The sequence below is a fragment of the Juglans regia genome, chromosome 8 (assembly GCF_001411555.2).
Source record: "Juglans regia cultivar Chandler chromosome 8, Walnut 2.0, whole genome shotgun sequence".
In the NCBI taxonomy this organism is placed as follows: Eukaryota; Viridiplantae; Streptophyta; class Magnoliopsida; order Fagales; family Juglandaceae; genus Juglans; species Juglans regia.
In genome coordinates this window covers 8142400-8272780 of record NC_049908.1, presented here as the reverse complement: position 1 = coordinate 8272780, position 130381 = coordinate 8142400, and the positions used below count along the sequence as shown (strand labels likewise).

The 130381-nt window shown below is 36.0% G+C and overlaps 9 protein-coding genes, 2 long non-coding RNA genes and 1 other non-coding gene across 19 annotated transcripts; 4 read left to right on the top strand and 8 right to left on the bottom strand.

Annotated features, from left to right (window-relative positions):
- Positions 1-14741: 14741 nt before the first annotated feature.
- Positions 14742-17508, top strand: LOC109022232 (protein CUP-SHAPED COTYLEDON 3-like). The gene is made up of 3 exons (XM_019005075.2): positions 14742-15251; positions 15931-16205; positions 16602-17508. Exons 1-3 carry the CDS (start codon positions 15050-15052, stop codon positions 17283-17285), a joined length of 1161 nt encoding a protein of 386 aa, XP_018860620.1. The 5' UTR covers positions 14742-15049; the 3' UTR covers positions 17286-17508.
- Positions 17509-31567: 14059 nt separating this feature from the next.
- On the bottom strand, positions 31568-36375 carry LOC109022228. The gene is made up of 2 exons (XR_002001196.2): positions 36100-36375; positions 31568-31879 (listed from the first exon to the last, which is right to left on the bottom strand). It is a non-coding gene; the product is annotated as an uncharacterized LOC109022228 (long non-coding RNA).
- An 8372-nt stretch (positions 36376-44747) lies between these two features.
- On the bottom strand, positions 44748-47808 carry LOC109022233. 2 transcript variants are annotated; one of them, XR_002001197.1, is made up of 3 exons: positions 47684-47808; positions 46139-46468; positions 44748-44856 (listed from the first exon to the last, which is right to left on the bottom strand). It is a non-coding gene; the product is annotated as an uncharacterized LOC109022233 (long non-coding RNA). The 2 variants fall into 2 exon arrangements; XR_002001198.1 differs by lacking the exon at positions 44748-44856 and adding an exon at positions 44955-45063.
- A 9122-nt stretch (positions 47809-56930) lies between these two features.
- On the top strand, positions 56931-62392 carry LOC109022243 (monosaccharide-sensing protein 2-like). 4 transcript variants are annotated; one of them, XM_035693153.1, is made up of 6 exons: positions 56931-57134; positions 57729-57841; positions 58032-58592; positions 59649-60601; positions 61399-61586; positions 61738-62392. In XM_035693153.1, the coding sequence occupies exons 2-6, from the start codon at positions 57763-57765 to the stop codon at positions 62180-62182; spliced, it is 2226 nt and encodes a 741-aa protein (XP_035549046.1). In that variant the 5' UTR covers positions 56931-57134; positions 57729-57762; the 3' UTR covers positions 62183-62392. The 4 variants fall into 4 exon arrangements, with proteins under 4 accessions (XP_035549046.1, XP_018860638.1, XP_035549045.1 ...); XM_019005093.2 differs by having other exon boundaries at positions 57724-57841; XM_035693152.1 differs by having other exon boundaries at positions 56931-57462.
- Positions 62393-64279: 1887 nt separating this feature from the next.
- On the top strand, positions 64280-64351 carry TRNAW-CCA. Its single transcript has one exon. It is a non-coding gene; the product is annotated as a tRNA-Trp (tRNA).
- A 7273-nt stretch (positions 64352-71624) lies between these two features.
- On the bottom strand, positions 71625-72631 carry LOC109022246 (RING-H2 finger protein ATL80-like). Its single transcript, XM_019005099.2, has one exon. The coding sequence runs from the start codon at positions 72428-72430 to the stop codon at positions 71855-71857; it is 576 nt and encodes a 191-aa protein (XP_018860644.1). The 5' UTR covers positions 72431-72631; the 3' UTR covers positions 71625-71854.
- Positions 72632-74980: 2349 nt separating this feature from the next.
- On the bottom strand, positions 74981-85154 carry LOC109022245 (dolichyl-diphosphooligosaccharide--protein glycosyltransferase subunit 1A-like). 2 transcript variants are annotated; one of them, XM_019005097.2, is made up of 10 exons: positions 84973-85154; positions 83918-83962; positions 82996-83630; positions 82759-82906; positions 82502-82678; positions 77918-77986; positions 77697-77786; positions 75981-76139; positions 75619-75843; positions 74981-75295 (listed from the first exon to the last, which is right to left on the bottom strand). In XM_019005097.2, exons 1-10 carry the CDS (start codon positions 85063-85065, stop codon positions 75104-75106), a joined length of 1833 nt encoding a protein of 610 aa, XP_018860642.1. In that variant the 5' UTR covers positions 85066-85154; the 3' UTR covers positions 74981-75103. The 2 variants fall into 2 exon arrangements, with proteins under 2 accessions (XP_018860642.1, XP_018860643.1); XM_019005098.2 differs by lacking the exon at positions 84973-85154 and adding an exon at positions 84570-84608.
- Positions 85155-94638: 9484 nt separating this feature from the next.
- LOC109022249 (peptidyl-prolyl cis-trans isomerase FKBP18, chloroplastic-like) lies at positions 94639-97212 on the bottom strand. Of its 2 annotated transcripts, none has more exons than XM_019005102.2 (6): positions 96928-97212; positions 96387-96457; positions 96212-96298; positions 95944-96093; positions 95747-95806; positions 94639-94968 (listed from the first exon to the last, which is right to left on the bottom strand). In XM_019005102.2, exons 1-6 carry the CDS (start codon positions 97169-97171, stop codon positions 94912-94914), a joined length of 669 nt encoding a protein of 222 aa, XP_018860647.1. In that variant the 5' UTR covers positions 97172-97212; the 3' UTR covers positions 94639-94911. The 2 variants fall into 2 exon arrangements, with proteins under 2 accessions (XP_018860647.1, XP_035549055.1); XM_035693162.1 differs by having other exon boundaries at positions 95778-95806.
- Positions 97213-97926: 714 nt separating this feature from the next.
- Positions 97927-104276, bottom strand: LOC109022247 (MLO-like protein 9). 2 transcript variants are annotated; one of them, XM_019005100.2, is made up of 15 exons: positions 103937-104276; positions 103025-103082; positions 102643-102881; positions 101450-101566; positions 101097-101154; positions 100857-100945; positions 100396-100470; positions 100221-100309; positions 100030-100079; positions 99890-99930; positions 99644-99817; positions 99402-99437; positions 99254-99321; positions 99021-99081; positions 97927-98723 (listed from the first exon to the last, which is right to left on the bottom strand). In XM_019005100.2, exons 1-15 carry the CDS (start codon positions 104075-104077, stop codon positions 98409-98411), a joined length of 1611 nt encoding a protein of 536 aa, XP_018860645.1. In that variant the 5' UTR covers positions 104078-104276; the 3' UTR covers positions 97927-98408. The 2 variants fall into 2 exon arrangements, with proteins under 2 accessions (XP_018860645.1, XP_018860646.1); XM_019005101.2 differs by lacking the exon at positions 101450-101566 and having other exon boundaries at positions 97986-98723; positions 103937-104187.
- A 935-nt stretch (positions 104277-105211) lies between these two features.
- LOC109022229 (protein S-acyltransferase 21-like) lies at positions 105212-115792 on the bottom strand. The gene is made up of 10 exons (XM_019005073.2): positions 115565-115792; positions 114312-114425; positions 114105-114225; positions 113416-113618; positions 108176-108244; positions 107845-107916; positions 107584-107712; positions 106738-106818; positions 106455-106661; positions 105212-106231 (listed from the first exon to the last, which is right to left on the bottom strand). Exons 1-10 carry the CDS (start codon positions 115607-115609, stop codon positions 105335-105337), a joined length of 1938 nt encoding a protein of 645 aa, XP_018860618.1. The 5' UTR covers positions 115610-115792; the 3' UTR covers positions 105212-105334.
- A 3143-nt stretch (positions 115793-118935) lies between these two features.
- LOC109022230 (MLO protein homolog 1-like) lies at positions 118936-124446 on the bottom strand. The gene is made up of 14 exons (XM_019005074.1): positions 124315-124446; positions 124108-124165; positions 123557-123816; positions 122651-122767; positions 122317-122377; positions 121756-121844; positions 121578-121652; positions 121249-121337; positions 121095-121144; positions 120821-120861; positions 120486-120659; positions 120276-120302; positions 120002-120130; positions 118936-119322 (listed from the first exon to the last, which is right to left on the bottom strand). The coding sequence occupies exons 1-14, from the start codon at positions 124444-124446 to the stop codon at positions 118936-118938; spliced, it is 1689 nt and encodes a 562-aa protein (XP_018860619.1).
- Positions 124447-126058: 1612 nt separating this feature from the next.
- On the top strand, positions 126059-129861 carry LOC109022250. The gene is made up of 5 exons (XM_019005103.2): positions 126059-126275; positions 128439-128571; positions 128826-128922; positions 129079-129165; positions 129510-129861. Exons 1-5 carry the CDS (start codon positions 126218-126220, stop codon positions 129642-129644), a joined length of 510 nt encoding a protein of 169 aa, XP_018860648.1. The 5' UTR covers positions 126059-126217; the 3' UTR covers positions 129645-129861.
- Positions 129862-130381: the final 520 nt, after the last annotated feature.

Here is a 130381-nt window from a genome sequence, read left to right as displayed (position 1 = left end):
GACTCCCTTGATCGGGCTGAGATGCCTGACGTTTTTCACCGCCCATCCTAACACCTACTTCCCTTGGAGCTTTCTCATTCCCTTTCGGATTTGTTTTTGATTGATTTTTTTTAAGCCTTGTAAATGACTGAATTTTGAAACACGTTTTTTTAGTTTTTGGACTTTTGTAAGGCCTTTTTTAGGCTTTTGAACTTTCTTCGTTGGCTGTGAAGTATCCATTGCTGCTTCTGCATCATGATATCAACCCATGCTATTCATACCTTATGTATTAGCCTTATATTTTTCTTGATTGTGAGCGTTACGTCGCCCATCGGTAGGAGTTTTTCTTGACCTCCTTTAACCCTTTGGGGCTAGGGAGATAGTTTCTCGACCACATCGCCTTCTGGCGAAAAAGGTGCTAACGAAAAAGTTCCTCGACTGTTTTAACCTTTAATCTTTTAGGGTCGTGGGAGAGTTCCTCGACCACGTACCCTTCTAGCGAGAATGTGTTAACAGGATGGTTTCTCGACCGTTTTAACTTTTAAGGTTTTAGACTTGCGGGAGAGTTCTCCAGCCACATCGCCTTCTGGCGAGAAGGTGTTAATGGGAGAGTTCCTCGACCGTTTTAGCCTTCAAGTTTTTAGCCTCACGGGAGAGTCCTCGACCATATCGCCTTCTGGCGAGAAAGTGTTAACGAGAGAGTTCATCGACCGTTTTAACCTTTAAGTTTTTAGGTTAGTGGGAAAGTTCTTCGACCACGTTGCCTTCTAGAGAGAAGGTGTTAACGAGAGAGTTTCTCGACCGTTTTAACCTTTAAGTTTTTGGGCTCGTGGGAGAGTTCCTTGACCACGTCACCTTCTGGCCAGAAAATGTTAACGGGAGATTTCCTCTACCGTTTTAACCTTTAAGCTTTTAAGTTCATGGGAGAGTTCCTCGACCACGCCGCCTTCTGGCAAGAAGGTGTTGACGGGAAAGTTCTTCAACCGTTTTAACTTTTAAGGTTTTTAGGTTCCCGAGAAAGTTCCTCGACTATGCTGCCTTCTGGCGAGAAGGTGGTAACAGGAGAGTTTCTCGACCATTTTAACCTTTAAGATTTTAGACTCGCGGGAAAGTTCTTCAGCAACGTCCCCTTCTAGCAAAAGTTGTTAACGGGAAAGTTCATTGACCATTTTAACCTTTAAGTTTTTAGCCTCGCGGAAGAGTTCCTCGACCACATCGCCTTCTGGCAAGAAGGTGTTAACAAGAGAGTTCCTCGACCATTTTAACCTTTAAGTTTTTAGGTTAGTGGGAAAGCTCCTCGACCACGTCGCCTTCTAGCGAGAATGTGTTAACAAGAGAGTTCCTCGACCATTTTAACCTTTAAGTTTTTAGACTTGTGGGAGAGTTATTCGGCCACATCGCCTTCTGGCGAGAAGGTGTTAACGGGAGAGTTCCTAGACCGTTTTAACCTTTAAGTTTTTAGTCTCGTGAGAGAGTTCCTCGACCACATCACCTTCTGACGAGAAGTTGTTAACGAGAGAGTTCTTTGACCGTTGTAACCTTTAAGTTTTTTGGTTAGTGAGAATGTTCCTCGACCACGTCGCCTTCTAGTGAGAAGGTATTAACGGGAAAGTTTCTCGACCGTTTTAAACTTTAAGTTTTTAGTCTCGTGGGAGAGTTTCTCGACCACCTCGCCTTCTGAAGAGAAGGTGTTAACGGGAGATTTCCTCTACCGTTTTAACCTTTAAGCTTCTAAGTTCGTGGGAGAGTTCCTCGACCACGCCGCCTTCTGGCGAGAAGGTGTTAACGAGAGATTTCATCCACCGTTTTAACTTTTAAGCTTTTAGGTTCGTGGGACCTTTAAGTTTTTAACCTTGGATACTTATTGAAAAGCTAAAAGGAATAAAACAAAAGAAAAGGTTGACAAAACGTGCCGGCATTTATTGAAAATGATATTTGTACGTAAATCAACAAATGAAATGAAAGAAAACTACATATATTTCCTTTAAACATGGTACTTTCTTAGGTGCTATGCATTCCATGGGTGAGGTAGTTGGCGTTTTGCAACATCCTTTAGGTGGTAAGTCCCTGGCCTGTGGCTTGCCACTACAACGTAAAGTCCCTCCCACCGAGGGCCTAATTTCCCTTCTTCTCCCGAGGTCACACTGGTTTCCTTCAGTACTAAGTCGCCTGCTTTGAATTTCACTCATTTATTGAAGTATTGCTTTGCTTTCTTCTTAGAAACCACAGCTCTGACTTCTGCATCTGCCCTTATCTCCTCTAATAGGTCCAAACTTTCTTCTAACCCTACCACGTTTGTTTCTGGATAAAAATTTATTCTTCTGTTGCTTCGTAATCCGACCTCTAATAGTGCCATCGCCTCACTCCCATAGGCTTGGGCGAAAGGTGTTTGGCCTATTGAGGATTTTGCTATCGTTCTATAAGCCCACAAAATTTCTGGGAGCTCGTCGCCCATAGCCCTTTTCTGTCGTCTATCTTCTTTTTCAGTATTCTCATGATGGTTTTATTAGTTGCTTCCACTTGTCTGTTTGCCTGGGGATGACCTGGGAAAGAGTACTTGACCTTGATTCCTAGCCCTGCGCACCATTGAAGATAATGTTCGGAGTCGAATTGTCTTCCGTGATCAGAAATGATACACTGAGGTATCCCGAACCTGCATATTACTGTCTTCCATAGGAACTTTTTCACACTTAAAGCAGTTATTGTAGCCATCGCCTAAACTTCTACCCACTTTGTAAAGTAGTTGAGAGCTACAATGATGAATTTGGCTCCTCCTTTGCTAGGAGGCATAGGGCTTACCAAGTCTACCCCCCATTGGGCGAACGGCCATGGGATGTTATGGACTACAACTCTTCAGGGGCTGCACCTGGGAGTGGTGCATGAATCTGACACTGAACAAATTTTTTCACAAACTCCTTCGTATCTTTAAGTGTGTTTGGCCAATCGTACCCTGCCCTTACAATCTTTGTGGCGTGCGATTGTCCTCCTGAGTGACTCCTGCAAATCCCTCATGTACTTCCCTCATCACGTATTCAGTTTCTTCCTTTGTTAAGCATCGCAACAATGGGTTTGAAAACCCTGCCTGTAGAGTACCCCATCAATGATGGTAAACCCAGTCGCCCTGTTTCTTAGCTTTCTCGCCTCTTCCCGAGATGAGGGAAGTTCACCTGTCTCTAAATACGTTTTTATACCATTAGCCCATCCTAGTGTGTTCTCCCCAATATGCAGACTCCATTGGTGTAGCCATTGCTTGTAACCCAACCTTCCATGGTAATGTCTCTTCTTACTTTGTTGAGGTCGCGCGTGCCAGTCAGTTAGCTTTGGAATTGTCTCCACGAGGTATGTTCTTGATTCGAAAGTACTTGAGATCTTTACTTTGTTCTTGTACTTGTTGAAGGTATTTTATCAGCTTGGATCCCCTCGCAAAATATTCCCTTGTGACTTTCCCGGCTACCAATTGTGAATCAACTTTCATCTCGACTTCTTCACCTCCTAATACCCTCATGATCGCCAAACCAACGAGTACTATACTCAGCTTCATTGTTTGTCACCTTGAGCTCCAATCGTATTGTGTGGTACAATTTTTTCCCCTCACTTGTTATTATGTATACCCCGACTCCTCCACCTGCTTGGCAGATTGACCCATCTACATACACTTGCCATGGATTATTCTCAGGTGGTTTGTGGACTTCTTCTTTGAAATTGGAAAACTTTGCTACAAAATCGGCTAGTATATGCCCTTTCACAACGCTTTTTCGTTTGTAGTTGATGTCATACTCACTTAGTTCAATTGACCAATTGACCAACCGTCCTGAGGTGTCTGGTTTCTGCATCACCTTTTGTAGAGGCGACGAAGTGATTACCCTTATTGGATGTACTTAAAAATAAGGTCATAATCGCCTTGATACTACTACCGTAACGAAGGCGACCAAGTCCACATTTGGATACCTGGTCTCTACTCCTCTCAACGCCTTGCTTAAGTAATACACCGACTTTTGCTCCTTTCATTTTTCTCGTACCAGCGCAGCAGATACTATGTCTGGAGTTACTGCTAAATATAATGAAAATGGCTCTCTCGGCTTGGTGTGACTAAGTAGTGGTGGCTTAACTAGATACTTTTTTAACTGAGAAAATGCTTCTTCGCACTTTGCATCCCACTCTTGTGCTTTCTTAAGCACCTGAAAGAAATGAAGACATTTATCCATTGATCGAGATACAAACCTGTTCAGAGCTGCAATCTTGCCCGCTAGTTTCTGTGCTTCGTTCAAGTTCGTGGGCGATTTCATCTCTATTATTGCTCTGAGTTTCTCGAGATTTGCTACGATTCCTCTCTCTGACACCATAAAATTGAGGAACTTTCCCGACTGTATTCTGAATGCGCATTTTGTTGGGTTGAGCGTCATTTGGTATTGACGTAAAACCTGAAAAGCCTCTCTAAGGTCTTCAATGTATTGGTCAAACTCCTTACATTTTACTAGTAGATCATCGACGTAAACCTCCATGCTTCTCCCAATCTAGTTTTTAAACATTTTGTATACCAACCTCTGGAAGGTTGCCCCAGCGTTCTTCAAGCTAAAAGGCATCACTTTATAGCAATATAGTCACTGATCAGTTATAAAGACGGTTTTCTCCTGATCAGCCTTCTTTATTATTATTTGATTGTATTCTGAGTAAGCATCCATAAAACTTAACATTTTATGCCTTGCTATTACGTCTACTATCATATCTATCATTGGTAATGGGAAGTTGTCTTTCAGGCAAGACTTGTTGAGGTCAGTAAACTCCACACACACTCGCCATTTCCCTTTGGATTTTTTTACTAACACCACGTTAGACAACCACTCTGGATAACGTGCTTCTTTGATGAACCCAGCTGCTAATGAGCGATCCACCTCCTCTGCGATTGCTTCGTACTTATGGGTACTAAAGTTCTCTTCTTTTGTTTTACTGGGCGTACCTTTGGGTCTACGTTTAGCACATGTTTGATGACTTCCTCGCCTATTCCAGGTATATCCTTATGACTCCATGCGAATACATCTTTATGATCTAGAAGGAAATCTATTAGTTGCTATCTTTCTTCTTACGCCAATTTTGTCCCGATCTTCACATGGCTTTCGAGATGGTTTTGCTCAAGGGTGACCAGCTCTAGAGGTTCATCTGCCTCACCATGCTTCAGGGTATCTTCATCCATAATCTCTAACTCTGTCGCCATTACCTGTGGTCCCAGCGGAAGGATTGAATGCTTTTCAGAATCCACCATACTGACCTCCCTTTGCCCTTATCTGAGCTCCTGCACATAACATTCTTTGGTCAAGACCTGCTCACACGTACTTCACCTATTCCTCTTGGTCCGTGTACCTCGCCTGTTGGGAACTTCATTTTTAGATGATAGGTCGAGGTAATGGCCTTTAATGCATTCAATGTGGGCCGCCCAATGATCGCATTATATGTCTATCAAGTTCTCACTACTAAAAACTTAGTCATCACAGTGGCGACGTAAGGGTTTGTGCCTACAGATATTGGTAATGTAATAGACCCCATTGGTTTCACCACATCTCCAATGAACCCTTTTAGTGTAGTTGGTGTTGGTTTCAACTGCTCTTCGCCAATCCCCATTTTGCTGAAAGCATCACATAACAAGATATTCGCCGAACTTCCATTGTCAATTAGTATTCTCCTGGTGGTAAAATTTGCCACAAACATTGTTACCACCAAAGCATCATCATGGGGGTACACAACCTCTCGACAATATTCCTCGTCAAAAGATATCGTAGGGGATCCTTGTACTCGGGGCTGTTTGATGGGCCTCTCTACGTTATAGATTTCTTCATATCTTGCCCACCTTGCATAGGTCTTTCTCTCTGAGTAAGTCGGGCCACCTCCTGCATATCCGGTGGCGATAGTGTGTATCTCGCCCTGAGGTTGGTTTCTTTGGTTTTCATCTGCTCTCGCTCTTCGATCCCTAGGTTCATTTAACCTCCTCTCCCTTTTCGGTGATTCTCGTCGCCCGTGGCTCTTACTTATTCTCTTCTTGTGCTCATTCTTCCTTTCGTTTATTCTTAATAGTGTACATAACCACCACTATGCCTTCTTACATTATCATCTTGCCTTGACTCTTGCTGGTCTCTTTTCTCCCTTTGTCCTCTGTCTCGGTCTTTCTTCTGTCCTCCTTCTTTCTGGTTGGGTGGTCAAGGCGTCTTTAGAATTAACAAAGTCATCAACTTTATCCATGAACTCTCATAAGGTAGAAGGGATTTTTCGGGCCAACTTGGTCATAAAAGGTCTCATTGGACAAACATCTCCCAATAGTGTTGCTAGCATGATTTTCTCGTCTTTGTCGTCGGTCGTCATCTTTTATTTATTGAAGCGTGTTAAATACGCTTTCAAGCTTTCATCCTCCCTTTGTTTGACAGTCAATAAGTAGGAGGCGGGTCTCCTGCATTTTCTACTTGCCATGAATTGGGTCAAGAACTATCGGTCCAGCTCTTCGAAACTCTCTATGGAGTTTGGTTGCAGTGCACCAAACCATCCTCTCGCCTATCCCTTTAGAGTTAAAGAGAAAGTTCTACAAGCAATTTCTCCCGGGAATCCGTGAAGCGTCATATGAGTTTTGAAAGTCTCAAGGTACTCCACAGGATCTTTCGAGCCATCGTATAGGTCCATTGTCGGGACTTTAAATTTCGCGGGCAAGGGCATCACCAAGACTTCCGTAGAAAAAAAGTAAATTTGTGCTCGACAGCAATTGATCTATTGAAGAAGACGTTCGTATCTTCTTGGCTATCTCCTCATATTTGTCCAACAAGCTACGTACATCGTGGTGTAATTTCTTTGCTTCCTCGTTCTCTTGATGACCTTTTCCCACACTATTTGCCTCCATCTTTACCCTGTCAGCCTGACTGGGTGTCGCATCCTCGCTTGACGACCCATTTCGTGACTTAAGAGTCTCATTTTCCTTACGTAAGGAATTCATCTCCGCGGTAAGCTTCTTTATCATTTCCTCCATTTTCGCGATCTTCTCCTCTATGTTTTGTGAATTTTCTCCCTGATCTCTAATTGTCTGAGACCGAATAGTGATGGGCATGTGAAAAGCACGTAAAGTGTGAGATTTAAACAATCCCACAGACAACGCCAACTGTTTTGGACGTGTTTCACCGCCGTCACCTCATGATCACCTGCAACCAAAGTGTAGAGAGCACGGGGGGCTGAGGGAATACCTCCGATGCCTAAGTCAGTAACTTGAGGATAATAACAATAACAACAATCATTCTATCCCTTTACTTACCTGTGTTTTTCCTTTATATAGAGTGCCGTGATCTATCTTTGTTCCCTCACGGATAGTGGTTATCTTTTATTCAAATTCAAATTTAGAAATGATGATTCATCTCTTAGCAAATTCGAATAATAACCTCATTTATCTTTTACCATTAGCTGGATAGTTATCCCGTCGGTATTAGCTTATCCAGTCATTATTGGCCATGGGCTAGTTTCTTTTGTACTAGGCCAAGCTCCTCGGTAACAATGTGGGCCCAAGTCCATCTTAAGGGCTAATCGGTTCGAACATCCTCTCTAGGTATTGAATCAATTTTCCTAGCAAACTTCGTTCGTTAATTGGGAGCAAGTTTAGGACCCCTTAGTAAAGCGTTCTACAAAGGAGCTAGATTCATAGTTTTTCCAATTACACCATGCAACTTATCCCACTACATGATATATATACACTACAAGAAAAATGAGTATTAATAATTAGTTATTTACGACGAAAATAGTTATTTATGACGAGAATAAACTCATTTTGACAGTAAATAATTATTTTAGAAAATAACTAACAGTAAATAAATAATTTTTTTTTATAGTGGTATATATATATATTTATATATATTATTACGCGCGCATTCTATTAATTGGGCACGTAACGTAACAATTGGTAGAAGAGTTGTGGGAATAGTTTTGAACCTGATAGCTAGGATCGGATAATCAAAAATAGTATGAATCCCTCAATGCAAGATTGGGCCCGTAGCCCATATAAAGGTAATAAGATTATCACTAATTAAAACTAGCTAGGATCGGACGGAAGAAGTACTATTAGTAATTTACTGGCATTTTGTTGCATGCTGGGAACTGGTAAAGGCCAGATTAATCGATCTTTAGAGCTGGTAAGGGGTAGTTAAGTAACTTTCTCATCTCACGATTTCCTTCATCCATCAGGCAAGGGATAGTTGTTATGAAACTAATGATGACAAACAAAGATCTTTGTTTGGGTCAGTCCGAGTTGGCTCATCAACTCGGACTGACCCACTAACAAAACCAACCTCCACCAACCCAAGAGTATTCATCTTCCTACCTTTGTGAATTCAGCCACTGAGACATTAATGAAATCAAACGCATAATCCAGGAGGAATCCCGGCACCCATTGCAGCTACCCATTACTTTAGGGCTTTGTCACCGTCAATTGTTAGCATCTCTTGCTCATACATTAAACTACTCAAATTTCCTGACACGATTTGGTACTTCCTTTTTTCATAGGGAAACAAAAAAGATGAGATGGTGATGATCAGTTCTAGCTAATTTAAGGGATCGAGTAGGGTTTCTCTTTTTGTTAATTCTAATGATATTTTATTGCATTTCATGTAAAATAGAGGAAATATATATTATAGGTTAGGTAATTGGCACACGGGTCGACATGGACGTCTGACATCATGCATGAGTGACAATACCTTTCTTTCTTCAATTCACTGATTTGGGCAAATCCACAACACATGTGCAGGTAAATTCCCAGGGAGAATGGTCTCTTGTGGGGCAACTAGGCTTTTAGTTTCAGCCCCATATATGTTTTTTTGGAACTCTTGATCATAGCTCAAATCTGCAAACTTCTTTAAACCAAGCGGCCAGTAGTTATAGTTACGTACCAAAATGTTTACTAGCTAGTCTCTATCAACGTACCGCGTACTATACTGTATATATCAATTTATCATCAAAAATCACAAATGCATATATGCTACTTTTTTTCCTCGAGGCTCTCGTAGGTTTTTGTTGTTACGTTGTGTCTGGATATTCCAAATTCACATTTAAGAGCTGATCATCGAGTTTATGGATCCATGGATGCCAAATCGTCAGGCGTGTATATAACTCACGATGGAAAATTAATGATCGATCCCCAGCATCGTGATAGTACTACTGCATTACACCAAACAAATTTCAATGAATCCGCCATTGACATCTGTGTGTGTGTGTGTGTGTTGAGAGAGAGAGAGAGAGAGAGAAAGAGAATTAAGTTAAATGGAAGAAAATGGATTAGTTTCTTGAGGAAGAAAGTAATAGCTATAATAATTGCACTTCTTTTTAGAAGAGACGATCGAACAAATTAATTAACTCCCGAATGATACGTCATTTTCGATCGTCCCCATTAGCCACCAAGTTCTGTGAGGAGATGAGGGCGCATGCATGCATGTACACACGTACTGTCTAAATTAACCATTTCAACTTTGCTATGTTGGGACCCAAAGTTAGTCGCCATTATTGTTATGAGTTTGTTGTCCGTACACTTGAGTTCCCAATTGAAAGATGCTACTGTACGAACGTTAAACTTTTATTATTATTATTGTTATTATAATTGGCAAACAAGTTCATATTGCCATACTTATCTTTCAAACCCTTTTTTTTTTTTTTTAAAGAAAGAAAGGAAAAAAATTAATAAGGATTATAAGATTAGTTTGAGACGAGTTTGAGAGTTATTCTATTTGCATGTTGGTGTGGAGGATACAAATTTCACGCTTAATATAATATGATAAGCTTTGATTTGCATGAGTAGATATGTTTTTAAATATTTCTTGTAAATCAAATCATGACAAGTCAATAATATAGAAATTGAGATTGTGTTTGAAAATACATCTATTTTCAAACTAATTCATCACTATTTACACACAGTACATTACTATTAATAAATTATTTATTATTATTCATAAATTATTTTATTATTATCCTTAAATGATTTGAAATATTCTTGGAACCACTAGTATAATACTTGTAATTAATGCAACATAGCTGCCTCAAATCTTGAGATGTGAACTGTTGAATAGCTTGACTCTTAAATTTTTTTTAAGAAAAATTCTTCTTATTAGTCATTATTCACTATCAGACACTTCACAATCTATGAAAAACGTCCTCACATTATATGAAAAAAAAAACTATAGATGTGAGATCTGAGAGTGAATAGTAACTGATGCATAATATTCTTTGAGTGGTGCTAATTATAGTCCTAGAGTGTGAAAGTTTCGCGCACTCTCTTTAAAAAAGAGTGTGACTCAATATTAAAAAATTAATTTTTTCATGTAGGTCTCATATTTATCTACTTTTTTTAAATGAAGTGTGTGAGACTTACACACTCTAAAATTATAAATATCATTTCTCATAATTTTTTTTAAAATCCAAGTAGTATATGATCTATCACATCAATGAATTGAGGGGTGATACATATACATTAATATATATTAGAAAGCATCATTATTATTTTTAATCAAATCACGTGAACTTCACCCATGCAATATAAGTCATTAACTGATTAAAAACAAAAAAAAAAAAAAAAACAGAAATGGAGCTGAACATGAAGATATTATGACAACTTAGATCTGATGGATATGAATCTTGCACCTCATGATCAGTACAATCCAATAAAGAAAATGAGGACTAAATCTTTGAAACGACAAAGCAAAAATAAGTGTGGTCCCAACCTAAGTTATTCCAGAGCTCTAGCCTCGTAATAGATCCCAATTAGCAGCCTGCATGCACCCATGCCAGTTCGTACCAGTTGTTCTGTCCCTCTCACCCAAAAGAAACTGCAGCCCTCTCACGTGTGCATGCATTATATATATATAATTCCCCTTTTTTCAAGCATCCACCCTCATGCATTCTAATTATTTACCAAAGGCGTACGTATACCATGAATGAATGAATGAAGCTGGTGGCCTGAGGCCTGGGATGAGCTTGCTTGCTTGCTTAAGTACTACTACGTACGTATAATAAGCAACTACTCCATAAATATCAAGTGCATGTTGAAGACATACAACAATAATTTCTCTTTGTCCAATACCCTGGATCTAGTCGGTGGTCTTGCCTCATTCTCCAGCTAGCTAGCTAGCTGGCTACCTCAGGCTTTGTTTTGCCCTAGCTGCTCTCACTCTCAGAGTACTACTGTTGCAGGAAGGGATCGATTAGGTATGTACAAAAGTTGATTCCCTTGGCCTTGTTCAATTACTGCAACAACTAATTAATTAGGGTACTTGTGTTAATCTATAGTACTTGGTCTAGGTAATTCATACTTAGGACTAAAAGTCTAAAATAATACAGGTGGTCAATCATATTCGTTCACATATTTGAGGTGTATTAATTTATGAGTAGTGCTATATTCACAAAATAATTATACAAAAACGATTTTATAAACTAACGTGGTTTCATCTGTTCCGTTATATCTACTTTACAATAAAAGTAACTTCATAATTTGACGAACCATATTAAGCTACATCAATTTGTTGGATTACTTTTGTATAATCCCTTTGTGGCTAGAGTATTTCCTTTAATTTATATACATACCTTGATTTTATAAAGTGCTCTTACATAAATCATAAAGCCCATTTACTAAATGAATAGAAAATCTATATACTTTAATTGTTGATTGAAATCTCTAGCATTTGTATTTCTGAAAATTAATTCTACATGATAATTTACTAACTCTTATCTTAGAAATTAGGTTAATTGAGAAATTAATATATCGATTTTCATAATTTTACACATATAATAAGCCTAGGTTTTTAAATTTTGCAAAATTGATAATTAAATTTCAAAAAAGTTTCCATTAGATGCTGCGTTAGTCTCTTGTTATAAAATTATACTATAAAAAAATTATTTATTTGTGATTAATTATTTTTTATTAAAATAAATTTATTTTTTTTATAAATAATTTATCATAAATATTCGTTTTTATTATAATGTTAAAAGAAGAATTGCCCCATGGTGTACTAATCTCGCATGGTTGGCTAAACACATGCATCAGTATGACACGTAATATATGCAGAACGTTTTTTTATTTTTTTATTTTTTATTTTTGAAAAACAAAGTGCTAGCTAGGTTCCTATAAATCCCAGGGTAGGGCAAAAAATAATATATGTGAATAAAAATGTCAGATGTAGGCAAGTAGGCATAATATATAATATTATATAAATAAATAGAGTAGCAGTAGATCATCCTTGCTGTTGTTATCTTTTACTTCGGAGAGTCACTAAGATCTACACTATTTTTTAGTAAAAAGAAAAAGTTCCCAACCTTTTATTACCTGATCATTCTACACGTGCAATCTTTGATTACATGCGCATAAATCGATGAACACCACAGTACTCCACACTTTCACTGAGGGGAAAAAAATTTTAAATAAAAATTTTATTGATAATTTCCTATCATACGTCTCACATCATATTCTTTTTAATATTTTTCTCAAATTAAATATATAATATATAAATTATAAGTAAATAAATATAATTAATTTAAAAAAAATTAAAATTAATTTTATTTTTTATTAAAAGTATAGTATATAATGCATAATATATAAGAATGATAAGTGCTAAAATTCACAAAAAAATTATATATAAATAAATTTATAAATTAATGTGACTTTATATATTTCGTTAAATTTATTTTAAGATAAAATTAATTTTATAATCTAAAATATAATATCAAGTTATTATATTTTATAAATTTATTTTTATGTAATTTTGATTAAAATATTTTTTAAAAAAAACAAAATCATATTATATCTCATTTAGCACAGAATCTCCTGAATTAATATAGCTTTAAATGCGAGAGAATGTGAAGATATTAATTGAGGGATCTAGAATTTTACCATATAAAATAAACAATAAGAAAGAAAGAAAATCTGCCCCGTTCACCACCCTCTTCAACATATCACTTAGTTAATGACCGTCCTATTTATGGAAGTAAATCGGTTGGTCGGGTCTAGTTTGAAGGGTGATATTTTTTATTCATCATTTTTTCTAAACTAAACCAGAATGAATATCTATAAGGATCAGATTAGACCGATAGTTAGTTCGTTCGGTCTGGTCTAATTATTTTTTATTTTTTAAAATTAATTAATATTTTTTTTAAATTATTAAATTAAAATTAAATGAATTATTAATATAAATTATGTAACTAACTCATTAAAAAATAATTAATTGTAATTATATAGATGATGTTAATTGGTAATTGGTTACTAACTTTGAGTATGTCAATGTATATTATGATAAATGTCAATATATTAAACTTTTTAGCTTTTACATTTTGTATATGATTAATAAATAATTGTATTAGGTATTTTATAAGAATTTATTTAATAAATTAGAACTTTAATTAGATCATAGATGTAGATATTAGTAATTAGTAAATGATGAATTGGTGATAGTTTAGTTAATTAATATTCATATCATACATTAGTTAATTATATTAATATTAATTTGTAATTACAATTTACATATTTAAAATTATATATTATAAATAGTGATAAGTTGGATGAAAATTACATGATTAATTATACAATTATTGTATAAATAATATATATAAAATATTTCTTTATTTTACTATTCGGCCAGTCCGGTCTGAGATGGAAAAACTCCACCCCGGGACCGGACTGAAAACTTTCAGTCTTCTATCTCATGGACCACGACTGACTGTTCTCAGTCTCGGTTCAAACATTTGCTCCGATCCGGTCCGGACTGACGTTTCAGCCCTAGTCCTACTCATTATTTGATAATATATGATAATATAGACATGATATATATAATTTGGGTCATACCTATTATAAGAAAATTGCTTATTTACGACGAATTTATTTCAGCGAAATGATTATTTATAACTAAAATTGGTTACAAATAGTCTTTTAGTTGCAATAAATTAATCACAAAAGTCCATTTTTTATAGTGCGTACCATAGTTGATACTAGTGTTAGTATAAGAATTTCAAGCAATATGAATTCTTGATAACATTAAATATTACATGTATTTCTCTATATATTAGTTCATCTAAATCCTCTTCCATATTAATGATAAATGCAATAAAAAATTCTGGACACCTGATTAATTAATTCTAGGACCATTAATCTGGTATAGGTGAAATAGAAGATGGTGGCACCAAGCTGTAGCAAGCTACTACTATTTTTGTTTCTGAAATTAATGATCATGTACAGATCAGTTGTGCAAGTCCACAAGTTATGCAGGAAAGTGGGTAAAATTGCAGTGTTAATTCTCTTAGAAATTACCGAAACTATGAATAACTTTGATGAAGGTTTTGAAAAGTGTGATGGGAGAGCAGCACTCGAGGCCAAGCAAAAGAACCAAAATGAGTGCAAAGCTTAACAGTGATTCTAACGCAATAATGCCACCTTTTTCTGCAGAGCAAAGACGAAATATTGTCATATTTTGAGTACTGCATTCATGAACCATGAACTTCTGATGATGTTTTAGTATTCTAATATATTTTGCAGTAATTATATTATATTTTTATCAGATCTCATAAAAGAAAGGATTCGGTGGAAGATGATCTCACTCTTCAGAAGGCTACCCTCGTGTTATCTTTCTGAACTGACCCTATACCTCTAAACATATATATATATATATATATGCTAACATACGCACGCATAAATCTCTGCAACCAAGTTTGCATTTACTACAGTCTACACCCTTGCAGCCACACACACACAGGCACACACGTACAGACTCCAAAATCTCCCGTCTTATAAGATTTCCTGACCATTTTTTCCCTATTTGGGTAGCCTTTCAGGTGAGCCTCTCTAGGGCCTCAATAGCCAGCCTTTACGAATACAAAATCTGTTCCTCTCCCTGTGTTAGCTTCCCTTCTCTCCCTCTCTCTATCTGATCTCTTTCGGTTTCAGACTCAGTGCTTCTCTCTATATAATTTACGTCTTTAGAGTGTTTCCCTTCGCCTCTTTCATAAAATAATCGCTGTTCTTCTCACCTCCAAAACACACGCAAACATAACTCTCTGAGGGGGAGAGAATTTGGTCGGTGTGGATATGTTGACAATGGAAGAGGTTCTGCGTGAGCTCGCTGGGGAAGACATGAACGAGCGAGGTTTGCCACCGGGGTTTAGGTTCCACCCAACTGACGAAGAACTTATCACCTTTTATCTTGCTTCGAAGGTGTTTAATGGCAGCTTTCGTGGTGTGGAGATTGCAGAGGTTGACCTTAACAGATGTGAACCTTGGGAGCTTCCAGGTATATATAATATATCAATATATATGCTTATAAATTAATTGCACCATCTCATATCATGGAAAAATGTTGTTTCGACTGGCCGATATATACGTGAGAATATTCTCTTTCCTTTTATCTAGGTAGAGATACAGAAATGACAGGCATTAATCTCTTGTATATTTCTTGCTTGGTGTGATCCTGGATTATTAGCACTAGAGCTCTCTCTCTCTCTCTCTGCCTCTTTTTTTCAGAAGATACTACATATACTTCTCGATCCATTCTTGTTCATTGAATAATTGTTTTCTCATTCTGGGTGACATCATGTAGGTAAGATTAATCAAATGAATAGAATGAGCTAAAGCTTCACAACCCAATTATAACCCTAAAATCTGCACTAATTTGTCGTGAACCAACACAAGGATTTCTCGAGTTACAAACAATACTTCTATCAGTATATATTTCGTACACACATACCGTTTAATTAAAGCCTTCTCCCACCATAGATTTTTTGCCAGAAAATCTATCACCACCTGCAAAAGCCCTTCACCTTCTGACATACACACTTATATTAATCATGAATAAATGTGCATTGAGGAAGAGAAAAAGGGATAGAGAGAGAGAGAGATAAGGAGAGGGAAAGTTAATGCTTTTGCTGGTCTTCCCAGTAATTAACTTGTTTCTGTTGGCTGTTACTGTTTAGATGTGGCAAAAATGGGGGAGAGAGAGTGGTATTTCTTCAGCTTGAGGGACAGGAAGTACCCAACCGGGTTAAGAACAAACAGAGCAACCGGAGCCGGGTACTGGAAAGCCACAGGCAAAGACAGGGAAGTTTACAGTGCGTCCAGTGGAGCTCTTCTTGGGATGAAGAAGACCCTTGTTTTCTACAAGGGCAGAGCCCCACGTGGCGAGAAAACCAAGTGGGTCATGCACGAGTACCGCCTCGACGGTGACTTCTCCTACCGCCACACGTGTAAGGTAACAGGGACCCCTACCCACCATTTTTCACACACGTGCGCCGTGAGAATCAAGCAATTACCCTGCAAATGCGTCCTCTCTTTTGTAACTTTTTGGGTTGACTTTTTGTTTTTATATGTTTAAACTCGTATCAGTGTGCATGCCCTACTACAACCACCATGTTCACTTGGATTATTAACCCGTGGGGGGTAGATTCTGACGTGACTGCCTTGATTTAACATGCTCTATTTGGGTGTCAACAGCTAGCACTTCTCATGCTATATTGTACCTTTCAATCTAATTTACTTTTATTCTATGCTGCTTCATTAGACATTTTCAATCTAATTTAATGTTGAATCAAACATTATTTGGGTCTTCGAAATTATCAAACAGATTGTGAACATGCTTGTTTTGCAGGAGGAATGGGTGATTTGCAGGATTTTTCACAAAATGGGAGAGAAGAAAAATCCATTTCTTCAAGGACAAAGTTATCTTTTGGAAGCTCTTTCATCCCCCAACAGGACATGCTTGCCTCCATTGCTAGAAACCCCAACAACGTTATTAGAATGTCAATTTCAGACCCCAATAATGCAGGGTATCCAAAACCCTCTTCTCATTAATAGCCAAGAAAACGACCTGATCAAAAGCCTAATACATCCAGTTGTTTCCCAATCCCACCTATTCCCAAGAAATAATGGGTTCCAACCTTCTTTTGCGGCCAATCCCACTACAGTCACCGGCACCACCGTCGCAACAAACAAAAGCACAAACACCAACAACAACCCATCACCATTACCATTACCCTCGATGCTCTTCAAATCCTTGCTCTCACATCAAGATGGCAGTTCTTTTAAGGAACATATCGCTATTCAGAAACAGTGCAAGACAGAGGCAAACTTTTCCCACTTCCAGCTACCAGCCAATGCTAACTTGCAATGGATGGATAGGGTTCACCCGAGTACAAATCAATATCAAAATTCCTTGCTATCTGAGATTGATTGTGGCTTGTTGGGGTTCTCTGCATTTGCTTCTGCACCCGCAGCAGATGCTACTATTACTGATACGTCCACTTCAATTGCCTTCAACAGGGCTGGCTTTTAGCTGAGATATCAGTCAGGATGCTTGGAAAATCTTGGGCTTCGTCGAGTGCTTAAATTCTTCTTGTTTAACCTTATATTATTAGTTTATATATACATATGGTATCCTATAGAGTCTATGATGTATGTAGTGTTTCTTTAAGTGTAGACAGCCATGTCCATAGTCTATCCATGCAATCAAATGTATTATTGGACATTTTCTGCAGATTTAGGAGTGCTATTTGTTATCGTATAAAATCAATTCCTCGTGGATTTCTCTTCATTTGTCCTCTTTATAGGTTGGATATTCGAAGCCTAGTCATTGTATATCGATCTTGGAGTGTAGAGGAGTGGGCAGGTTTCTGTTTGATGTGATGCCATGATGGATGGGATTGGAGGTGTTTTTATATCTTTGACGTCACCTTTATTTACTATTGCCGATGGGATTGGGATTGGGATTGGGTTTGGGTTTGGGGTCCCCTCGACAGCATGCTATGCCCAAGGGTCCTTTGTAGGTTCTGTTTAGGGAGACAAGTGTCAGAATGTTCACAAGGATTGTATTAGAATCATTACTTCTTTTATATTGCATGGCATTGTCAATGTGAACTTATGGGTACAGTGGGGATCCATCACTTATTGCTATTGATAGTGAGACTCTCAACGAACAGACTCTCAATGTTCCGGAGCATCGATCGTCCTCTTTTTGAAATCAAGAGAGAAGAAAAAGAAAAGGTTCTGTTCCGGAAGACAAGTCTCAATCCTCGCATAAACGCAGATCTCAGGCGTTGTGAGGCCCACATATGGTTCTAAAAGACATGGCATGTGCCCTATCACAGATGCTTAGAATCCCAGCATCTAGACTCCATATGTAAGAGTAGAGAATCATGATGTACACCCATCACATGAGAGGCCCCCTCTGGTGAGGATACTGAGTACAGCATCTGGCATGCATACATAATAAATGAGCAAGGGTAACAGTAAAAGTCTTGTTATTGTTCACGCAAACATTAAAAATACTGAATGCGAGGTACATGCAATAACCCATGTTGATATTAGTTAGATGCATGAATAAACAAGAAAGACAGGATCATTTTAGAGAAAGCCATCATATAATTCCTACAACATTTAATATTATATATGCAACCTTCACGTTTTGTGACCGAAATCTGGTGAAGGTACCTAATTTTGGTGCTAATTGTGGCATGCATTAACTTCGTCACCAAGTACTAAGTACTAACACACACTCAGACACTCTCTCTCCCCTTCTGAAGCTGATCTCTCCCAACAACCATCTTAAAGATCCTTCCACCACCGTTCAGAGAACAAGGTCCTCGATTCAGGATATGGACGAGTTGGGAGAGGCATGGCAGAATTTAAGACCCATCTTAAATGACGATGAGAAATCTGGGATAGAAGTACAGATTGATGTGGGAACTAGCCTGTGAGATAGGGAGTCTAGGAGTCTGATTGGTAAGGTCTGCATGGAGAGACACATAGGTAGTGAGGTGCTGAGATCTACCATGATGAAGCTATGGAAGGTGAAGAAATCTTTGTTTTTAAGAAAATTCAATTGAATACTTTTGTAGTTACTTTTGCGAACGATAAGGATAAAGATCGGATTATGGAAGGTAGACCATGGTTATTTGATTCAAGTTTATTTGCATTAAAGCTATTTGATGGCATCACACAACCAGTTCTAATTGAGTTTCATACTGAACTCTTTTGGATCCAATTGCACAACCTTCCTATGGCGTGTATGAATCAGAATATTGGTGAACAAATAGGGAGTTCAGTGATAAGGTTTTCGATGTGAATGTCCCGGAAGATGATATATATAGGGTGGGGGTGGTTTCTGAGATTGCGAGTTGAAGTGGAATTGAAGAGGTCACTGGCAAGAGGCAGGACCATTAATCTCAATAATCGAAACATGTGGGTACCCATAAAGTATGAAAAACTCCTGAAAATTTGTTTTTAGTGTGGGAGGATTTGGCATGGGGAGCAGGGATGTGATTCTGGATCTGGTTCTAGAAATCAGCTTATGGAATCAGAGGGACAGTTCAGATCTTGGTTAAGGGCGAAAAGTGGAGCCAGGCGCAAATGGTCAGTAGATTACAATAGTAAGGGTGTTACTTCCAGCAATAATGACATGCTTCGCAGTGGTGATCACCATGATCAAGCAGATGGTCCAAGGTCCAGTTCCATGGCCAGAGATGGAACACAGTGCCGTAGGCAACCAAAACGGTTAGTGGTAGAAGCAGAAGTTTGCGGCGATGGGGGGCAGGAGTTTTCAGGTCGTGGGATAAGGGGTGTATGGGAGATTAGTCGGTTGAGATTTTATCTACTCAAGAGTCAAAAGCAACCGAAAGAGAGGAGGGAATTGTCTCTTCAAAAGACTGATTTGATAAATGGCTGGGCCGAGACCCCAGGAAGGCAAACAAAAGAGCCCAAGCGGCCCTTTCACATATCAGATTCCATTCTTAGAAGAAGTCAATAGGCTTTGCTCATCACTTAGCCCAATTCCAGCTCATGAGGTGTTGGATGGTTATGAATCAGCGGAAAAAGGGAAGGCTGTCGGCTACGTTTGGGTAGCTAAAGTATCTCAACACTTTTTAAGTATTTTCGTACCGATAAAAATATTCTACATGTCAAACATAGTGAACCATCTTCATACCAAAATCTCTCTACTATAATATTTATCACTATTATATATAAATAAAATCATCATTAAAAAAAGTCAATCATAGATGAGACCCACACATTTTTCAATTATCTATCTAAAAGTCAACAACTCAACATACTTCATACATTCAAACAACTCAAAATAATTTCAATGGGACCCACAAACTCACTTCAATCTCTACTCATAACTATTCACAAATATTCACAAATATTTATCACTATTATATATAAATAAAAAATAAAATCACTATAATATTTATCATTATTATATAAAATAAAATCACTATAATATTTATCACTATTATATATAAATAAAATCATCATTAAAAAAAAATAAATCATTGATGGGACCCACACATTTTTCAATTATTTATCCAAAAGTCAACAACTCAACATACTTCATACATCCAAACAACTCAAAATACTCTCAATGGGACCCACAAACCCACTTCAATCTCTATTCATAACTATTCACAAACATTTTCAACACTTCTCCAGTATTCTCACTATCCAAACGTAGAAGCTACGTGGAAGAGGTCTCGAGAAAATGGAAAGACAAGTCAGTCTGTTAATACACAATCGAGTAAAAAACGTTCTAAGTTGGAATTGGTGGATGAATACTGTGAATTGAAGACAGGCAAATGTCTCAAGTTTGATGTGGGTGGTTCTCAAACTATCCTTGTGGAGGAATAGGCGTAGGCTGTTAATCAGCCCCGCCGAGAACCATGATTATGTTAAGCTAGAACTACTGAGGGCTTGAAAACCCTCGGAGAGTTCATGATCTTTACCAGATGATTAAAGATAAGTGTCCCAAGATGGAAACTTCAACAAAATGCTCTAAATTAGATGTGTTAAGGAGGAGGTTAGGATATAAAGGTTGTTTTGGGGTTGATCCTGTTGAGACAAATGGGGGTTTAGCATTGTTTTGGAAGGCAGATGTTACTTTTGAACTACATAATTATTCTTTGAGACATATAAATGGCTTGATCCATGAAGAGAGATTTGAAGATAAGTGGTTGCTAACTGGCTTTTATGGCCAACCGGATGCAAGTAAAAGGGTAGAGTCATGAGATTTATTGTCAAGATTAAATCCAGGGGATGTCTCATGGTGTATAATGGGTGACTTTAATGAGGTTTATCTCAACAAGATAAGGTAGGTGGTAGAAACAAATCAAAGGTTCAGATTGAATCATTCATATGTGCTATAGAAGAAAATCAATTATATGATCTAGGGTGTAAGGGAGATTTCTTTACATGGAGTAATAAACAGGCTGATGAGGGTTTTGTGAATGAAAGACTGGATAGAGTATTGGCAAATCTTCTATGGAAGAATGTGTTCATAGAAGCTGTGGTTGAATGTTTGACAGCCAGGTGCTCAGATCATAAGCCTGTCTTATTTTCAATTAGTAATGAAAAGATTACAAGTAGTAAGAGGAGTAGGTTGTTTAGATTTGAAGTCAGCTAAAACAAAGGAGGAGTGTGGGCAAATTGTAGATAAGGAATGGAGTTCCATTCCTTCTTTAACTAGTTCTATGGAGAGGGTCCAATATACTTTAAACCAGTGCAGTAATTCTCTATGAAGATGGAGTGGAAGCAGAAGCACAAATTGTGTTAGATTAATAAGAGAGAAAACATAAAAGTTAAAGGAAATGCAAGACATTGAAGGACCTCAGAATGTTGATGAAATCAAGAGTTTACAAAAGGAAGTTGGAATCTTGCTAGAGAAGGAAGATCTGAAATGGAGGCCAAGGGAAAGAAGAAATTGGTATCAAAAGGGGGATAGAAACACAAGGTTCTTTCATCTCTATGCCACACACAGAAGGAAAAAGAATCAAATTTTACAAGTGCGGGGCTTGAACTCTCAGCTTGTAACATATCAACAAGGAATTCACAATGCTTTTCAGGAGCATTACACAGGAGTATATCAGTCTGCTTACCCTTCTCCAGAGGCTATAGAACAATGTTTGTCTCAGATGGAAATGCGTGTGACAGATGCGAAGAATACTAGCTTGCAGAGAGAGTTTACCAAAGTAGAAGTAGACGAGGCTTTGTAACAGATGATCCCTCTAAAATTCCCACATCTTGATAGGTTTAGGGCCTACTTTTATCAATCTTACTGGAGCATAGTTGGAAATGAGGTCAATAAGGCTGTACTTGATTTCTTAAATGGTGGTTTGTTAGATAAATCTGTAAATTCTACTTATATAGCCTTAATACCAAAAGTAACAAATCCCATTAGTGTTGTAATGTGTTTTATAAACTCATTACAAAAACTTTAGCCAATAGATTGAAAAGAGTGTTGCCATAAGTGATTTCTTATACAAAAAGTGCATTTATACCAGGAAGGTTAATCTCAGATAATGTCATTATAACTTATGAAGCTCTATACACAATGAAAACTAGACAAAAAGATCAAGTAGAGAGTATGACTATTAAGCTAAACATGTCGAAGGCTTATGACAGAGTTGAATGAGAGTATTTGAAGATCGTAATGCAAAAGATGGGGTTTGGAGATCAGTGGATTACACTAATTATACATTAAGTGACCTCAATGCAATATTCAATTATAGTGAATGGAGTACTAGGGGATACTATCATCCCTACAAGAGGTCTTAGGCAAGGAGACCTATCTCCTTACCTTTTTCTTCTTTATGCAGAGGGGTTAAATTACTTGATTAGTAAGGCTGAAATAGAGAAAGGAAGACCATAGGGATATCTTTTTCTAAAGGTAGCGTGAGTGTTAATCATTTGCTCCTTGCAAATGATGGTATTTTTTTTTTCCTGCAAATCAAATTTAAAGGAGTGGCAATGTCTCAAGCATGTTCTGGAGGTATATGAATTGGCTTCTGGTCAACGTTTGAATATGCAGAAAACAACTATTTGTTATATCTCGAATACTAAGGCAGGTACAAGAAAGCAGATTGTCAAGGAGATAGGAGCAAGGGGTAGTGGAGCATTTGAGAAGTACTTGGATTTGCCTTCAGTTGTTGGTAGATCAAAATATAATAGCTTCAGCAATATTAAAGAAAGGATATGGGCGAGAATTAACAATTGAAAAAATCACTTCCTTTCTCAGATTGGAAAGGAGATATTCATCAAGACAGTTTTACTAGTTGTCCCTACATATGCAATGAGTATCTTTAAGCTCACTCAGAGGTTATGTAAGGAAATATCGATTTTGATGGCTAAGTTTTAGTGGGGTCATATTTTTTTTTTATCAGTAAAAAATAGATATTATATATATGAATGAAAAATGTATAACCCTTGTACACAAGAAGTATACATAAGAGCTCCTAAATACACTCTAAAAATGATAAATTAAAGATAAGAAATCTTGAATAATGTCCCCATGCAATACAATAGTGGAAAACCAACACATTACAGTGTGGAGAAAAAAATTCTTCAACTCTGTCATTGTGCGTTCCTTATCTTCAAAGCAGCGTGCATTCCTTTCCGTCCAAATACACCACATAATGAATAACATAATCATCTTCCACGCTGTTGTCACTTGTTGACAGCCTCGCAACTTTGTCCAAAAACTTAAACAAATCTACCACTCTCATAGACATAACCCAAGCAACATCAACCATTTGAAAGATCTCATCCCATAATGCCCTTATTATCTCACAATGTAATAAGAGATGGTCCATAGATTCTCCATTCTTTTTACACATGTAACACCAATCCACCAATACACAACCTCTCTTCATCAAATTGTCTGTGGTCAATATCTTCCCAAGAGCAGCATTCCAAACAAAAAAAAAAATACTTTAGATGGCACACGAGATCTCCAAATATTATTCCATGGAAACGGAGTATTGTCAAGCTGTGTTTTCAAGATGCTATAATACGCCTTAACTGTACATATCCTGTGATTATTAGACCTCAACTTCAAGCTATCTCATTGTGCCATTGGAGTCTCTGTGGAATATAATAAACTGAAAAAAACTATAACATTAGGTAATTCTCAATCATGGAAATCCCTATTAAACAAAATATTCTACTGGTGCGTACCATGAGAAAATAACCGCACGTCCGCCACTGAGACCTCCCTATTAGCTGCAATACGGTATAGAGCCAGAAAAACTCTTTCCAATGCCTGATCTCCACACCACACGTCATGCCAAAATTTGATTCAATTGCCCTCCTCAACTACAAAACGAATTTGATTTGCAAAGCATAGCCACCCATTCCTTATATACTTCCATAATCTCACACCATACCCCCTTTTCACTTCATTAGAGCACCAACCACCCAACCCAATACTATATCTAGCGTCAATTATATCTTTCCACAATGATCCCCCCTCCAAATGATATCTCCAAAGCCATTTTCTTAATAAAGTTTTATTAAAAGTTCTCAAGTTACACACACCCAACCCCCCATTTACAACTGAGCCACGTACAGTCTTTCAACTCACCAAATGAAATTTTTTCTCCTCCCCTATGCCTCCCCATAAGAACGCCCTAAAGAGTTTCTCCATTCTGTTCACCACCCCTACAGGCATAGGAAACAAAGATAAAAAATAAGTGAGGAGATTAGTGAGAGTACTCTTGAGAATAATGAGGTGGCCCCCTTTTGATAAATACACCCGTTTCCAGCCAGCCAACCTATTTTCTATCTTCTCCACTACCCCATCTCATATAGCTCTATTCTTGAAAGTTGCTCCCAACGGAAGGCCCAGATATTTCATTAGGAAAGAATAAACCTTACAATCCAGAAGGCTTACTAAACTGTAGATATTAGAGACCGCACCCACAAGAATCATCTCAGACTTACCCAGATTCACCTTTAACCTTGAGACTGCTTCAAAGCAGAGTAACAGTGCTCGTAGAGTTTGGATCTGGCTTCCATTCACTTAACAAAAAACTAACGTATCATCTGCAAAAAGAAGGTGTGAGATGATAGTAGGGCCACCAGAACCATTGGCCACCTGAAAGCCAGATAAAAACCCTCCCCCAACAGCAATCTACACCATCCTACTTAAAGCCTCCATAACTGTAACAAAAAGAAGAGGAGATAGAGGATCTCCCTGTCGCAAACCCCGCGAACTGTCAAAAAACCCAATCGGTGTGCCATTAACCAGAACTGAGAATCGAACGGTTGAAATACAATGACGCATCCATGAAATCCACCTATCCCCAAAATCACATCTCTCAAGCGAGTATAATAGAAATTCCCAGTTCACGTGATCATATGCATTCTCCATATCGAGCTTGCACAGAATACTTGAACCTTCCTCCCGTAATCTGTGTTCCAAACACTCATTTGCAATGAGTACCGAGTCAAGAATTTGTCTCCCACGAATAAATGCGTTTTGAGACTTAGAAATAATATGTTCTAACACAGGACTAAGCCGGTTAGTAAGAACCTTCGAGATAATCTTATAAATACTACTAACTAGGCATATAGGCTGAAAGTCTTCAATAGTCAAAGCCCCATGTTTCTTAGGAATGAGAGCAATAAAGGTCTCATTAAGGGATTTTTTGAACTTTTGAAGAGAATGAAATTCATTGAATACCTGTATAACATCACCTTTCACAATGTCTCAAAAAAACCTATTGAAAAACCATCCGGCCCCGACGCTTTATCTTTAGTCATTCCAGATATGACCTTATAAATCTCATTTTCAACAAAATATCTCTCCAAAACACTCACACTCTGCAAGTCAATTGCCTCAAAATGCAAGGCATCAAGCTTTGACCTCCAAGGAAACGATTCTGTGAGGAGAGTTTCATAGTAATGTACTATATGGTTTTCTAGCTCGGGAGTAGAAGAAAACACCTGAGAACCTGATTGAAGTGATTCGATAGCATTATTACGCCATTGTGAATTAGCCACTTTGTGAAAGAATTTCATACACCTATCACCTTCTTTCAACCAAAGCGCTCTAAATTTTTGACGCCATGAAGTTTCCTCTAACAACAAAACCCTCTCCAGGTTTGCCATAACCATGCCCTTCCTCAATAACATCTCCTATGAATTATCTCCCAATAACTCTTTATCATCCAGCTCTTGCAGTTCCTCTAACAGTGTAGACTTCTGATTGTCAATGTGGCCAAAAACCTCCAAATTCTACTTCTTCAAATCTTGTTTTAGTGCATTCAACTTACTTGCAAGAATGTAACTTGGAGTACCAATAAACTGATATGAAGACCACCAAACACGCACCATCTCTACAAAACCATCCACTGTAAACCCAAGTTTTCAAACTTGAAATACCGGCGCCCCCTGTGAATACCCCCACAATCCAAAAGGATAGGAAAATGATCAGAACTGACTCAAGCTAGTCGTTTCTGACTAACTTCCGGATATTGAGCTTCTCACGCAGGAGATACAAGGAATCTATCCAATCTCGACCACACCCCTACCAGGGGGAGATCCATGAGGTCAAGATCAAAGATGAACTCGCGGAATTCTTCCATGGCTAGAGAAATCCGACAGTGCCTTGAACGCTCACTAGGAAAGTGAATAGTATTAAAATCGTCATCCATACACCACAACACATCCCATAACGAGTTTAGTCCTGCCAACTCCTCCCACAACCTTTTTCTATCCCTATCCACGTTAGGGCCATATGAGCTTGAAAATGCTCATTCCCAACCATCATCCACATTTTTAAATCTAGTCGTAACCGAGAACTCTCCAATACACTCCTCGATCGACTCAACCACTCTTTTGTCCCATATAAGCAACACTCCACTTGAAGCTCCCAAAGAAGCCAAATATGTCCATCCCACATACGAGCACCCTTATACACTTCGCACAATTTTCTTATCAATGAAACACATCTTTGTTTCTTGAAAACATAGCGCATCGCCCTTTCACATCTACAATAATGATTTGATACGAAGGCGTTTATTGCGATCATTAAGCCCTCGTATATTCCATGATATAATCTTAGGCTTCATAAGAAACTATGTTGCCCCTCCCTTTCGCCACTCTCTTCTTTCACATCATAATTAATGGAACAAGTTAGCCTTTTAAGCCCCCTATCCCGCTTTGTGGCTGACTTTGAATGACTAGCCTCAAGTGCTATAAGAAGAGCCTTGAATTGTTCTTCGTAGCCTCCAAACGAAATCCCAATGGCATCTTGAATCTCCTCTACCTTCTTAAACACCCAATTTGACGAACAACTCTCATAAGTAGGGTTAGGAGGGAGTGTACAGAAAGGAGTAAGGATGACCCCCTCCTCCCCAATGCTAGTGGGAGAAAATAAAGCCAATTCTGAACTCAGTGAATTTGACTCCCCACTAGAAGGAACAAGACCCATCGGAGACCCTAGTGAAGAAAAGCCATGTTCTGGCATGACTGACACCGGAATCACTACTGGGCCTCCATCCACCACACACGGCCTTGTCTGTGTATTTTCCAGCGATAACCCACTCGGCAACGCCATGAACTTCACCAAAAACCCATCCTCTGCCGGCGGTAACTGCACAGGAGCAACATCTGCTCCGACCACCACTTGCGACTGGGACTGAGCTCTCTCCAACAAAAACCCAGCTGACTGCGACGGGAACACAGCCCTCGAAGGAGCCAGATCCTCTGTTACCTCACCATCGTCCCTAGCTTCCTGTCAAAATGACCCTACCGGCACATCGTGATGGTCGACCACCATTGGCGGTTCTTTCTGTGCCGGTGTGGAAGCCGGCGAGGCGCTTATCGGTGCCACCAGAGGTTGACTCGGGCCAAGGGCCGATATCTCGGGCATCACCCGATTCTTCTGTTTCTAGCCTTGTTTTGGGCCTAAGGCCTGGCCCACACCAGGGCCCATGCCAGAGCCCAGCATGGGCTTCCCCTTTCCAGCGCCCAACTCCTTCTGGCCCAAAATACAGCCCAAACCCCTCCCATCTCCTTCACGACCCAACCCTAACTGCAGCACCTCCTTCCCTTTAACACTGCATTTCAGCCATAGTATTTCATCCAATAAAGACCCAACTTTTTCCTCCATATTACTCAGCACCCTTAGAATACTTTCCTCATTTGACCCTAACCATACGTTGCCAACTACCCCATGAATCTGCACAATCTCTGAACTGGCCACGGCTGGCACCACATCACTCACAACTCGCGACTGAACCTTCTGTGCTTGAAGCACCTCCCTGTACGTCTGTGAACTACCTACTATCAATAATGGAGCACCACCTTCTTGCCTGAACAGCTTCAAATTTCCTGCCTGAAAAGCATTAGGGGCTCTGTTTCTTACATTCGAAACAGAGGAAGAGGAAGGATGACTGAACTCTTTCACTGTATCTCCAAAATTTCTCCACCCCTCCCCCTTCCTTCCTTCCTTCTAGCACAACAATCATACCTCTTCTCTTGTCATGTCCAAACTCCAAGAGTAAAATAAATCTACCAAAATAATTACTTCCCCTCCATACCATTAGCACCGTATTTCCTTTTCTACTAGTTCTCAGGAACTTTGCAGTGCCCAGTGATGCTGCACATTTCTTCACCATATAGCCCAACCACCCCAAGGATTCAAGATCCAAGGAGATGTATTTCACCACGCGACGACTACTCTCTGTGATTCTCCTCCACCTTTCATTCTCATTTCTGAACTCAAAAACCTTCTGATCAATAACAACCTCCCTGCACAACCCAATCAAGACCAACCAATACGATATCCAGACTAGACTAAAACTCTAAACTCTCAAGGAACTGTTGCCATTAACATAGCAGTACCAACGAAGCAAGAAAGAAAAAGAGAAACCAACGAAAACAAAAAGTGTACAAAGAGAAAATATTTTTAGGAGAGAGAAAAATCGGGATAATGGAGTAATAAAATTCAATGGAAGAAATGGAGTAAGGTGGGGAAAGCAAAGAGTGATGAAGGTTTGGGTTTTAGAGACATTGAGGGCTTCAATATTGCTATGTTGGCAAAGCAGTTTTGGAGATTGCTCATAAATCCAAACTCATTGACAACAAAGATTATGAAGGAAAAGTACTATAAGCATGGGGATATTATGGTTGCTAAGCTAGGAAACAGCCCTTCACATATCTGAAGGAGTATAGGAAATGGTCTCAAAATTAAAATCTAGGGTGATCAGTGGCTGCCCACACCATGTTCTCATAAAAGTTCAATCTCCTATTATGCTGCTCCATCAGAATTTGATAGTCAGTGAATTTATAGATAAAAGTAGTGGAGGCTGGAACTCAAAGTTGATTAGAGAAGTGGTAGATAAAGAAGAAGCATATGTCATATGTAGTCTACCTTTGAGTAGAACAAGCTCTGGAGATAAGATGTATTGGGGACTTGGTAAAAGTTGGTTGTCTACTGTTAGGAGTGTCTATTGCATGGCTATTCATATCTTGGAAGTACAAAAGGGTGAACCATCAAGTAAGAAGAATGCAGAAGGGTGGAAGAAGATTCGGAGCATGAATGCGCCAAACACAGTAAAAATCTTTCTTTGGAGAGCATTAATGAGGCATTGCCAACAAAGATGAATTTGCATACAAGGAAGGTAACTGATAATGCTCTTTGTCCTATTTGTGAGCAGGTGAAGGAGACTACATGTCATTCATTATGGACGTGTAGTGTTGTCTCTAATGTATGGGCAGAGTCACAAAGTCTGTTAAGAAATGGCTTGTTTAGATGAAGATTTCTTAACTTTATGGGAGAAAGTGGTTGTGACACTGCAAAAACAAGAACTAGAGGAAGTAGCTTGTGTGCTAAGGAGAATATGGTTTAGACGAAATTCCTTTGTGTTTGAGGGGAAGCTTTCTACTCCTACCATGATTTACAGTCATGCAAAAGCTGAATTGGATGAATATCAACATGCATATGTTTTGTTAAGGGGTTCAACTGAGGCAGGAAGCACTACTAACAGGAATGTAACTTGGAAAAAGCCAGCAAATGGTTTGTTTAAAGCAAATTGGAATGCTGCATTGGATGTGAATAACTCAAAGATGAGTGGAGGTATTGTGATCCGAAATTCTGAGGGTGAACTGGTAGCTACATTGTGTATGCCTCAATTTTTTGTCTCTCAACCTGTGATAGCAGAACTCAATGCTTTTTGGAGAGCTATGATCCTTTGCATGGAAATTAGGTTAACTTCTGTCATTTTTTTAAGGTGATGATCTGCATATCATCAAGGATATCAAGAACCAAGACTACAACTGTACGTGGTATGGCCAGATCATTGAAGATATTAAGAAGGTGGTCACTGAGAGAGTATGCTGGCAGTTGAACTACACTCCAAGGCAGGCGAACAACGCTGCTCATCTGCTTGCTAAATTAGCTTTGAACTATGAAAATGAAACAGTTTGGTTGGAGGAAGGACTAGGGGTCATTGAGAGATGTATTCTTATTGACAAACTCTGTAATGGTTGATTTTATGAATGGAAGAGGAAGTTGTACTTCAAAAAAAATACTGGAATAAGATATTTCATTACTAGTGCGTTCTTTTATACCTTTCGTGAGTAATTTGCGTGTATACACACACGCACATAAGAGCATATAATAGAAAAAATACATGTATATAAGTCTATATTATATATGTATGTGTGCACTGGCGCATGTGTTCATATGTGTGGAAGAATTGGCAATTTATAAAATGGATATACATTAAAAATATATTTTTTTAAAAAAGAAGATAGAAATATTGGTGTTAAAAGATAATATTAAAAAATCATAGACTTGAGTTGAGATTTAAAATAAAAAACAGAAAAAAAGAAAAAAAAAAAAAGAGTTGGGAAAAATTTTAAATGAGATTTTTAAAAAAAGAATTGAGGTGATCTTTTCAGTTACAAAAGAAAATTTGAAATTATATAAATGCATTTTTAATTTTATAATTACATAAATGTCATCTAGATTTAAAATGTACAAAAATGCTATCAAAATTCAAGAAAATTACAAGATTGCCATAAAAACAATTAGGAATGGAATGGGGTGCCAAATGCAAATTCTGGTGCAAATGGCCAAGATTTGACCGGAATAGGCTGAAAACAGACCAGAATTTAAAGCAAAACAGAATGAGATATATTGTACTAGTTACTATACGAACTAAAAATTTCAGCCAAAATAACCAAAAAGGAACAGAATTCAAAACTATGATAGCTCTAGAGATTGTCACAAAATGCATGATAGATTGCTACGTTCCACTTGTGGGGCCCCAATCCAAGGCAACAAAGTCTCGTTGATACAATTGGCTAATTGTTAAACTGTACAATTGAACTACTAAACTCAGTCCTCTGATTCTAACCCTGATCCATCTAATTGAAACTACAGCAATTCACATGTGAGCAATGCAGCGACAGTCCAATTCCCAAATAAGATACTTCCCAACCTGTGTTCATTACACAATAGCTTTCAGATATACCAAGGCTCACCATTTCCTAGTTACTCATTCAAACCCCTAGCAACTTGGAGTTAAAAACCAAAACACAGCCTTAACATTGACACCAACGTGTCATAACAGGTACTACACTCTATTATGAGGTGCTGCATACTTGGAACAGCACGGTCATATGTATATGCATTTAACCTAAAAATGTATTAACGTGTCAGTAGGCCATCGTAATTGATACTCTACCATGTTGCTCAAGCATGTAGAATTAATAGCTGGTCGCCAAATGACGGCCGCTTGTAAACATATCCAAGACTTGAAAATGAGTAAACTACTATTCACAGCAACTTATGTTCATCTATCAACATAAGCAATTAAAGCTATTCTATATAAGTATTCGTACAACCCACAATTTTAAGATGGCGGCAATCTTGCACTGATTGGATAAAGTTTAGTCAAGGGCAAAGTCAAAGAAAGAAGAAAGTTACTACTCAAGTTCTTCCAAACGAGCCACACACATTTTATCTCTCTGAATAACCACAGAAAAATTCAAAAATTGATCACGAAAATTATTAATTTATTACATACCCCCGTTTCATAAAAATAGTGAATTTTTGCAAACATGCATGCCCAAGTGATCAAGATGGCCCTGAAAAAAGTGAAAACTAACAGTTAGTACAAATTCAAGCATACATACAAATTAAAACAGAAGATAACAGGGGACAGCTGTTGCCCAGAACCAACTTAAGAGTCCCTTCATCACAGAACAAGAAAGAAATTACGAAAAGGGTGGAGTAAGCACCGACTACAAAAGCAATAGATAAATCAACAAACGCTTTCTGTATTGAAAGTAAAACATTTCGGGGAACCTCTCCAGGGCAGGGCCCTTTAGACCCACCCCTGCAGAGTAAACCCCGGCCCCGTGCACCTCACCCTCAGAAGTTTTCCCTATACAGAACTGGTTAAATCGCTGGCTTTTCACCAGGAGGTGTGGCCCCCAAAGATTTGGACCCATGAGGTGTTGAACCTTGGACCTGAAGGGAGTGATGCCCCTAGATCAAGGCCTTCACCACTTGGGCCAACCCCTTAGGGTTTGAAAGTAGAACTTTATTTCTTGATTCTCAAACAAGCTGGAGTAATGATACTCACACAATACATTTCACACTATTTTTTAAGGTAGGAGAATTTTTGTAAAATGATGTTACTTTTATAAGTTATTTTACAAAAATACCCCACTTAAAACATAGTTGGGTAAAGTGTTGTGAAAAATGTTTTGTAAATCATTTTCCTATTTGGAATGTTTGGATGATGAATGATCAATCGGAATCAGGATTCTCTTGTATACAAGCCATCTTTATGTCACAGCATGGGCTTGGAGCCAAGCCCAATATTAAAAATATATATATATATATATAGAAAAAATCACCCACTAATTGGCTACTTTACTGCAGAAGCTACACTAGTGCTCTAAAACATTCCCTGTTCAATCATCAGAGGAGACTATCATGTGACATTGCTTTTGCTAATTCAATTTGAAGTGTGATAGAAGTTTGGTCTACTTCCGGCATCATGTCAAAGAAGCAGAGAAAGAGAGGGTATGTTTAGAGAGGTCTCAAATGGCATACTGTTAAGTAAGAAAAGCTTTATTTAATGAAACTAGGCAAAGCTTATGTACACAGGAAGTATACAAAAGAAGCACTTAATTACATTCTAGAACTCAAATGGCATATTGTTTAACATTATATGAGCTACTTGAAGATATGTAATAATTCTATAGCGGCAACACTTTAGTTTGCACTATGATAATATGGTGTGGTGCTAGATATTGAAGCAAGAAATGAAACATGAAACATATATCGAAGAGGGAGTAAATCAACCAGGCCCAAAAAGGTGTGTAAGCGTGCGTGAGAGAGAGGGGGAAGGAGGGAGGGACATATACCATACGCATTGGAGACTATCTAACACAAGACAATCTAGAGTGAAAACCTCACAAGAGGTTACCCAACTAAAAATATAGATTGCCCAAAGAAGCAGCCATCCTCCCATTTGGGATGTTGTAATTTTTTTTTTTTGATAAGTAATAAAGATTTTATTCATACGAATGAAATAGGCATCGCCTGTGTACACAGGAAGTATACAAAAGAAAACACCTAATTACATTCTAGCTAAGGAAAGAAAGTCATGGACAATGTTGCCATCAAGTACAATGGCTGAAAACCATCGCATTAAAGTGCGCATAAAAAAATTCTGAAACTCCTCCATTGTGCGTTCCCTATCTTCAAAACATCTCTCATTCCTCTCGGACCATGTGCACCACATGATACACAACGGGATCATCTTCCACACTGTCGTCACTTGGGGACAGCCTTGAAGCTCCTTCCAACAAGCCAATAAATCCACCACCCGCAGAGGCATTACCCAAGTAATATCCATTCTTCAAAAGATCTCGTTCCATAACCCCCTCGTGACCTCACAATGCAAAAGTAAGCGATCTATAGATTCTCCCTTTTTTTGCACAAGTAGCACCAATCCATCACTATGATTCCCCTCTTTCTTAACTTGTTCGTAGTCAAGATCTTCCCAAGAGCGGCAGTCCATACGAAGAAAGCTACCTTAGTAGGCACCCGTGATCTCCAAATCCTCTTCCATGGAAATGATACATGGCCTTGGGTTGACAACCTCTTGTAGTAATTCCTGACTGTACATTTTTTACTACCATTAACCCTCCATTGCAACCTATCCTCTTGAGCCGTAATATTTCTCATAGAATAGAGCAACCTGAAGAAATTAGAGACAGCCTGCAATTCCCAATCATGAATATTTCTATTAAAAAGAATATTCCACTAGTAAGATCCATGGGAGAATACCCTCATATCTGCAACAAAGGTTTCTCTGTTAGCTGCAATACTATAGAGTGCTGGAAATCTCCTATATAAAGCGCACTCTCCACACCAAACATCATGCCAAAATCTGATTTTGGAACCATCTCCCAACACGAATCATATGTTACTTTCGAAACCCTGCCAACCTTTCCTAATAAATTTCCATAAGCCCACACCATGTCTCCCTCTCACTTCCTTAGAGCACCATCCTCCCCACCCCTTCCCATGTCTAGAATCAATAATCTCCTTCCAAAGTATGTTCCCCTCTAAGTGATACCTCCATAACCATTTGCCCAATAAAGCTTTATTCAACGTTCACAAATTGCAAATCCCCAAACCTCCATTCGGAATAGGAGAACAAACCTTGTTCCAGTTAACTAAATGGAATTTGGTTCCCCCAAGAATAATCTTTCAATTCCAGTTGCCACTCCTACAGGCAAAGGAAAGAGTGAAAGGAAAAAGGTGGGGAGATTGGTTAATGAACTCTTAATTAAAGTAAGTCAACTCCCTTTCGATAGATACATCCGTTTCCACCCTGCAGGCTTCCTCTCTACTTTCTCCACCACCCCATCCCAAATGGCTCAAGCCTTAAAATTGGCCCCAAGCGGAAGACCCAGATAGTTCATAGGCAAAGATGACACCTTGCAATCCAACAACCGTGCCAAGTTGTTAATATTAGGCACCCACCTCAACCATCTCGGATTTACTAAGATTAACCTTAAGCCCCGACACTGCTTCAAAGCATAGCAAAAGAGCTCACAAAGATTGAATCTGACCAGGATCCGCATCACAAGATAACAGTGTATCATCTGCAAATAAAAGATAAGAGAGTGAAGTAATACCATTTGTGCCATTACCCACCGAAAAACCGGATAAGAAACCTCCACTAACAGCAGCTCTCACCAACCACCCCAGTGCCTCCATAATAATGACGAACAAAAGAGGTGGGATGTTGTAATTACGCAAGCATTGCCTCGACAGAATTAAAAAACCATACCATGAGCATAAACCTCCAGCTGAAACAGATAAAATGTAATACCCCATATGATAAGGGTAGGGGTAGGTGGTGAATGAGATCCCACATTGCTTGGGAAGGAAAAGTTATTGGTCTTTATAAGGTTCCAATGTGGCTCCAATTGTATCATTGACTAGTCCTTTTTGGAGTATAAGTCATGTGGTTTGGACCTTCTATTGGAGGCGTTACAAATGGTATCAAAGTCTATCTCAACCAGAAATGTGGGACTTGAGCCGTGTCACCTACAACGGACAAGTCTAACGAGGACGTCGGGAATTTAAGAGGAAGAGATTGTAATACCCCATATGATAAAGATAAGGGTAGATGGTGAATGATCTCATTGCTTGGGAAGGAAAAGTTAACAAACACTGAGCCTGTCTACAGTTCTTATAGCCATCTTTTAAATCCAAAAACAAGAATCAGAAGCCCAGATGCAGTATCCCACAACAAACATTTTCAAACATCGGAGTTTATATAACCTTGGGTGGGCAAGCGGCCTTATCAGGTAGAAGTTACAGAATTGTTATTATTTCCTCAGTAAAATATGTAGTGTGTACAGGTAAAAACTGAAGCCTTTGGACCTATACATATACCCCGACAATATGAACGAGGGAATAGAAAATCCAATAAAGTACTAATTCCTATGCGGTTCACCAAACTAGGAATATCTCATTGGCAATCTGTGGAGTGAGGGCACGCGTAAAAAATTAAAAATAAACAATTTGGATATATACCGAGATGGACAAAAAAAATAACGTATATATGGCATATTATGGACAAGGGAAACGCAGATTATATCGAACACTCAGCGACTGGCCCTAACCCTAACAATCAGACCTCAAATCAGTCTAGGAAATCAGCAGACAAAAGCATTCGCAAAATAAGAGCAACACTGTAAGTCTGTAACCCTAACCCTAACCAAAAATAAAAAGAAATAAAAAAAGATAATAGAGGAAGAAAGAAGTGACGGACCCAACTTGTAGTGAAATAGAAAGAGAGGTTGTGGGGGCCTTCTATTTGTTGGATTTATTGGACTTGTCGGAGGAACCGTAATGGGGAGGAGAGTAGATGAGAGCAACGGCCATGGCCCCAGGAAGAACAACGTACTTTGCCAAGACTGCCAGCTTCGTCACCAGCGGCTCTCCCCTCATCAACGCCATTGCCAATTTGCTATTGCCCGCTCCGTCGTCGTAATTCGATCTCGATTTTCTTTCGACTCTGGCACTGTGTACTCGATCTCTGGATACTATGAAGATAATTCCCCAGGCCCACTTTTATGTGGGGTCCGCTTCAAACTTGGGTTGGGCTTGGAAGTAGACAAGTTTCATAGCCGGTCCATAAAGCTCCTTTTAAAATTTTCCACCGGATAGAGATATTGAGGAAGAAACAAATGTAGCTAGTAGGGCTGTACACAAACCGGCCGGACCGACCGCCGCCGACTCAAACCGACCGCCGGATTCAGGAACCGGCCGAAATCGGCAGAGAACCGGTCGGCCGGCGGTAGAAAATCAATGAAACCGACGTCGGCCGGTTCGGTCTGCGGTTCAACCCCGGTCTAAACCGACGAACCGACCGACCATTTAAATATATATTTTAAAATATATTTCTTATACAAAACGACGCCGTTTCACATGAAACGGCGTCGTTTTGTTTTTAAACCTATGAAAAAAAAATTAAACGGGGCCAACGGGCGCCGTTTGGTCTAAACCAAACGGCACCGTTTTGGTTAGGGTTAGAACCCCCACGTTAGACCCCCGAATGGCCGAATCTCATTTCGTCTCTCTCCTTGAATCCTTCGGCTTCGAAGCAGCGGCAGCCTCCCTCTCCCTCTCCCTCTCCCTCTCCCCGGACCCCATAGGGCCATAGGCCATAGCCGGCGCCGCCATACAGACTCCATCTCCCTCTTCCTCTCCCCGGACCCCGTGGCCATATACTCCCTCTCTCTCCCCGGACCTCGTGACGGCGTGACCCCAGACCCAGACTCCCTCTCTCGTCGCCGACAACCCACAGCGGCACAACCCTGTCTCCTCTCTCATCGCCGACGGCGACGACCCACACGGCCCACATCTCACTCACTGTAAGTTTTATTTTCACATTTCTTGAGGAATTTTTTTCCGTGGCCATATGAAATATTGCTTGCCTCTGGTTTGTCATAGTTAGTAAAAATATTGTGGTTTGTGATTGAAGTTGTGTCGTGTGTGTTTCTGTGAATCTGAGTTGATGAACTTCTGTGACTCTGTCCGAAATGTGAATCTGTGAAAATGAGTTGATTGACTTTGTGTCGTGTGTGTGTGAATCTGTGAACTGAAAATTGAAAATTGGAGATTTAATGTGTTTAAATTTGATGGGTGATGAATTTAAGTCACTAAAGTTGAAGCATCTAAGTTTGGTTGGTTAAGGCAGTTGTGATGATTTGTGATGATTAGTGATAATTTTTGTGCTTACACTGTGATAATTTGTGATGATTAGTGATAATTTTTGTGCGTGTGTCAGTGATAGACTTGTGGATTGTAGTGTATGTTTGTTAATTTTATTTCTTACTAGTCTTTGAAAGTTTGAATTAATGAATTTAAAACATGAAATGTGATGAGTGAACTAAACTTAGATTAGAGTCTTAGACTTGTGATGTTTGCTATGTTGCAAACTAGCTGTTGTGATAATGTACGTGATAACGTATTAAGTATTAATGTGTAATATTTATGTTTTGTTTTATACTTAGATGGATTCTTCGTCGTCTCCGATTGATGTTGATACATCAACACCAACCATTAACTTGGGAGATGATGTGAGGGAGACCCAGTCATCAAAACCCCCTAGTGCCCCTACTAGTACTACTTGTCCATTACCTAAGAAACGAAAAGGGAAGGATCCATCTATTGTTTGGGACCATTTTACGAAAGTGGAGGGTTGTGCTATAGATGATCCAAAGGCTAAGTGTAATTATTGTGGCAAAACATATGCTTGCCACTCAAAGAGGAATGGGACTTCAACAATGCAAAACCATTTGCCTTCATGTCCTAAAAATCCTCATAAACGTGGTCCTTTGGATAGGTACCAAAAAATATTAACAGGTGAGACAACACCTGAGGAGGGGGTTGGAGAGAGTGCCGGTATGTTAAGGAGTCTTGTAACCCACAAATATAGTGAAGATGTTGTGAGGTTGGCGATTACAGAGATGGTAATTGTCGATGAGTTACCATTTAGAATTGTTGAAGGACAGGGATTTAAGAAAGTGTGTTGGGCTTTTGAACCTCGGTTTAAAGTGCCATGTCGTGTCACAGTGGCAAGAGATTGTATGAAATTGTATGAAAGTGAAAAGGAAAAATTGAAGAAAGTGTTAAAAAATGGTGGCATGAGGATTTCGTTGACGACCGATACATGGACATCAATACAGAATTTGAATTATATGTGTCTAACTGCACACTTCATTGATCAAGATTGGAAATTGCAGAAAAAAATCATTAACTTTTGTTTAATCCCTAATCATCGAGGGGAAACTATTGGGAGATATGTTGAGTCATGCTTGTATGATTGGGGCATTGATAGAATATTTACTGTGACAGTTGATAATGCAAGTTCAAATGATACAGCAATTTCATATTTGAAACAGTTTTTGAGTGGAAATTTGTTGGGGGTAAGTATATGCACATGAGATGTTGTGCTCATATATTGAATCTTATTGTGAATGAGGGTTTGAAGGAGTGTAATGACTCCATCACAATGGTGAGAAATGCAGTTAGATATGTGCGTTCATCTCCCGCAAGATTAGACAAGTTTAAGAGATGTGCTGAAAAAGAAAAAATTGATTGTAAGAAAATGTTGTGTCTTGATGTACAAACACGATGGAACTCAACTTATATGATGTTGGAGGCAGCTGAGAAGTTTGAGAAGGCTTTCAGGCGGATGGAGAGTGAGGATTATAATTACCTCTCTTATTTTGATGATGGCACTGGGTCTGGGCACATGGGGCCTCCTAAAGCTAGGGAGTGGGAGACAGTGAGGGTTTTTGTTAAATTTTTGGAGATGTTTTATGATGCTACTAATAGATTTTCTGGGTCTTTATATGTGACAGCTAACACCAGTTTTTTAGAGATTTGTGATCTCCAAAATGAGTTGATGGAGTTGAGTGAGAGTCCTAATAGTTGTTTGAGGAGTATGGCCATAAATATGAGAACAAAGTATGATAAGTATTGGGGGTCATTAGACAGGCTGAACTTGTTCTTGTTAGTTGCAGTTGTGCTTGATCCACGAAGCAAGTTAGGACTTCTTACTTTCCACTTGAAGAAAGTTCATGATGAGTTTCGTGCTGATGAGTTGGTGTCGAATGTGAAACAATTATTGAAAGATTTGTATGCAGAATATAATGTGGAATTCGGCTCCACCACGAGTAGCCAAGAATATGTGCCCCCTCCGACATCTAGAACCATGAATGATGGTGATGGCAAGCGTGAGACCAAATGGTTCTATGAGTGGTATAAAGCATCTTCCGCCATGGGATCTACTATTGCCAAAACAGAAGTAGATCGATATTTATCAGATGGTTGTGAGGCACTCTCCACATCGTTTGACTTGTTGATTTGGTGGAAAATTAATGAGGCTAACTATCCTATACTCGCGAGGATTGCACGAGACTTATTGGCTATACCTGTTTCCACGGTTGCGTCTGAGTCAGCATTTAGTACGGGAGGTCGTGTGCTTGACCCTTTTCGGAGTTCATTGGCTCCAAGAACTGTTGAGGCACTGATTTGTACTCAAAATTGGTTAAGACATCCAGCAACAACCATTGATATCCGGGAGGCTATGGATAATGTGGAGAGCTTCATAGTAGAATCAGGTAATATTTTATTTGTTTTCATTGTAATTTAATTTTAGTATTTTTTATAAACCAAATTCACTAACATTTGATGTTTTATTTTTTTATTAATATTTATTAATGTTTGTATATAGAGTTGGGCACACAATCAAACGTGACAAGTATTGAAGATTGAAGGTTGACGATGTGAAGTTGAAGAAGCAAGTAGCAATTATCCAATTTGTTGTCATTTAATTATGTTATATTTTTTAGTTGCATTTTGTTATGCTTAAGACAATTTATTTTTGTTTTTGTTTTTTTTTAATATGTATTAAGTAATACTAAACATCTAGTGAAGTTAATTTTATTTTTTTTAATTATGTAATAAGTAGTAAGTAATAATTAATATAGTTAGTTAGTAATAGACTAAGACTAGAAAATTATAAATGATATTACTATTAAAATTTAAAATGAAATCAACTCAAAAAAAGCTCAAAAAGAACTTGGATAATGAAATAAGGAAAAAAAAAAAGCCCAAAACAGTTTGTTGAATTGATCCAATTATAATAGAACAAAGGCCCAAAACAAGGGCCCAAGAAAAGCCCAAACCATTCAAACCGACCGGAAACCGGCCGGCCCGAAAGCAGTCGGTTTCAGCCCTTAGGCCGGTCGGTTTCGATCGGTTTTTTCCTTATTAAGAAACCGGTCGGTCGGTTTCGGTTTCATGAGAAAACCGAACCGAGTACTTCGGTTTTCAGCCCTAGTAGCTAGTCTTTGAGAAATTCATTCGGGGAGCTATAAATGCTGTAAAGTATACTTTATATGTCTTATATATTTTTTCTATTATAAAAAAATAAAAAAATATATATTCAAAACAAAATAGTGTTAGAAAATATAAAAAGATAAAAATTAAAACCATAAGTTCCCTCTATCCCTTTTATGTTTGCATTTTTAATTTTTTTTATTTGTTTAATAAATCATGTGGCATCACCATGTGGTGCCACGTCAATAGGACAAAATGAGCGGTATAATTGAGACAGCATAAATAGTAACATTTCTCTATCTTTTATCATCTTCATACAAGATTAAAAATATGAATAATGCTACTTAACCATCTAAAAACCACAAACACAAAAATGGTAGAAAGAGCCTAGGTTTTAGTCTTCTTTCTTTTTGTGTTTTCAAACGTTATCTTGCTTTAAATATGTATTTTTTTAAACCAAATCAAAAAATGGGTAGGGTTTTAGAAACGAATTTTTTATGAAATCTTAAAAATCCTCTTCAACTTAAATATCGTTTTGAAAAATGCTAGTTTGTCTCTTGAATTTAATCGTTAGTATATTTTAATTTTTTTAAATCTTTAAAAGAATTTATATTTTTTAAAAAATATTTTAAAAAAATGAATGAACTAGCCGTCACGTCTCGAAATAAGAGATGGGCGGCCTATTAACACCAATTTATCGTTTTCATCAAAATATTCTTGGATGCATTTCCTCTTGGTCGCCAAAGCTTTCAAGTAAGGATTTACATGCAAGAAAAGGAAAACGTGGGAAGTCAAATTTGAATTATTATCGTACTTTGACATGCTTCGATTGCATTTCTTTCATTCCAAACTTTCACATGCTTCTTGTTTAATTTCAAAAGTAGTCACATGTTAACGCAATAATTATCGTACTACACGTGAGCCCAACTTGCTGCAGTGCAGTTCGGTGGGAATTATTATTACGAGAAATGATGTTTGTAGTTGTGAGTGTACAAGTATCATATAGTCATTTTAAAAAAAAATAAATAAATATAGAATTTACATAAAAAATTAATTTTTTAATAATGGATCAATTCTTTTTTAAAACGACTGTACGGTATTTACGTATTTCACGATTGTATGTAGTATTACTCTTCAAAATGTCATTAAATGCATCCAAGCAAAGCAGTGGCATAAGTTTAATCAACCCAAAAACCCTAGATAGATTGGAATATCGATGGGAAGCTGTTGTCCCTAAGTTGCAAGAGTACTGCTAACCCTCGAGAAGAGTGTTCATTGGAGTAACATGCATGGAATTGGAGACACTTTGATTTTTTTAATGATCTCCTGATCCGACACCATGTAGATGTCCTTAATTTGATTTGTCAAGCATGGATTTTTACTGCCATAAACATAGTCAACTGTATTTAGCTACGATTTGCACGTATGTTTTCTTAAAAAAAAAATGATAATAATTGATATCTCACAAATTTTAACGTAAGGTTTAGGGTACGTATTTATATTTGAGTATTATTATATGTACTTATATTTTACTTATAAAATTCATTTCGTTAATTTTTTTTTAAATATAAAATTTATAATTTTTAACATATCAATAACTAATATGTGGATAAATAAATTTTTTTTAAGTATATTTAACATTTTCCTTTATAATTATACAGTAAGTTTGTAACTAGCGGATGATATTACATGTTCAATAATGTTGTATTGTTTATAATACGTTTATTTCTCTTAAAATTTAAAATAAATAAAAATAAGAATAATATTAGAAGCCGTCTTAAATTGAAATAATGTTGTATTGTTATGATAAGTTTGTTTCTCATTTAATGTGGGGCCTGCTTTTAACGTTCCAACCTATGTACAATTAAGACACGTGATCAATCAACATTTACAAGTTACAACTATATTAAATTACAACCCAATAGAAAGGAAAGAGATCAATTAAAGCCGCAGATTGCTTAACACTTTTTTCCCACATTTATGGAACATGTGATGTGCAACTGCAACGGCAACGGCAAAAAATGATTTGTGAATTAAAGTAAGAGAAGCATCCTCCACTCTCCTTTTTCTCAGGCTTTTTGCAGTAATCATTGAGTTTTCTTTATAATTCGATATACGCATAAACATCACCATGTGCAGAACTTAGAAGCGTCATTTTTGGGATCTTTGCATGCATGGCCCCATGTGGGGAAAGAAATCTCATCGTAACCCACGTGGCACCACCTACACTTATTTAGCTAATAGTCTCTCCAATCAATGAATGCCCTTTGACGGTTAGATTCTCTACACTTATTTTCACTTCACACCGTCTCAAATTATAATAAAAAAAATTTTTATTTTATTTTATGATTAAGAAAGTATTTTTTAATATTTTTTTTATTTTATAATTAAAAAAATATTTTTTAATAATATTATAAATTTATTTTATTTTTTTAAAATATTTAAAAAAATTTCTATAAAAAATAATTATAAAAAAAATACATCAAAAAATATATATTAGAGATAGCGGTGGCTTCCAGCGGCAGCCTTTACTCCTTTTAACTAACCTCTAATTCATTGGTTCGCATTTAGTGCTCGATTCCTAACATCTGATCCATTGGTTCGCATTTATTGCTCTATTCCTAACATTTGATCTCTTCCGATTTATGATGCATTAAACGTGCTGTATCATCTTTTTGTCTGGTTAATTAATGTTATTGTTTGTATTACACTCTTTCCTACTTTGGCAACAATGAGACAACTTTATTTAATTAGATGAGGTAAAGATGACATGAAATTAATTGAGATAAATTTAAAAATTAAATAAAATATTATTTTTTATTATTTTTATTATTTTAAAATTTTAAAAATTAAATTATTTATTATATTTTATATAAAAATATATAATGATAAAATGTGATGAAATGAGTTGAAATTAACTCTCAATCCAAATCGAGCTTAACATTTTTAAATCTTTTCATCATTTTTTTAAATTCAATCAAAGCCTAATAGAACTTAAATAAATTTTAAAAATAATAATATTTTTTTATTTAATAAAATATTATTAAAAAGTAATAATATTCCGTTTATAATATGGATCCTAGCACTAGTTATAAAAAGAAAAAATATATTTAAAAAAAAAAAAGATCAATCTTGATGCATCTTTAAGAGTCTAGGGGTAACAAATTATGTTAACGGATCGTGTTAATGTTGTATCAAAGTATGAATATTATATTATATAGGTCAACACGAACACGACTCGTTAAGTTTAACGTGTCAATATCTCAAACTCTAATATTATCCATTAACATAACAGATTGACACGACACGACCTGTTATAACCCATTATTAATTAATAAAAAATAGGTCAACTCGACACGACTCATCTCAACCCGTTTCAACCCGTTATATGTTAAACGGTTGAATTGACCAATTTCAACCCGTTTTATTTTAACCTAATTCATATAATTTCACATTAAAATTAAAATCACAATATCATCCAAAAACATAAAACTAACTACTAATAAAAAAACATTACTATTATTCATATGTTAACATCTAATAGAATTAAAACCAATATGACAATTCAATATCCTTCAAAAAGAAAATGCCAACTACAAGTAGAACAGGCCATGTTCCATTGAATACGATTTTTATTAATAAAGACACAATATATATATATATATATATATATATATATGAGTTGGGGGAGGGGGGTTCGAACTCCAGACCCCTATTTTAGAGGTTGAAGATTATGTCAATCAGGCCACAGGCCTTTGACATTAAAGGCACAATATGTTGAATACAACCAACAAATATCACAAAGACACGATCCAGTCAAATTCTATCCAATATGAAAAATTCCAAACTTAAGTTCCAAATATACCAAATACCAAATAAAGAAACAATACAGCCAACCATATAACAAAATCCAAACTTAAGTCTCAACAATACCAAATACCAAAAATAAAATCCCAACAATACCAAATATTAAACATAAGTTACTCCAAACTTACAATAAACGAGGCAAACATAAATATATTGTAATAACATTAAAGTTACAATCTGAATAATAATAAACGCAACTAAGCTTTTGAATGATTTATAGAAGGAATTGAAGCGTCCTCCTTCGTCTTGCTGATATCCAACTCCATAACATTTTCAATTAGCTCATCCAACTTCATTTCTTGTGTTTCTATTTTAAAAAATAGCATAAGTAAATAAAATTATTGTATTGAAAAGCATTACAGTACATTCTTTAGTAAAATTAAAAATAACTTATCTTTCTCGCCATATAACCAATCTCTTATGCAAACCAATACTTCAACAATATTTGGTTTTAATACACTCCTAAACTGATTGACGATATGCCCACTAGCACTAAAGGTTGATTCAGATGCAACTGTAGAAACAAGAATACTCAAAATGTCACGAGCCATACAAGCAAGATCAAGATAACAAAATTCATTTCCTTTCCAAAAAGAAAGAATATCAAGGGGAGCATTTCTATCTACCCTAGGTTCATCCAAATAGAGCTCCAATTGACCTTTTTGTACATGGGCAGCAAGATCATCAGCTTGAAATGAATCAAATTTCTATAAAATAAAATAAAAAAAGACAAATATTTCAAACCAACATGTGTAGATAGACAATGCTTAAAATTTGAATCAGTCAACTCCAAATAACAAAAAGCACGACGATAGAAAATAGCACTCTCAAGCATCAGAAAAGTAGAATTCCATCTAGTTGGGACATCTTGTCTCAGCCCTCTCTTACTATCCAAAGACATTTGATTGGTTGATTCTAAGAATTTCTGTTTTCTGGATTGTGATCATTTGACATACTTGATACTTTCATGAACTTTTTGGATAGCACAATCAATATCTTTTAATCCATCTTGTACTACTAAATTAAGGATATGAGCACAATATCTAAGATGGAAGAACTCACTATCACAAACAAAGGCTTTCTTAATGTTCAATCGAGTTCTTAACATCTCCACTGAAACATCATTTGAATAAGCATTATCTAAAGTCAAAATAAAAATCTTGTTCTCAATTCCCTACTTACATAGCAAATTATAAAATTTTTTAGACAATTATATGTCATTATGTGGTGGTGGCATAAAAGAAAAGTTTAACACCATTTTCTGTAAAACCCAATTCTTATCAAGAAAATGTGACGTAGTGCACATATAACCAATCATCAGTAGTTATGAAAGTCCACAAGTTGGAGGTCAAACTAATTCTACCAAGAGCATCAAACAACGAAGATCTAACCCTTTTTTTTCGATTATACATCTTAACCAAATCAGCCTTGGTTGTATTTCTAGATATCAATGGAACATCTAGACGCAGATATTGTAATAAAGATCTTATGCCAGAATATCCAAAAAACCAAAATGGCAATTCATGCTTCATAATAAAGCCAACCAATATGTCTCTAAATTTCTCAATGTCAAATTTAGAAGCACTTACCAACAAAGATCCACTATTTTGTGCCAACATCAATTGACTAATATCTCATGAACTTCTTTTAGGGCATGAGCCTATGTGATGCTTCAAATTTCTGGTTCCATATTTGCTCGCTACGAAATATGTTTGTCCACACATTTTGCACTTGGCACAAAGCTTGTCGATGTTACCATCATCATCGTTTTCATAATCAAGAAGCATCTCAAAGAAATTCCACACATTTGATCGTTTCCTTCGTTTTGCCTTCCCTCCCTCATTTTGACAACTTGCTGAGACATCTTCTTGTAAGTCCAAGTCAATCAAATCATCGTTCTCGCCTGCTGCCTCAAACATCTGACATAATAAAACAAAATCAAACATGAAAAATTAGCATTATTTTACAAGAATATAACAATAAAATCAGCATTTCAAAACACTACCACAATCCATAACAAACAAACATGGTCTAAAAGTTTCAAATTGACTCCAGGAAGTTTTACTAACAAGTCGTCATAATGCACCATTCATGCATATTCATGATCACTGTAAGTTGGGAGAGCATCTCCTATTTAGATATATAGATTTCAAAGATTAAGCTAATTAAGCTCACATGCATGAATGTTATGACAAGTGGTTTTCTTCTACAGTAAAAGCTCACATGCTAATTAAGCTCACATTTACTTCACTTTTTATATAATATATATATATATATATATTTATATATACACACCCTACATTAGACCCGCAAATTCAAATAAGAAATAGAAATTTATTATCCATTTTGCCAAAAGCTTAATGAGCAAAAATAAGCCAAATTAAGCAAAATGAATGGTCCCAGGCCATATTTTCATAATTAAAAGCTAGCACGACTCAATGTTCATGAATAGTCCCAGGCCATATAATTTTGTTAAGAAAAAAAAAGAAGGTGCCGACGTCTTGAGTATGCTAAAATATTATATACAATGGTCAATGGGGCCCTATGTTTCTTTGAATTTGTGCTTGAAATCTGGGAGATTTTGGACCTTTTTGAAATTGAGTAAGAATTTTCTTTTTAAAGATGATGAAACTTGAACGAAGTAGATGCTTCATGGAGTTATCTTGTATAACAGTAAGAGGAAAAAAGGCACTGACATTCATTCAGTAGGAAATCCAAGAAATAGTAGGAAAAGAAAAACAAGAAATACTTTAGATTGGAAGATCTGAGATAAAAGAAACGACAGGAGAACGAAGAAAAATGTTGGATTGCCACAATAAGAAATCCAAGAAATGGTAGGAGAACCAATAAAAATTCTTTCTTTGGGTTGCCACAGTAGGAGATCATAGGAGAACTAAGAAAGTTGCCACAATCGGAGATCCAAGGCACTGTGGATCATCGGGAAAGAGATCCAAGACGTTGTCTCCCTCCAAGAAAATGAATAGTTGAAACCGTGGAAATCTTTAGAGAGAGAGCTTGAAGAATAAAGAATGATGGGAAATCTCAATTCATCATCATCCATCAAATCAAATCAAGGCAATATTCCAATACCAGAGATTGAGATTCAAGTGCTAAGGTTTGAGATGTTAACTTACCTTGTTACTGGAGATCTGGAGAGAAGTTGGCGGTTGAGGCTTGAGCGGCGAAACAGGGTTGAGAAGAAGGGGGCGGTCTTTTGCGAGTGGAGAATGAAGATGAATGTGAGGGAGTGAGTCGAGTAACTGAGAGTGCGGCAGGAGTCTTTAGTCTTAGGGTTTTTTTTTTTTTAATAGCTTTTAGGTATAAAGGTATTGATGTAATTTTAACTTTTTTAACGAGTCATAATAGGTTGATCCGTTAAGCAATCGTGTCTTAACGGATCAATCTGTTTTGATCCAAATCCGTTAAAATTAAATTCAAATTCACTATTCTCGTATCGTAGTCGTATTGAATTAAAAATTGTATTACATATTACCACTCCTATTTAAGCCCTCCTACCACTAATTATTAGGAGAAGATTGGGAGGTACCAAAAGGTCGTGGCAAGTGGGAGACCTCATCCCAGATTCGGGGTACGTGATTCCACTCCTAGCATTAAGCATAAAAGGAAAGAACAGCCCGAATTTTTGTACAATTTAGGTCCCATCATCCCTCTTTAAAATTCTTGGTGCCAATTCATTTGCTCCACTTCGGCTGAACCATCTAAAATTTGGGACCCTTTTTGGTCTCGCTCTCCATTTTGGGTTCAAATTATTATTTTTAAATAAAAATAATTTTATAATCTAAATTATCGTATCAAACCGTAAATTAGCTTTTATGAAAAACACTTATGACTAAATCGAGAAGAAATAATATTGTGATAAAAATAGTGAATTTATGAAATTCAAAAGCAGAAACATCTTACCATGGAATGGAATCAATTCGCTATTATTTGTATTGTTTATTTAGGGCTAATAGTGGGCTATTCGTGTGCTGACTTTTCTTTTTTATTTTAAGTTTTTATGTGATTTTTTCCGTTCTTTTAATATCATTCATAAGTCAAACACTGATTTTTTTCGTTTTATTTATGTATTTATTATAAAAAAAAATTTATTTACAATCTCTATTTGAAATTACATGCAAATCCTTTATTAAATAAAAAAAAAATATTATTTTGATAAGGATATTATTATAATTTAAAAAAAATTAAAAATAAAATTAATTATATTTTTAATACAGTCTCTATTTAAAGACGGTATATAATATTATTCTTGTTAAAAAACTGTTTAAGGATGTCTCTTTCGTATTTAGACGAAACTGGTATATATCGTCCGTTAGTAGTCAGCATGTTTTGAAGAGAAAGCACTTCTTTTTTTTTTTTTTTTTTTTTGATATTTGGAGAACAAATGGTTTCATGATATAAATAAACATTTCTTATTTAAACAATTTTTATTTTTTTTAACATGACCATATTTTAATAGCTAGTCACGTCAAGTAGGGCTTCACCTATAATTTAGAATAATACATGGTATAATTTGATATTTCTTTCCTTAAATTTGTTGGTAAGATTCGATAATATATATATATATATATCAGTATACTATTATAAGAAAAATAAATATTTATGATAAATTATTTGTGATGAAAATATACTTATTTTGACATGATATATATATATATATATATTTTTAAATAACTGATAGTAAATAAGTAATTTTCTTATAATGTATTAAAATTAGATTGTTTTAATTTGTTTAAAGCTATTTAGATGGATGGTGCACTTTTGTAAATTGTTTTCAGAATTTCATTAGATAGATCCATATCATTCCTAACGATAAAGAAAGAAGTTATCAAATTTTTTTTATTAGAGAATAAGTAGTAAGATTGATAGGTATCTCAAATCAAGTAGATCGGGTGTTTAATAGTTTATAGAATGGATGAGTTACTGTTTGGCATGTGAGCTTCACAGGGTGAGGGTAGTAGAAATTAGATGCTAAAAATATCTCAAATCATCTATTAATAATAGAGTAATAATATACTTCATACTCTCATCACATTTTCATCTCATTATGTAAGATGTGACATATTTATCATCATTGGATGATTATGAATCAATGATGATAAATATGTCACATCGTACATAATATGATAAGAGTGAGATGATAGTACACGTGATGTATATAATTTTTCTTAATATTATAATAATGAATAGTATTGAAATAAAATATCTAAAAATTCAACTAAAAAGATTTTCAGTTAGAAATATATGGCGTTGAAAAATTTGACAATAGCGTGTATTAGGCCTCGTTTGGATAATGAAAGTATTTCATTTTATATTATTTCAATTTATCTCATCATTACAATTTTTTTAAATTTTTACACAAAATATATTACTACTTTTTTCTCTCTCCTCCCCCACTCTCTCGGTACCAACGGAAACAAACCATCTTTTGAAACATTTCTTTCTATTTTTTAAGGAGTTTTTTTTTTATTTTTTAGGTTTGGAGAAAAAAGGTTGGAGTTTATATTTTTAGTGTGTTAATATCTTAATTTGCACAACAAACCAGAAGGGAGTAAAGAATTATTCCTGACCCACGATGGTAATTTGGGCCTCGATAGGGTGCACTTTGCATTCATCTATAAAATAATAATAAATAAGCAAATAGAAATAAATAAAGAGAGACACAAAAATTTACGTAGTTCGACATAAAAGCATATGTCCACGGATTGTTTGGGGGTAAAATCTAATATGATTGGTGATTTTACAATCTCTTATGACCTCACATATCGCTCAATACAATGGAGAAATTTTGTCTAGGCGTAGAGAAGTCATCTCCAACCTCTGGAGAGCCCGTCCTTCATTTGTAGAGATATCTTCATTTTATAGAAATTTGTGGTGCCGTTTGTAGGATTTGAACCCACGAATAAAGGATGGACTCTCCAGAGGCTGGAGATGACTTCTCTAAGCCTAGACGAAATTCCTCAATTGTATTGAGGGATATGTAAAGCCATAAGAAATTGTAAAATCACAAATTACAGTGGATTTTGACCCCCAAACAACCTGTAGGCGTATGCTTTTATGCCAAATCATGTAAATCTCTGTGTTTTTCTTTATGTATTTCTATTTACTTCTTTATTATTATTTTATGGATGAACGCGAAGAGCACCCTATCGAGGCTTGAATTACCATCGTGGGTCGGAGATAATTATTTCTTTCCTTCCGGTCTATTGTGTAAATTAAGGCATTAACATAGTGTTGATTGAAATTGAATACCAATTATGGTGTAGTTATGGGATCAATTATGGTGTAGTTATGGGATCTGCCTTTTCGTTTGAAATCAATTCAATCAAATATTTGAAAATTGAGATTAAAATTAAGTTTTCTTTATTTATTATGAAAATTAAAGAAGATGGTGTCCCACTTTCTAAACCTAGCGTGGACGATTGGTTGAACTAAAGAAAAATAATAATATTAAAGAAGTTATTTATGAATCTATTTATTGATGCATGATCTCTAGTATTTTTTTTTTTAAAAAAAAATTACAAGATTATAAAATGTTAAGGATGAAAACCATGGCTTGAGTACCTCTAGTACGCACACAAGGAAAGAACAACAACAACTGACCGCTGCTCATTGCTCTGTCCAGTACTCACCAGCTGGAAGAATATTCAACAAGGAATATAAATCAACAACAGAATAATGACGTGGCTAAATCTCATTGTAACACTTGTTTTGAATTTGTCTTATAAATATCTGTATACTGTACTGAAAGAAAGTAATGGGAAAATGAGAATGTTTTACATGGAAATACAAAACTTTCCTCTCCTTGACATTTATCAAATGCTTGTTGTGGTCACTAGAACTATTCTCGATATGGTATCTAGAGCCACATAAAGGCCAACGCCTCTAGCTTTCCTGTATTCTTTTTTTTTCCCCTCTTTTTGGTTCTTGATCGTCCTCCATGACGACTCCAAAACCTAACTCAGACACTACCACTCCTAACTCTAGTGTCTCGAATATCATCTCTCACAATACAACCATTGTTACGGCTGCCAACACCTCCATTACTATCAAGCTTTCCGGTGATAACTATTCCCTTTGGAAAGCTCAGATAGTACCTCTATTGGTAGGACATCAACTCTTCTCATATGTGGATGGTTTGCACAAGTTCTCTAGTGTTGCACCTCACATGATATATGGTCGGCTCTAGAAAACATCTATGCTGCCCAATCCTCTGCTCACATTCTTCAAACCTATTTTCAACTAACTACCTTGAAGAAGGGTTCAGAATCAACTATCAACTACTACCATGAGACCCAATCTCTCCCGACTTCTCTAAGTGCCGTTAGAGAATCTTTGTCTCGAGCTTAGTTTATTGTTTACCTTCTAGCCGGATTGGGGATTGAATATGAATTTGTCATCTCCTCAGTCACCACTCGGCCTGAGCCTTTCACTGCCCACCAAATCTTTGGCTACTTACTAAACCATGAAGCTATATTAGTTCATCAGAATCAATCACTACTTTCTCTTAGTCCCATTTCTCCAAATGCTACCTCTCGGTCCCATTTCATAGCTTCTGGTGCTCCTCAAAGGGGTGGAAACCCTTCGTTTCATGGGGGAAGACGGGGCAGAGGCCGTGGGCCTCCTTCAGCCCAGTCCACTCAACCAGGCCTCTTTCCTCGTCCTGACTCTACTAAGCCCATGTGTCAAATTTGTCATAAGATGGTCCACACGGCTGTCACCTGTTACCACCATCTCAATCAGTCCTACCAAGCTCCTCCACCTCACTCTTTAACAGTCAATTTCACTTCTCTACCGTCCCCTAGATCCTCATCAAATTATTGGTTTCCTGATATGGCTGCTACAAATCATTTCAGATCAGATTTTGTAAATCTCAACTTGGATTCTATGCCTTATCAGGGCCCTGAGCAAGTTAGCATTGGAGATGGCATAACTCTACCTATACAAAACACTGTCTCGGCTCACTTCACCACTCCTTTCGGCAAATATCTCCTTAATCAACTTCTGCATGTTCCTTTAATTACAAAAAATTTACTCTCTGTTCGTCAATTTTGTGTTGATAATCCTGTGCATTTTGAGTTTTATTCTTCTTGTTTTCTTGTGAAGGATTTACAAACCAAGAAGGTGCTGCTTCAAGGACCTGTTAAGAATGGGCTTTATGTCCTTCCTATGCCCACCACCGCTCCTTCCTCCCAACCAACTCCTTGTGCTCTTTTTGGTGAACGTACTTCCACTCAACACTGGTATGCCCGTCTTGGTCACCCATCCTCCTTGACCATAACTTTGACTCTTTGGCATTTTCAACTTCCAGTAGGAAATAAGACAATTACATCTATCTGTTTAGCTTGCTCACAGGTTAAGGCTCATGCTTTACCCCATCTATCATCTCCCTCTAGGTCTCATAAACCTATTCAACTCCTTTTCTTAGATTTTGGGGACTTGCACCAATGCTCTCCTCAAACGGTTGTTGTTTTTACTTTTCCATTGTTGATGATTTTTCCAAATTTATTTGATTATTTCCTCTTCAAACAAAGTCCAATGTTTCCACTATATTTGTTGCTTTTTTACGCTATGTTTTCAATACTTTTTCCACTAATGTCATTTCAATACAATCTGATTGGGGTGGCGAATTTCATCATCTTAATCGGATTCTTACCTCTTATAGACTTTCTCATCGTCTTATGTGCCCTTACTCACATGCCCAAAATGGCACTGTTGAAAGGCGTTATAGACATATAGTAGAAACTGGGCTTTCATTACTTGCGTATGCCTCGGTTCCACATAAATACTGGTATGAGGCTTTTCAGACATCTGTGTATTTAATAAACCGAATGCCCACATCAATTCTTGGTGATAAGTCACCATTTAAAATTTTATTCAACAAAATCCCAGATTACAAATTTTTACTTGTGTTTGGTGTGGCTTGTTGGTCCAATCTTCGACCCTTCAATCGCCACAAAATGAACTTTCGTTCACAACTCTATGTTTTCATGGGCTATAGCCCGGATCATAAAGGTTATCGTTGTCTTCATCTGCCAACGGGCCGCACTTATATCTCCCGAGATGTTATCTTTGATGAAACACATTATCCCTTTCTCTCTCAAGCCCATTCGGACCCTTCTCTCATTTCTGGTTCACACACTCCTAGCCCAAATGCATCTCAGCCCAACCCGGTCCAACTCATTTTCTTAAGTCTAATCGATCCCCTTCCCATGAAACCCACTCCCTATAACCCAAATACACCTCAATCCCCATGCCAGACCGAAACACCTCAAAACCTTTAGCCCATCTCTCTCACGCCACCCAATCCAAATGCATCCCCTTCCAACCCAGCCCAATACACACTTCAGTCAAATACCTTTAATTGTGAAAACATAATCACCAACACGCAGCCGTTAGACTCATCTTCCTCCCAAAATCCTAACCCTAGCACTCAATCGGCGCCTCCATCCATCCCTTCCTCTCCAACGACCTCAACATCTATCCCTCATCACCCTATGATCACTAGAGCCAAAACACAAACCATTCGCCCTCTCATCCGAACCGACGGTACAATACCGTGGCCATCCAAACCGTCCCTCTCACTCACCTCATCTTCCATTATCATTCAGGAAGAACCTTCAAATTTCACTGAAGCATTTCGGTTTCCGGAGTGGAGAGCAGCAATGACTAATGAATTTGCTGCTCTTCTCCAAAACCGAACATGAGACCTTGTCCCTTTCTCTCTTTCTTTCAACATTTTAGGATCAAAATGGATCCTGAAATCCAAGCGACGGGCTGATGGCACCCTTGAACACCGCAAGGCTGGCCTTGTAGCCAAGGGGTTTCACCAATAGCCTGGGCTTGATTACGGTGAAACTTTCAGTCCGATTGTAAAACCGGTCATCATTCGTCTCTTCATTTCTCTTGTTGTTACTCAAAAATAGCATCAACACCAACTGGACATTCAGAACGCGTTCTTACACGGTGACCTTGAAGACGACGTGTACATGCAGTAACCTCTGGAGTTTGTCAATCCGGATCTTCCTCAACATGTCTATAAGTTAAAGAAGTCGATCTATGGCTTGAAACAAGCCCCTTGGGCTTGGTTTTCCAAGCTCACAGATCGACTACTTCATTTTGGTTTTACTGGTTCTAAGTCTGATAGTTCATTGTTTATTTTTAGAAATCATTCTGACTGTGTTTATGTGCTGATATACGTCGATGGCATTGTTGTTACGGGTTCAAATCTTGCTTTATAACTCAATTTATTAATGCTCTGCGTGCTTACTTTCCTGTGAAGGATCTTGGATCTTTACATTATTTTTTGGGCATAGAAGTTTTACATACTGACTCTTATATTTTTCTTTCTCAATCTAAATATGTGTCTGACCTTCTCCTTAAAACCAACATGTATAAATCTAAATCTATGTCAACCCCCTTCTCGGCCTTTGAAAAATTGACCAACTTGGATGGACCAACATTTGAGGATCCTCACATGTATTGTAGTATTATCGGTAGTCTGCAATATCTGACCTTCACCAAGCCCGATATTGCATTTGTCATCAACAAAGTCTGTCAATTCATGCATTATCTACAGCTGCCCCATTGGCAAGCCATCAAACGCATGCTTCAATATCTCAACTTCACTAAACAACTTGGTCTTCATTTCTACATAGACTCACCCATTAAGATGTGTGCCTTCTCTAACGCTGATTGGGCCGGGTGCCCTGATGACCGTAAATCTATTGGTGGGTTTTGCATCTATCTTGGGTCTCACTTGATCTCTTGGGGGGGCTAAGAAACAGCCTACTATAGCTCGGTCTTCCACTGAAGCCGAGTATAAAGCTATGGCAAATGCTACTTGTGAAGTCCTATGGCTTCAATCCCTTCTATAAGAACTTGGAATTTTTCTAGTTGAAGCACCCACTATGTGCTGTGATAATTTAGGAGCCACTTATCTCTTTGTAAATCCTGTCTTACATACTCGCACTAAGTATGTGGAGCTCGACTATCATTTTGTCCAAGAGAAGGTGGCTGCCAAAACACTTCAAGTCTCTTTTATTTTAACTAAAGATCAACTTGCTGACATTTTTATTAAACCCATGTCCTCAGCTGGTTTCTCACAACTCCGATCAAGCATCACTCTCACTCAAGTGATGCTTGAATCACGGGAGGATGTTAAGGATGAAAAGCATGGCTTGAGCACCTCCAGTATGCACACAAGGAAATAAGAACAACAACTACCCTTTGCTCACTGCTCTGCCCATTACTTACTAGCTGGAAGAATATTCAATAAGAAATATAAATTAACAACATAATGATGTGATTAAATCTCATTGTAACACTTGTTTTGAATTTGTCCAATAAATATCTGTACACTTCAGTGAAAGAAGGTAATGGAAAAATGAGAATGCTTTACACGGAAATATAAAACTTTCTCCCCCTTGATATTTTATCAAATGCTTGTTGTGATCACTAGAATTATTTTCAATACAAAAAAATTATTAGATTTAAATAAAAATTTTATAAAAATAAATTTATAAATTAATGTAATTAAAATAGAATTTATAATTTCAACTCTTGTTTAAAAATTAATGTTGCAGAGCATTGGACAAAATGGCTGAAAAATCGTGGACACAAGTAAATATCTTCTGCCACCGACGCCAGCTATGAATTTTGGTTACGTTTCGTGCGGAAAAAAATAAAGTTTTTGCATTTTACGCATTCCGAAACTGTGCAAACCTATGAATTTTCTTTCTATGTTGTTGCTTTTTGGGCATAGAATAGACTTTTGTTGTTTTGTTTGGTAGCCAAAAGATTAGACGAAGGCTTACTTACAATGCTAGGGTGAGTTTTTTTTTTTAGTAATATTAAATATAATTATAAATTATATAAATATTATACATTTTTATAAAAATAAATTAGAGTGTATTATTAAAAAATTAATTTTTTTATATAAATCTTATATTTATTTATTTATTTTTTTAAATATAATATTTATACATTTTATGATTGAAAATATTATTTATTTTTCTTTATTTTACACAGGGACGAATTCCATGGAAGCAATCCTTGTGTGTGTGTATATACACGTATATATACCTCCCGAGGAGAAGTGTCATACGGTAGACTACAGAAATAACAGAACCATGTACAGTAACTTTTAATTCAGAAGAAATAAAAAAAAAAAAAAAAAAAAATTACCGTGGTGGTTCTTGATTGCTTGGACCGGTTGGAAGCCTTGAGATTAGTAGGTTTTACTCGCAGTGTCAGACACAACTGCTGGCGCACACATGCACAAAGACAATCTCTCTCTCGCTCTCTCTCTCATAGTTATATATATATATATATATATATATATTTATGTGTGTGTATGTATAATTTATTATTCAGTCTTGGCTGATATTCTTGAATATTTTTTGTTCATGATTTTTATCGTTATTCCATAAAAAATCATCCTTTCCAGTTCTGAACGTATATTTTAGTAGCGGTTTGAGGGTGTCTGGACCAGAAGTGTTGTCGAGGAGTGAGCAGCAAAGCAGCGGGTGGAGTGGATCAAAGAAGAGTGTAGAGGGACTTTGAAAGGTTGTTGGCCAGAGCTGCTCACGCACCTTTCTTCCTGTCTTAATTTGATCTCCTCTGCAAATTGATGTTTAGAAACAGGCTCATATTTGTCCCTATACTAAGAGATTCCACTCAAGAAGCCAGTTTGTTCACATCGAGATTTTTTTCTTTTCCCTAGATACAGGGAAAGATTATAGAGGCACAGAGCTGTTCTTTTAACGGTTACTCCTCCCTCTCTTCCAAGGAACCCCTTTTTCTTCTGAGTCCCGAGTACTTTAAAATTCACTCCTTCTGTCAGTCTCTCTTCCCTCTCACATTAGCCTGACCTGTTCCCATTTGAGTTGAAGAGGTAAGGAGTCCGAAAGATCTGAATTTTCTGGTGTATTGATTTGCTGATGTTGATGGGTGTTCTAATGTGTTCTTAAATAGCTTGTGTAGTGATTGGTTAATATGGATTTAGGTATGTGGGTATGCTGGCATTTTTAATTTAATGTGTGGTTGTGAATGTACTCTGCTCGTGGGTTACTGATAAGTGTGTTAGATCTGGTTAAGTGGTAGGAGTGGTTGGTTGTTTAATTTGTGTAATATCTAGATTTCCCTTTTCTCGCAGGTTAGTTCTAGATTGGGATTTTGATTGATTGGTTCGAAGATGAACGGGGCTGTGCTAGTGGCTATTGCTGCTACAATTGGCAACTTTCTACAAGGATGGGATAATGCTACAATTGCTGGTAACCCTTCTTTAACTTGTTGGAATCTTTTATTTACGACAGTTGAATCTGTTTAATGGTCTCCTACTGTGGCATTTTTTTCTCTTGCTTTGTTTAATTTTTTTTTTGGGTCCCCACTTGGCGCTGAATGTTATCTTTATGCCTAACTGATAGAAAGCTAAGTTTTCTGTGATGGTATCTTTACCTTCAGGGGCTGTTGTTTATATAACGGAAGACTTTGACCTGGGAACTACTGTAGAAGGTCTTGTTGTGGCCATGTCTCTCATTGGAGCCACATGTATTACAACATGCTCAGGATCCATATCAGATTGGGTTGGCCGGCGTCCAATGCTTATAATATCATCAATGCTCTACTTCATAAGTGGTTTGATAATGTTTTGGTCACCCAATGTCTATGTCCTATGTTTAGCAAGGCTTTTAGATGGATTTGGAATTGGTCTTGCGGTTACTCTTATCCCGGTGTACATATCTGAGACTGCCCCACCAGAAATAAGGGGATTGTTAAATACACTTCCACAATTCACTGGTTCGGGGGGCATGTTTTTGGCGTATTGTATGATTTTTGGGATGTCACTGATGACCTCACCCAGCTGGAGGTTAATGCTCGGAATTCTTTCCATTCCCTCTCTCATATATTTTGCACTAACAGTGTTTTTCTTGCCCGAATCTCCCCGGTGGCTTGTGAGTAAAGGAAAGATGACAGAGGCAGAAAAGGTTCTCCAGAGATTACGTGGCAGGGAAGACGTTTCAGGTTCATTCTTTAATGCAAATTCATTATATGAAATTGGAGGCCTCTCTTCTTTATCTCTGTGGATCCATTTGGTTTCTACTTTCCTTGACTCAGATGTCGATTGGTGTGCATTATTATCCCAAATTACACACACACACACATACACACATATATATATATTACAAGTTCATGGATAATTGATTTTTCGTTTGAAAATTTAAGACATTGCATTTTTGTTTGCTTTCAAAGAATTTCAAAATTTCAACATTTATGATGTAAAAATTTGTAAATAAGATTCTCTTTTTTCTAACGGGTCCTTGTTTAGCACAGTTGAATTTTAAGGAGTGATGGTTGCTGTTTGACTATAAGAAACTCTGTTGACAAGTTTTTTTGAGTTTTTGATCACAGGTAGATGGATAATAATGACTTTATTATATCATTTTGAATCTAAATTTGAAATATGTTTAAATGTATTGCAAATATTTCAAACTCCTTGTGAGAGAATCCCCTTAAATTCAAGACACGCAAATGTGTCTTATTTTTTAAATCAGATGGCTTAATGTATTTTGTTTTTCAAAATATGCTTCAGCCTTCAGCTTTGTTCGGCAATGCAGTAATAAAAAATGTTTGGGAACAAAATATAAGCCTTATATATTAATAAATTGTAGTTTCTGGAAATAGATAATGAGTGGGAGGCATAGAAAGATAATTTGCTAAATAAAAGAAAGTGTAATGCATTCTCTGATCTAAAGAAGCAATCTTAAATGAACTCGTGTGCTAGTACCATGTCCCAAGATAATCATTGTTTCAAGCAACATGTAGTGTCGCTTGCGGCATTCTTAATTGAGTAACCTCCTTTCATCTGTTTTTTTCCTTGCATCTCAGTAATGTTTGTTAATAGTAAAAAAGAAGAAAACAAAAGATTCTTTCTTCTCATGCATCTTATGGCAATTAAATCTATGAACATAAGAACTTTTACTTCCATGTGGACTTTTTCTTTGACTAAATCTTGTTTTAATCTTTTTTGTTCACCGAAATTTCATGTTTTTATCTTGCTAAAGCATTGTTGATACACAGGTGAGATGGCTTTGCTCGTTGAAGGTCTTGGAATTGGGGGTGAAACATCTATAGAAGAGTACATAATAGGACCTGCAGATGAACTTGATGATGCTCAGGAACCAAGTGCTCGGAAAGACACAATTAGATTATATGGACCTGAAGAAGGTCTCTACTGGGATGCCAAACCTGTTGCTGTCGCTGGACAGAGTTCTCTTGGCCTTGCCTCTCGCCAGGGAAGCATGGTGAACCAAAGTGTACCACTCATGGACCCACTTGTGACTCTCTTTGGTAGTGTCCATGAGAAGCTTCCTGAGACAGGAAGTATGCGAAGCATGCTTTTTCCTAATTTTGGCAGCATGTTCAGCACTGCTGAGCCTCATGTTAAAAATGAACAGTGGGATGAAGAGAGCCAGCATAGGGAAGGTGAGGAGTATGCATCAGACGCCGCTGGGGAAGACTCTGATGACAATCTGCATAGTCCATTGATCTCCCGTCAGACAACCAGCATGGAGAAAGACATGATCCCCCCTCAATCCCATGGCAGTGTTCTGAGCATGAGGCGCCATAGCAGTCTCATGCAAGGGACTGGGGAGGCAGTTAGCAGTACAGGAATTGGTGGTGGCTGGCAGTTGGCATGGAAATGGACTGAGAGAATAGGTGAGGATGGAAAAAAGGAAGGAGGGTTTAAAAGGATTTATATGCACCAGGATGGGGGTCCTGGAACCCGACGTGGGTCCCTTGTTTCACTTACTGGCGGAGATGTTCCCGCTGAGGGTGAGTTTATCCAGGCTGCTGCTCTAGTAAGCCAGCCTGCTCTGTATACCAAAGAGCTTATGGAGCAGCATCCAGTTGGACCAGCAATGGTTCATCCTTCTGAAACTGCTTCAAAAGGACCAGTTTGGGCTGCTCTTCGTCAGCCAGGGGTTAGGCATGCATTGATGGTTGGAGTTGGAATTCAGCTACTTCAGCAGGTAGCGAATGGTTAAATGTCATTGATTTTTATACTTATTTGGTCCAGTTTATTTCAAAATGAAAGTGGTGGCCTAGTCTGTCAATTCTTGCATGGTGGCTTACCAGTTTGGAAACTGGTCTAAGAAGCCCAATTTGGATCAGTCGTCTCGAACCAGTAGTTAAGCATGCATTACTTTGGCTTGGAGTTCAGTTGTTTTGCAGGTCGCAGTTGTTCATTGTCACTGCTTAAGTTTGATTTCTTTAGTACTTGGGTTGCGCTCCTGGTCACTCAAAGCAGTGACCCAGATGGCACGAGGCAAGCCCATCTATGTGTATTAAAGTTGTTTTCATTTTTCTTTTCCCTCTGAGATCATATCTTTGTCTTTCATGACAAGCTATCCTTGTTATCTTAAATTGAAAATGGTGGTTTCCAACTCATGGAGTCTTGGAAGGAACAGAGGCTTTTAATTAAGTCATTCTTAATTCTTAATCCCTGGGGATAAACCATTGTGTTCCCATCCCATACCTTTTTTTTTTTTTTTTTTTTGTCAATTTCAAAAACTGAAGAATTCTTGTTCGGAAACCGTTCTCTAGAAGTGATAGCTCATTCACGATTATTTGATGTGATAAGTTATGGACTAGATTTCTCATGTAACTCATATTTGTCTTATTGCTCTCATATTTTACAGTTATGGACTAAAGAATTATTTTTGTCATCTTCTACCAGTTTCTCTTGCATGAAAATCTGTTTTTGGTCAATCAAGTTCTTATAAATGGTGAAGTTGATAACCATATTTTTTTTTCTATACACTCGCAGTTTTCTGGAATAAATGGTGTTCTCTACTACACTCCCCAAATTCTGGAAGATGCAGGTGTTGAAGTACTTCTTGCAGACTTAGGGCTCAGTACAAATTCTGCATCGTTCCTTATCAGTGCATTCACAACCTTGTTGATGCTTCCTTGTATAGCTATAGCCATGAGGCTCATGGATATTACTGGCAGAAGGTGATTTTTCCCCCACCTGGATTTTACTTTTACCACCTGTTCCTCAGTGGGTTGATTAAGTTCGACATCTTTTATCTGCATCAATGTTATCGTATGTAGCTCTTATGAATTATATTCTTGACGATTAGAACTAATAAACCCCTTATTGCAGGACACTATTACTCACTACAATTCCAGTGTTGATTCTGACTCTCATCATTCTTGTAATTTCCCAGCTTGTGGAAATAAGCACAGTTGTCAATGCAGCATTCTCAGTCACTTGTGTTGTGGTCTATTTCTGCTGCTTCGTCATGGCGTATGGCCCGATTCCTAATATTCTATGCTCTGAGATCTTCCCCACAAGAGTTCGCGGCCTCTGCATTGCAATCTGCGCCCTGGCGTACTGGATTGGAGACATTATAGTCACCTACTCATTGCCAGATCTGCTCAGTGCAATAGGCCTTGCTGGTATCTTTGGTATTTATGCTGTTTTCTGTGTCTTCTCCTGGATATTCATCTTTTTAAAGGTTCCAGAAACCAAAGGCATGCCACTCGAAGTCATTACTGAGATGTTTGCTGTTGGTGCAAGCAAAGCTGCTGCTGTCAAGAGCGAGTAATTGGATACTTCAAACAGATTTTGCAGTTAGTCGGCAGTTTCAGCCACTAAAGATGTCATCCGTTGTCTCTTCTTAATTTTTTTTTTCTTGTTGTGGTTTCATTTTTGCATGAAAATAGTCTCCAGATTTAAAGAAATTGAAAAAATTTTGGGTTATTGTATGATAAATTATTGGGAACTTTTTCAATAAAGAGGTTGATATATTTAGCTATCTCACGTATAGCTCGCTGGTCTTAGTTGCTTATTGTTGAAAAAGTAATGACACCTACGCAACATATTTAACAACATATTTTTTAAAATAAGATATTTTTATAAAGTGACGTTATTTTTATAAGGTATTTTATAAAATATTTTTCATTTTAGAACATAGTTATGTAATGTATTGTAAAATCATTGGCTTTTAATCCGACTCATCCCCTGGCAGATGAGCCTCACCTTGTGCAACAGTACCATTATTTTGAGATAAGGATTTTTTACAATTTTCTATTCCAAATACTTTCTATAAGTCGGAGAAAGATAAACACATTTAGGCTTCGTTTGGAAGTTGAGTTCATCTCAATTCATCATTATAATTTTTTTAAATTTTAATATAAAATATAATAAATAATTCAACTTTTTCAAATCTTAAAATAATAATAATAATAAATAATAATATTTTAACAATATTTTATCATCTCAACTTAATTCAACTCACTTCAACATCCAAACTCATCCTTAAAATCCTTGCTATGCATTTAGTATCGCGAAATTTATATATATATATATATATATATATTTACTTTTCTTCAAATTATTGAAAGTAGTTAGAACAAAAATTATGAAGAATTTTCATCCCTTCAGCTAGCAAAGCAAACTACCTATTTTAAAGCTACGGTTAAATTCTCTATTTCGGTGTCTAGATGGGTTTAATTATGATCATTACATTATTTACACCAATTATGTTCTATATTATATTTTCGTCTCTCTTATTATATTGTATTGATGATAAACTTGTTTTTTTTTTTAAGTGATATTCATCATCTTTTTTATTATCATCCTTAAATGTGACATTAAATGATTAAATAATTTGAAAGTCTCGTCAATTTCATGCATGCAAGATATGCCGCCCTATCGAATAGATACAATTTAAACCAAGCTCCTAACTAATTATTAAAAAAAAAATTATAAAAAAAACTTATAAAAAAAACATTTAAAAAAACTGACAAAGTCATTAGAAACACCTCTTAAAACATTTAGACGTTTAGATTCACAATTCATTTCATTTCAGCTCATCTCAATTCATCTCACTACTATTCATTACTATTCAGCAACTTTAACTCATAAATCTTATTACTATTCACAACTCATCTCATTACTATTTACAATCCATCTCAATTCATCTTAAATTATTTCAAGTCATCTTCAAATCCAAACGTCTCCAGAAAAAAAAAAAATACAATAAAAAATAGCGTGTGAAAAAAAATGTAAGCACGAAAGCAACGGGAAGGAAAGAGCTGGTCGTGCCGTGAAGGTTGGTTAGCCGATCTTATACAGCCACGGCAATTCTTCCAATCTTAATGACCGCCTCATTTCAGTCACTCTGGTCCTCTCCCCAGCAACTTGCCGAACCGGTAACCGCTGTCAGTGCCAAAAGTTCCGGTGGTCTTTGGTCGGCAACGGCCAAGCCTACCACTAGTTAGCCCAAACTCCGGTCGCTAAATTCGAATGCTTTGAACCCCAAATTGACTCCTTGGTATCCACAATTTGTTGGAAAATAATAAATATTAATTAAATCATAAACATGAAGTAACATTACAACTCAGATACACCATAAACAAAGGAAAAAAGGAATTAAGGTGCTTACTTGAAAAGAAATGGAATGAACTATGAAGTCTCTCAATGAATGCCATCCAGGGTTCAAATGTTATAAATACAATGCTCTATATTGAGATTTAGGGTTAGGTTTTCTGAAGAACACCATCGAGAACAAATCTGAATGTCATCCAGTACAGCTTCATTCAACCCCCACACGACGAGCTCTTCCCCGGAAACTGGCATGCGATCGGAGATCGCAAACAAATTACTATATATTAAATATTGGCACAATACAATCAGTGGTGGATCCGTGGCGCAATGGTAGCGCGTCTGACTCCAGATCAGAAGGTTGCGTGTTCGATTCACGTCGGGTTCAATTTCCATTTTTTTTAATTTGTTATAATTTAATAAGGCGATAATGTCGCTCCTTATTATTATTTTTCCTTCTCTTAAGTTTTAAAAATTATATAAAATATTATTAGAATATTATTTTTAATATTATTATTATTTTAAAATTTAAAAAAGTTAAATTATTTATTATATTTTATGTAAAAATTTAAAAAAATTATAATGATTAAATGAAATGAGATGAAATGAAACCTTAATATGGCTAAGACATATTTGACATGAACTATCAAAATTGACATGCTTTTACCGCTTTTTTTTTTTTTTAATCATGCTTTTACCATCTTACACTACTATCCTCTAATTACTGTCGACCCGCAAATGATACAATTAATTAAGATTTAATAATCAAAATTATATTATGTCATTAATTCTTTATTGACAAATGGTATTATTGGAGGAAAAATTATAATTGCAAAATATAATATTTTAAATTTGAAAATTTGAACCTATAGAATATAAAATTCAAATAGCTCAAATCAAGCTTTAGTTTTCTCATTGGAGTGACTCCATTTTATCCCCTTTATTTTTAGCATATTGCACACTCCGGTGGATAATATGGAAAATAAGATATCCTATATATAAGTAAACTCATAAAATGATACAGTTTGAAGTGATATATTAAATTATAAAGTTATTTTTATTGTTAAATTATATTAATTTGTAAATTTACTTTTATAGAATGAATCTTTTCATGGTTACAACATTTTTCTTAACAGTAATTTGTTGGACTAAATTATAAATTGTAAAGTAATTTGTTGGGTTTCTTCTCCTAAACTCCTCCATAGTCACCATCTGGATTGGGTCCGAGATAATGGAATCAGGGTCAGGTCAATGGTAAGGCCATTGCCTAAGCCCCCACTCTATGTAAGGCTCCCAAAAATAAAAATGAGGTATTTTTTTAATTAAAAAAAAAACCATTTCATTAAATAAAATTTTAAATAATTTTTATAGTTTTCAATGTTTGGAAGGCCCCATAATACTAAATTTAACATTTAATACAATGAATTTTGTTTTTTGATAAGTAATACAATGAATTATTTATATTTTAAATATTTTTTTAAGATCTTCCTAAATTGAGGCACAAAATTTGCATTAAGACCTCATTTTAAATTGTTGTAAATACAAATTTATAAAAACTGTATTTAAAGATTTTAAATAAAATCGCATTGTATTGAAAAGTTTGAAAATATTCCATATAATAATTTATATTTTATTATATTATAATTACGAATGACTTATTTAAATCTCACCTTAGACCTCAATTTGTATTGAGCCGCCCCTGAAAAGAATCAAACATGTGAATTGGGTGAAATATAGATAGAGCCAATTGGCAATGGCATTGTGGGTTTGGTAGGGTTAGGTTAGATTAGGCATGCATGTCTCATGATTATTGTAAAAGTGGACATATAAGCTGTTCATATGTTCTTACAAATCTTGTTATGTATCATGCCTTTAAGGATTAGATTCACCATAACAGTAAGGAAAATATTCTGGCCATAGAAAGATTATATAAAAATAATCTCACAAATTGATGTGATCTGAAGTAGTTCGTCAGATTATAAAATTATTTTTATTAGAAAGTTTATCTAACAGATCACATTAAATCACGTCAGTTTATAAAATTATTTTTATATAATCTTTTGTGGTTGTAGCAGTTAAGGGTGGGCTCCAACTCCGACGGAGTCAAAATGCCCACCTCCGACTCCAACTGGGGTCGGAGGTCCAAATGTCCTCCGACTTCGACTGGAGTCAGAGTTCAGAGCTCCGATGATTGGAGTTGGACTGGGCTTTGCCCTACTCAGATTGGGCTTGGGCCCACAACTCAATATCGAAGCCCAATATGAAATTAATCCCGATTTAAAAATCTTAAAAAAAGACAAAATAACTAAAATATTGTGTGCAATGAATAAATCTCTTACAATACAAAAATAGGTGATTTAATGTGTGCAAGTGGAAACGATAAATTTAAATTTTTAACTACAATTTTGCAATAAAATTAAATTTACAGTACCAAAATATAAATAATAATCTAGATTTGATTTAAATAGCCCAGTCCCACATCAGTCCTGATAATCTATATATTTGAGTTGATAACTCGATAGTGATCACTGATTTCTTGCATGAAGTTTTACAGATCAAATGCACTATTTTTTCTTTAGTCATTTAACTACAGATTTCTAAATCATGAGCCAAGTGATACATGACATAAATAGAATACATTTACTTTATGAACTCACTCCCACCTCTAACTCTGACAAGTTTTGCATGATGATATTGAGTTTCTCACCAATAAATGAGATGGGTCAGGGGGTTCTCCATCCAACGGTGCTTCTGTCTCCGTCATCCACAATTAGTTTGTGATTTACAACTAGGTCTATAAAATCATATAAATTATAAATTAAATAATGAAAAAATTAAAATTATGTGAATAATAATTTAAAATCATAAAATTACTTGATTCAAGTTTATAGCTCACGACATCAACAATATATACTCTAATGGGTGTTGAACTTAACCAGTTCTGTGTGCAAACAAGGGCATCGACGGTAGTTGGAGACAATGAAATTTGATAAGCATCCAAGACATGACCTCCAGTGCTAAACGTCGACTCAGAGGCAACCGTAGTAATAGGAATGACTAATACATCCCTGTCTATTCAGTAAAGGACTGGAAACTTGTTAGAATTTACCTTCCACCTAGTTAATATCTGGAATGTTTTAGTAGGTGCCTCGAGATCTTCCATAAAGTAATGCTCAAACTCAGGCTTACACTGCATAATATTCATTGATGCACGATTTTGATGATACCGTCGTAGCCGCAATAAATCTTAACTCTGTGCATGTGTGTCATCCCCAGAAGATGTTGAGCCGGTCGGGCTTGAGGAGCTACTACCTTCAGTTGAAAACTGACCATTGTTGTGTAATGGTTATATAAATAATCAATATCACATTTTAGCGATTTAATAAACTAATCAGCTTCCTCATCACCGAGGACGTCTCTAATTCAATCTTCTACAATTGCCAACTTATATCGGGGGTCAATGATCGCATCCACAAATAATAATCTATTTATCTTTTCCACATTCACCAATGTTTATTATATTTGTATTTCATCCTCATAGTCAGTACATTCAACAAACCAACATTGTCAACACAACTCTGTTGCAAGTGGTCATAAAGCCCTGAGAGCTCTTTGAAGTACATGTTCGTAGTAGGATATTTTGTCTAAGATATCTGCATAATTATGTCATAAAATAAATTAAAAAATTGAACAAAAACCAGACATTGGCCCAATCAACTGTGTCCGGCGCATCGAGCCCCCTTCTCCCCCCAATTGATCCAGCAAAGGATACCTCATGCCTACATCCTCGACCTCCATCCGCTCGAACATTCTTTGGTACTTCTACGCTACATCCAACATCATGTATGTAGAGTTCCATCGAGTCAGAACATTCAGTTGCAACATACTAGAAGATGAAATATCAAGTTGTTTGGCTATTGCCTTAAATTGACAAATCTGTTGAAGGGAGGCCCTCACATATCTCACAAGGTTCCGGACTTTAATAATAAAATCATCAACCTCTATAAACTCTTCAGAAACTATGAAGTTGATGATATGGACACAACATCGAACATGGAGAAACTGGTTCTCACGAATGATATCCTCATTTACATTCGTATTCCTCTTGAACCAATCAATGATAGTGTCATTTGTATTGGCATTGTCAACCGTGATACAAAGCACTTTTATGATCCATCAATTCTTTATATAGTCATCTATCTCCTTGCCAATGGATGAATTCTTGTGATCAACAATTTTTTTGAATTCTATAATCCGCTTGTGCAACATCTACTCACTATTAATAAAGTGAGTTGTGATACATATGTGGCCCACATTCTGTATGGAAGTCCACGTATCAGTCATAAATGACACTTTTTGGCCAATGACAACAAACATTTCCTTCCTCATTGCTTTCTCATTGGCATGCCTCTTCAAAAAATCACACATCACCGTATACCATGAAAGTATGGAAAATCGTGGCTCTAAAATGTGCACAAATTTGCGGAAGCCTACTTTGTCAATCATGGTAAAAGACATCTCATTAGTGATGACCATATCTGCAAGAACATCTCTCAACATCTTCTCACTGTATTGAGAGATTGAATTGTGTATTTTATACCGCTGGCAGCTCGTAAGATGTACTATTAATACTGACGTGCCTTGATTCTTTGAATGAAAACTGCATAATTACCCACAATAATGGCATCGAGCCTGCGAGTTCTCACGATCTCCAAGAACTTCGGTGAAATGTTTCCATGTCCATGACCTTTTTCTACTAGGTCGTGTTGGTCGATCGGCCTTAACATTCATCAACTCTTCATCTTCATTAAGTATATCAACATCTTCTAGATCTATCGGGACTTTATTACTTGTACAAGAAGTAGCTGCTTTAGATAGAGGTTTATGGCCTGAAGTACCTATTAGTGATGCCAATGGTTGTATATCATCCTTATATGGAGAATCACGGCGAGATGGTATGACATCTATAATTTGCTATGAAAATAATCTAAAAAAATTAATAAACAACCGTTATTTAACATGTTTTGAAAATCATCTACACACTTGAAACACATTGAAAAAGAAAAACATATGTGTTTAGTCATGTTTATGGTTTTATAAATAAATAAAACACAAAACCAAAACACAAAACCTGAACGTCCGCTCGAGTCACACTCGAGCAAATAATCTGTGTGAAGTTCACTCGAGCCGCACTCTAGCGAACAATTTAGTGATGTTCGCTCGAGCCATACTCAAGTGAAGGTTTGAGCGAACAATCTGTGTGATGTTTGCTGAAGCCACACTCGAGTGAAGGTTCAAGCGGACGTTTCCTGAAGGGCACCATTCGATTTTTTTCAAAAATATCCCACAAACTTCATGACTAAAACCCTACAAATAGAAATCCCCCATTTCAAACAATAAATCAACAACAAAAATGTCAAAAACCACAAAAACAACAAATTTTAAAAACAACTTTAACAATTTTTGAACCCTAAATCATTCAATTAACAAACAATTAAAACCCTTATAACCAAATTATTAGATGTAAGTCTTGTAAGAAATAATGGCAGATGGAGTTCCTTCTACGGTGTCTGGCGGCGGTGCAAGCGACAGAGAGAGAAGAGTTGGAGAAAAAATGCCAAAGAGGAAAGAGAGTTCCTGCATGAGAAGAGATAAGAACGAAACAAAGGGGTTCTTACGTTTTGGATCCCCTTGTGCATAAAATGACATCTTTAATTAGACCAATTTTTTTTTTCTTAATAGGGTCGAAGTTAATTCCAAAGGAGCCTGAATAACTCCGATACCGACTCCATGGAGTTGGAACAACGTCGAAACTCAGACGGAGTCCGAGTGATTGGAGCTTTTGTCTACCCCTAGTCAGCAGTACTCATGAGTAACGTGGGATTGTTAAACCATAAAAAAATTATTTTAGTAACGCACCCGATTTATTAAATAATCTTCGTAAAGATGCGGAGGGTGTGTTGATCATATAATCGTCGGTGTACTGTGCATATACACGCGATGACCATTTAATTGGTCTACTATCGTACTTGGGTGGCCCATCCATGTTATTTTTTTCACTTTTTTTTGACGGTCCAAAGAAAAAGAATTAAAGGCTAATCAATAAATAATAGTTATTATTAGGTCGAGACAAAGAAAAAGAGATTATAATATACATAATATATAGAATGGAGAATCTTATAAAGACGATGAAAGCAAGTATTTATTTAATGATATCTTTAGTGCTTAGTTTTTTAATAAAGAGTTTTACTATGTATAAGTAAGTTTGCGTACCAATCTGCGTATTAATATTGTTGTCTTCATATTTTAAATTTAAATTAATATTGTTTTCAATAAAATTTATTTTCTGACCAATCATATTGAATGAGTGTGAATATTAATGTATAAAATCTCTTACAATTAGATTTTTTCTATAATAATATAAAAAAATGTTTAAAAAAATATTTATTATATAGAAAAGGGTCTACTTCTTTATGTACTCGACCAACCCATTTGCTTGCTATAAATGGCACTACCTACCGTTATCATTTGCCATCTTCCAAATTTTCAGATGTAATGGAGATTAAAACCTTTGTTTTTTCCCTAATGCATGATGATTTTTTGTATTTTGTATTTTTCTTTTAGTTATTGCACTTTGGCATATTCCGACAAGTTCCGACACATTAACTGGATGTAATCCCAAGATCTGAACCAACTTTAATAAATTAAAAACTGATATGAAGAACTATTCCATGCACTATAGTCTTATAAACCAAAGTTGTAAAAAAATAACACAGGCAATAGTGGTAATAACTGCCAAAGCTATATAAAAATAAAGAATAATCTATTTATAAGATTTTTTAGTGACATCCCTAGCCACACTATTTATGTGAAAAAGTAAAAACAATATGATATTGAGAAATGTTTTAGTTACAAAAAAAAAAAAAAAATTATAAATTGATGTGGTTTGATGTGATACATTATATTATAAAATAGATCTAATATATTATTTAAAACTACGTTAGTGTGTGAGTTTATATTTGTAAAGTATTTTCATGACTATGACATTTGTCAACTAGAGATTTCCAAGAAGACTAGAGAAAGAAATCTTACAGTTAACTCAAATCCTATAAAATTCTTAACTCAAACAGTCAAATTCTTAGTTGAGATTTCACAAAAATCCCACGATTAGCCAATTTTTTTGAAGAGAAATGATAATTATAGTCGTGAGTATATAAATACTGTATAATTACTTTAAAAACGTGAATATATACAAGATCTACATAAAAAAAATTAATTTTTTAATAATAAATTTTATTATTTTTTAAAACGACTATATAACGATTGAACACTTTATGATTCCATGTAGTATTACTCTTACGTTGGAATCTCTTTTTTATCTGTGGGTATCCACGAGATTTCGAAGATCTCCTCGATTACATCTTCACGAATCAAGGTCAGAGATTCATGGATTTGGTCACGAGTCTTCGACGTGTAGACATTCTTTACGACTTTGTTCTCGACTGCAGTTGCGCGCACTAAAGATAAACCAGAATAGTTCATATTTGTTTCGTAGAGGATTGAAAATTCTTTCTCGGGGGATATGTATCGCATTTCCATTGCTAGTATCTTACAGCAGGCAATGATTTATCATTCGGAAGTACCAGTAATTTCAGCCATAATTCATTGAATTTAGAAACCTTCATATACCATATTATAATATATTATTACATTAATTACACACACACGAATCAAATACAGGGAAATCATGAAATCATTCAAACTTTCTTGATGATTTTTGTTTGCTAGATCGATTCTGATCCTAAAAAAAAGTAAGTATAATGATATTTGTAAGTGTACTTGACACTAATCTGAGATTGATAAGAAATTCGAATTGGGGCCTGGGCTAGGTTTAGGGCAAGAACCTATTGCCATCGTCTACTTGCTCCTTGTATCTGGCCTCGGCTTGAGGTCCACCGCACTTCTGACATCTGGCGACCACCAGGATCTGACGGCAGGAGGGGCAGGAGGAGTGGGATCCGAGCCACGTCTCGATGCAGGCCACGTGGAAGGCGTGGCTGCACTGAGGCAGCACGAGGATCTCGTCGCCATGGGTGAATTCGGACAGGCATATGGCGCACTCGGAGGAGGAGAATTTGGCGGCAGACTCGGTAGTGAAGGTGAGCTTCGGGAGGGACTTGAGGATCTTCTTTTTCAGTCCTTTGTTGGCCAAAGAAGCAGTCGCAGGTGGAGGCTGCGGTGCCGTCGAGGATGACATGGTGGCGGCGGTGATGGGTCGGGAGGTGGAGAGGCGGCGGAGCCAGGCGCAGCGAGCGACGGCGACGAGGCCGAGCACGCAGATGAGGGCGCAGAGGAGGGCCGCGAGGATCACCACGAAGTCCGAATCGACGGTCACCGGTTCGCCCGAATCTGTCGCAGTGGTGGTCGGCGAGCTCGCCTCGCCCAGAAATCTCAACGAACGAGTCATGTGGAAAGAGAGAGAGAGAGACTGTGTGTTCGGTGGTTCAGTTGAAGTGTGTATGTTCGTACTATATGCGTACGTGCGCCGTGTGTGGGTAACGTTTTCGTCCTCGCAAATTACACAGCGATTTCAGTGGTTTGAATGCTTTTTATGGCGAAGGAATCCGTTGCTGAGAAGGAAGAACTACGGAAAATTCTCTCTTTTTATGTCCATAATATGGATCCAAGGTTTTAAAGACTATATATAATAAAATATTTTGATAGGTTTAGACAGTGAAATTAGATATGAAACTTGAAAGTTAAATAAAATTTTATTAAAATATTATTTTTTAATATTATTATTATTTTAAGATTTAAAAAAATTGAATTATTTATTATATTTTATATTGAAATATGTAAAAATTATAATAATTAGTTTAGATGAGATGAATTGAAAATATTTTTCAATTCAAATTGAGCCATTTTAATTCTTTTAATTAATTATTAAAAAAATATTATAATCATGGTATATATAATACTCTACTATTATGTATTATTTTATTATTTTAATATTTTAATATTTTATTATTATTTTTTTACTATTATTTATATTATATCTGAGATCATCTTATTGTCCAAACGCAACATTAAAAAATTTTCTAACCACAAAGGAATCACATGAATAAACTCATAAATTACATGATTTAATGTATACATTAGATAATAAAATTATTTTTATTATAAAATAGATATAACTTTTATTACTTTTATTACTTTTATTAGTGGATTGATGTTGATTCATGAGAGAGATCAAAGAGATAAAGAGAAAGAGAACGAGATTACTTGAAAAGAATAAACATAAAAAGATTTTAAAAATAAGAAATAAGTTGTTCTAAAAAATGGACAGCTAAGATTATTATTTAAAGAGAAAATATATTTGTAATTGTGAATTGTACAACTGTCGTGTAATCGTTTGAAAAAAAAATAAATAAAATATGAAATTCACATGAAAAAAATTAATTTTTTAATAATAGATTTTATATTTTTTTAAAACGATTACGTGACGTTTACACACTTTACGATTATATGTAAAATTATTCTTATTTAAATTTGATTTGATCCAATCGTAATGCTATTACTAGGGACACGTGAGAAAAATGGACATGGCTATGTTAATTACTAAAAGAGTCATGGAAGTTGAAACACATGGAAAGCAAAGACCCAAAAAAAAGTTAAAAGAGTCTTGGAAGCATTTGGCGTGTGAGGATAAGATTAAAAAGTTATTAGTAAGTGAGTCATGCAACACATGGGGGAGCAAAGTCGTAAGCATCTTGATGTTGTTGGAGATAAGACCACGACTTTTCTCAACTTCCCTATTACAAGCATGTAATTAAGGATTTATAGTTACACGATTATAAGATGGTTGGTTAGATAAAGGCAAATCATCTCATTTCATCTTTTTATTATAATTTTTTTAAATTTTTATATAAAATATAATAAATAATTTAATTTTTTCAAATCTTAAAATAATAATAATAATAATAATTTATATTATAAAAAATATTTTATTTAAATTTTAATAAAATATCTCATCTCATCTCACATCTGAACTGCGTAACCAACCGTGTTTGTCTTTTTCTTACTCTAAACTTCAGGGTTCAAAAAGAAATTTTAGATAGATTTGAATTCATATTAACAAGATCTCATAAGTAAGGATAATATGTATATTTCTTACTCTTTCTTTTATATATGCGAGTTCTCTTTCAAATGAGATTGTATGGATAAAGTTAGAAAGTCGACTTTTTTGTAAGGCAAATTTAATGAATTATTAAGCGTTTAATACTAGTAGCTTAATGGAGTAACCGACCATTGAGGTACCACCCTTGGTGGTTGTTTTATGTGTGATTTGAATAGTGAGACAAGATTAGATGATTTTAGATGAAAATTAAAAATTAAATAAAATATTATTAAAATATTATTTATTAATATTATTATTATTTTAAAATTTTAAAAAATTAAATTATTTATTCTATTTTATATAAAAATTTTAAAAAATTATAATAATAAATAGAATAAAACGAAACACTTTCAGTATCAAATGAAGCCTTAGTAGTACTTGCACAAGGACAAATATGGATATGACTGTGTCATTCAGAGAGTTGAGGTCTTCTTCATAAATAATACTGCAGCACTAAAACTGGCGTGGGTAAGAAAATGCGAACCAACACAAGCACAAGCCTGTAGTTGCATGGATGCAGCGCAGAGACTCACGAGCCTTGTTAAAGTTTGGCATCCAATCAGGCACTTGGCATAAGTGCAAAGCTGAAATCCATGGTTGTTACATAAATAGTATAATATAACAATGAATAATGCTATATGCAATCATTAAATGTGCAGTGCCGTACAGTCACTTTAAAAAAGAGTAAAAAAATTAATTTTTTTTATTTGAATCCTGTATTTATTCATTTTTTTTAAAGTGATTGCGCGGCGTTTACGCATTCACGATTGCAACTATCATTTCTCTATAAAAATACATAAAATTGTCTAGTTAAGCCAAAAGAAACAATAAAAAACCAAGTGAGCACGTCAAAATTCCGAACAGAAACATTTCCCAATCAGGTATATCTGTTGGCAGTATCTTTGTCTACCCAAAACAAAACTACCCAGTTAGGTTGGGGGGCCAGATACTAGACCCCATTTGTCATATCTCATCAATGAAATCAAGAAGATCATCGACCTCCTGCCTCAAGGCTGTAATCTTTTGCTGCTGCAAAGCAACCCGATTCTCAATTTCCCGTCCACTCAACTTCTTCTCATAGCTGTCGACCACGGTTGAATGTTTCACCATCAGCTTCTCTTGTAATTCTCTCTCCTTGGCAATCAGTTCCTCCACCTACACAAACAGCCAAAAGTGAGTAACTAATGATTAGTAAAACAGACTTGATGTAAAGCATAAAAATAAAAATAAAAAGTAACGCAGCCTGGTATATAAAACAGGGTTTGTTTCAAGAAGTCCAAACGTATAGGACAGTTTTTCAGCTCTCTCTGTGCTAGGGCACTAAAACTTGGAAGTGCCTTTAACTTGTAGAGCATTCAATGTCTTACAAATTGAACACTGGACCATATTTTAGGGCCGGAAAATTGTTGCACTAAGTCTCAACTTTGAATTGCATAGAATTTGTAATTTACAAGAAGGGCAGCAAATAAACAGCAAACCTTGGGTAAGATCTGAGCAGCCTGAGGAGAGGATTGCAGAGATACCAGCAAGGGCTTCAAATCTTTTGAGAGATCTTTTAACAAATTATCAACTGCTTTCCAAGATGCTTTACAAGCTTGGACATCTCCTGTCCGGGAAAGGTCACGTAATGATGCCTCCAGCTTATCATGTGCTGTTAAACATCGGTCGAAGATATTTCGAACCTGCTGAACTCCTGCTTGCACCTGAAACACAGCACACATTTTATATTATAATATTTGATAAGTAAGAATTCTTTCTTAAAACAGTGCAAAAGGTGCCACACACACATACTTTCTGATGGACAACTAACATTTTACACAGAACTATACCACCTACTAACCTCATCCCACTGCAACTTTGCCAAATAAGATGGAGAAGATTTGGAGATTGACAAATCTGCATGCATGTATATAATGCAGGCAACAAAAAGAAAGAAAAATCCAGAGATCAACATCAATGGCTCCCTGAACATTGAGAGACTGCTGAACTTATAATAGACCTGCAAAATAACCCAAAATAATCCAGGAAGTGAACATTCAGAACAATCTGGGAATTAAGCAGAAAAAAAATGTCACACATGAATTTTCTTGCTTCTTCCTTTCCTTCTTTGGTTCTGTTTTCGCTTTTGCAAATATCACACATGTTTTTCCTTCCTCTTTTTTTTTTTTTTTTGGGTTGGGGAGGGTAGGTATTAATGAAAATTATATTTTGAGAGCTAAACAAAAGGAAAGAAGAAAAAAATACTGTATATATAGATTTTCTATGCATATAGGCCTCCCCTCTCCTTAATCCCTAGAAAAACTAAAATAAGAATAACAAACTATAGAAAAATTATAAGCACATATATTTTACTTTGCATCATTTGTCCCATTCATTTTCAATGTTAAACATGACAGTATGAGACCAACTGCGAAGCAGTGTAAGCGATAAAACACATTTCTCTATAAATTCTTGAGCACCACAAAGAAGAGGAACAAATAAAAAACTCTCCTTTTATCAAAATAACTCTATAATAAACTAAATATTAATGTTTAAAAATAACCTTTATATGGTTTAAAAACCTAAACCTAAGACATAAGTCCTAAAGATATTAGAAAACAAGGAAAAGAAGATAAAACAAAGCAACAGAAATTAGAAAAAAAAAATGTTTTAAGAGTCAGGGAGAAGAAAAATTTTCATCCAGAATGAAGTTCTCCAAGGCATCAAGTGTTCAGGTGAAGTAAAACCAACAAATACTGCACAAAGGAGCACCCCTCTAGCCCATGACCACTCCAAGATCAAGTAAGACAAACGAAGTTCATAAAATAGAGGGTGGAAACAGTGATAATACAGCTCCTTTATGGCTACAGAAGAAGTCCAGTTTGAAGCCTAACATGAAGGCAAAATCAATCAGGAACCTTTTTGGTCCGTGAAGAAGTGTCCGTGGTGTTGATTAGGTGAATACATTCTATCTTTCGTGTTTTTAGTTTTTCTGGACTCAAGGATAATTCTCCGTAATAGTTGGTTGTGGGCCATAATTTTTGGCTGGGTTTCATTTTTATTAAAAGGAATCTTATTTAGTTTATAGGCTTTTATGCATGGGCTTCGGTCAAATCTAATTAGGAGCTTATTAGTCAAAGTAGAAGCTCTCATCCTATCAGGAAAGCTTCTAAAATGTATTTTCTATGTATCACAATTTTATGCAAATAATTCAAAGATGACTAGTAAGCATAAAGTCTTTTGACTCATAAAAGGAATGAATGCCCAGTGTAAAACTTTCTTTTCACACACTATCTTAGGTTTTTATTTTCTTACTTTTATAAATAATAAAAAGCTATGCACTCAGATTTTTGAAGCCTTATATGTCAATAATGAAAACTTAAAGTATATTATACACTACTAGATTTCAAATGGCACAAATATAATATTTTAAAAAGGATAAAATGATAACAGTTTCAATGATATCTATAACCTTTTCATATTATTCTAAAACAATTTCATCATCACAGATTTGTGCATACACTTCTGGCATATTGGCGTTGTTTCAAATGTTACTTGAAATAGGTGAAAGTACTACCTGGAAATGCTGATTATGCTCCGGCACAACATTGGTCTTCTCCAGCACAATCACTGGTCTACCAACAACATCCAAGTGTGAAAATTTTGTCTGCGATGAATCATGTGCACAAATTGAAGAAAAAAAAAAGAAGAACCAAAATAATTAGAATTAAAAAAGTATTGAACATTTTGAACAATGAATGGAAAAAATGCTGGCATTCTAACTTAATGAAGTAATACCTCTTGGCCTTGTTTCACAGGAAATGGAGCAGAGACTGAGATATCTGTAGAACCCTCGGGCAAAACAACCTATAGTTCACAAGCACCAAGTCAATGTTAAAGAGATCTTTTTAAACAAACTGACTACAATTCTAGCTTGTAAGACTTCTTGGCCACACTTAGGGCTTGTTTGGGAACACAAACTATCTCATCTCTTAATTTCCTTCCCAAACATCACTCAAACTACTTTTCAATTTCAAATCTTCAACTTTTTCATCTCATCATTATCATTTTTTTTATAATTAATAAGAGATTTATTACCATAAATAGGCATAGTCAAAGTACATAGGAAATATACAAGAAAAAATACCTACATACAACGTCTAAAATACCTACATATTTTTATTTTTTATAAGTAAAATATTATATATATGAATAGGAGCAACCAAGTACACTGGACGTATACAAGAAAATATCTAACCCATACTAGCTAGCCCCAAATGACCCAAAAAGCCCATGAAAATTAGAAATTTATCCAAAATACATAAAGCCCGAATTGGAATAGAACACACCTCCCTAACCCCCCCTTGAAAGACTAATACTCCACCCGAAACTCCCTCTACGAGGACTTCTTCATAATGCCCTCCCTTTCTTCTTCTCTCGACTTGAGCTATCTCCCTTAGTGTCGTAGTTGATTGCCCAAGAAAGGCACTTTAACTTCTTGCTTTTCTTAAAACTTAATTTGGATTCAAGCGAGTGGCTTGCCTTTATTGCAGTGAGTAGTGCTCTAAATTGGTCTTCACATACTCCGTATGAAAGCCCCACAATATGTTGAATCTTGTTAACCTTATGCAAAACCCAATCTAATGGTAAACCCGTTATGTTGTTTGTTGGAGGAAGAGAAACCGGGGAAACAACATTATCCACAGACATAGTTCCCAACTGCTCTCCCGACCCTAGACGTTCTTCCTCACAAGGCACCAACGATAAACCCGTAAATTCCTCACCCCAGTATCCTGCATTCAAATCTCAAACCTCCTCAACAACTATATTGTTGTTGTCCATTGTTGCTGTCACCATTAGAGGTTCCTTCACCTTTGGCATAGGTGTCATCGTTCCATCAACGAGAACATTGCTTGTAGGTGCTCCACCCCTCGACGACCCTTTCTATGCCACTTTTTTAGACCCTACTACTCCCTCAGGAGGCATAAAACAGGTAGGGGGAGCACTACCTTCTGTTATCCCATTTTCATCTTCTGAAAAAGCTAGTCTGCCTCTTCCAAAGTACTCAAAACCCTGGAAGGACCCCCCATCTTCAACTGAAAGTGAACTCTAGAAAAATGTATCAACCCTAATTGCAACTGGTGACTGAGGGTAGCCAGACGGCAAACCGGTCTGAACAGTAAGGGTGGGCAAAGTTTTCAAGCTCAGAACTTTGTCTGAGTTTCGACAAGGCTCCGATTCCGATGGAGTCGAAGTTTGCGGAATTCGAAGTCGGAGTCGGAGTTACTACGACTCTAGTAGTCGGAGTTTGGAGTTGGAGTTGAAGCCCATGTGGGCTCCAAAATCCGACTTTTTTTTTGTAAAAATTAGGTTTTTGTTTTTTTTTTTTCAGGTGATGTTTGCTCGAGTGTGGCTCGAGCGAACATCACACAGATTGTTCGCTCGAGTGTGGCTTGAGCGAAAGTCACATAGATTGTTTGCTCGAGCAAACGTCACACAGATTGTTTGCTCGAGTGTGGCTCGAGCGAACATCCACAAATTGTTCACTCGAGCCCATTTTCTACTCAAAACCCTTATTGGAGTTAGAGGTCGGAGGTGGGCATTCCGACTCCATCGAAGTCAGAGCCCAACTCTAGTGAACGTGATGCTAGCGTCTGACGACCCTATTTATGACAGCGTCTAAGTGCCATTTGCCGGCGTACTTGAGGCCTTCAAACCCATAGGAACTACCCCCCGCCCCCCTCGTCCGTTTTCAACCCACCACCCAAACCCATGACCAGGTCCAACCCCTCATCCATATTAATCATAAGGTCTCTCACATACTCCATAACTCCCGTCGATTGAGTTTTAATAGTCCACAGGACCCCCTCCACTTCTCCCATAGTCAAACACTTGACCAAGGCAGCCATTCAACCCTGCACCACATGGTGCTTACCCTCCACTTCTCCCAATTTCACCCGACAGCCTTTGTCTCCTACAAGTGTCTTACCATTTCCTTCCGCCGCAAAGCTATTCTCGACCGGACTACCCGCCAGTGACCTCAACACCGAGGCGTACAAGGCACCTTTGATCAAGGAAGACCTTCCCACTGTCTTTCCATCAACGAACTCCCCTCTATTTGCATGCTTCAGAACAATAGCTTTGGACCCAGTGATGCTTCGAATAGAATTCAGAAAACCTTTCCATCCAATGCCATTTGCGCCTTCAGGGATTACCAATAAACCTTTCCTCCTATTGTTTCAGAATTCTAAAAGTTGCAGAAAACTGCCCCTTGCATTAATATGATGTTGGATGATGAGAACTCCATTACCCATCCTTAACTCCCTGAAGAATCCTGTAACACCCCAATGGAAGACTCAAACCACATAGCCTATACTTCAAAAGGACTAGTCAATGATACAATTGGAGCCCCATTGGAATCTTATAAAGAGCAAGAACTTCTCATTCCCAAGTAATGTGGGATCCCATACACCACCTACCCTTATCCATATCATATGGGGTATCACAATTATCCTTTTGAAGTATAAGTCATGTGGTTTGGGTCTTCCATTGGGGTGTTACAAATCCATCATGACAAATGAGTTTTAAACAATCCTCTATCCCCTTACCAAGCCATGAAGCTGTTGTCCCAAATAGGCACATGAACTTAGCTATTCCTTTACAACTTTCTTAAACTTCTAAATAAAATACAAAAAAACATACAACCTTTTCAAATTTCAAAATAAAAATTATATTAAAAAATTAAATTCTAACTTTATAATATTTTTATTCAACTTTTTCACTCACATTTCCCAAAACCTAATAAAACATCTTAGCTCAAACTATTTTACCATTATTTACAAAATTCTCATCTCATCACATTTCCCAAACATCCCCTTAGACACATTAATAGAAACTCATCCATGAGCAACTTGAAATAACTACATGCAACAGTAACATTAAATGGAACACGGGAATGATTTCAAAAAAAAAAAGCAGAAATGACACATAAAGAACAAGGGATGGCATTGGCAGCGCAATTTTTGGCTCAACAAACAAGTTCGGTATGCACGCAGGGAAAGGGGGGATAGCCCAAATAGGCATAGCCCAAGTAAAATATCTTTTATTAATTCTCAAATAGGCATAACCCAAGTACACAGGAAGTGTATACAAGAGAGTACACCTAGCTAGGAACTAGGAAAATATACAAGGAAATCGTGAAAGCTAAGACCATTAAAATCTATAACAATGGCCCACACAAATACAATCTTCAAGAAAAAAAACTCTTAAATACTTCCGGAGAGCGCTCCTGATCCTCAAAGTTCCGGTAATTCCTTTCCCTCCAAGTACACCATAGTAATAAAATGGGAACCATCTTCCACACAACTGCAATATGAGAGATACCATAACCCATGCTAATCCCATTCTACTGAAAAAACCATACCATAGGGCCGTGGCAAACTCACAATGTCGAAGTCAATGATCCACTGTTTCACCACTCTTTTTACACATACCGCACCAATTAGTAAGGATAAACCCAAGTTTCCTTAGGTTGCCTATGGTGGTCAGAATCCTCGCTGAGGATGCTGTCCAAACAAAAAAGGCATCCTTGGGGGATGCCTTACTCCTACAAATACTCTTCCACGGGAAGTGATTGCTATCCTGAGTAGCAAGGGCCTCATAGTACGAGCATACAGAAAATCTCCCTTTACTATAAGGAATCCAAATAATCTTATTCACCTCTCCATTATTAGTACCAAAGGAGTATAAGCACATTAAAAAGTTCAGTGAAAACACCAAACTTCCCAATCATGAGCCTCCCTAATGAAGCTGACATTCCACTGTTGTGAACATTCTTGGAAAACTAAGGCCTGGTTTGGTTACCGAGATATCTTATCTCATCTCATATAATCATTACAATTTTCTCAAACTCTCACACAAAATATAATAAACAATTTAACTTTTTCAAATTCCAAAATAAAAATTATATTCTAACAATATTTTATTTAACTTTCAACTTTTATCTCATCTCATATGTGTACCTAAACGAGGCCAACTTCAACCAACCCTACCTTGCCCCACAAGGTCCATGCATGAAAAAGCAATGTTCAATTTAGTACATTACAAAACCTCATTTTACTCCATTCTTAGAGGCTAAGGTATTTTACACTAGAGATATATTCAATTCCCAAGGCAGCCTCCCAAGAAACTCCACTAAATCTAGCCTCCAACTTTTTCAGTTGCCCATCCTGTACCAGCATTATTTGATTCCATGCTAGCTTTATAAGATACTAAATTTTCCAAGCAGGAAGCCGTACTTTCCCCGTTGCTTTTACTAGACCAATAAGAAATGTACGATGGAGGGTCAAAAATCAAATGCCAAAGTATTATCATATAACTTACCTTCACAATGAGAGTGTCAACGACCAACTCATTAATGGGGGAACCAAAAGAAATATTAAGGCAGCGTTTTCCCTCCAAGTGAAACAAGAAGTCCTGAAGTGGCAAGCCATATCCAATAGTAAAAGCAGTTCTCCAACCACCAAACATTGGATACCTAGGTTCAATTACTAGTTCTGTCTGCAATAAAGAGGTGGTAACTATAGTCAAAATTAACAAAAAAATTTCAAAAATCATTCCACATTGATTAAAATATGGACCTTTTTAGGGTCACCCCATAACTTAGATGTTGAAATGTTGCCAATTTCATCCCTGTAATAAATAGAATGAGCTCTTGGAGGCAATTTTGCAACAAGATGCCTAATGGCTGATGCACCTCTTACATGGGGTCTGGCCTGATAATCAAGCCTGCGAGAGAAAATAGCACAAATTCAAACATCCACTAAAATAGCAATTAGCAGAAAGCATACAAACCTATAAAGAAAAATTAAACAGACCTAGAGAACTCCCCCTTGCTCTGAGCACCTTCATGGACAAGATTGTAATGCTCTGTCACCTGCACATTGCCCCAGTGGGAAATCTCTATCTCCCTTATCAACTGTTGAGCAATTGCAAAGGGTTGATTCGCCTCAAAATGAACAGCTATAGGTGAGTAAGAGAAGGGCGGAAGATTCTCGTAGGGACCATACTTAATCTCAGAACCATGAATCTTAGTATTTTCTATTTTTGAAAAAGACTCAATTCTTGCATCAGGCAGTTTTACACTGAGTGATTGGACCTTGACTGCATAAGGAGAGAGATAGTGTGCAGTCTCATAAAAAACAACAAGCTGTATATCAGCCTGAGAAATTCTCTCAGGAAATGGTTGCAATGCATGCGCAAAAACAGCCAAGACATCCAAAGTTAAGCTGTCGCCCTTGCCCAACCCCTTGGGTAAAGATACTGAATAGAAAGTCAAGGAAGGAGGCATTCCTTTAGGGCGGACAACATCAACAGGGAAGCTGACAGAAGAACTTTTAGCTTTTCCTTTCCCTTCATTATTTGTTGCCGTCAAATATGCTAAATGTTTTGCCTGGTCATCAGGAAAGGCCAATAAAACCTCGGAAACCAGATCACTTCCTGCATTCTCCACCTGGAAAGCAGGGGCATCAAATTTACAACATCACCAGAATAGGCAAACATAGTTTTTTATTTTTATTTTTTAAAAAAAAAACCTATTTTCTCCATCACAGTTCCCCGTAATCTCTGGATGCCTCCTATTCTTACCAATAGCAATATAAGGAAAAATATGCGAAAACCTTTAACAAATTACCATACTAGAAGAATAACAGAAAAAATGGAGTAAACTCAATCTTTTGCATACGTGAATTGTACAAAAGAACAATACAACGGAGATAGAAAAGGGGACATATATGGCACCTTCAATGTTGCAGTGATTCCCACAGCTTGCGTTGTCAAATCAATCTGCAAGCAAGAAACAAATATGGTCAATAAATGGTATCAAAGGTTGACAATAGGAAAAAAAACCATAAAAGTAAATGAGCTACGATATATAGCTAGCAGTCCTCAGCAAGGAATGCGTATTATGTTATTATGCAGGTCGTGTTTTGCATCTGCCGAGGAAGACAAGCTGGATATAAGGAAAATTTAAAAAGAAAAAAAACAGACCGCTGGCCAAAATAATACATCAAATTGTGCCTACAGAAACTATGTTCGGGACCTACAGTACCCACTCTTTGCGCAAAAGGACTTGGGACAAAACCATGCACGTACATCATATTAGATATAATTCGCAGAAAAAAACAAAAGCATTGGCATCTCATTTGGGTTCAGGTCCGTTACAATTATCCGCCCAAATTTTTTTTCACAATTAGGGAGGCAGAGACACAACTTATGGACTCTAAAGTATTTAATACTGTTCCATTCCGCCCACCGCCAATATTAAATATTACTCACATATTGTGTCTATTTATCTCCTAAATGCAGAAAATATTTGGGACAGATAGTCCATCTCATTAGCGAAACTGAAAAGGAACGGTTAAATAACAAGTTTGAGAAGGCGTCACTTCACTGGAGTATTGTGAATCTCGTTCATCGAGGGTCTGTTTAGTTTTCTTTAAAACTAAAATGCCTTCATTAGCAAATTTCTATTTCATCTGAAACAATAATCAATAACGAGAGTCATCATTACGACAAAAGATTAGAAACGAAACTACTTTTTCAAACAATTCCATGATTCCCATCAAATTCTAGTGCCGATCTTGGAATGCCATCACTTACCGAACTTGCATTCCCATCAAAGATTAGACTGTACATTGCATTGCAATCTTTAATTTCTAAATTCACAATTTAAACTTTCAACAGATCCGTGATCGAGCTAAACCAAGAAATACATCTCTCAAAATCCTAAACCATATAAAACTACCAAAAGAAAAAAAAAAAAATGAGGAAAGATCGAGGAGCGTGCGACTTACACGTCGGTCGATCTTGGACAGGAACAGATCGGATAAAACTGGAACAGATAGTAGAGTGATCACAAACAGTAGAAGATCGAACCTAAATCCCATGGTTTGGGAGCTAGCAGTCGTATGGCTAATGCTACTGCTACTACTACCGTGAGTGAGTGAAGTTGTGGACGATTTACAATTACCACGGATTTTTTTCCCTTCTTTTTTTAACCACACGAACAGAGAAAAAAAAGATTTTATGAAATTATATAATTAATCATTTGTTTCATTATTATATTTTCGACATGATATTATATAATAAAAGAACATTTTTCAGTTTGAAAAATGCTACTTTACGTATTCCATTTGTCCCCTCATTTTGATATTTTATATATTTTTATTTTTTTTTATTTTTACTTGATAATTAAGAAAGTGACTATTAGTATATTGATATTTTTTTATATTTTTTAAAAATATTTTAAAATGATAAAAAAATATGAATAAAAAAATTGAAGAAAAATAAAATGAGAATTTTGAACTAGTGGTAAGGTTGAGCGGTGCACTCTAAGAGGCAGAGTAGCACTGCTATTTTAGTTTTCATTTATCTCATTAATTATTTGATATTATGTCAGAATGAATAAAAAAAGAATTAATAATTTAAAAATATATAATAAAAATTTCACTTTCTACTTAACTTAATTTCAAAATTACTTTTTAAGTTGATTAGTTCCTGAAGAAAGAAAAAAAAGCTAAATTCCTTTTTCTCTCCCTAAAACTGTTTTTTAAGCCTAAAGGCATGCTTAGATAATGAAGGTTTCTCGAAACGGGTGATTAAGAAGGTAGATGAGATACAAACTTGCATTAGAGTTTCTTGTGTACGCTTTGAAGAACAATTTAGGGCCCTTCTTGTAGCTATTGAAGATGGTCGATCAAAGTCAGCCACAAAGTGAGATAGAGAACTCAAAAGGCTTAAATCTACTATTAATTATGAAGCAAATGAGGGAAGTGTGATAGATTGAAAGGGAGGGTTACTCTTTGTACTCATGAAGTCTAAGATTTTTTCTTGGAATGTGCAGGGGTTTAATGATCGCAACAAACGTCTTCACATAAAATCTTTATTGCGGACATGGAAGGTTGATGTAGTGTGTTTTTAAGAAACAAAATTGTGGTTCATCGATAGAAGAATCATCCATAGTTTGTGGGGGTGTTCGTATGTAGGTTGGTCCTACTTGGCCTCTTTGGGAGCTTCAGGCGGCATTCTTTTAATGTGAGATAAAAGAGTGGTGGAGGTGGTAAATGAGTGTGTTGGAAATTTCTCGATCACTAGTTTATTTAAAAATGTTGTAGATGGATGAGAGTGAGCTTATATAGGCACATATGGGTCAAACATGGATAGAGATAGGAAAAGGCTATAGGAAGAGTTGGTGGGTTAATATTATTTATGGGATGTGTCTTGGTGTATGTGTAGAGATTTCAATATTACTTGCTTTCCCAGTAAGTGATCGGGAAATTATTGCAACTCCTTGGCCATGGAGGAGTTCTCTGGGTTCATATTTGATTTGGACTTCATGGATCTTCCCCTTGTCGGGGGCGAGTTCACATGGTTAAATAGCCTGGGTTGTTCGAGATTGGATAGGTTTCTCGTCTCTTCTTCGTGAGAGGCCCACTTTCCGAAGCTATGTCAGAAGCGGTTGCCCCGAGTTTGCTCGGATCACTTTCCTATTTTGTTAGATTGTGGAGGTATTCATGGGGGATGCCGGTATCAAGTTTGAAAATATGTGGTTAGCAGCTGGTGGTTTTGTAGAGAAGGTGCATTCTTATTTCTTTGTGGTCTTCTTATCAATTCACAGGCACTTCCAGTTTCATTCTTGTAGGTAAACTTAAGACTTTGAAGCAAAATCTAAAGAAGTGGAACTTGGAAGTTTTTGACAGCATTGACAATCAAAAGACTACCCTTATGGAGGAGTTACAGAAGTTAGATAGGAGGGTATTGATGGGAGACACCTCGGAGAAGGTATTATTGAGGAAGAGTCTGGTTGTGACTGAACTGGAGAGGGTATTGTTGATGGAGGAGACTTCGTGGCAGTAAAAATCTAGAGGGCCCTTTGGCTAAAAGACGGTGATAAATGCACGAAGTTCTTTTATAAAGTGGCTAATTCACACAGGCGCAACAATGCTATTGAGACACTTCACCTAGGTACTCAAGTGCTCTCTTCCTCTTATGAATTAGAAAACCATATTGTGCATTATTACGAGAATCTCCTTAGGGAACCGACCTGTTAGAGGTTGAAGCTTGATGATTTGTTGAATGAGTCTATTGATTCGCAGAGTGTGAGTTGGTTGGAAAGACCTTTTGACGAAGATAAGATTTATAAGGTCATTCCCGGTATGGCCAAGGATAAAGCGCTGGGTCCGGATGGCTTTTCGATGAGATTCTTTCAAGATTGTTGGAATATTGTGAAATGTGATGTTATGCAGGTTTTTCTTAAATTCTACTCCTTTAAGAAGTTTGAGAAATGCCTTAATGCGACATTCATTGCTCTCATACCAAAGAAGCATGGGGTAACGGCAATTAAGGATTTCTACCCCATAAGCCTTGTGAGTGGAGTATACAAGATCATTTCGAAGGTTCTTGCTAATCTGCTAAGCCTAGTATTTGAACAAATTATTTATAAGCCTCGAAATGCATTTGTTCGGGGGAGACAAATCCTTGATTTGGTTCTCATTGCCAATGAGTGCTTGGATCATAGGTTGAGGGAGGGAGTTCTAGGTATTCTATGCAAGCTTGACATGGAAAAGACATATGATCATGTGAATTAGAAATTTCTTTTATACTTGCTTGGGAGGTGTGGCTTTGATGATAGGTGGATTTCATGGATACGACATTGTGTTACTACCGCTCATTTCTTGGTGCTAGTTAATGGCACCCCTGTTGGGTTTTTTATCCATTGGGTTTCTACTGCTCATTATCCATTGTCTCCTCTTCTTTTTGTTATTGTTATGGAGGTACTTGGCCGGATGGTGAAGGCTGTTATTAGAGGAGGATTTCTATCCGAAAAAATTGATGGGTAATGGTACTAATGGCTCTATCAGACTATCATAATCTTGCATCTCTTATTTGTAGATGATACTCTCCTTTTTGTGAAGCGGATCATGGCCAAATTCAAACTTTACGAACACTTTTCTTATGCTTTGATGCTATGTCGGTGCTTAAGTTGAACCTTGGTAAGTCCGAGATGGTTACGGTGGCCGTGGTGCCCAGTATCAACAATCTGGCGAGCCTTCTGGATTGTAAAGTGTATTATTTGCCTATGAAATATTTGGGCCTCCCGTTAGGGGTGACTTTTAAGACTTGAGCTATTTGGGAATGGGTTGTGGAAAAAGTAGAGAAAAGGCTGGATGGTTGGAAACGGTTGTATTTATCGAAAGGGGGTTGACTCACATGAATTAAGAGCACTTTATCTAACTTCTCCACCTATTTTTTATCTCTATTTCCTTTGCCTGCAGGGGTGGCGAATAGAACTGAGAAGTTATTTCGGGCTTTTTTGTTGGGGAAGTGGGGGAGGAAACGAATCTTGTTAATTGGAATAAAGTTTGTTCCCCAATTTTGAATGGTGGCTTGGGAGTGTGCAACTTGAGGACTTTCAATAAAGCTTTGTTGGGAAAATGGTTATTGAGGCATCACTTGGAGGGGGATTCACTGTGGAAGGAAATTATTGACTTTAGACACGAAAGTGCTTTTTGGGGGAGGGGGGGGGGGGGCTCCAATGAAGTGAGAGGGTATGGTGTGGGCTTATGGAAACTTATAGGATGGGATGACAGAGTTTTGAAAATCATATCTGTTTTGTGGCTAGAGAGGGTACCATAATTAGGTTTTGGCATGATGTTTGGTGTGGAGATTGTGCTCTTGATAAGGCCTTTCCAGCTCTCTATCGTATTACAGCTAACAGAGATGTTTCTGTGGCGGATTTGCGTGTATTTTCTCATGGTTCTCACCAGTGGAGTGTTTTATTTAATAGGGATATTCATGATTGGGAATTGCACACCGTTTCAGAATTTTTCAAATTGATATACTCCACAAGAAACACTACAACACAGGGGAATATGATGCAGTGCAGGTCCAATGGCAGCAAGAAGTGTATACTCAATGCGCGTATTAAAAAATATTGGCATTACAAAGTAATGTTCATTTCCAATGGAAGAATATTTAGAAGTCTCGTGTGCCTTCCAAAGTATTTTTTTCATATGGACTGCTGCTCTTGGAAAGATTTTGACCACAGATAACTCGAGGAAGAGGGGGCTCATTGTGATGAATTGGTGCTATTTGTATAAAAAAGCATGGAGAATCAATGGATCTCTTATTATTGCATTGTGAGGTGACAAATGTGTCGTGAGATGAGATCCGTAGAAGAGTCGATGTCGCTTGGATAATGCCATTGAAGGTGGTTGATTTACTGGCTTGTTGGAAGAGATTAAAGGCTGTCCTCAAGTGGCGGTAGTGTGAAAGATGATTCCATTGTGCATTATGTGGTGTACTTGGTCGGAAAGGAATAATCGATACTTTGAAGATAAGGAGTGCACAATGGCGAAGCTTCAGAATTTTTTTGTACACACATTATTGCTTTGGTTTTCAGCCATTGTGCTTACTGAAAACAATGCTCATGACTTCGTGTCTTCAATTTATCGATCCTAGAATGTATTTAGATGTTTTTTTTTTTGTATACCTCTTTGTGTATACGGACTATGCCTATTTCATTCGTATCAATAAAATTTACTTTACTTATAAAAAATAAAATGAAATAAACAAAGAGATGAGATGAGAAATTATGAGAATTATGTGAATAGTAGTTAAATGATTTGAGTTAAAATGTTTTATTGGGCTTTGAGAAAGGAGAAAGAAAAAGTTGAATAAAAATATTACAAAGTTAAAAAATTGTTTGAATATTATTTTTTAATATTATTTTTGTTTTGAAATTTGAAAAAATTGTATTTTTTTTTTTGTGTTTAATTTGAAAGTTTAGAAAAATTTTATAAGGTTTTGTGCTTGAATAATGATTAGGTACTGATTAAATGAAAAAGTTGAAGATTTGAAATTAAAAAGTATTTTGTGTTTGAATGATATTTGAAATGGAAATTGTGAGAAGTTTTGAGATCATCTCATCTATATTGCCAAACAAGGCTTAAAATTAATTTTTAGATAAACACTAATAGGTTTAAATTACTTTCAATCAAGAGATTGCCTACCTTGTTCAGTTATTTCAGCCATGATTAAAGAAAAGTTTGGGTTGTTAGAAGAATTCACCTTTAGATTGAAAAAGGCAACATATTTTTTTGTGATGGAAAATCTAAGGGTTCTGTTAAAAAAATTTAAAAATTGAGTGAAAGAAGTGGTTTGACATTTGACATAGAGGCATGGAGTGTAACACTCAGCCCAGCCAAGCTACTTTACAAAATTTTTTGGATTTATAATTATGAAAAACCATTTGGGATTGCGAGTAAAAACAAAAAAAATTGGAAAAGAGTTTGGGTTTAAGATATTTTAGGCGGAATAATTTTTTTTTTCGGTGGGTTTGATAATTAGGTTTAAAATCTTTTAATGGACCAAGTTGATTTTCATCCAAAAAATTTATAGGACAAGTATTTCCTTTTAGGTTGAGTTGAGGTCCAAAACTTAGGGAAAACGCCCATGCAATAATCCCAGACCTGATCTAGTCGTGGGCCAAATATGTTTTAGCTAAAGAGCCCAGGCCTGTGAAAAACAGGTCCAGACTTCACGCCGCACGACTTCAAGCCGTTTCCATTTTCATGCACATCCCTCCCTTCTTCTTTTTTAGGTTTTATCTGTTTCCTCTTATGGTTCTTATATATGTTAAGCATACTCAACCCTAGAATAAGTGCCGCTACCCTCTTTTCACGCCCTCAGCCATCTAAACTCCTCTAAGCATCCATCCTCCACTGTGAACCACGACTACCACTTTAACTGAGATATAAACAACCGAAAATCATCCGGTTCCTACAGCTCAAATTAGAGCACATGTTTCCTCCCCGTCGAACCACAACCCAGCCACCACGGAGCCAGCTCTCTTTGCGTCTTCATTACCAACCCAGCACAACCAACACCCAACCTTTGAAGACCACCAACGGAAACACTTTGTTCTGCTTCTCTGAAAACAGAAAACAAAAATCCCACATCTTGAACCCGCCACCTCCACACCTCGGGAGAGCCACCCACACACACGAAAACACCGGCCATGAAACTCCCCTATTTTTAGCCACCCAAAACAGAGATCCACCCACTAAACCACTACACCGCACCAGCCACTCCAAGCCGTCGCCACCCGCATGGAAAAGGCCGTCGGACATCCACAGGCCACCTTAGCCGGTAGCAACCCCTCGCGGTGAGTACCTCTCTCGGTTACTCCCTTATTTCTCTCCGCCCTCTCTCTCGCTCACCTCTCCCTCTCCTTCTCTCGTGCTCAGCCCAACTCGACGACATCTCCGCCGCACTCCTGCTCTTCAGTCGCGCCACCATAGCCCCTCCAGCCAGCCCCGTCGTGCCTTACCCCTCCACGCGTGCCTCGGTTTCCCTTGGGTGAGCCCCTACCGCCACATACTTGTTTTATCTCTGTGTATTGGTTTGTCTGGTCTTCATGTTCTTATAAGTTATATTTATATATATATTGTTAACCTAATAGAGGGAAGTGCTATTACTGTTTTACCCCTTAGTGTATGCCTCCAAATTTATTGTTTAGGCTTAGTTTGAAATGAGTTTTGTTTAAGTCTCAAAAATATTATATTTGTGTAGATAATTTTTTGATAATATTGTTAATAAAACAAAGTAAACTTATTTTTTTTAGAGATGAGTTTTTCTTGACTTATTTTATGGGAATGTTTAGTACCCAAAGTGTTCTATTAATTTATAATACGTTGTTGGTATTTTAGATATTTTAAACATTAATATTTATTGAGTTCCGTAATTATCATAATACTTATTTGATAAATTTCTTCTTCGGTACAAATTTGATTAAGTGGATATTGATGGTTTTAGAAAATGATGATATTTTAGGAATTATGAGAATTTTAGGTTTTGAGGTTTTAAAAATAGGTTCTTTTAGCACTTTTAAATTTAAATATTGAAATATGTGATTGATTGGAAATTTACGGGAATTACGTGACTTTTATAGGTGACGATTAATATTTGTTCGACATTGTTGAGGAAATATCTTGAAAGACTAAGGAGTTCAGGTAAGCAGAGTTCCTGTGCTAGACTTCGCATAAAAAATTAATAAAATGAGCAGAGGTTTTTTTTTTTGAAAAAATATACATGTTTTGTTATGAAAAGAAATTTGAAACGACTTCAGTTATTTGTTCTGCATGACTAGTGAAATTCTATAGAAGAATAAAGTACTTTCTGTCATGACTGGTGTAGACATGAGCAAAGTTTTGGCATTCTGTTTCTGAACTTTGCAATAGAGAGCAAATATGAAAAATTGTGCATAAATTATATTTTTGGGATCTGATTCCGTTCTGTTCTAAAAATGTTTTGTACTTTGATGTAATATGACGTGATTTCTAAAGCCTTTGGCATGACATTCTGTTTCTGCCCTGTTCTGATCTTACCACGGGTGTAAAACTATGGCCTTTGTTTGGGTTGATACCAACTTTTCTATTTCTGGTGCACCCATTTTGGAAGCAAAGTGGTTTTCTGCGTGGTTTTTCTTGTGTGCACACTCGAGACTTCGAGAATAATAAGGGGAAGATTCACATTCTGTTTCTGCTCGGTTGGCCGCTGGGGTTTTCACAACCCTACCACGGGGGTTAAACATGGAATTCTGTTATGATATGATGTTTCAGTTATGCTATGCCAAGGAAATTTTGAATAAGAATATTTTTGAACTTTCGCTCTGATATTTTTGATAACATGCTCTGACTCTGCATTCTGAAAATAAAAAGTGTTTTATTCTGCATTATAAATTCTGTAAATGTTCATGTTTGCATACTAGTATATGTTCCCTACTTACTGAATTGTTGATAACTCACCACCTATCTCCATAATATGTTTCAGATAATTTTGATGCAACAGTTGGAGGTCAGGAATAGAGAGTACTTGCAAGTTTTGTTGATCATAGAAGATTAAGTGCCTTAGGATACAAGGACTTATTGGAGAGTCTTTTTGGTAGTGTTGATATTTTATGTGGTTTTGGGGGTAAGGGCATTTTCTCAGTTCGATCCTTTTATAAGTCCCTTTCCCAAACTGCCAATGCCACTACCCCGTTCCCGTGGAGGAGAATCTGGAGAAATAAGGCGCCTCCGAAAACGATCTTCTTTACTTGGACAGCAACTTTGGGGAAGATTCTGACTACCGACAATCTGAGGAAGCACCGATTAGTTATACTAGACTGGTGTTGCATGTGCAAGAGATCTGGCGAGACAATGGAACACCTTTTGCTACATTGTGAGACTACTAGAGCCTTGTGGGTAGAAGTCGTTAGCCGGATAGAGTTAGCCTTTGTTATGCCTGCAATGGTGGTAGATCTATTGGCTAGCTGGACACTTCCGAGAGGAGTGCAACAAATCAAGGAGGTGTGGAATATGATCCCGATCTGTATTATGTGGTGTATATGGTAAGAGTGCAACGATCGGACCTTCGAAAACAAAGAACGGTCCTCGGAGGAACTTAGAACGCTATTTTTTCGTACTTTATTTTTATCCATTGCTTTAGATTTTAATGGCCTGAATTTTCATGATTTTCTAGTTTCCCTTACTTCGACCTAGATAGGTTTCATCTCTTGTATACCATCTTGTGTACTTGGGCTTTGCCTATCTTTATTAATCCATCTTTGATTACTTATAAAAAAAAATATATGTTATGTGACTTTGGTATTTTGAGTAATGGATATTCCTAATCTTTGTGGAAATGTTTATGCATATTATTGAGACACTTCTGATGTGCCCTTATGTAGGAACATATATATTTGTGTTGAACAAATAGGTTAATATGTTATGAAGACTCTGGTTTATTTTTAAAAGTGTTACTGGAGATGATTTTAGGCGACATGAGTTAACTCTCCGGACCCTCGGGGACGGGGTGTTACATGGAGTATCATGCACTCTCACGCAGCTCTTTCTGAACTACAATTTATCCTTGTTTCCCAATCCAAAGATGATCTCGTAATGTATTAAGAATTATGTATTTATTTCCTTGTCCAAGTATCAACTGACAACAGTCTGCCTTATTTACTAATTGATACTTCTTAGATAAGTGAGGATTATGGGGTGGGGTTCAAACTTGCACTGACACATGATTTTATGCCATTGGAGGTTCCTTATATCCTGTGAAAGAAATGAAAGAGATTCCCAATCCACCTATGGAGAATGAAGGCTGTTGCAGACTTGTGGGCATGGCAGCACTACTAAAAAATTCAAGCAAATATGGAGAAAATCAAAGGATTGAACTCTTATGATCCTAATGGTTAAAAGCTTAACTAATTTGTATCCAACAGTTGTAGGCTTTATGCTAATAATTGATATCAAAACAGAACAATGTCACGAGTTTGAATTGCAGAGCGGATGATCTATAAACTGGGTTGAAATATCATGACTTATGATCTTAAGGGTTAAAACATTAACCAAATCTGTATCCAACAATCCTAGCAACTCTACCTTAGTAGAGTTATATGTGACCCTTAGAAAAGCAAATAATCATCAGATTAATGTTAACAATATTAACCTCAATAATAACTTATACGGTTACAGATGGGAAACAAAAATAGTTATCCCAACTGAACAAACAAAATGTAGATAAGATGGGCCCTTGGTAGGTTCTTTATCCAATATAATCATTAGCTGAAACTATTACCATTGCCAACAGAAAGATCGTTTTTCCCAATCAAAATTGGACAGAAAAAGGGTCATGATGAGGAATCTAATTACCACGAGCTTCTCACAACACAAATTAAGCTCACTTCATTCAGGTAGTACTACTTGCAAAAGCTCAACATTTAGTTCAAATGTAGCTCCGGGCTGCAAAAGTCCACAATAAGTATAGGGAGCAAGTCAAAACCCCAATATTTTCTCAGGTATACACTGTAAAAGAAGAACACATATGCTATAAGAGTAATCATGGATATAACATTAGAAATACTCAAAACTTTGCAATATCATGGTCAGGTGGTTCTGACGTGGACAGAGAGGTTTTGATCCCTTGAGAACATTGGTTCCATTTTGCTTGGGTGTATGCCTTTGATTTCTTAATTTAAGTGGCGGTGGTGGTCTATGATGCTAATTTAAGTTGGCAGGTGAACTGGCATTGAGATTTAATTAACCTTATAAAGCAATGCAACCTCCAATTTATGCAGCAATGCTAAAGGCAATCACATTTGTTTCTCCTCTGAATAGGAAAATTATTTTTTACTTCACTGCCAAACTCACCATCTCTTAACACAATGAAGAAAAAATTGTGCAATGACAGAAACCATGCCCATATTCCAGTAAGTAGCCTGTTTTGTCCAAATATTAGAAATGTTCAAGAGCTATGCTATTCACAATGGTTGAAACGAGGGTCATGACGTCTGCTAATTTCCTCAATTTTACTCTTTTTTTTTTTTTTTTTTATAAGTAATTTCCTCAATTTTACTTTCTACCATTAAATGATGAGATCGAACATGGTAGTAGAAGATGAATAAAAGCTGTCACTGAGGTACAAAAGCAGTGACAGTATATGAGAAAAGCATGCATTGATGCTGGATAGAGTATGTGGGTAAAAGATATCGAGACTAAAGAAATCAATTGAAGAGCTCACTGGGATCTCGTTCATTCCCTTTGGGCCATACCCAGCCTCTGGAGGAACAATCACAGTTCGCTGCAATAAGAGATAATTTTGAAGAAGGCAAACAGAGGTCATAAGCTTAGCAGTTACAAAGATGATAAGAAACTAAAAGAAAAATTGCTGCTTTCCAAAGAGATCATATATTGGTGAAAAAGGGAGGATGGTATTACCTTCCCCCCTACTTTCATCCCTTCAATTATTGAGTACATAGCCGATGGGGGTTTTGGTGCAGCCTGCGCAGAAAACAGACCATTTGGGTTGTCTACAAAGTCACGCTTCCTTTCTTTCCCTGGAGGAGCTCCAACTTTGAACTCGTATGGCTAAATTAAAGACAAGGAAACGTGCATTAGTAATTTCAGCTATTGGTTTTTTACTAGAAGAAGCTGACCTCTCTCTCTCTCATTGACCACACACAAACACAAAGGCATAGTCGAGAACCTGGGCAATACTACGATTTCCAGCTAAGAGTTTGGATTCTCGACTCGACACAGCTGTAATATTACGGTATAAGCAGTCAAAGTGCACCTGTGAAAGTACAAGCCAATACGAAGTAATATCTCTGTCCATATACATATGAAAAAAAGAATTTCTTCAGCTTACATCAAAACCAAACCTGAACTGTTGATCCTTTTTCAGCTATTGGGCCCTTTCCCTCAAACAGATCATAGTACTTTAATCCCTCAGCTGCTTCGAAGGTAACAGAAAAGCAAAAAGACAAAAAGTTCAATGCTAATTAAAAATGCTCGCACAACTGCTGCTTCCCGTAATTCATTGCAGCCATTATCACATCAAGCATGCACATTAATGTGTTCAAATCAACATATGCTTTCAAGTGCTACTGAAGAATCCTACCAACTGCTCGTTCCCCATTTTTTTTTCCTGCTATCAGGACATTAATTAAGCAGACTAACGTGCGTCGATCAGTATATACTTTGTTCCCAGAAATTGTTTTTTCACAAGTGATTACTAGTATAGGATTGCAACGTTATTACTAAAACCATATTTCAATTTCTAATTTTTAAGCAATAAATCCCACCATGCCACAAAAATCTCTGTAAAACACCAAAATGTACTCACAGTTAAGCAACCCAAGAAGAACCACATGCACATAACAAACGTAAAACATTAAACAGAGACAAAGATAAGTAAATAACGGCTAGTGAGGTAGTCTTCAAGAGGGATGTTCTTCTTGTTTCGTCGCTCTCTGGCCTCTGACGGTGGAGAGTGTGAAATGAGAAGGCTGAAAGGCAGCGAGGAAATCAGAATCGCGGACCTTCTCGAAATGGGTATTGGAAGAACGAATTGCTTTGAAAGCTGTGCCTGGTTTCGGGTGGGTTTTGCACAGATTTGAAGAAGATGATTAACGGTCCGTTCGTCCAAGCTCCTAACAGAGGCCATGCCCGTTGAAATATAATGGCCGAAGGTTATAAACCGCCCAATGCTTCTATATCCCTATCTCGTTCGCCTTTACGAATCTTACTTATGCACCAATCCGTTGGATACATGTCGTTGATATGGTGGCGAGCGATCGACATGTCGTTGGTAGTTTTTGTTCCCAGATTTGGCGTGTTATAGTTAATACCGTTATTGTATCTGTTAAATGGGATGATTAAGATACTTTGTAGTTTTTTTAACAATCAGATAGGCACGAGTAACGCGAGATACAGTCACAGAGTGTGTAAGCGCCACATAATCTTTTTGAAGAAAGTGATTAAGAATTTTGTTACTCATCATCTCCACACACCACATATCACATTTATTTTATTGGTTTATTCTTTCTAAACTAATTGAGTTATTCTACTCATCATCTATACACCACATATTTGGTAAGAGAAAAAAATAAAAAATTATGTGTAGTGTGTGGTGTGAGAATGATGAGTAAAATTTTTCAACTGAGTAAATATGAGATCTGTAGGAAAAAATTAATTTTTTAATAGTAGACCCATCTTTTTTTCAAAAAGAGTGTGTGGCACTTGCACAACCCACGACTGTATCTAACATTACTCATTCCTTATATATGCTTCATGACACAAAATACTATCTTACCATTGGTAGAATGTAAAACCACCAACTTCACCTTATTTAGCTAATTATTGACATTGAAGAGGTACCTGAGTGTGCCAGAACTGATGTATTAGCTGCGCTTTGTCTCTGATTAATGGAAGTTTTTCTATAAAATATAATAATAATAATAATAAGCCTTCACCTTACATTGTTTTACAGTCTTCAGAGCTATCTGCCTTTCTATAACAGCTTATGCATGTAATGTGCCACAGGTTCCTATTGCGTCTAATGAAAGAGTCATTGTGCAGCTTGATGATGTTGGCACAAACCTCCACGGCCAAATATTCCAACATAGCATGAAAGAGAAGGAAACATAACGTAGGCAACTGTGAGCATTTACTTGCGAGTATTATTTCCCATCAAACATGTTAAAATTGACACTTCTAGGCTGACACTAATCGAGAAGATGAAAACAAAAGGCTACAAGTCTACTTTTAAACATAAAGTTGATGAAGAACAACGTTATGCAGTAGGAAAAAATGGACTTTTGGCTGCATATGGTTGGGCAACGTCAAGCCAATCAACCGAAGATGGTTCCTAGCCTAAGAGTTCCAGAACTCAACTCCCAGTTTCATCCACTTAGTAGGTCGCCGAAGTCATCATTCTTAGTCGGTTTTTGTTCCCTTGGAAGGTCCATGCTCGCCATAATGTTTTCTGTTTGCTTAGGAGAAGATCTGTCTGCTTCCACACCATAAAACTGGTTGTGAGGATGTTGATGTGGATGTTGTGGGGATTGCACAACTGAGTTGGAGGGGCTTCCACCTAAAGTCCGAGGTGGAGATGATCCCCTCTCATCATTCTTTTTCTTTACAGCTTTTTTATGCCACTGCTTTAGCGCCTTGGAAGTATGTTCATCAAAGATTGACCTCTTCATGGTTGATCCCATCTAAAAGTCCCCAAAGAAAAAGTAAGACCGTGTTCATCACCAATTCATAATTATAAATGGAGACAGTTTGAAAAGTGTGTTTAAAGTTTTGATTACCAGTTTTTCTAGGGCATTGATTACTAGTTGCTAGCATGCATGTTAGGTGAAAGAAGTATAAAGGAAGTTTAGCTCAGTTATAGTTTTCCAAAACTGGACCACATTCATAACTCCTCAAAGATCCCTTCAGCCTGTAAGTTGCTACTCTTAAATCTCAGCATGGATTAATATATCGTAGGAGCAATTAGTAGAAGAGCTTACCTGAGTAACAAGGGCATACAGAGGAAGTGTGATGTAGCTGCACATAAATTGGACTTCTACCCTGTCAAATTAAAAGTTCCATAACTAGTTAGAAGTTCTAATGTTAATCATAGGAATGCGGATGTCCATGAAATAATCTTAGAGAAGGAAGAATGGTATCTAAAGATATATTACAATGTAAGACTTTCAAACTTTTATATCAAACGTAATTATTGTACTAAAGTAGGACTTACCCGAGAACAACTCTTAAAATTATAAGAGTGAAACTCTCATGAAAACAAGATCTCAGTCCAAACTCATACTGTACCAAGAACGAACATTTAGAATTCCAGCAGTGAATATAGAAAGAATTCGAGGAAGATAAAGTAGAGCATTTATTACCCATATCCAAAGGAAATATGTTATCTCAAAGGCATTCTGGATAAGTAAGAATCAGCATGTTAGAAAATCTTCATAAATCTTACTATGAAAAACTAGTGCAGTTCCTAAAAAAAAAAAACTTTATTTGCGTTCAGAAACAGTTGGCTTTTGCTCTGATTCTACTCAGCTGGAACTTTTGCAATTCTACCTCACACAGTTACCTAGAATACATGCAAAAAGAACAGAAGGAAACTAATCAGTACCTGGAACAAGACGAAATGGATGAGATAAAGAACTAGCTTAGGCCAACCAAACCAAAAATTATTGTCCGAGACTTGTACAAGAGGTATTCCTTGGATTACGGCATGTCTCTCTGTGATTTCAAGGGCCATTTGTGTTATTATTGCTTGAAGCTTTGCCCCAACAGCTAATATCACCTTTAAACCACCCACTCATTAGTCCTTGAATTTTAAGCACATATTCAGATAGTTTTATGACAAGTTTCTTACAACTAGAGGAAGTATTGACACCCAAGCCATAGCATCCCATCCTGAAAAGAGATAAGATCAATTATAATATCTTTGTTACGAACATTATAAATCGGCTCTATTGACAAAATTGAAAAAAAAAAGTAAGAAGAAAGACTAACCACTAACATTAATAAGCAGAAAGAAGACCACAGATGCCCATAATAGTGGACTGCCAGAAGCAAAAGATAAAAGTCAAAAAAATACTGAAGGAAATGGGGACATGTGGCAAGGATTATCCTCATGCAATCTCAATTCCAGGAAGCTAAATTTATAACTAATAACTAATTATTAGGAAGTGTTGGAACTTTACCTGATTCCTACAACTACCTTGAAGTCATCTTCTAATGATCGCTTTATATATTTTTGAAAGTCAAACTTACTTCCTGGTGCTAAATGAACCTGTAAGAAGGAAACAATTGTTTTACCAACAGTTATATATGAAGATGATCATGATGGGATTCTTTAATTGCAATGAAGAAACTCACACTAACAAATCCATGCCGCATTGTCAAGTAGTCAGCCTTGCGAACAGACCGGAAAAATTGTCGAAAGAAGCAGACCTGAAAGATTGGAACATCCAAGCATTGCATCAACATTTACAGGTTTCAAAACTATCTCACAAAAACTTTATCAGTTTTGCAAATTTAGAAGGCCTTGACTCAATTCTTTCTTTTTTCTTTTTCAGGTTTAACTTTGAGTTTTTACTCAAAGTACAACATGAAATACACAAATTTTATGCTTAGAAATTTTGAAGTGCATGCCCCTTCACCATAATTGAGGGTTATGAATAAAATTGGAGGTCCTACCCCTTTTTTCAAAAAAAAAAAGAAGAAATTTGAAGGGCACGTGCAAAACATACTTGATAGAAAATTGCACTATTATATCATCAACTCTAATTCCATCTTGAACTTAATTGAAAACCAAGAGTCAATGACATATTTCTTACAAAATAGAAGGAGAACGGTGATCTAGTCCAGAAACTGGTGTGATCCTTTACGAATGATGTCTCGTGAGTAAGCCTGAATCTTTTAGGATCTGAACAACAATCATACAACCAATTCATCACTAAATAAATAAGTGCACCCAACAATTTAATATATGAGACTCTTAACACAGGCAGTACATAATCTATGAAATTCCGATGGGACAAACAGTCAAGCAGTTGTCATAATTCTCACTAGTATACCATTTAGAAATTCCTGGTCATTAATACTATCCCGTTCCCATTCCTTCCAGCCACGAATCTACAAAAATCAACAATATTTAATCAATTAGGTTAACGTTGACATCATCTAAATAAAATTCTCCTGGAGAGTCTCGCTCTGAAACAGAAGGTTCTAATGAATCCAGAGATCTCGATCTCTTGAAAAGCATGATGCCATCCCAGCCACAAATTGGGGGAGATAATATTATTAGTTTTTTTTCCAGACAATACTTTCCTCCCTGAACTGAATGCCCTTATGACACTTGTTTCCAGGTACTCGTTATATGATAGAATTACAATTAATGATTATAGGCAAACCAAAATGTGTACCCCACCTTTAGTCTTCCAAGCATCATTGTTATGCAACTGTAGATCACATGGAAGACTGCTAAAAAGAATATGAAGATGTGTAACTGATGTAAACCATTCACAGATATAAGTGGCACGTGCCCCTACATCATGAAAGATTATGAATTGCATTAGTCATTATAACAAAATGCAGTCATGCTGTGAGTACATCTCTTTCAACAACTTACGTTGTGAAACAAAGATTTTACATGTAAAAACTGTCAAAGTCAGCTGTAGTTATGGTTTGATTCTATTTAAGTACTTATCTCTCTGCATTCCTGCAGACCCAAATGAAAATCAATGTATACGTTCATGACATACTTGTATGCCTAGAGTCATCATTTGCCAACTATTTGGGCCAACAGAAGTTCTGCTCCACATATTGGCATGTAAAAAACCAGTCAGAGCACAAGATCATAGATCTTTTAAATTCAACTTCTTTCACCTCCAGCTTGCGTGCTTCTCACATTCCTAGTTGATTATGTTCTTTCAATAAAAATGACTGAAACAATGTAATCACATCAAACTCTCCTCTTATTTTACCCTTTAGAAACAAACATAGTTTTCCCCAACTGCATTGAGATATGACATTATATTTCCCTATCACTTCTCTGTCGTAAATAAACCTCCTATGTTGTTATGTACATTTATAATTGCCAACTTTCTGCTCTGTAGAACATGTTTAGCCTTATTGTGTTGATAGGTGAAATTCCTCTTATTGTGTTGTTAGGTGAAATTCCTCTTTCAACTTGTGATCATATCTAATCAATGCACATATACACTTCATCCATTCATCATTTGGTGTACAGAAAAAGATGGGTCCCATTTCCTTTGACAGAATAAAAGAAAAACCCCTGATACTCTTCAATTTTGTCTCAACAGTACTAAATGGATAATTGTACAGAATGCCGATTCAAAGATTTGACTACACTGTAACAATGCATTAAACATATGGATTAATGAATTACTAACCCTGCACACGAGGAATATGAAGACCCTAATATATATATATATATATATATATATATATATATTTTCTAAACTTGTGAAGACTATAATACAAGATAAAGAACGCAACTTTTTTTCTGGTGAATAACATATAATTGTATTTACTAGCATAATACTTTGTAATTGAATGTTAAATGAAACCTGCCTAACCATAATTCAATATAATACTTACCAGCTTGCAAGCTGGTCCAGCGCCCTCAGCAGCTAGAAATCTACGCTCGTACCATAGGAGCTTGCGATGATGTTCTCCCTTGCCCATTTTAGGCTCCTCGTGAGGTTCTTGATAGTCACCCCCTCTTCTTATGGGGCACGGTAACATTGTATCTGCAAACTTCATGGGAATACACATTCTAGTGATGAAGCTTTGCCCGAATGTCAAGAGTAAGGAAATAAATCCTAAAACCATGAGCTCTGCAAAAATTAAACAGGAAAATAAATCTTGGTCACTAGGAATTAAACCACATAAATTTCCTTTGTCAATTTGCATAAACCAAAGCCTATAGAAATAGATATAAATAACAAAGCAACATTAACGAACAGGTTTGATGCTTTACCGCCTTTAATTTTCTCGAGAGCTTCAAACAAAGCTTTCTTTTTTCTCTCTTGAAACCACTGAGATAAGGAAAAAGACAGATTATGTTTTCAGAAAAGCTACTTACAGAGAAAAATATAAATAAAAGCAGAAAACAAAATAATTAAGCATGGTAGCTTGGAATTTTAATACTAAAAAGTTATAGGGAAGCAAATTAGATACTGATCGACAAGCATGCAATTATGTGTATCTTCTTTAAGAATTCAATGTTCAAACCTAACGAATTTAACACCTCATGGTCTCAATTGGGTCTTCTGCGCCTAAGCACACCAATGCACTAACCAGAACAATTCAAAAAAATCATATTCCAAGGGAGAAAGATAATATAAGGCCATCCAATGATAGAAACTGAAAGATCAAATCACAGAATCCGACATTGCAAAAAACTTAATTACACAACCCAACTTAAACATTTCTAATTTCTAAACTGCAATATGAACTTTGAATAAGTTTAATTACACCAGCAGTTGCCAAAACTACAATTAGTCTAAAACTACGATTCATAATAGCAGTTTTGACTGTTTCAATGCATCCATTACTAGGTCTAACGACAATCTTTTAAACCGCTACTAAAAAAATATGTTTATCTTTGTTGTTGTTGTTGTACAAATTAATTTACAACTATCGTAAGAACTGAGAAAACTTGATGTATATTTGTCTCTTCAGAAAATGAAAACGAGAAATTACACAAAGGCATTCTCTCACAAATCCCGAAAGATCGGATTCTTTGGACACGTCTTTTCAACCCAAAAGAGATAAAATGTCAGGCAAGATTCTTTAAATACAGATCAATATTACTAAACGAAACCTAAATTCGGAGGACTAAACAGATAGAAAATATTTTTATGCATGCATCAACTTTCTTAATTGTTACCTCTCCAATCATATGAAGAACTTTCTCCAAAATTATAGAAATCAAAATGATAACAGCACAAACTACAGCGACAGCCCATGTGGGCGTCTGATCCAGCTCCCTTGCATGATTGATACCTTCACCGCCTCCACCCCCAGCCATTCCCAACTCCCAAGCTATCCCTTAGAAATTATGAGCTTCAAGAACAACGATATTCCTGAAAATAAGGCATCTTCTCCTATACAACCAATGGCACATTCATTGTCAATCTGTTCAAGACCGAGGGCAAAAGGATCACTGTGCGGGCAAAGACATTGAGAGAAATCTATATTTGCTTAGCACTACTGTCTGAGGGCGGTTTGTCTCTTCATTTCTATTACTTAACGGTATTCAACCGGGAATGTACGGAGAGGAGAGAGTGACGGTTGGGATTGATTGGAGATTGCCCATTCCTGTGGAGATAATTTCGTGTTTGCCATTGGTAAAACCGGACTAGCGAGAACGAAGAGTAAGGGATTTCACCTAAAATTGAGGCCAATTCACGGTCACAAACAATAAAGTCTGTTTGAAATTCACTTATGCCCTCAAGAAATCAAACCTTAAAAAAAATAAAAAGACTGGCCTTGTTTGGTTACGCAGTTCAGATTAAATGAGATAAGATATTTTGTTAAAAGTTGAATAAAATATTATTATCATATAAATTTTTAATATAATTTTTGTTTTCAAATTTAAAAAAATTGAATTATTTATTATATTTTATGTGGGAGTTCAAAAAAATTATAATAATTATATAAGATGAGATAATTTAATTTCATGTAACCAAACCAACCCACGACTTTTCGTATTCTCTATTATTTTTTAATCATCATCATTTTATCATTCTTGATGTGAAATCAAATAATCGACAAACCATTTATTTATTTATCGACCCAAATTCAATCCCCGAAAAGCAACACTATTTCCCTTTATTTATTTTTAGTTTTTACCTTCTCTTCAAAAAAGTATGATTACTTGTGGCATACGGAAAAGAATTCCAAAACAATGAGAACTCCTGAAGAATGGTTGCCTCAATCTTAGAGAAATTGATTAATCCCCCTACCTGTCTCACCAATATGTGTAAAGTATGATTATGTAAATTACCTCCCATCATTGATTTTCAATACTCTAATGAAAAGCAAAACACATCTCTGTTTATTAACAAAATTTCAAAAGAGCTTTATTGCTTTGCTAACAAATTTAACCAGATTCAATAGTTAGAAACTAAATCCTTCAACACTCATAATGAATTGGTGAACATATAGCATAAAGATCCAAGAGCTGCACAAAATCTATAAAGAAAAATCAAGTCGAAAAAGAAAAGAATCTAAAAAAATCCAGGCTCTAGATCTACAGATATGCTAAAAGAAACCAGTGGCTTGCTCAGGGCAATGTAGAAGAGAACTGGTCTTGTCTGGAATCACTTGGAACAAATACAGGAAGCTGGCCACCCCTTTGTGACCTACCCTGTTGATAATAACTTGATGTAGAGCCTCGATTCATGCCAACAGCCACTGAGCTTCCATCTCTTGTTTCTTGGGCAGGTTGTTCATTCACAACAGGCCCACTAAAGAAAATGGATTGACCTGTATACAAAAGCTCGGTTCCAAAACCTCTGGAAGATGAGGAAACAAAACGTCCAGCTTCTTGATCCCAGAAGACTAAAGATCTCGTGTTTTCAGCAATACCCAAGTAGCTATTTCTACTAGGGATTTGTGCTACATTCTCAAGAACTGCATTTTTGTTTTGTTCACTTCGCTTTGATGACCAAGGAGATTGATCTGCCGACGATTGATACATAGGATTGAAGTGATTTCCGTGTGCAGTTTGTTGCTCCAATGGCGAAGGTGTGAGGTTGGAGAATTGAGGACTGCTGAGATTATTCACACTATGATGACATGTTTCAATATCTTCCTTGCTGGTGCAACTTGGTGGATAGGAGCTCTTGGGAAGGGATAGCCTCATTGTCCTAGCTCTAGGATATCTATTGTGAAACCCTTGATCAGTACTTATTGGACTGCTTCTTCCACTCACATTGCTACTGGATAAACGATCAGCATCATGTGGATGATGTCGTGAACTAATTGGACGGAGAACAGAAGATGACGCTCTAGCTTTAGTGGCTGCTTTAATTGCCTCATTAGAATCCAATTTAGCAAGTTTCCATGCACTGATTCGGACTGGACGCTGGGGTACTTTTTTTTCTAGGTCAGACGGTACTGCATCTGGATCCACTGTAGATGGTAGGCGTCCTGGCTCCAAATGTGATATAATTTCATCCTGCTCATTAGACACTCATAAAATAATCAATTCTTGCACAAAATTCACTTTATCAAAGGACAATACAAGCAATCATGTGACATCTTGCCCCAGCCTAATCAAATTCATTCTTAGTAAATTATTGGATAATATAATTAAGGATTTAGCAGGAAATTTCTACATTTAATCAAAGATTTAATCTAGATCCTTGTCTCCTCTATATGATAAACAAAGGCAGTAATACCTGATGGTCCATGAAGATTCTTGGAGGGGTACACCAAGCACCTTTATATTGCAAGTCCATTCCAAGAGAGCTTCTACCACTTATAGCAGTCACAGATGAACCAGTTGGTGATGATGCCAGACTTTGTTGATCACCACCATCTAGAGATGGACCAGGCGGTTCACTTTGGGTTCTCATGGCAACAACATACTCATAAGTTGTAATACCCTACAGCAAAAGCAACAATGGTTTACCACATGCATGTTTAGATAGGTAGAAGGGGTAGGTCATTTAAGGAACATACCTTTCGAATCAGTATCATGTGGAAAAAGAATAGTTCTCCCAAAGGCACAGTGGCTAGGAAAGAAACAACCGTGCATAAGGCCTGTTATCATCAGAGAATTCATGTTGTTTCAGGCTTTACAATTCCTTCATCACCCAGCATCTAAGATTTATTTTTTTGATAAGTAGCATCTAGAGATTTATTATTATCAAAACAAGTGTAGTACATGCATTCTTGGTGCAAGATTACTTCAGCTGGTTTTACTTCAGCAGATGCAAAAAGTTGTCACTAATAAAAAATAATCCTTGGTGCAAGATTACTTCAGCTGGCTTAATGAAATAGCAGCACTGCATGCATTATTCGCAGATCAAGCCACATAGGACTGTGTAAGGAGACAAAAACCAGCCAAATATATCAGTTCCATTTACAGAATCTACCATTTTGATGTTATAAGTAGGTAGAGCCTAGTAAGGACTGTGTGAGAAGAACCCAAAATTAGGTCCACTTTTCTGGCTGATAGATTCCCTGAAAAATAACTTAATATTTAATAGACCGATGATCTCTACAGTAAATATTCTTTTGGACTCTGCCATTTTTCTTACCAAGAAGAATCCCATGTTTCCATGTGTATGATTACAAAATTAGCCAAAAACAAAGAATCAGACATATAAGCCTGATTAGGCATTTCTTGGCATGGATGATAGGTGCCAGACCATGGTAATTCTTACAGGCCAATGGATACATGAACTACAACAACATTTTACTATTTTTTATGATCTATAAAAGCCACACCAGATATAAAATCATGATACCATTTTGAAGGTGAAAATCAATACAAGCTGAAGGCAAACAAGGCAGCAAGCATACCACCACAGTAGCAAAAGGGGGCTGGGAGAATCCAACTCCAAGTTTATCAGCTATCTGGTTCTCTGTACCCTTTTTATCAATAAAGCATCGGACAATTACAGCAATGCCAACCCCACATTCAACAATAAGTTGTTATTAACACCAACAAAAGAACCTGAGAGAAAAATTTTTAGATCAGACAACAAGATTTATACCAAATAAGACAAGCCATAATCCATGGAAAATGAGAATCCCAAACAATGATATTATACTAAAACTTACCCAAATGAGACTCACAGCCATGAGGCAAATGAACGTCACATAATTTTTCCTCCCTACACAGTTATTCAACCACTGCACCATATTTTAGAAAACGTCAATACAATAGTTGGAGATATAGACATGATGTTGCTAAGCAAAACCAAGAATATAATCTTTAAGATAGAAATTTTGGAACATATTTGTAATCATCTAAGCAATACAGTCTTTTTAGATGCCTCCTAGATAATTCTACATGACTGCAGGTCTTAAAGTCAATGAAGCTTACTTGGATGAAAAAAAAGTCCTTGAAGCCAGAGATTCACAAGAATATTAGAACATTTTTTAAGCTTACCCGGCAATGATGATCAAATCCATCAACACATTTGTCACAACTTCTACAATGTTTGCTGAACTTGCGTACCTACAGAAAAGACATAATGTGATCCTTATAACAACTCCTCTCCTCAGTGGTTTCATCTGTAAATGAAGATTATTCTAACCAATGGTTGTAATGGATAAAACTTTTTTTTTTTTTTGTTAAGTAAGAAAAACTTTATTTAATGAAACTAGGCGAAGCCCATGTACACAGAAGTATACAAAAAAAGCACCAAATTACATTCTAGAAACTTGAAAAGAAAACAAAAACTCATGAGCATTTCCTCCCTTAACGACAACAGCCGAGAACCAATACAGCAAAGAAGACAAACAATTTCCAGATATCCTCAACAGTTCGCTCCTTGTCGTTGAAGCACCATTGAAGCACCGCTCATTCCTTTTTATCCATAAACATCACATAATACACAAAGGAATCATCCTCCACGCCGTTGCCAACTGAGAGCTTCTGTGCCGCCTATTCCAGCATGCTAGTAGATCCACCACTCTCATTGGCATAACCCAACTCAACCCAGCTCTACTAAGAACCCCAACCCATAACTCCCTAGCCATTTCACAACGTAAGAGTAAATGATCAATCGATTCACCATTTTTCTTACATATGAAACACCACTCCATAACAACCATGCCACGTTTCCTCAAATTGTCAATCGTCAATATCTTTCCAAGTACAGTTGTCCATGTGAAAAAAGCAACTTTAGATGGTACAAACGCCCTCCAAATACTCTTCCACAGAAAAGGGAATTTATGCTGACCAGACAACACCTTATAATAAGATTTAATAGAAAAATTTTTGTTGCCTGTGTGTTTCCACAATATTCGATCCCTCTCATTTCCTCCTATATTCAAAGAATACAAGAAACTGAAAAAAACTGCAATCTCATTAAGTTCTCAATCCTGTACATTTCTGATGAAAGTAACATTCATTGACAGTCCCATTAGTACGCCTCAACATCTATGAGACAGCAGCCTGCTAATTTCCAACCAAGCTGAAAACAACAGGGAAAATAGAATGAAGGGCTCTCTCACCACACAATTCATCAAACCAAAAACGAATTTCTGCACCCTCTCCAACCTCAAACTTAGTATGTTTTACAAAACTGTCCCACCCCTTTCTAATATATTTCTATAAACACACACCATAAGATCCCTTACCCTCCTTAGAGTACCATCCCACCAATCACCTTCGTACTTTTGATCAATAACCTCTCTCCACAATGAGTCCCCTTCCCTTTGATACCTCCATAGCCACTTCCCTAACAGTGTCTGACAGTGCCTTACTAAAGTTAGTCAAGTTTCGCACCCCCAAGCCTCCATTCACAATCAGGTAGCACACCCTATGCCAACTCACAAGAAGGAATTTATTCTCCTCTCCCATGCCACCCCATAAGAATGCTCTAAATAACTTCTCAATCCGGTTTGCCACACCAACCGGTAAAAGGAATAAGGAAAGATAACAATTGGGAAGGTTGGAGATGGTGCTTTTAATGAGGGTTAGTCTTCCCCTTTTGATAAATATAGGCACTTCCAACCTGACAGTGTTTTCTCAACCTTTTCTACAACATGATCCCATATATTCTTTACTTTGAACGACACCCCCAATGGGAGTCCAAGATATTTCATTGGAAGAGAAGCAACTTTACAGCCCAACCAATCTGCAAAAAGGTTAATATTCCTCACATCTCCCACCAGTACCAAATCTGACTCGCCCAAATTCACCTTGAGGCCCGAGACAACTTCAAAGTATAATAAAACAACCCTTAAAGCTTGAATTTGTCCACTGTCAATATTGCAAAAAATGAGAGTATTATCCGCAAATAATAAATGAGAGATTAAAATAGTACCATTGCAAATATTACCCATTGAAAAACCAGAGAGAAACCCCCCCCCCCCTAAAGTAGCCTCCACCATACGACTCAATACTTCCATCACTAAAACAAAAAGGAAAGGGATAACGAATCCCCTTATCTCAAACACCTCTTACTCTGAAAAAAACCACAAGAGTTGCCATTAACTAATATAAAGAACTAGCGGTCGAAACACAATGTCTAACACATCCACACCACCTATCCCCAAAGCCGCATCTTCTTAGCATATAAGAAAGAAAATCTTAGCACACGTGGTCGTACATATTTTCCATATCAAGCTTTCAAAGAACCCCCAGAATACCTATCCTCATACAGTTGTTCAAACACTCATTAGCAATCAGAACCAAGTCCAAAATTTGACGTCCCTTAACGAAAGCATTTTGAGGTTTAGAAATGATTTTATCCATCACCGTACTCATAAGATTAGCTAACACTTTTGAAATAATTTTATAGATCTCACCTATCAAACTAATAGGACGGAAATCCTTCAACTTATGGGCACCGGCTATCTTAGGGATGAGTGCGATAAATGTAGCATTTAGGGACTTCTCAAGCTTCTGACAAGAATGAAAATCTTGGAGTACCCACATAACTTCTACTTTCAGTATATCCCAACACTCTTGAAAAAAAACCATGGAGAAGCCATCCGGGCCCGAAGCTTTATCTTTACACATTCCACTCACCAGCTGATACACCTCATTTTCTTCAAAAGGTCTCTCCAACCAGTTGACTGCACAGAAATCCAGCTAGTCAAAATTCAGACCATCCAACTTAGGATGTCACTCCTCTGTCTCGGTTAGAAGATCTTCAAAATACTGCACAATGTGATCTTGAGTCTCATCAAGGGAGTGAAGCACATTGGTACCAAAATGAAGTGCCTCAATAGTGTTATTGCGCCTGTGTGAATTAGCCATCTTGTGAAAAAACTTAGTACAACTATCCCCTCTTTCAACCAAATCACCCTTGATTTTTACCTCCAAGAAATTTCTTCCATCAACCAAACCTTCTCAATTTTAGTCACTACCTCATTCTTCCTTGACAATGACTCCTCATTTACCTCCCCCTCATCCAAACCATGCAACTCATCCCAAAGCAGATTTTTCTGCACTTCAGTATGCCTAAAGACTTCATTATTCAACCTCTTTAAATCAAACTTTAGAGCTTTGAGTTTACCTGCCAAAATACAACTAGGAGTTCCGAAAAATGAGTAAGATGCCCACCAAATCCTAACCTTCTCCACGAATCCATCAGTTGTAAGCCATGTATTCTCGAATTTAAAATAACACATACCCCCAAGTAAGCCACCGCAATCAAGCAAAATGGGATAATGATAAGAGCAAACACGGGGCAACCTCTTCTGGCATAAATCCGGATAGTGAGTCTCCCAAGAAGGAGAGACTAGAAATCTATCCAACCTTGACCCCCCTCTACTGTTAAACCAATTGTAAACCCCCTGCTAATGGAAGATCCACAAGATTCAGATAAAAAGCAGCTCTGAAAACTCTTCCATTGCCATAGATAGAGTAGATACACCCGCCCTCTCACTGGAAAACCGAACAATATTAAAGTCCCCACACAAACACCAAGCACATCCCACAAGGAAAACAAACCCGCCAACTCCTCCTACAAAAACCTTCTCTCCCTATCCACATTAGGCCCATACACACCCGCAAAAGCCCATCGCCACCCATCCTCAATATTTTTAAAAGAACCAGCCACAGAATAATTCCCAATGCATTCCTCTACTAACTCAGCCACCCTCTTATCCCACATCAACAACACACCTCCCGAAACACCCAACGAAGCAAGATAACTCCAACCCACAAAAGAATAGCCCCACAAACTACAAATGATGCTTCTATCAATAAAACTCAACTTAGTTTCTTGAAGACATACAACATCAATTTTCTAGCTATGGAGGAGGGATCTAATACGGAGACGCTTATTGACATCGTTAATCCCCTTACATTCCAAGAGAGGATTTTAGGCTTCATTTGATGACCAAGATCCCCCTCCCTTTCAACCTGTCCCTCCCCACACTTCCTTCCTTAATATCATAATTAATGAAGTATTTTAAACGTTTCAACTCCTTGTCCTTTTTTGCTGCAGACTTCAAAGCCGTAGGTCTTCCTGCTTCAACAGCAACAAGAAGAGCCTTAAACTGCTCCTTAAACCCTGCACAAGATATCCTCATACATGCCTGTAAATCTTCAACCTTTTATAAAACCCAATCTGAGGCATTTTTGGTTGAAGCATGAGACAGGATGGTGCATATAGGGGTTGGGCTACCTGCATTCTCATCAAATATTTTCCCCTCATATAATTCCAAGTGTAAATTGGGCTCAACCACATCCCCTCCAGAAGAAACCTCCTGTTGTAAATCTCCCGAAAATACTGAAACAGAGCAAATGTTCATCTCGGGGTGCAGAAAATCAACTGGATGAAGGGGTATTAATACCAAAGGAACTGGTTCCAACGAATGCACTTCATTAACCAGAGGAGCCAAAGACACGAACGGATTAAAAACCAACAAACATTAAACATGACCTTGTTCTTGTAGAAAAAAATATTACACCAACAAACATTACAAAACAAATTCATAAATTGAGATCTAATTTTGACAGTCCATATAATATAATTGCAACTTGTTCACTCATAATATGTCTGTGAAGATATTTCTACCGAATATGCAAAGCAGTATATGATGTGAGGCTCCAAACAATCCTCAAGAGGAAGATTTAAACCAAACTCTAGGTGCTAATGTTTCACTTTTCTTTATTTGAGTTTGAAAAAAGGGGAAAAGAGTTGTAAGATGCACACTAAAAGCAAACCTCATTCAACAAATTATTAAAGATGTAACCTCTATCTTCATTGAGTGCAACTCTTGCCACTTTTCATTTAATGCATTCATATGCATGCAACACCTGCTGTACATGCCTTAATTTGCTTCTTCAACATATCAACTAAAAGTGTGGCTCAGGGTATATTTAAAATGGGTGAAAAACACCAGTAACATCTATAGATCACCTCCCCAGAGGGAGAATCAAGATTCAAAGTGCTACGTCAACTTAATAAATTTCACATATAAGCAACTATCTGAACTAGGTATTGGGAGTTTACCCCAAGTCTTGGAATTTCTGTTCTATTTAAAACCTTTTTTTTTTTTTTTTTTTTCAGTTTTTCTCCTTTGTGCATGCTTTTCTGGGTACATGTTCGGGACAGAGGAGATTTGCTAAGTATAAGCAAACCATTGCAACACCTGTTGAAACAAACTTTTTTCTTGTTATATTTTTCCCATAAAGAAGAAGCCTTGCCATCAAGACTCTTGTACCTCAGCATTACATAATGTGCAAAATAAAGCATCCTCATCTCCAGATTGTTGCTGTAGAAAATCATCTCTACAGCAATCTTCTTTCATAAGAAAACCACAAAAGAAATGTCCAACTTTTGAATGGCAACCTGAACCATGACTATCAGATTTCTCTCCATCCTTTAATCCTATCTTGCCAGATTCTTCAATAGAAGATGCATTCCCTGAGACAATAATCACACACCATACTGTTTCAATGAGAAATTGCAAAGAGCAAAGGCATAAGGAGATGTTCATGTTCTAAATTTACCCAGTGGTATACCAAAAAGGAAAAATGAGTATCACTCCCATTTTCATTAAGGGAACCAGTCCACTTCTGCCATTAAAGTAGACAAATCTAGGTGGCTAGACATGTCAAAGAGGTTTCCTGGTAAAGATTTGGACATCCTTTGCTCATTACAACTGTTTTTTTTTTTTTTTTTTTTTTGAGAAAAAAATCTTAGGTACATCAATCAAGATTCCTTTCTTTTAATGGTCCAATGTATACATGCAACTGCGTTAAAATCATTCGTATTACAAATCCAATTCCCTTGAAAGTACTTGCTAAATGGCGAGAACCTTGACACGAATCTCCGATGTGATACTTCTCCAATTCTAATGTTTTTTTAAAAAAATAAAAATAAAACTATACTGTATCAACGAATACTGACCATGCAGATCCCTGTCATTGGCAGATTTATAGGCATATGTCTTGTCAGCATCAAGCAGAATTCCAGGATCAGCGGGGTCAATAGCCGTGCATCGAACATAAAGAATAAATACAGAGAGTGCCTGAAATGATAATCAAGAAATAAGACAAAGGCAGAAATACCCATCATGTAATTATGGATGGGAAAAAACTTGAGGATTGTGCTTACCAAGACAGAGTAAACGTCAATAGCTACATATTCATATATTTCCGTTCCAAGAAACGGGGCAAAAAAGGCATAATATGCGACTGATAGCAAGAAAAAAACTGTTATAGCCACAACCTGTACAGAAGGAGAAAATGAGGCTTTGAAAATTCATCATAAAAAACCACATAGAAGCCGAAGGTGCAGACAGAATACCAACTCTCACGGCCACCCAAAACATGGATCCAACGACCCGTAATCACCATTGGAGGTTATCTTATTTTTTTAAGGGAGGGGGTTCTAATATGACTACAATTGTGCTTGACTATATTCGTCCTCACCGCGACAACTTAGATCATACTACTTCTATAAATTTAGTTACTTAGGATTGTTTGGAAAAAGTTTCCATCTCAAGATTTTCATTTCATCTCATCTCATTTCATCTTCTTCCCAAACATCACTCTAACACAAATACTTTCAAACTAATCATTTCAACTTTTTCAAACTAATCATTACAACTTTTCTAAATTTTCAAATAAAAAATAAAAAACAGTTCAACTTTTTCAAATCTACAAACAAAAATAATATTAAAAACTATATTCTAATAATATTTTAATTTTATAATATTTTTATTCAAATTTTTGTCTCTCCTTTCGCAAAACCCTATAAAACATTAAGGTGCAGTTTGGATAATGAGATGAAATGAGACGGTTTAGATGAAAGTTGAATAAAATATTGTTAGAATATTACTTTTTAATATTATTATTGTTTTGAGATTAGAAAAAATTAAATTATTTATTATATTTTATGTTAGAATTTAAGAAAGTTATATCGATGAGATGAAATGAAATACTTTCACTATTCAAACGAGGCCTACTAAAATTATCTCACGACTATTCACAAATTATCTTACTACTATTCACAAAATTTTCATTTTATCTCACTCTCCAAACTAGTCCAACACTAGTTTTAAAGAGATAGCGTTTGAGAACAAAAACCTTAATTTCTCAGAACTATCAACTTTACCGGGATCATAGTTCCTAACTTTAACATAATTTACGAGAAAGCATAAGATTTAAAAGAAAAACCAAATAATACGTAATTAGAAGTTGTATATGGAACCCCCCCCTAAGGAAAGGAAAAAAAAAAAAAAAAAGCATTGCCCTTATATACAAAAACCCCAACAAATGCACAAGAAAAAACATAGACCCCAACAAACCACATTTTCCCGAACAAGAGTTTCGTAGGCTACCAAACGTATAGACAATTCAATTCACCTGAAAGGTGTGGGCTGGAAGTTGCCATCCATGATGCCGAGCCATGGCCAAAAACTCAGTCCAAACTCTTCAAGAAAGCGCAAATTGAAGCAAAACGAACCACCTCAACCTAATCGAGCCCCGGAACTTCAATCCAACTCAAAATGTCAGAGTCACGACTCACCAGTTAAGTACTGGTCCATTCTTGGAGTTCTTTTCTTTTACCAGTGAAAACGATGAAGAACTCGAAGCGTTTGCTTAGGTTTCAATCTTGACCCAGAAGGAAAAAGAAAAAAACGGGTTTTACTAGCCCACCAATCCAGTTGGTTTCGTGTTGTAAAGGCTTGTTAAGTCCAATTCATAAATTAAAAAAACTTGGGAAGAAGAAGAAGAAAAACTGGACTAACCAAACTGTGCGATACTATCTTCCACCCCAGCGTCTCTTATCATACACTCTCTGTTAACTTTCGTAATCAAGTTGTTGGGACTTTCTATCTATATAGTGAAAGTATTTCATATGATTTTATATTATTATTATTATTATTTTTAATTTTTATATAAAATATAATAAATAATTTAATTTTTTTTAAATCTTAAAATAATAATAATATTAAAAACTAATATTAAAAAATAATATTTTAATAATATTTTATTTAATTTTTATATTTTTATTTAAAATTATCTCATTTCATTTTATTATCTAAATATATCTATTTTTTTTAAATATTAATATTTAATAATATTTATGATATCCAGAAATAATATTAATAACAATATAATATCTAAAGAAGTGTTATTCATTCATATCTTTTTTTATGAAATGAAAAGCAATACATATTTCAATAAATTAATTCCGTTTAAAATTAATTATTATTTTTCATTTTGTCAGCTGCTTTTCATTTAGCCAGTGTGGCAGGCACGCGTCAAGCTTACACTCTAGTAAATAGTATCGTTCTTAAAATTATCGTTCAATCTTTATATATATTTTTATTTATTTAATAATTAAAAAAATAATTATTAAAAAAATTATATATTTTATTATTTTATTTTAAATGATTAAAAATACTTAAAATAAAATAAAATAAAAAATTTATAACTAACCGTACACTCAACAAAAAAATGCTGGGCAGCCCCATAATCCTTATAATAATTGTACTATTTTATTAAAAATAATATTAAAAAATATAAGTGGCACTGTGTTTTCATTTTGAATTGAAACTTGGTGTATCAATTAATTGAAAATATGTATCCAAATTCCATAATTCGTAGGAGAAAGATACAAATAAAATAATAATATTATATATAGTTGTAGAGTATGCCGCGCTTACACACTCACGATTATAAGCATTTCTTTAAAAATAAACAAAAAACAAAAAGGCCGTACAATTTTTGCATTTGATTTGGTAACATGAAGACAAATAAAAGATTACAAATATTCCACTTTCGATTCTGTATCTGTTTTTGTGGAATGATTGAGAATGTAGGTTGGGTATGGCAACTCCATTGATATAGACATTTCAGCGCCTAATCGGATTATCTTTTTGTTAAATGGTCAAATTCAAGATGTGGTCCAACCATAACTATAAAACTTGCATCCAAATTTATGTCGTAACCGATTTCCATTTTACAAGAGAACTAATATTTTTAATTTTGAGCGTGTAAATATTGTATAATCATTTTTAAAAAAGTGAATAAATATAAAATTTATATGAAAAAAAAAATTAATTTTTTAATTATAGACCTCACTCTTTTTCAAAAATATTACACAGAACTTACATACTCCACGACTGCATATAACATTACTCATTTTACAAACATCCTGCCTTTTGTATTCATATAGATAAGTGTTATAGTCTACAACTATAAAAAAAAATCTATAAAATTAAATTTATAAACTAGTATGACTTCATATGATATGTTAATTTTTTTTTTACAATAAAAGTAACTTCACAATTGAAAATACGTACAACATCAAGACATATAATTTTGTTAATTTATTTTTCTAAGATTTTTTTGTGAATAAATAATTTATGAATGAGCTATTTTGTAATTATCAATCATATTAAGCGCTGTGATATTTTTTGAGTGATTTTATAAATTAAATAGTTAAATAAAAATTCACTTCAAATGTAAAATATAAACTGATCGATGAGCAACATTGTTGCAATGGGGCCAAAATAGAGATGAGACATTCTAGGGATTATATATACTATATATATATATATATATATACACGTGTGTGTGTGTTCCTGGAAAATAAGCGCTTTGACTTGCTTAAAGTGGGATGCATCGACAATTGGACTATATAATATATTAATGTAATCCTTGTTCAAGACGGACTTTATTTTTGTCTTAATTAATATAGTTGCGTTGTTTTATTGCAAGTTCTTTTTTTTTTTTTTCTTTTTATAATCTAGAGGAAATTTGGACCCTTAAATTATATGAAGATTGATGCATTTTGTCTGTCCCACTAATGATTTGGAATCTTCTTTGTTTTATTAATTTAAAGTTGGAAAATACTCTAGCCATAATATAATTATACAAAAGTAATTTTATAAATTGACATGATTTGATATAATTCGTCAGATTGTAAAATTATTTTTATTATAAAATAGATCTAATGGATCAAATAATGTCACGTCAATTTATAAAATTATTTTTATATAATTTATTTGTGGATATAGCAGTCCTCTTTGAAGTTTCCTTGACGGGAAAGCAACTTAGCTAGACATTAATTGTAGTGCCCATCAATTTAAAAAACTCAAAGATTCCCATATGTGGTTTTGCTTTTGTCTTTTAATAGCTAGCCATCCAAATTAATGTAATTAAATGCAACATCTTACTTTGATTAGAAGCATGATGTTAAAATCAAGAATAATACAGATGTGGTCATTTAATTGCATTTCAAACTCTTTAAAACATTCTAGAAAATGGGTGATTTGAAAACAAAAATACAAAAAACCAAATTGATGAGTCGTAAGCCATTTATTGAGTGTTTATTAATGTTGTAAGTAAAACTCGGAACTCGCATGAACAACGAGAAATTTTGTAAGGAGAAATTATATTTTTTATAATTGTGGAGTGCGGCACTATCGTTTAATTCATTTGAAAAATTAAAGTGAGTAACTACGAGACTCATATGAAAAAAAAAAACTTTAATTTTTAATAATAGACTCTACTCTTTTTCAAAATAATTACACGATGCTTACGCATTCCACGACTGTATGTAACATTACTCATTTCAATTTTTTATACATAATTGTTTTGTTATTCTCACAAGAATTTAAATAAACATGAGTTAGTATGGATGAAATGGACTACTTAGTTACTGACTTAATGGTAGCTCTACCCAAAAAGAAAAACAATTTAATTGTCAAAATTTGGGTGCCCTTTTAAGCCTTAGAAAAAGAAAAATCAATACTATGTGAGTTTTCATCTCTTGGTGGTTGATCATGATGATCATGACCTATTGATTGATGATCAGGGGAACCGATCTGATCAATTTCTGAAAGGTCAGTATCAGATTGGTAGGATCTTGGGGAACTGAGAACACCAGCTTCGAGCTGTAATTTACTGGACCTGTACTTGTAGTTGTGGAGCAAGTGTCTGGGTGATGTTCCTTGGCTAGGTGTGTTTTCCCCACTCATTAATCTTGAACAACTAGTATCTACTCCAGTAGCTTTCCTCAACTTGTTTCTATCTTTTGCATCCTTGTGCCACTTCTTAAGAGCATTTGCTGTTTGCTCCTCAAATATAGCTTTCTTCATATGAGATCCCATCTGTAGACATGATGAATTGAGAGTCAAAAGTTCATGTTTGATAATTGTGATATCTCATATGATATGGATAAGAGTATGTGGTGTATAGGATCCCACATTACTTGGGAAGGAAAAGCTATTGCTCTATATAAGGTTTCAATGGAGCTCCAATTATATCATTGACTAGTCCTTTTGGAGTATAGGTCATGTGGTTTGAGCCTTCCATTGGGGCATTACAAATGGTATCAGAGCCTATCCCAATCAGAAATGTGGGACTTGAGCCTATTAGGCAAATCACATGGCCTATACTCCAAAAGAACTAGTCAATGATACAATTGGAGCCTTATTGGAACCTTATAAAGAGTAAAAACTTCTCATTCCTAAGCAATATAGAATCTCATACACCACCTACTCTTATCCATATCATATTGGGTATCACAATAATACAATTAGTTCACTGAATTCATATTCAAAATGGGCAATCGAGACATTCTCTAATTTTTCAATCAGACTGGATGGTCTGATACCGAGAAATGTCGGTTCAGATAATTTAATGTTGTAGAACGTCTCACATAATGCATTTCTCTCTTTTTAAAATCGAACAATCCAATTCAATCCATCCGCAAATATTAATGGAAGCCACCCTTTTACATAAAGAACAAAGAAATTAATCTCAATGGTTGTTAGCTAGTACACTTACATGTATTACTAAGGCATAGAGAGGGAAGGTGATATAGCTGCAAAGGATGAGAAGGGCTATGCCGAGTGAAACCCTAGTCAATGCTGCCGGCAAGTTTCCACGGAAACAAGATGTCATCCCAAACTCATACTGGCCATCTAATATTTCCACAATGATATATGCAAGAAATTAGTTCCACTTTTACACTTTCATTTACCAAAAAATCAATGGATAAAATAAGGTGATGAGTTGAAATAATAGCTTGAGTGCAAAATCATGACTTACACAAATCCACAAGAAAATATGCCAATTGGAAAGCTGACTGTACAAATGAATCAAGTCATGTTACAACCATGTAATATTAATATTGGAGATCAAATCATGATGTTCTTAATCGTAAATTTCATTATTTCTATGTTGTATTTAAAGTAAATAAATGAAAAAATCAGTACAATATATATATATATATATATATATAAAAGATAGTCGCGCGACATGATTTTACCTCGAAAATGGTAAAATGTATGAGAAAGAGAATCCATTGAGGACTGTTAAACCAGAAATACTTATTGTTTGGCTCTACCACTGGAGCTCCCTCAACAACTGTTGCTCGATCTTGTATTTCTTGAGCCATCTCAATAATAATAAGCTCAAGCTTTGTGCCAACTAGTAGAAGTATCTGCGCAATAAATTAATAATATCATACAGATCAGCATGCAGCTCAGCTAGCTGGCACTAATATTTAAATAATTTTAAACTATAGTATAAGATAATTAGATTATGTATATTTTGAGACAACCAGTATATAGAAATTAAGGTAATTTCTGATCAATTTCTTACAACTAGTGGTGCCAATGACAACCAGGTGAGCGAGTACCATTCTGCACCATTTAAGAGAAAAGTGTTAAAATCATCGTCATTAAATTTTTTTAATTATTTAATATTGAGTAATGTTGCATACATTTATAAAGTGTGTAAATCTTGCACAATCTATTTGAAAAAAAAAAAAAAAGCGAGGCCCACCATGAAAAAGTAGTTTTTTGGATCCCAAATATGCCTCAAATGTAGTAGTATTATCTAACATTATTCATAGGAAATTAGATCAGAGATTTACTGTAAACATTGAGAAGCAAGAAAATGACAGCAGAAAGCCACAGTGGAAGGCTGCAAAAATAGGAACAAACAGAAACTTTAGGTCATTAATTAGACATTAACATTGGTACAGTACTACTGTAATTTGGACTGAAAGATGGATGGAGAGTACTGACCTGATACCCACCACCATTTTGAAGTCATCTTCCATGGATCTTTTAATATATTTATGGAAATTAAACTTGCTGTTTGGGGCAAAATGTGCCTGCAATTCAAACGATGAATGCTATACATCAGTTATTATTCATTTTCATATTCTATATCTGTAACTTTTTTATAGTGTGTGGATGTATTTTTCATAAAACATGAGTTGTGAAATGATGAATAGTAATTGATGAAAAGAATTTTTCAATTCAAATATGTGTTTTGAGTTTGGTCTGATTTGCATGGTATACATAAACGAAGACAGAAAAAAAGAGCATGAAAAACCTGGTCGTTGACTCACATTTATAAATCCATGACGTATAGTCACATAGTCCACCTTTGACACCGAGCCAAAGAATTGCCTCAAAAATGCCACCTATGCATCAAAAACATCATTCCAAAACAACAAATTCAGAGAAATTAAAATCGAAAAAAGAAGAAGAAGAAGAAGGAGGAGGAATATATGATCTTAAGCTTACGATCCATCTTATTCCAGTTGTTGTTGAGAAGCCTGCAGAGTGGCGCTTCACAAAAGATGTTTGATGTGTGAACCTAAATCTTGCTGGGTCTGAAGAATCAAAACCATTGCCTATTAGTTTTGGGTTCAATTCCTAAAAATATTTAATATAGGCCCAAGCCAATGAATTTGCAGAAAATAGAAGAAAAATTATTAATAGGCCTTTTTAATCACTTTTTTTTTTTCTTATGAAATAATTCATAAGAGAAAAATAATTTAACAATTATTATTTTGATGTTTCACGACTGTTAAAGAGTAATGTTAAATATAATTATAAGTTGTATAAGCGCCACATGTTCTTTTTGAAAAAAAACGAGGTCTAACATTAAAATTTTTTTTTTTTTTTATATGAGTCTCATATTTACTCACAACTCATGACGGTATCTAGCATTACTCTTTAAAAATTATGATAAATTTTATTTCTCAAAATAAAATGTAGCATTACTCTTTAAAAAATATGATGAATTTTCATTTCTCAAAATAAAATGTATAGTAATCCAAGAGATTTAAAAAAAAAAATCACCATTGGTGAATTGGTATTCCAAGGATGATGTTTCCGATTCCCAAGCTTTCCATTTGTTCGTCTGATCAGTATCCACAAGCAAAGTAAGAAATAAAATAAAAACCCATAAAAATAAGAAATAAATAAATATTTCTTTGATGTTTATATTAACTTAATATTTCTAAAAAAATCCATAAAAAAATAAATAAATAAATATTACCCTTTTTTCTCCTTTGTAAGCAGTAATTTAATTTATATATACTAGCATGGAGAAAATATTTTCCAACCAAAAAATATAGTAAATAAATAGCCTTATTAAGAATTAATTATATAATTAATAAGGAGATCGACATACTTTAGCTTGCGCCAGTGCCATGGTAATGACGCTGTAGAGGACATGAAAAACAGCCAGGACGAATATGAATATGTGCAATTGGTGCACCCCAGACGGTGAGATCAATGGGACTTTATCCTAATTAATTACCACAAAACCTTAATGGGTTATTTGCCTTCACATGATCAGTATACAAATAAATATGATTTTTCTTCAAACTTAATTGGAAAATGGAACCCAATGGATTAAATTTGTCATGTACATCCCTTTAAAATTCGAATTAAAAAAAAAAATGGTTTAGCCACGTATAAAAAAATTCTCGCAAACTGACATAATTTGATGTAGTATGTTATATTATAAAATTATTTTTATTGTAAAGTATATCTAACGTGTATCATATGAATACATGTTAGTTTGTAAGTTTATTTTTATGAGATTTTTATTTGTGGTTGTGAAAGCACTACTTAATTCTCTTAAAAAAATATGTACTTGTTGATCAAGAGATACTCGATGATATTTTAAATTTAGACTTTTTAAATAGATAAATGATATTTGTAATCGTAAAGTGTATAAATGTCTTGCAATTCTTTTGAAAAAGTGAGTAAATATAGAATCCAAATAAATAAATAAAAAAAACAAATCTTTTAATAATGAACTTCACTTTTTTTCAAAATAATTACGTCCCGCTTGCTCACTCTACAATTGTACGTAGCATTAACAGTCGTTTAAATAAGACTTACTTTCCTATATTCAACGGACACTTCATGTCAAAGTTACAAACTTAATTATAAGTTGGATGAATATAATCCGAAATTAGTTTGATGGAAAAACCTGCATGTTAAAAGTCTTAAAGTCATGTTCCAGAATTAAAGTACTATATATATATATATATATATATATATATGTATATAACATGCAGCTTCTTACATATTTTGAGCAGTAGTCGTCTCCAGCAGGGCCGCCAGCCAAGACTCGACGCCATACTACATTTTCAGCGTATGAAAGTAACTTTCTTCTGTCATAATTGCCATCTCCTTCACCATCATCATCCGTGTCGTCCTTCTTATATTGATCATAAGGTTTGCATGGAAGCATTGTGTCTTCAAGTTCAGCTGGGATGCATATCTTTGCTATAAATCTCGTACTCACGGTGAGCAGTAGGGAAATGAAACCTAACAGCATCAACTCTGCAACACAGTAAACAGACAATTACTTTTAATGGGAAATGTGATTGGTAAATATATATCATGTTTCACTTTTGAATGTATATATCATTTTAATCTAATGCACGGTTGATGGATACTGTCGCGTGATCAGCATATATAATAAGATGAAATTGAGACGAGTGTCGTAATATATAGCATATATATATATATATATATATATATATATATATAACTCGTTGGACCAACACTCAAATCTATTAATGGCGCAATAATTATATATAAATACGATACTCTAATTAATAGATAATTAACCAGCTTTGATTTTCTCCAATGCTTCACTCATGGCCTTCTTCCGGCGTTTCTGAAACCACTGCATGATCAGGACAGAAACAAGCAAGGTAAATGGGGGTGATGTAGCAGTAAACCATGCATGCATGCATATAAATGCTACGTACGTACCCAGAAATTAAAAAACCCATGCATGATTGATAATTGGCTCTAATAAAAACATTAATATACCTTTCCAACGGAATGAATCCCATGTTCTATCAGGACAGATATAATCACAAAAACAGCGCACACAACCGCTAGCGCCCATGTGGGTGTCTCCTCCAGAGTCCTATCTCTTGCAGCAGTACTACCGGCAGCCATTACTGCACTGCTTCAAGAAAATTAAGCAAACTAAAGTACGTTCTTGGGATAGATATGATCAGTCGACACGATCTTAATTAAGAAAAACTAGGCTAATTCCCAGAATTATAAGTGTTGCATGCAGTTCCTAGGCAACAAGAGGATGGATCTAAGCATTTAAGTACCCTTGGAAAAGCTGATGATTGCGCGTTTGAGGTCCTAAAATGATACGTTAAACTTGTCCCGTACTGGTGTTTTTTTCCTGCAGGAAAACGATACGTACGGTAGGTAATCCTTAGATTGCTAGCTGTAGCCCCGTCAAGCCGGCCAGGCGCGCGCTATTGCAGTCAAAATAGAGAATGAAACCAGTCAAAGTCGAAATGGTTAATTAATAGTAGGTGTTCTTGACGTAAATGATTTAACAATAAAGAGATGTCAAAAAAATAAATGAAATTTAATGTAATATGTTAGATTGAAAAATTATTTTTTTTGTAAAATAAATTTAACCTATCATATATATAAAATTATATAAATTAATTTATAAATTTATTTTTATAAAACCTCTGTATAACTGTAGCATTTCTTGTTATTAAATTATTAATTACGAGCTGATAGGTTAATGACAATTTCCAGCTTCCTCTACCTTTTGTTCAATCCGGTGATCTATAAGGGGGATTATTTCTAGTAGATGGTGTTGAAAATTTCGTCAATAGAAGATCAGTATTATATCGATTATAGTTCAACTAGTATGTCATGATCCTTTTGTTAGTGGAAGGTTGGGATTGTGTAGTTTGTCAGATTGTAAAATAAATCTGACAGATAAAATAAAACCACGTTAATTTGTAAAATTATTTATATGTAATCTATTTGTTGTTGTAGCACTCCTTTACGTTAAATTGTACGTATTGTTTGTCAAATTAAAAAAAAAAAAAATCCATCTAATTAATACCCTTTAAAAATTAGTTTTTATTTTTAAATATTACTTAAAAGGTTGGTGTGTAATGCCAAATAATCTAGTGTATAGAATAAAGATTATTAAAGTCTTTTGGAGAATTATATAATATGTATGGATGCTTCCAGTTGTTGTTTTCCCCACTAGGAAAGTAGGTAGCTAGCTTTAAAGACACCAAAGAGAATAATTCTAATGTATATAATTAAGATTATTAATTTTATCTTTTATTTATAAATTTTTAATAAAGAAAATTTTGAAAATGTAGATGAAAGATTGCATAGTAAAATTTAAATAAAAAATTCTATCTGTAGTCATTTTTACATATTTTTTGTGTACTCTATTATAATAATTGGCTGCATCAATTTTTTTTAATATAAATAATTGTTTTGATCAGTCACATTAGTAGAATGCGTAAAAAATATACATACAGTCAACAAAAATCAATTTAAATTATTGATTTTGATCAATATAAAAAATCCGATAATATAACTTGTGGATTTTGATATTAAAAGGTTTGAGTTAAAAATGAAAATTTTTATCTTTAAGTAGATATGTGATATAATTTAATTTTAAATTTAAATTTTAAAATTTAAATAATTCGTTAAATATTATACTTATGCTACTTGGGAATAAAACTTTTTCTTTAAAAATGCAATAACTCGCTAAAAAATGGTCATAGTTTGGAACGAAATGTTTCCTTAAATTAAAGTTAAGTTTCCGCCTCGAAGCCTAGTAATCATCGAATTCAGGAAGCTTATCTGCTTTATTGTTCACTTCTGGAAACCGTCTCGCAGTTATTCCCACACTCCCTCTCTCGGTGCGCCTTTTTGTTTACAAACAATGGCCGCTGTTTCGAATTCGTTGATTTTGACGAGCAATCCGGTTACCCAGTTACCTGGTAACCTTTTCTCTCGCATTTCTGCCTTCCTTCCTTTCTCGGATTATTATTAATTTTTCTTCAGATTCTCCTACAGCAATTGCTCAATTCTGTGTTTTTTTCCTTTCTTTCTTTTCTTTGATTGCGTTCTTAAATTTAATAACCTGTCCGAAATATCCTATCGATCAAGTTGAAAGATATTTATTAGCGCGTTCATTCCATTTTATTGAACTAGCTAATGTTTACTTCTCTCAGCTTATGTTCTAATAATTGTCTTTGTCTTAGAGTATTTTGTTTTGGGAATCTGCATCTTTTAGTTTCTTTCATGGGTTTTTTTGCATGCTTAGAAAATTAGTGTGGTTCTCGGCGAGAATGAGAGAAAGAAGGCTGTAAAGATGATAGATTGACTTGTATATAATACCCTTTTTTTATGGGATGCTGATCTTGCTCATCTTAGAAAAACCCCACAAGAGTGTAAAACATCTGAATGTAACTTTTCAGCTGAACATAAAATTGGGTCTTAAATGTTTCGAGTTCTTGATATTGGAAAATTATAAGAAAATATATGATAAAAACACGGAAACAAAAAATATTTTGAACTTCTCGGCTCGATCGATCGTAACGAAGATTTCTTTAGAACATATTTTGTCCCCTTTCTTCGTGCTACAGAGTATTGACAAAACCTCGTTATTTTAGATTAGCACTTTCTAGAATAACTTAAAACACCCTTTATGAGAATTTTGAGATAGAAAGGAATTGTTGGATAGAAGTTGTTATCATTTTCGAAATGGTCAGGTGATTATTTAATAATAGACCATCAAGAGTACAATAAAGTTGGCCATTCAAATTCAAAACTGATGGCCATAAATCCCACATGATGTGCATATTAAATCCCCTTCTTGAATATGGAGTTTGTAACTCCTGTATGTAATAATGCACATCAACAGCTAGAAAACGGCTAGTTTTCTATTTAATTTCGGATCTGTAACTCTTATAGGCAAGACTAGGAGACGTTTGGATTCGAAGATGATCTGAGATGAGCTGAGATAAGTTGAGATAAATTGTGAATAGTAATGAAATGAGTTGTGAATAGTAGTGAGATTTGTGAGTTAAAGTTGCTGAATAGTAATGAATAGTATTGAGATGAGTTGAGATGAGCTGAGATGACTTGCGAATCTAAATTAATATTTCAAAAATAATTTAAAGCTCCTCACGAGGATGTGTACGCTGCCACTGCTAGGCAGCTTTTGAAGCCCTCTTCTCCTTCACTTTAAGACAATTCTATGGTAAGGAGGATTCAATATAAACATCTTGTCTATTTTATAATTACTCAATGTGGGATTCACATTTCTCCTACACTTCAAAATCTCCATGATTCTGGATTACCATAAATATAGTTGACTCTCCATCAATGCACAAGATTTTATTTAAACACATAAGGAAAATGAAATACTACATTGTTACATTATTATCTAAAATACCCAAAATAGTTTTATTATTTTAACAAAATCTAACACTTGAATCAAGTTTTTTTTTTTTTTTTTTCGTTTTATGGAGATTGGGCTTTGGATGTTGAGTTTCAGAAATCTAGCTCAGGCTCTTCAGATTTTTTAGGGTCTGCTTGGGTTATTTAGGTCGTAAAGTTTATCCGCACCTGGATTTTTACTTATCGTACTGGCATGGCCGCCTTTATTCCCAATCTTAAGATACTTGATAACCTTGTAATACTGGATTCCAGATATTTAACCATGCTTCATACTCAAATATTGTATTTTCTTGTATCTGAGGCAAAATAATCTTATTGGTTTGTTTTTGTTTTTGTTCTTTTTTTTTTAAAAAAAAAATGATAGAAGTAATTTTTTTTTTAATATTTGTAATAGAGTTGGTTGCCCTTTCCATGTCTTCTCGCCTTAGGAAGCAGTGGTTCTTGAATGTAGATGGCTGGCATACTTGACAGTCTGCTGAGGTTCATGCTGCATATTTACTCACCATAATTCAAACCTGTCGCAGAAGGTTTTATGTTGTTTTTCATTGTTTCTTCTTGGGATTATATTTTAAAAATGTATTTGTTGCTCACAATAAAGCTACATAATATATCTCTAAATGTGGAGCTAGGTTCCCACACTGTTTTCTGTTTAGTTTTAAAGTATGTATGCTTATCTATTCCTGTGGACTCTTTTCTAGGATCTTCTCTGAAGCCATTGGGCCAATTTCTTGGAAATGCAGCCCCCACCAACCGGTTGCTTAGTACCAATCGCATGGGGAAATTGCAACTGAGTATGTCTAGAAGGCCACTCATAGTTCAAGCTGGGTATAGGTATTATATTTGCAGTTACTTTGTGATCCTAAAACTGTTGTTCTTATGTGTGGTTTCAATTTGCAAGTTACAGTTCAAAATGAATCATAGCTCTTGATTTTCTGAGTTTAAAGTAAGTTAATATCATTATTGGTTTTGAATTTATATGTTAACTTTAACTTTAGTTTTTGTTCTTGTTTGGGTTAGGTTGGGGCATATTATATATGACAGGAAATTGTTAATGCCAGTATCATGCTTATATTTTGTTATTACAGTGATCGTGGAGGGCCAAGTAGTGCAAGCATCTTTGCAGGTGGCTTTGTATTGGGAGGACTAATAGTTGGTGCACTCAGTTGTGTATATGCACCTCAGGTCTGGTGCTTCTTTACCTCGAACTTTACCTGCAAATGGTAGAAGCCACTATACTGTGGGTGGCTAGCAGCTAGCACTTCTCTTTGACTGTCACATGTCGATCTGGATATATTTTTTTTTCTCACTACATTTTTTATTTTGATTCATCTCCTACAGATCAGCAAAACTCTGGCTGGAGCCGACCGAAAGGATTTAATGAGGAAACTGCCCAAATTCATATACGATGAAGAAAAGGCTTTGGAGGTGGAAAGTTGCCCTTGACTCTGTCTATAATCAATTCACAAGGACTAGTATTTAAAATTTGAAATGCATATGATTTACTTGTTCCTAATGGATAATCATGAAATATTATAATTTTATTGGTGCTTTATAATATTTATTTGGTCGCTCATGTAGTATTAGTGTTCTGCTGAAATGTGATATTCCCACTTTCCATTTTCACATTTTCACTAGTTTTATCTCTAGAATACTGTAAACTGCTTTTGCTTCTGTTCTGAAATATTCTAAGTTATTGTATCACATTTCACCTTACATTTATTATCTGAAAATATTCATGTTTTCTGAATGGCCCACTCTTCCTTCTATAGAAAACACGGAAAGTACTGGCTGAGAAGATCGCACAGCTGAACTCTGCTATAGACGATGTGTCTACTCAGCTCCGATCAGAAGAAACCCCAAATGGTGCGGATGTGATTTCTGATGAAGTTGAGGCTGCCATATAATTGTTCTTGATTACATTATGGTATTAAATGGCCTTCGCTACCTGTATACTTTGAGACTTAATAAATTATTGTCGAATTTCTTGTAATGCCATTCCTTTCACTCTCAACAATCACTTTAGTTGTTTCTTCGAACATGATGGCTTTTGGCAGGATGGGCGAAAAATACAATTATCTGGTCAATTTGAAATTGCTCGGAATCTGGTCAATTTGAAAGCAATATTGTAGTGTGCGTTTCCAAGCGTGTGTATCTGCAGCTATTTGAAATGTCCATGTTGTAGGCTGTTACAAGTTGACACTTTTTTTTAACTCTCCCAAGTTAACCATTCTCAGTTTACTTTTCTTTTGTTGAAGTTAACCATTCTCAGTTTACATTGCATTTGTATCCTATCACGGTTAACATCCTAGCCCTTGATTCATACACCAATTTTAACTCCAATGACAGAGACCCTAACAAGAACATCATTGGATATCGTCAGTTACCCAAGTTAGGGAGAATCTTGGACTCCCTGGATTTCATTGTCATATTCTATAATTAGGTGGTTCCCAAGGTGAATTCTGTCCTATTTCTCTGTTTTATTTTCCTTGTTATATAACAGGCTAAAGGTCCTTACAATTATGAGTCATGTTTACCAACAGAAGCAGGGATTATTGACAAATTGCAATACTTATTCTTCTGTACATCATCAAGAAATTGCAACCTAGGCTAAGTCACATACATATTAGCCTGGGAAATGTTG

Bases quoted from the DNA above. Each gene is read 5' to 3' on its own strand.
- LOC109022232 (XM_019005075.2), top strand. From the start codon at position 15,050: ATGTTGACAATGGAAGAGGTTCTGCGTGAGCTCGCTGGGGAAGACATG. The intron at 15,252-15,930 runs GTATATATAATA...GTTACTGTTTAG, and splicing joins TGAACCTTGGGAGCTTCCAG to ATGTGGCAAAAATGGGGGAG. The intron at 16,206-16,601 runs GTAACAGGGACC...CTTGTTTTGCAG, and splicing joins CCTACCGCCACACGTGTAAG to GAGGAATGGGTGATTTGCAG.
- LOC109022243 (XM_035693153.1), top strand. From the start codon at position 57,763: ATGAACGGGGCTGTGCTAGTGGCTATTGCTGCTACAATTGGCAACTTT. The intron at 58,593-59,648 runs GTTCATTCTTTA...GTTGATACACAG, and splicing joins TGGCAGGGAAGACGTTTCAG to GTGAGATGGCTTTGCTCGTT. The intron at 61,587-61,737 runs GTGATTTTTCCC...CCCTTATTGCAG, and splicing joins ATGGATATTACTGGCAGAAG to GACACTATTACTCACTACAA.
- LOC109022246 (XM_019005099.2), bottom strand. From the start codon at position 72,430: ATGACTCGTTCGTTGAGATTTCTGGGCGAGGCGAGCTCGCCGACCACC.
- LOC109022245 (XM_019005097.2), bottom strand. From the start codon at position 85,065: ATGGGATTTAGGTTCGATCTTCTACTGTTTGTGATCACTCTACTATCT. The intron at 83,963-84,972 runs GTAAGTCGCACG...TCTTGCTTGCAG, and splicing joins TGTCCAAGATCGACCGACGT to ATTGATTTGACAACGCAAGC. The intron at 82,907-82,995 runs GTCTGTTTAATT...TTTCTCTCGCAG, and splicing joins AGCAAGGGGGAGTTCTCTAG to GCTTGATTATCAGGCCAGAC.
- LOC109022249 (XM_019005102.2), bottom strand. From the start codon at position 97,171: ATGGCCTCTGTTAGGAGCTTGGACGAACGGACCGTTAATCATCTTCTT. The intron at 96,458-96,927 runs GTTATTTACTTA...CCTTCGAAGCAG, and splicing joins TGAAGACTACCTCACTAGCC to CTGAGGGATTAAAGTACTAT. The intron at 96,299-96,386 runs GTTTGGTTTTGA...GTACTTTCACAG, and splicing joins AAAAAGGATCAACAGTTCAG to GTGCACTTTGACTGCTTATA.
- LOC109022247 (XM_019005100.2), bottom strand. From the start codon at position 104,077: ATGGCTGGGGGTGGAGGCGGTGAAGGTATCAATCATGCAAGGGAGCTG. The intron at 102,882-103,024 runs GTAAAGCATCAA...TAATTTTTGCAG, and splicing joins TCTCGAGAAAATTAAAGGCG to AGCTCATGGTTTTAGGATTT. The intron at 99,322-99,401 runs GTAATAAATGCT...TTCTTGGTACAG, and splicing joins CATATTTCCTTTGGATATGG to TATGAGTTTGGACTGAGATC.
- LOC109022229 (XM_019005073.2), bottom strand. From the start codon at position 115,609: ATGGCTCGGCATCATGGATGGCAACTTCCAGCCCACACCTTTCAG. The intron at 114,426-115,564 runs GTGAATTGAATT...CCTTCTGTACAG, and splicing joins TTCCAGCCCACACCTTTCAG to GTTGTGGCTATAACAGTTTT. The intron at 106,232-106,454 runs GTATTACTGCCT...TCTAATGAGCAG, and splicing joins GAATCTTCATGGACCATCAG to GATGAAATTATATCACATTT.
- LOC109022230 (XM_019005074.1), bottom strand. From the start codon at position 124,446: ATGGCTGCCGGTAGTACTGCTGCAAGAGATAGGACTCTGGAGGAGACA. The intron at 122,378-122,650 runs GTATGTCGATCT...GATACTGATCAG, and splicing joins TGGCACTGGCGCAAGCTAAA to ACGAACAAATGGAAAGCTTG. The intron at 120,660-120,820 runs GTAAGAAATTGA...TTTATTGCGCAG, and splicing joins TGTCATTGGCACCACTAGTT to ATACTTCTACTAGTTGGCAC.
- LOC109022250 (XM_019005103.2), top strand. From the start codon at position 126,218: ATGGCCGCTGTTTCGAATTCGTTGATTTTGACGAGCAATCCGGTTACC. The intron at 128,923-129,078 runs GTCTGGTGCTTC...CATCTCCTACAG, and splicing joins GTTGTGTATATGCACCTCAG to ATCAGCAAAACTCTGGCTGG. The intron at 129,166-129,509 runs GTGGAAAGTTGC...TTCCTTCTATAG, and splicing joins ATGAAGAAAAGGCTTTGGAG to AAAACACGGAAAGTACTGGC.